Source organism: Stegostoma tigrinum, chromosome 7 (genome assembly GCF_030684315.1).
Source record: "Stegostoma tigrinum isolate sSteTig4 chromosome 7, sSteTig4.hap1, whole genome shotgun sequence".
Taxonomy (NCBI): domain Eukaryota; kingdom Metazoa; phylum Chordata; class Chondrichthyes; order Orectolobiformes; family Stegostomatidae; genus Stegostoma; species Stegostoma tigrinum.
In genome coordinates, this window is record NC_081360.1 from 103,161,163 (window position 1) to 103,267,004 (window position 105,842).

Genomic DNA, 105,842 nt, shown 5'->3' on the forward strand with positions numbered 1-105,842 from the left:
CATCCTCTGAGAAAAAGAACAGGAAATGACGTCACCAATGTAGGAAATGACATCACCAACCCAAGGAAACCTAAACAGATAAATAGAAAGCGGGACATAACACCAGCGCTTCGTTGGAGGCTCACTGATGATGTTACCTAGAATGGTGGCGAAACGTCTGAAAACAAACCTTCCAGTTCAGCGAGCAAACTCACATCCAGAACGTCAACCTGAGCTACAAATCTTCTCAAAACTCACTATCATTTGAAACCTCTCCCTCATTAATCTGACCGCGCTCATGAACCTCACTATCCCAAATGTAATCTCCAGCTACAAGATCTTTCTCCTTTGTCAATACAGATGAGAAACATACATTTAAGGCCTCACTACATGCTCTGGTTCCAGGCACAGGCTGGCCCTTTCGTTTCTAAAAGCTGTCACTCTTTCCCTGGTAATCCCTTTACTCGCAGTGTACAAAGCCCTGGGATTTTCCTTAATCCTGCCAAAGATGTTTCATGGTAACAAAGTGTGGAGCTGGATGAACACAGCAGGCCAAGCAGCATCTCGGGAGCACAAAAGCTGACGTTTCAGGCGTAGACCCTTCATCAGTAAAGAGGGATGGGGAGAGGGTTCTAGAATAAATAGGGAGAGAGGGGGAGGCAGCCCCGAGGTTGGTCCGGAGGGAGGAGGGTAACTTCTTCAGGTTAGGCATCCCTGGAAGAGGCTTCGCAGTGAGGTTAAAATTGTATCAGAGATAATAGGAACTGCTGTGTTCATCCAGCTCCACACTTTGTTATCTTGGATTCTCCAGCATCTGCAGTTCCCATTATCTCTGATACAATTTTAACCTCACTGCGAAGCCTCTTCCAGGGATGCCTAGCCTGAAGAAGTTACCCTCCCTCCTCCGGACCAACCACAGGGCTGCCTCCCCCTCGCTCCCTATTTATTCCAGAACCCTCACCCCACCCCCCTCTCTGATGAAGGGTCTAGGCCCGAAACGTCAGCTTTTGTGCTCCTGAGACGCTGCGAAACTAATGGTATTGAGGATTAAAACAGAAATCCCATCCAGCACAGGAGCAGAATTTCTTCAATGAGGGCATGTGAGGAAAACACTAAAATAAAACAAAGAACTATGGATGCTGGAAATCTGAAACAAAAAACAGAAAGTGCTGGAGAAACTCAACAGGTCAGACAGCATCTGCGGAGTCAACATTTTGAGTCCAGTGATCCTGCTTCAGTTCTCACTCCCAACTTGAAACATTGTCTCTCCCACAGATGTTGCCAGACCTCCTGAGTTTCTGCAGCAACCACAGACTCAGAAGACACTGATTGATCGACTGATTTTATTGTCACAGTGAAAAGCTTTGTTTACAAGTGGTACAGGCAGATCACTCCAAGCAAAGGATATGCAGATCAAAAAGAGCTTGCAGATTACATTATTTTGAGGCGAGAGTCCATTCAACAGTCTGATAACGGCCAGAAAGAAGCTGTTCCTGAATCTGCTCGTGCGTGTGTTCAGTAAATAACATAACTTCTTGGTCAGTTTACTCCTAATCATTGCAAAGTGATGGAAAAGATGGGCAACAGCGCTATCGAGCAGCACCCGCTCAGCGATAACCTGCTCAGTGACGCCCAGTTTGGGTTCCGCCAGGGCCACTCAGCTCCTGACCTCATTACAGCCTTGGTTCACACATGGAGAAAAGAGATGAATTCCAGAGGGAAGGCCACGTTTGACAAGGTGTGGCACCAAAGAGCCTTAGCTTCTTTCTTAGAGGAGAAACTCTCCGGTGTTTGGAGTCATACCTGACACTTAAGAAGATGGTTATGGCTGTTGGAGGTCAATCATCTCAGCTCCAGGACATCTCTGCAGGAGTTCCTCAGGGTAGTGTCCTGGGCCCAACCATCTTCAGCTGCTTCATCAAAGTGAACAAGGCTGGAGAAATAATGATATGAACTGGGAAATGACAGAGGAGTTGATTAAATATTTATATCAGTCTTCACGGTAAAGAACATTAACAGCATTTGAAAAATACTGAATAATCAATGACCTAAAGAAGAGGAGGAAAGAAACACAGCTATCACTAGAGAAAGTGTGTTAGAGAAACTAACGGAACTAAAGACAAATGAGCTCCCTGGAACTAGTGGAATGTATCCTAGGATTTTGTAGGAAGTAGCTACCAAGATAATGCCTGCCTAGGAAATAATCTTCGAAGGATTAGTGGGTTCTGAAAAGTCTCAGAGAGTTGAAAAAAATGCCAACATAACAATTTTCACTTAAAAAGGGAGCGAGACAAAAAACTACAAGTAACTATAGACCAGTTAGCTTAACGTCTGTTATGGGAAAATGTTATTGTCTATAAGAAAGGATATAATGGACCCTTTACGTATATATATGTTTATGCAGAATCAGTGTGGCTCCATGAAGCAGAAATAATGTCTGACAAACTTATTATGGTTTTTTTGAGAAGGTAGTAGAGTAGATGAAGGGGCGCAGTGGATGTAATATATTTGGATTTCCAAAAGGCTTTCAATAAAGAATCACATACAGGTTACTTAATAAGATAAGAATCTATGGTAAGAGAGATAATAGGTGTTGGGATATATTCACACGGATAGACGTTTGGCTAACTAATAGAAGACAGAGATTTGGAGTAAATGTGGCATTTTTAGGATGGCAACCTGTAACTGATTGAGCACCAGAAATATCAGTGTCTGGGTCACAATTATCGATAGTAGGTATACAGGACTTGGATGGAGAAAGTGAATGTACTGTAGCCAAGTTTGCAAATGAAACTAAGCTGGGTGGAAAGGTAATTGGTGAGGATGACACAAAGACTCTGCAGAGGAATATAGGCAGGGTTAAGTGAGTGGGCATAAACTTAGCAGCTGGAATATAATGTGGCAAAACATGAAATTATTGCACTGTGGCAGGAAGAATAGAGGAGCTAAAAATTATTTAAACGGAGAAAGACTGCAGAAAGCTACAGAACAGCTTTGTCCACAAATCACAAAAAGCTGGGTGTCCAAGTGGGTAATGGGAAGGCAAATGGAACGTTAATCACATAGAAACATAAAAGATAGGTGCAGGAGGAGGCCATTTGGCCCTTGTGCCTGCTGTGCCATTCATTAAAATCATGGCTGATTGACCAACTCAACAGCCCAATCCTGCTTTCTCTCCATAACCTTTGACCCCATTCTCCCCAAATGCTATATCTAGCTGCCTCTTGAATACATCCAATGTTTTGGCATCAACTACTTCCTGTGGTAATGAATTCCACAGGCTAACACTCTTTGGGTGAAGAAATGTCTCCTCATCTCCATCCTAAATGGTCTACCCCGAATCCTCACATTGTGACCCCTGGTTCTGGACACACCCACCATCGGGAACATCCTCCCTGCATCTACCCTGTCCAGTCCTGTTAGAATTTTATAAGTCTCTATAAGATTTCCTCTCATTCGTCTGCACTCTAATGAAACCAGTCCCAAACTCATCAATCTCTCCTCATATGTCAGACACACCATCCCCAGAATCAGCCTGGTAAACCCTCGCTGTGCTCCCCCGAGAGCAAGAGCATCCTCCCTTAGAAAAGGAGACCAAAACTGCACACAATATTCTAGGTTCAAAGGGAATGGAGTATAAAAATAGGAAGGGCTGGCTAAAACTACACAAAGCATTAGTCAGACCACAGCTGCAATACTGTGAACTGTTTTGGACTACCTGTCTATGGTGTTGAGATATATTCACATGGATAGACGTTTGGCTCACTAACAGAAGACAGAGATTTGGGGTAAATGTGGCATTTTTAGGATGGCAACCTGTAACTGATAGAGCACCAGAAATATCAGTGCCTGGGTCACAATTATTAGATTAGATTAGATTAGAATCCCTACAGTGTGGAAACAGGCCCTTCGGCCCAGCAAGTCCACACTGCCACTTGAAGCTTCCCACCCAGACCCATCCCCCTATAACCCACACACCCCTGAACACTACGGGCAATTTAGCATGGCCAATCCACTGGACCGTGGGAGGAAACTGGAGCAACCGGAGGAAACCCACGCAGACACAGGGAGAATGTGCAAACTCCACACAAACAGTCACCCAAGGCTGGAATCGAACCCGGGTCCCTGGCGCTGTGAGGCTGCAGTGCAACCCACTGAGCCACCGTGCCGCCCCAAATCGATAGTAGGTATACAGGACTTGGATGAGGAAAGTGAAGGTACTGTAGCCAAGTTAGCAAATGAAATTAAGTTGGGTCCTTGTCTAAGGAATGATCTATTAGCTTTGGTAGGCAGCCCAAGAGAAGGTTCACTCAGCTGATTTTGGTTATGGAAGAGTTTCTAACAAGAAGAGGTTCAATAGGTTGGGTTTGTGCTCACTGGTAAAACAAGAGGAGACCTTACTGAAACATATAAGTCTCCGAGACTGGGCAGGTGCAGAAAGATTGTTACTCATTGTAGGTCCAGTCTAAGACCAGAGGGCATAATCTTGGAGTAAGGGGTCAACCCTTTAAGACAGAGATGAGGAGCTTTGCTTCTATCACAATATAGTGAATCTGTGGAATTGTTGTCATGGAGAGAGATGTACAGGTTGGGCCCTGACATCCATTCGAAGCTGAGATAGAGAGATTTTTGATCAGTAAGAGTTGGAAGGGTAAGTAATATAGTAAAGTGGAGTTGAAGATTATCAGATCAGCTATAATCTGATTGTATGGTCTAACAGGCTTGATGGGCTGAATGGTTTACTTCTGCTCCCATATCATGTAAACTTCGCCAACATGAGAGAATCTAACCATCATCTCTTGACATATAAGCTTCACCATCACTAACTTCATCGTATCACAGAATCCCTACAGGCCCTTCAGCCCAACAAGTCCACACCGACCCTCAGAACATCCCACCCAGACCCATCACTTATAACCCACCTAAGCTACACATCCCTGAACACTGTGGAAAATTTCCCCATGGCCAATCCACCTACCCTGCACATCTTTGGACTGTGGGAGAAAACCAGAGCACCCGGAGGAAATCCACGCAGACACGGGGAGAACGCGCAAACCCCACACACAAAGTACCCCAAGGGTAGAATCGAACCTGGGTCCCTGGCCCTGTGAGGCAGCAGTGCTAATCACTGAGCCACCGTGCTACCCTTTATTTGCTCACGGGATGAGGGTGTCACTAGCTAGGCCAGCATTTATTGCCCACCCCTAATTGCGCAGAGGGTAGTTAAGAGTTAACCACATTGCTGTAGGTCTGTAGTCACATGTAGGCCAGACCAGGTAGGAAGGATGGCAGATTCCCTTCCACAAAGGATTGTAATGAACCAGATGGGTTGTTACAACAATTAACAACGGTTACACTATCACCATTAGGCCAGCTCTTAAATACATTTTTTTAAAGTTCAAATTTCACCGTCTACCCTGGTGGGAATTCAAATCCACGTCCCCAGAACAATAGTCTAGGATTCGGGATTACCACTAGTAACATTACACAAGCCCCACTAATAGCATACTTGGGGTTACTTATTGACCAGAAACTTAATGGAGCAGGCATATAAATACAGCACCCGCAACAACAAGCCACAGGCTGGGAATCATGCAGCGAGTAACTCATTTCCTGTCTCCCACAAAGTATATTCATCATCTACAATTAGGAGTGTGGTGGAATATTTCCCACTTCGCTGCATAAGTGGAGCTCCAACACACAAGAAGCCTGTGTGACAAGGCAGTGCCCTTTAAGAGACAGGTGTTCTCTCCCGTTTCTCTTAGAGGGGTGTTGACACAGTGGTGCCAGAATGTCACCTCCAGATAAGCAGCTGGCAAGTAGCTCTTGAGTATTCTTTTGAAGTTTTTCTTTTAAAATGAGACAAGAGAGTACTTTTTCCTTTCTTCCCCTTCTCTTTTTCTCGGTTTTGTTTAGTTTTTGCTCAATCTACCTGATAAAGAGACATAGTAGGAACTGCAGATGCTGGAGAATCCAAGATAACAAAGTGTGGAGCTGGATGAACACAACATGCCAAGCAGCATCTCAGGAGCAGGAAAGCTGACATTTCAGGCCTAGACCCTTCATCAGAAAATGATGAAGACTATGCCCTCTTGTCCTAGCTTTACCTGCCAGTGGAAACATCCTCTCTACTCCTATCTTATCTATTCCCTTCATAATTTTATGTGTTTCTATAAAATACCCCTCAATCTTCTGAATTCCAATGAATATAATCCCAATCTACTCATTTTCTGATGAAGGGTCTAGGCCCGAAACATCAGCTTTCCTGCTCCTAAGATGCTGATAAAGAGAGCTCTTCAGGAGGAAGCCAGCATCAATGGTTCCAGGGCTGTGGCCGCCATTTTCAGAGGCAGGGGAGGTGATGGTCTAGGGGGATTATCACTGGACTGTTAATCCAGAGACCCAGGTAATGTTAGAACATAAGAACATAATAAGAACGTAAGAACTAGGAACAGCAGTAGGCCGTCCGGCCCTTCGAGCCTGCTCCACCATTCAATAAGATTATGGCTGATCTCCTCGTGGACTCAGATCCACTGACCCGCGTTCTCACCGTATCCCTTAATTCCTTTATTGTTAAAAAAAAATCCACCTTAGCTTTAAAAACTTTTACTGAAGTAGCTTCAACTACTTCACTGGGAAAGGAATTCCATGGATTAACAACTCTCTGGGTGAAGAAGTTCCTTCTCAATTCAGTCCTAAATCTGCTCGCTCTAATCTCGAGCCTGTGTCCTCTTGTCCTAGCTTCACCTGCCGGTGGGAAGATCCTCTCGACTTCTACCTTATCTCTTCCTTTCCTAAGTTTATATGTTTCTATAAGATCCCCCCTCAATCTCATGAATTCCCATGAATATAATCCCAATCTACTCAGTCTCTCTTCATAAACCAACCCCCTCAACTCCAGAATTAACCGAGTGAACCTCCTCTGCACCCGCTCCACTGCGAGTACATCCTTCCTCAAGTAAGGAGACCAAAGCTGCACACAGTACTCCAGGTGTGGCCTCACCAACACCTTGTACAGCTGCAACATTACCTCTCTGCTTTTAAACTCAATCCCTCTAGCAATGAAGGACAGAATTCCATTTGCCTTCCTAATTACTTATTGTATCTGCAGACCAACTTTCTGTGATTCATGCACTGGAACACCCAGGTCCCTCCGCATAGCAGCATTCTGCAACTTTTTACCATCACAGTAATAATCCTTTGTACTATTACTCCTACCAAAATGCATGACTTCATGTTTATTTACATTGTATTCCATCTGCCAGACCTTTGTCCACCCACTCAATGTTCTGGGGACCTGGGTTTGAATCCTGCCAGGGCAGATGGTGGAATTTGAATTCAATAAAATATCTGGAATTAAGAATCTAATGATGGCCATGAATCCATTGTCGATTGTCAGGAAAAAACCCACCCAGTTCACTAATATCCTTTAGGGAAGGAAACTGCCATCCTTACCTGGTCTGGGCTACATGCGACTCCAGACCCTCAGCAATGTGATTGACTCTGAACTGCCCTCTGGGCAATTAGGGATGGGCAATAAATGCTGCCCTAGACAGAGACACCCTCATCCTGTGAATGATTAACGGGGGAAAAATAAAAAAGTGTGGACCGTAAAGCCCAGAGCAGGATTCTGAGGCCACCATGGTGTGGCCTGGATTGGGACTGGAGTGGCAGAGAAGGAAAAGTTGGACTCTCTCTTATCTTTAATTTTCATCTTATTTTATGTTAATGAGGATGGTGCCTGTGCATAGTGGCTGTAGACACTTTTCACTGTGTTTTATGTTGAATGTACCTGACAACAAATGATTCAATTCAAGAATCATCAGTGGGTGGAGTCAGGCTCATACCAATCCAAAACAGCCTTTAGTTTTGCTTTCAGTTAGTTGAAGATCTGTCAGCTGAAATATATAAGCGATTTGGGTGAGAATATAGAAAGCATGATTAGTAACTAAAATTGATGGCATTATTGGCAGTGAAGAGAAGGGGAAGAAAGGAAAAAGAATTCTTTTGTCTCACTTTAAAATAAAAACGTCAAAAGAATACTCCAAAGCTACTTGCCAACTGCTCATCTGGACCTGACATTCTGGCACCCCTCTGAGAGAAACGGGAGAGAACACCTGTCTCTTAAAGGGCACTGCCTTGTCACACAAGCCTCTTGTGTGTTGGAGCTCCACTAATGCAGACAAGATTACAAAGGGATTTGATTAAATGGGTCGATGGGCCGAAGAATGGCAGATGGAGTTCAATCTGGATAAATGTGAAATATTGCATTTTGGTACAACAAAAGAAGGGTAGGGCTTATATAATTAATGGTGGGGCTTTGGGTAGTGTTACAGAACAGAGAGACCCAAGGGTTCAGGTACATAGTTCTTTGAAGTTTGCATGGAGAGGGTGATTAAAAAGGCATTTAGCACACTTGCCTTCATTGCTCAGACCTTTGAGTATAGGAATTGGGGTGTCATGTTGAGGTTGTACAGGACATTGGTGAGGCCTCTTCTGGAGTTCTGTGTTCAATTCTGGTCACCCAGTTATGGGAAGTAGAATATTAAGCTGGAGGAGGTTTAGGAGAGATTTACCAGGACGTTGTCAGGTATCAGAGATAATGGGAATTGCAGATGCTGGACAATCTGAGACAACAAAGCATGGAGCTGGATGAACACAGCAGGTCAAGCAGCATCTTAGGAGCAGGAAAGCTGACATTTCGGGCCTAGGCCCTTCATCAGAAAAGGGGGATGAAGGGTCTAGGCCTGAAACATCAGCTTTTGAGCTCCTAAGATGCTGTTTGACCTGCTATATTCATCCAGCGCCACACCTTGTTGCCAGGTATGGAAGGTCTGAGTTATAAAGAAAGGCTGGATAGGCTGGGACTTTAACTGGAGAGTAAGAGGTTGAAAGGCGACCCAATAGAAGTTTAATAAAATAATGAGGTCTATAGGTAAGGTTAATGGTAGTTACTTTTTCCTAGGATGGGGAATTTCAAGACAAGGGGACACATTTTTAAGGCGAGAGGAAAGACACAAGGGGCAATTTTTTTGCACCGAGGCTCATTTGTGTATGGAATGAACTTCCAAAGGAAGTCATGGAAATGGGCACAGTTACAACATTTAAAAGATATTTCGATAAGTACATGAATGGGAAAGGTGTGGAGGGATATGGGCCAGGACCAGGCAGGTGGGACTAGTTCAGTTCAGCATGATGTCCAGCATGAACTGGTAAGAGTGAAGGGTCTCCTTTCGTGCTGTATGACTCTATAAATGAAGTGTTAGACAAGATGAGAAAACCAGAATTGTTAAGGTACAGGAGGCGGCTGTTTGGCCCATCATGTCTTCACTGGCTCTCTGAATAAGTATTATATCTTCACTGAGGAAGATACAAGAAATTTCCAAGGGACGAGGGAGAACGAGTTGAAGGAGACTAGTCTTCACCGGAGGTTTTTGGTGGAGAAATTAATATCACTGAAGGGCCGAGGGGTCTCCAGGACCTTGTATTCTACAGCTGAGTGTTGAAAGAGATAGCGATCATAGGGATTTCTCCTCATGCTCCTGACTAAGAAAATTGCAATCCTGCTTTTCATGCTTTAATTCAATTTCTTTAAAAACAGTAAAAGTTTAAATTTTTAGCAAAGATCTGTAGCTCGGGTTGTGGGTGAGGATGTTGACTTGCTCGCCGAGCTGGCTTGTTCTTGTTCAAACATTTTGTCACTGTGCTGGGTGACATCATCAGTAGAGCCTCCGACGAAGCGATGTTATTCTACTCAGTTTGGAATTTATACTGTCCGGTCTGTTCCGGTGAGTAGTGTCATTTCCGGTTTTGATCTGTGTGGGTTTGTATATGGGGTCCAATTCTATATGTTTATAGATTGCATTACGGGTGGAGAACCATGCCTCTAGGAATTCCCGTCCGTGTCTATGTTTGGCTTGGACTAGTGCGATTACCTTGTCCCAGTTAAACCGATAGCCTTCATTATCTGAGTGGACCGATGTTGAGGCGAGTTCATCGTACCGTTTTGCTGTGAGTTGATGCTCATATATTCTGATGGCAAGTTTCCTTCCTGTCTGTCAGTCCGATGTAAAGTTTGTGGCAGTCGTTGCACAGCATTTTATAAACCACATTGGCTCTGCATGTTGTGGGAATGGGGTCTTTACAGGAGAAACTTACCAAACTGATCCACCGCAAAGGCAAATACATTAAAGAGGTACCAAACTCGCAGACGAAACACAAGCCATTCAATGAACTATAATCCCCACACTGCACAGAAGGAACAAAGGGGAATAACCTGAACACAGCAGCGGGAGTAAAGCACTAGATAAATTCGGGAAAGACAAGAACATGGTAATCCTACCAGCAGATAAAAGGTGCATGATTATCATTACGAACAAACCAGGCTATGTTAAGCACAGACATTGCTTGGAGATATGACCACTTACCAACAGGTGGCGATAGACCCAACACTGCAGCGAGGTAATAAAATGAGAGGCTGGATGAACACAGCAGGCCAAGCAGCATCTCAGGAGCACAAAAGCTGACGTTTCGGGCCTAGACCCTTCATCCGATGAAGGGTCTAGGCCCGAAACGTCAGCTTTTGTGCTCCTGAGATGCTGCTTGGCCTGCTGTGTTCATCCAGCCTCTCATTTTATTATCTTGGAATTCTCCAGCATCTGCAGTTCCCATTATCACTGCAGCGAGGTAATAGGGTCACCCAGGCACTGAAGAGACTAAAGGATGCAGTGCAGACTTCATGAGAATGAAACCAGAAGGCGCAAACACCCCCCACTTCTGTGGGCTGCCTAAAAGTACATAAACCAGACATCCCCCTCAGACCCAAGGTCTCCCTACCAGGCACACCTTCACACACACTGGCCAAGGACTTAAACAGGGGCTGGAACACCCAGCCGATGGATTACTCCATTCCATCCACTCAACACTAGCATTCCTCAATACCGTTAAGAACATAAAAATCAGCGATGACGAGGTTATGGTATCCTTTGATGTCACAGTTTTATTCACATCAATCGACATCCCACTGGCCAAACATACAGTGGCCACATTACTAAAGTAAACAGAAACGCAGAGCAGCAGCTCAATCAGCAATGACAACATACTCAACGACTGGACCTGTGTCTCACCACACACTTTGTCTTTAATGGTCAAGTATACAAATAGATCTATGGTACACTAATGGGGTCACCAGGACTCAGGACTTATCGCTGAAGCAGTCATGCAAAGACTAGAACACACCACCCTCACCTACATCCAACCTAAACTGTGGATCAGTACTTAGACAACACATTTGTCATTATTAAATGCAACAAATTGGAAAAGAGAACAAAAGAACAAAGAAACCTACAGCACAGGAAAAGGCCCTTCGGCCCTCCAAGCCTGCGCCGATCAAGATCCTCTGTCTAACCTGTCATCTATTTTCTAACGGTCTGTGTCCATTTGCTCCCTGCTCAACCATGTACCTGTCCAAATATATCTTAAAAGAGGCTAACTTGTCTGCATCCACCACCTCCGCTGGCAACGCGTTTCAGGCGCCCACCACCCTCTGTGTAAAGAATAAAGAACTTTCCACGCATATCTCCCCTAAACTTTCCTCCTCTCACTTTGAACTCATGACCCCTAGTAATTGAGTCCCCCACTCTGGGGAAAAAGACCCACCACCTCACCAACAGCGTATTCAAAGGGATTAAATTCACAAGGGAAGAACGAAACAATAATTGACTTCTGTTTCTGGATGTTAAAGTAGAATGATTGATAAACAGGGAGTTCCAAACCTCAGTATACAGAAAAACAACCCATACGGATCAAATCCTCAGCTTCCACAGCAACCACCCCAATTGTCCACAAACAAAGCTGCATTAGGACACTATTTAAATAGGCCAGGACACACTGTAACAGTCCAGACCTAAGCCAGGAACAGGAAGAACACTTATACAAGATCCTCGCTTTAAAATGGATATCCTTGCAATTTCATTCACAGATGCCTACTAAACAGGCAACAATAGGTGGACACAGTACACCATAACACATTGACTACACTGCCCTACATCAGGAACATACCGGAACAGAAAACAAGACTCCTAAGACCGCTAGGAAACACGGTGGTCTGCAAACCCACAGCCACTGTAATCTTTGTAACTGTTTGTGGTAAAGACCCCATTCCCACAACACGCAGAACCAACATAGTTTACAAACTTCCATGCAATGACTGCCACAAACATTACATCGGACAGGCAGGAAGGAAACTAGCCATCCGAACACAAGAACGCACAATGAACACTCCTGAGAGTTCATGTAGGACTCATCCCCGTATACACTCCATTGCAAACGAAAACAGCAAGTGAGGTAGTCCGGCTCATTGGACATCAGTTTAAACAACAGGCATGGAAACACAACAGCGCCTTGTCAGAGGCTCCACTGATGATGTCAGCTAGCAGGGCGTTGAAACATCTGAACAAAAACAAGCCAGTTTGGCAAGCAAGTCAACAACCTCAACCGAAAATGTTGCTGACTCAAAATGGGCAACACTGATCACATTGTATTTCAAGATGCCTCTGACCCCCTTGCAGTCTAGAGACATTCCAGCTATTAGAGACAAGCTGCCTACTTTCAGTCATATAATCCCTACAGTGTGGGATCAACCACCCAGCCCATCGAGTCCACACCAAACCTCCCAAAGAGCATCCCACCAGACCCACACCCTACCCTATCCCTGCATTTTCCACAGCTAATCTACCTAGCCTGCACATCCCTGAACACTACGGGCAATTTCCCATGGTCAATCCACCCTAACCTGCACATCTTTGGACTGTGGGAGGAAACCGGAGTACCCGGAGGAAACTCACGCAGACACGGGGAGAATGTGCAAACTCCACACAGACAGTCGCCCGAGGCTGGAATCGAGGCAGCAATGCTAACCACTGAACCACCGAGCCACCGCCCCATTCCCTGGCCATGCTCTGCACAAAGGAAAACATGAAAACCCATTGGACTGAAGTGATCATTAATGCTTTCAGCTACATCATCACCTCATGCTGGAAACTGGAAAGTGGCGGGGGACTGGGAGGTAAAGTTACTGTTAGTTCAGTAAGCTTCCAAGAAGCCCACCATCACCTGAAATGCCTGTCCCCGTCATGTGACAGAAGTCAGAGCTGCATGATCGTTTAACTCTCCTGCTCCGAGATGGCAGCTGGTCCAAAAGAGCAGACAGAAACTGGGTATTATTACCAAGCAATGGGAAGCAGTACAAACCGCCTGGGCATAAAAGTTCCCCTCGGCCTTAAACAGTTCACTTTGTTTTTTCCTACCAGACTCCCTTCCCTCTTCCTCCGTGATGGAGTACAGCAGGGGCTGGGACACAGCGTGAGCCTGGAAGATGGCAGCAGCCATCAGCAGCCGGCATGAAGCATGGCAACATTGGCAGCCAGGGCCAAAGCCTTCCAAGCAGCAATGCAGCCTGGCGTACCTCGGCAGGTCTTCGCCCAGGGCAGAGGAAAGTGAGCCTTCTCAAGGAAGCACAGCTTGGAGCATGCGCATGCTCATAGCTCAAGAAAGGACAGTAATATTTGATATGTTAACTTTATTTCTTTTTTTTTATACTTTTATGCTAAGACGACTGTAGTGCTGGACTTTTCAAACTTATTTATTTCTCTACTTCTGGACCATTATAGGTGAAGACGTTGCACACTTTTCACCGTGTATACACTCGAGTATATGTAACGATAAAATCTAAATCTAAATCTTCTCTCCAGCTCCCCCAGGGTCTCATGACCAGCCCTTAGCCTTCCCTCTCACTCCCGTGCACAAACAAAGGTTGTTTCAGAGCTGGCCCTCCTCCACCCTTCTCAGGGTCTAAGTCACATTCTTACCCAGGTCCCATTGTCCACCACCCCATCAGTGACACACACACACACACTAATAATTGGACAGTGATCCTCTTATTTACATCAAGCACCAATCCACCAACTATGAAGAACGGTCTGCCATTTACAGGGGCATTTGCCTCAGATCATTTGTTGATTTTTCAAGGCTTCACACAAAGGGACAGCCGCTGGTTGAGGGAAGGAAGAAAAACAGGAACAGGGAGCACTTATTTGCGTTTCAGAGTTGGACAGTGTTGTGTCGGCCAGAGTGCTCTTTCAACCTTCCCAGTCCTGATAAACTCAGCTCACTCCACATCACCAGGAGCTCAGCATAAGCACTCACTAAACACAGTCCATTGCTGACTAAGCATTTCCATATACCCAATCTTGGCCCTCAGGTCTTCACCACTCCCAAGCCATTTTAAGAAAAATACATTACCCAAATTCAGCACATTTGTAGAAATCATCTTCTGCTAGCTTAACATTCTCCAGGCATTAAGCTTGCAGCACAGACATTCAGCTGACATTTATGCTCTACATGAGCTTCTTCCCACTCTGTCGCATTTCAACAACACAGAGTCATACAGCACAGAAACAGACCCTTTGGTCCAACCAGTCTATGCTGAACATGATCCCAAACTCAACTAATCCCACCTGCCTGCTCCTGGCCCAAACCTTTCTTATTCATGTACTTTTTCAAATGTCTATTCAACATTCTAACTTTGCCCACATCCACTACTTCCTCAGTAAGTTCATTCCACATGCGAATCACCCTCTGTGTAAAAAAAAAATTCAAAATTGCTGAGTATTCACAGTGATTAATGTGATGCACTTTGGTAGGAGTAACCAGAAGGCAAAGTACTGGGCTAATGGTAAGATTCTTGGTAGTGTAGATGAGCAGAGAGATCTCGGTGTCCAGGTACACAGATCCTTGAAAGTTGCCACCCAGGTTGACAGGACTGTTAAGAAGGCATACAGTGTTTTAGCTTTTATTAATAGAGAGGTTATGCTGCAGCTGTACAAAACTCTAGTGCGGCCGCACTTGGAGTATTGCATACAGTTCTGGTCACCGCATTATAAGAAGGATGTGGAAGCTTTGGAAAGGGTGCAGAGGAGATTTACTAGGATGTTGCCTGGTATGGAGGGAAGGTCTTACAAGGAAAGGCTGAGGGACTGGAAGCTGTTTTCATTAGAGAGAAGGTTGAGAGGTGACTTAATTGAAACATATAAAATAATCAGAGGGCTAGATAGGGTGGATAGGGAGAGCCTTTTTCCTAGGGTGGTGACGGCAAGCATGAGGGGGCATAGCTTTAAATTGAGGGGTGAAAGATATAGGACAGATGTCAGAGGTGGTTTCTTTACTCAGAGAGTAGTGAGGGAATGGAACACTTTGCCTGCAACGGTAGTAGATTCGCCAACTTTAGGTACATTTAAGTCGTCATTGGATAAGCATATGGACGTACATGGAGTAGTGTAGGTTAGATGGGCTTCAGATCGGTATGACAGGTCGGCACAACATGGAGGGTCGAAGGGCCTGTTCTGTGCTGTAATGTTCTATGTTAATTGCTATCAGTGCATGAATTAGGGACTCCGATAATGGTGAGGAAATTCCCAGTCATGGGAAGCCAAGGATCCAGATACATCTGTCTCCCCAATCAACATCATGTCTCTGCTGCATCCCAAAATGGCATTTTCAGAAAGAAATCAATTTGCGTCCGAGAATTAGCATAGAGAGTGGTCTTGTTACTGCTGTCAAAATAGTAAGCATAAATAAAAAAGAAAATGGGGAATGCAAACCAGGATCTGTAAAAAAGGTGAAAGTACATTAATGTTTTGGGTGGGAATCATTCAGGAGGTACACAAGATTCAGACAGTGTATTTCCAGCAGGTTTCTGTTTTTATTACATATCAATACTGCTCCAAAAAGGTGAATTTTCCCATTGATCTGCAGCAACACTGCCCTCGCCCTTCCCTCTACATATCTCACATATTTCTACAAAGACATACATGATGGTGTTTAAATCGAAGTCAGCCAAAGAAGTGACGAGATCCCGACACTACCTCTGAGGTTACTGCCTGAATTACGGTCAGTGCTAATTAACACAGCAGCAGTGGCCCTGCGCTGAGATAGGAGGCAGAGGCCCTTCAATCACTCAGCAGGTCAGGTAGTGCACTACCTGAGGACAAAGATTATCAACTGACCTCATACATAAAAGTGAGGGAGGCCAGGAAGTGTGTCACTGGTTCGGGGGCAAGGGGACGGGCATGCCATCGCTCGAGGAGCCCACCCCCTTCCCAAAGCCTAGTCTGTGATCAGGAGCCTTTGGCTGACGGGACAACACGGAGATCCACAAGCAATTCCCAGCAGGGTTTTCTCTTTGGGTTCTCTGCACAGTCGGTCCCCTGGGTGAACACCAGCAGCAGTGGGTGGGGGCTTTTAAATGGGGGTATTAATTTCCTACATAATGGCCTCAACTGGCAGCAAGGTAAGGTAGTTCCCTACGGGGCATCCTCCAGCCCGACCAAATGCCTCCCTCCCCAGCTAACACACCAGGGAGAGGATGTTATGCCAGAGTGCCTAAACACACTGATAGGAAGTTACAGATCTATGAGGAGTCCAATGAATGGTATCAGTTGACACCACACAGAATACCAGACGTTAATGCACCATATATAGGCTCATACACAGCCACTTAACACCAAGCTAGGGACAGTAGGACAGTGCAGGACAATCATCAGGTGAACCAGCAAGGGGCTAAGTGGCAGCTATCATTGTTATAAACATCTCTGGACCAATATGGAGCTCACAGTAAACAGCTTTCAATGCAACATTTCCAAAACACAATCCACTGGTTAGCACAACAATACTTTAAAAATAATTATTATATTTAAGTTTCAATGCTTCCAGCACATCCCCCATCAAAAGAAATCTCGGGTTGGAGTCGGCCCAGAATCTACATCTTTGTGCCACAGGATTGGGTCAGAGGAGGATAGGAAGGGGAGGATTACTGCAACAAGTGTCCTGGAAGCGAAACTGAACCCCAGGGGCCCTGAATCTTGAGTAAGACAGGCTGGAATGTGTTAAGGCAGTTGGGGCGCTGGAGCAGCTGTGCTCCAGTATTAACTAGCTGCCACCCAGCAGTGGCTGCTCAAATACTGTCTGATCTCAAAGTTCTCTCACTGGTGAAACAAAGGTGAGGGGAAATTCAGCCAAGCCAGAGCCTGGAGCTGGAGGTGTCCTGTACAACATAGCCAGCCAGCAAACAGGACACGAGAGAACGAGATAGCCTGAAATTCTTGGACTTGCTGGGGGTCTAAGAGGGGAGACGGGGCAAGGTGAGCAAACAGAAACAATCCTGGGATATGCTAATAGAAAACCGTGGAAGTCTTCAGGGACTGAGCCCATGAACAGTCGAATGAATGGACCACCCTCCCAGAGAACTGTTTACTCATCAATTTCTCAACTCAGTTAGACACTTGGCGCAAGGGAGAGCCTGCACCAAAGTACAACCGCCTAGTCTTAGCTAGGATTATCAATGAATCTCCAAAGTAATTGGTGCAGGAGGAGACCAATGGGAAGCAGAGGCAATGTGTGTCGGTGCAGGAAACATGTCTCCCTATAGTACAATGCAAAAAATGAGAGGCTGGCACATCGGAAAAGAATGAATGGGAGAAAGTACTAAACATTTTAAAAGTCATTAACGGACACGCATCAGGACTCGACTATTCCCTAGTTTCTGATGCAGTGAGGCTACATGTAACAGAGAGAAATCTCCTAGAGACAGCCTATAACCTGGACAAACCATTCGTCAAAATTAACTCAGCTTGGACCAAGACAATAATGATCAAATCCCTCTTTCCTTCCACAAACTGAACAGTATTAATGAAGACGTGGGTGAAATTCAAAGCCTGGAAATGTTATATTGGAAATTGACATAGTCCAGATGAGGTCTTGGTGTACCAGCTCAGAGACGCAGCTCATTCATCACAGTCCACGTGGCAAGTGACTGGGCAGCAGAGAGAGACACAGAGTGACAAAGAAGACAGGTTGTCCAGTTATGTACTCTGCAGTTCACTGTCCAGCATTTCAGGAGTCCTACGTCACCATTACTTCAAAGACCACAGTCACTCGTACAAACAGATTGTTGCCTCACTTCCCCCAAAACCCAGACTGTGCCAGCGACGATGTGGCCCGATAGCCTCAGCTTGCAGGAGGGTCATTGCAGTCACTGGGGTGGGAGGGGGATTCCCCGGGGGTCAGTCACCTGCCCCTCCTGGAGGTTCTTGACAAGTTGGGCCAGCCAACGTTTGGTAGTAGTATCGTCCTTCAGCACCTGGGCAAACGTGGTATCTTTCAGCTGGTCGGGTAGACACTGTCGGAGTGCCTCCCTTGCCCTAGAAAATCCAAATGTGACACAGTAACACACAGTCCAGCCACTTGAAAACTTGTAACACACCATTTGACAAAACACAACACCACTTAAAGCACACCAGGGATGTTCTCTCCTCCTCCTTGATACAATGAAAATGTTGGAAAAGAAAGAGCGATCTTGCAGTGCACCAGTATTTTCTCATCACTCTTCCTTCTCTAATAAAAACTGCTGACACAAGAAGGATTTTCCCTGTGCCAAGAGCTGCATTCACAAAGAACTGTTGACTCATGAAGTCCATACTGATTATCATAACTGCTATCCAGCTATTCATCCTCACTTCCTGTAAACTTTTCATTTTCTCGCAACTCTAAAAAATTCTTTGGTGGGATATGAGCATCACTGGCTGGGTCCAGTATTGGCGAGTTTTGAGAAGATTTATAGCTCAGGTTGAGGTTCTGGATGCGAGTTTGCTCACTGAGCTGGAAGGTTAGTTTTCAGACGTTTCGTCACCATTCTAGGTAACAACATTAGTGAGCCTCTGACGAAGCGCTGGTGTTATGTCCCGCTTTCTATTTATCTGCTTAGGTTTCCTTGGGCCTGTGATGTCATTTCCTGCGTTGGTGATGTCATTTCCTGTTCCTTTTCTCAGAGGATGGTAGATTGATTCGGAGCTTACCATCCTCTGAGAAAAGGAACCGGAAATGACATCACTGACCCAAGGAAACCTAAACAGATAAATAGAAAGCGGGACATAACATCAACGCTTCACCAGAGGCTTTAGGGGACCAATGCAAATAGTCCCAGACATTCAAAGTCCCAGGACAATGTTGCAAGCTGTTGAAAAGATCTCCCATGCAGTCAGAATTGATTTTTTTTGGGGGGGGGGGTGGTTAGCTTGCCAATTATCATGTATTTTGTCACTGGGGGCTAAACTTACCGTGGATTGTCAGAGAGACGGAGGTAGCAGCGAACGACATGCTTCAATAATCTGGCCGATGGCTCTTTGGACAGCTGCAGCACCATCTTACCCTGTGCACACAGAAAAGCCAATGTTACAGCAGCTCCAGCAATTGCTGGTTAAGTTGCATCACTCCCCTCCCCCCAACACCAGCCATCCTTTCAGATCCCAAGAACACCAGTATCCCATCCTATTCAACAAGTGCACCACTAGGCACCTCAAGCATCAACCAAAGTCAAATGCTCCAAAAGTTCAGCACCACCTAGAACAGACAGTCCATTCAATCAGTGCCCATGAACTCAGTATTCAATTCCACTACTAACAACACAGTGAATGCATTGAGCACCATCTACAGGCTATAATGCAGTAACTCACCAAGACATCTTTGATATGACCTCTCATATTGCCTGCCAACATTTGGAAAAACAAGAGCAGCATGTTACAGGAACACTGTAACCACCAAATTATACATCACCCTGTCTTTGAAGGCACATCGGGTTTGCCTGAACTCTAACAGCAGTGTGTGAGAACCTTTACCACAACACTGCAGCAATTCATCTGTTCAAGCGTAATACATGCAGTCTTGAGAACAAAATCAGAAAAGGAAACATCCACTCCCAGAAAGGATCGATGGATGACCACCAGGAGGAGATTAATTCTCTCTAACCATAAGATACACTCAGGCTTCTATGATAGGCTGGAAAGCCTCTCCTGTACCTCTGACTGGGACATTTTAATCATCCACTTGAAGTTGTAGCCTTGCTCACTGAGCCAGTGTGTTCGGTTGCATACGTTTCATCACCCTGCTCGGTAACACCATCAACCCATTATTTCCGGTTCTGTTTTTCAGTGGTTTATATAATCTTGTCCAGTTTAATGATAGAAAACTGAGCCACAAGTGATGCCAACCACCCCAGCAAACCAAGGGATCGAAATAACAAGTGGGACAGAACACCAACGTTTTACCAGAGGAGCATTGATGATGTTACCTAGCAGGGTGACGAAATGTCTGCAATCAAACACACTGGCTCAGCAAGCAAGTCTACAACCTCATCACAACCCAAGCTACAAATCTTCTCAAAAACTTTAATCATCCACTTATCAAACCATAGAGTCTCTGCCAACAAAACCTAACTCCACACTAGCTTCACTTTCTAGCACTTGGCGCACAGCCTTCAAAATTAATGATATTTCAAGCATTCATCTAAGTACATTTTAAAGGTTGTGAGCTTTCTTGTCTCAACTACCCTCCCAAGCAGTGCATTTCAGAACCTCACTAACTTTCTGGGTGCAAAAGAATTCCTCACATTTTCTTGTTTGTTTTAAAATAATAAACGTAAAGATCAAACAGTTTGAAATAAACAGCACAGATCTTAAAAAGGACAACTGTACTTCTGGTTAAAGTAGCTGCCAATGTACAAATTTACCAATTAGGAGCTGGTGTGGTCCAACTGTCAAATGGTAGAACAAGCCCAAAGGGCCAGATAATTGTTGAACCAATTGCAGCCTCATCTCCACTCAACTTGGTGCCACTTTACTATGAGACAATGCCCTCTGATCCTAGACTTGCCCATGAGGGGAGACATCCTCTCAGCACTTACCTGATCAAGCCCCTTAAGAAAATCTGATGCTTCAACAAGATCACCTCTCATTCTTCTGAACTCCAGTGAACAGAGTCCGAGTCCCTACCTGTTTAACCTTTGTTCATATGATAATCCCTCCATACTAAGTTCAGAGAAGGTTCACTTAGAGGATCCTATCTTCAATATCATTCCTTACATAAAGGGACTAAAACTGCTTCCTGTACTTCAGATGTGGTCTCAACAGCACCTTGTACAGTTGCAGTGAGACTTCCTGACACTTACACTCCAATCCTTTGAAACAAGGGCCAATGTTTCATCAACCTTCCTTGTTCCCTGCTGCACCAGTGCACTAGCTTCTGTGTTTCATGCACGCATGCAGGAATGTTGGGCACAAAGGAACAAGCAAGGTATGGAAAAAGGAATGAACAATGTTAGTGAAACACAAGCACCTGTTAAAGCGTGCAGTATAATAGGATATATCATCATTTCCAACACAGGCAATAACAGGGAATTAAGCTCACCAGAATCATGGCCACATGAGAGAATCGTTCATATGTCTGACATATATAAGCCAGTCCTGTGTCATCCAACAGGATTTTCTGTAAAATAAAAGTTGCAACCTAGGAGCCAGAATAAGAGGAGACAGGTTACACAGATCACCAAAGCAAGAACACTTAACCCAACTGCTGAAAGGGTGCAGATAGCTTCCTGAGGATGGAATAAAGATCTACACCAACACCACCATCCGAAATCTACTTCTTAAGACATGCGACCTCACAGCAGAAAGTCTCAAAACAGTCAAGACAGATAGTTCACCAGCAAAAAAGTAGACAGTGCAAGATAACAACTTCAGCCCTACAGCTGCCACTGAATGCAGCACACTGGCAGTGTGAAAGTATTAGAGTGGGGTGTTACAGCACACTGGCAGTGTGAAAGTATTAGAGTGGGGTGTTACAGTTCACTGGCAGTGTGAAAGTATTAGAGTGGGGTGTTACAGCACACTGGCAGTGTGAAAGTATTAGAGTGGGGTGTTACAGCACACTGGCAGTGTGAAAGTATTAGAGTGGGGTGTTACAGCACACTGGCAGTGTGAAAGTATTAGAGTGGGGTGTTACAGTTCAGTTGCAGTGTGAAAGTATTAGAGTGGGGTGTTACAGTTCACTGGCAGTGTGAAAGTATTAGAGTGGGGTGTTACAGCACACTGGCAGTGTGAAAGTATTAGAGTGGGGTGTTACAGTTCACTGGCAGTGTGAAAGTATTAGAGTGGGGTGTTACAGCACACTGGCAGTGTGAAAGTATTAGAGTGGGGTGTTACAGCACACTGGCAGTGTGAAAGTATTAGAGTGGGGTGTTACAGTTCACTGGCAGTGTGAAAGTATTAGAGTGGGGTGTTACAGCACACTGGCAGTGTGAAAGTATTAGAGTGGGGTGTTACAGTTCAGTGGCAGTGTGAAAGTATTAGAGTGGGGTGTTACAGCACACTGGCAGTGTGAAAGTATTAGAGTGGGGTGTTACAGTTCAGTGGCAGTGTGAAAGTATTAGAGTGGGGTGTTACAGCACACTGGCAGTGTGAAAGTATTAGAGTGGGGTGTTACAGCACACTGGCAGTGTGAAAGTATTAGAGTGGGGTGTTACAGCACACTGGCAGTGTGAAAGTATTAGAGTGGGGTGTTACAGCACACTGGCAGTGTGAAAGTATTAGAGTGGGGTGTTACAGCACACTGGCAGTGTGAAAGTATTAGAGTGGGGTGTTACAGCACACTGGCAGTGTGAAAGTATTAGAGTGGGGTGTTACAGCACACTGGCAGTGTGAAAGTATTAGAGTGGGGTGTTACAGCACACTGGCAGTGTGAAAGTATTAGAGTGGGGTGTTACAGCACACTGGCAGTGTGAAAGTATTAGAGTGGGGTGTTACAGCACACTGGCAGTGTGAAAGTATTAGAGTGGGGTGTTACAGCACACTGGCAGTGTGAAAGTATTAGAGTGGGGTGTTACAGTTCACTGGCAGTGTGAAAGTATTAGAGTGGGGTGTTACAGTTCACTGGCAGTGTGAAAGTATTAGAGTGGGGTGTTACAGCACACTGGCAGTGTGAAAGTATTAGAGTGGGGTGTTACAGCACACTGGCAGTGTGAAAGTATTAGAGTGGGGTGTTACAGCACACTGGCAGTGTGAAAGTATTAGAGTGGGGTGTTACAGTTCAGTTGCAGTGTGAAAGTATTAGAGTGGGGTGTTACAGCACACTGGCAGTGTGAAAGTATTAGAGTGGGGTGTTACAGTTCACTGGCAGTGTGAAAGTATTAGAGTGGGGTGTTACAGCACACTGGCAGTGTGAAAGTATTAGAGTGGGGTGTTACAGCACACTGGCAGTGTGAAAGTATTAGAGTGGGGTGTTACAGCACACTGGCAGTGTGAAAGTATTAGAGTGGGGTGTTACAGTTCAGTTGCAGTGTGAAAGTATTAGAGTGGGGTGTTACAGCACACTGGCAGTGTGAAAGTATTAGAGTGGGGTGTTACAGCACACTGGCAGTGTGAAAGTATTAGAGTGGGGTGTTACAGCACACTGGCAGTGTGAAAGTATTAGAGTGGGGTGTTACAGTTCAGTTGCAGTGTGAAAGTATTAGAGTGGGGTGTTACAGTTCAGTTGCAGTGTGAAAGTATTAGAGTGGGGTGTTACAGCACACTGGCAGTGTGAAAGTATTAGAGTGGGGTGTTACAGCACACTGGCAGTGTGAAAGTATTAGAGTGGGGTGTTACAGTTCACTGGCAGTGTGAAAGTATTAGAGTGGGGTGTTACAGTTCACTGGCAGTGTGAAAGTATTAGAGTGGGGTGTTACAGCACACTGGCAGTGTGAAAGTATTAGAGTGGGGTGTTACAGCACACTGGCAGTGTGAAAGTATTAGAGTGGGGTGTTACAGTTCACTGGCAGTGTGAAAGTATTAGAGTGGGGTGTTACAGCACACTGGCAGTGTGAAAGTATTAGAGTGGGGTGTTACAGCACACTGGCAGTGTGAAAGTATTAGAGTGGGGTGTTACAGTTCAGTTGCAGTGTGAAAGTATTAGAGTGGGGTGTTACAGTTCAGTTGCAGTGTGAAAGTATTAGAGTGGGGTGTTACAGCACACTGGCAGTGTGAAAGTATTAGAGTGGGGTGTTACAGCACACTGGCAGTGTGAAAGTATTAGAGTGGGGTGTTACAGCACACTGGCAGTGTGAAAGTATTAGAGTGGGGTGTTACAGTTCACTGGCAGTGTGAAAGTATTAGAGTGGGGTGTTACAGCACACTGGCAGTGTGAAAGTATTAGAGTGGGGTGTTACAGTTCACTGGCAGTGTGAAAGTATTAGAGTGGGGTGTTACAGCTCACTGGCAGTGTGAAAGTATTAGAGTGGGGTGTTACAGCACACTGGCAGTGTGAAAGTATTAGAGTGGGGTGTTACAGTTCAGTTGCAGTGTGAAAGTATTAGAGTGGGGTGTTACAGTTCAGTTGCAGTGTGAAAGTATTAGAGTGGGGTGTTACAGTTCAGTTGCAGTGTGAAAGTATTAGAGTGGGGTGTTACAGTTCAGTTGCAGTGTGAAAGTATTAGAGTGGGGTGTTACAGCTCACTGGCAGTGTGAAAGTATTAGAGTGGGGTGTTACAGCACACTGGCAGTGTGAAAGTATTAGAGTGGGGTGTTACAGCACACTGGCAGTGTGAAAGTATTAGAGTGGGGTGTTACAGCACACTGGCAGTGTGAAAGTATTAGAGTGGGGTGTTACAGCACACTGGCAGTGTGAAAGTATTAGAGTGGGGTGTTACAGCACACTGGCAGTGTGAAAGTATTAGAGTGGGGTGTTACAGTTCACTGGCAGTGTGAAAGTATTAGAGTGGGGTGTTACAGCACACTGGCAGTGTGAAAGTATTAGAGTGGGGTGTTACAGCACACTGGCAGTGTGAAAGTATTAGAGTGGGGTGTTACAGCACACTGGCAGTGTGAAAGTATTAGAGTGGGGTGTTACAGCACACTGGCAGTGTGAAAGTATTAGAGTGGGGTGTTACAGTTCACTGGCAGTGTGAAAGTATTAGAGTGGGGTGTTACAGCACACTGGCAGTGTGAAAGTATTAGAGTGGGGTGTTACAGCACACTGGCAGTGTGAAAGTATTAGAGTGGGGTGTTACAGCACACTGGCAGTGTGAAAGTATTAGAGTGGGGTGTTACAGTTCACTGGCAGTGTGAAAGTATTAGAGTGGGGTGTTACAGCTCACTGGCAGTGTGAAAGTATTAGAGTGGGGTGTTACAGCACACTGGCAGTGTGAAAGTATTAGAGTGGGGTGTTACAGCACACTGGCAGTGTGAAAGTATTAGAGTGGGGTGTTACAGCACACTGGCAGTGTGAAAGTATTAGAGTGGGGTGTTACAGCACACTGGCAGTGTGAAAGTATTAGAGTGGGGTGTTACAGCACACTGGCAGTGTGAAAGTATTAGAGTGGGGTGTTACAGCTCACTGGCAGTGTGAAAGTATTAGAGTGGGGTGTTACAGCACACTGGCAGTGTGAAAGTATTAGAGTGGGGTGTTACAGCACACTGGCAGTGTGAAAGTATTAGAGTGGGGTGTTACAGCACACTGGCAGTGTGAAAGTATTAGAGTGGGGTGTTACAGCACACTGGCAGTGTGAAAGTATTAGAGTGGGGTGTTACAGCACACTGGCAGTGTGAAAGTATTAGAGTGGGGTGTTACAGTTCACTGGCAGTGTGAAAGTATTAGAGTGGGGTGTTACAGTTCAGTTGCAGTGTGAAAGTATTAGAGTGGGGTGTTACAGTTCAGTTGCAGTGTGAAAGTATTAGAGTGGGGTGTTACAGTTCACTGGCAGTGTGAAAGTATTAGAGTGGGGTGTTACAGTTCAGTTGCAGTGTGAAAGTATTAGAGTGGGGTGTTACAGTTCACTGGCAGTGTGAAAGTATTAGAGTGGGGTGTTACAGTTCACTGGCAGTGTGAAAGTATTAGAGTGGGGTGTTACAGTTCAGTTGCAGTGTGAAAGTATTAGAGTGGGGTGTTACAGTTCACTGGCAGTGTGAAAGTATTAGAGTGGGGTGTTACAGTTCAGTTGCAGTGTGAAAGTATTAGAGTGGGGTGTTACAGTTCAGTGGCAGTGTGAAAGTATTAGAGTGGGGTGTTACAGTTCAGTTGCAGTGTGAAAGTATTAGAGTGGGGTGTTACAGTTCAGTTGCAGTGTGAAAGTATTAGAGTGGGGTGTTACAGTTCAGTTGCAGTGTGAAAGTATTAGAGTGGGGTGTTACAGTTCAGTTGCAGTGTGAAAGTATTAGAGTGGGGTGTTACAGTTCAGTTGCAGTGTGAAAGTATTAGAGTGGGGTGTTACAGTTCAGTTGCAGTGTGAAAGTATTAGAGTGGGGTGTTACAGCTCACTGGCAGTGTGAAAGTATTAGAGTGGGGTGTTACAGTTCACTGGCAGTGTGAAAGTATTAGAGTGGGGTGTTACAGCACACTGGCAGTGTGAAAGTATTAGAGTGGGGTGTTACAGTTCAGTTGCAGTGTGAAAGTATTAGAGTGGGGTGTTACAGTTCAGTGGCAGTGTGAAAGTATTAGAGTGGGGTGTTACAGTTCAGTTGCAGTGTGAAAGTATTAGAGTGGGGTGTTACAGTTCACTGGCAGTGTGAAAGTATTAGAGTGGGGTGTTACAGTTCAGTTGCAGTGTGAAAGTATTAGAGTGGGGTGTTACAGTTCAGTTGCAGTGTGAAAGTATTAGAGTGGGGTGTTACAGTTCAGTTGCAGTGTGAAAGTATTAGAGTGGGGTGTTACAGTTCAGTTGCAGTGTGAAAGTATTAGAGTGGGGTGTTACAGTTCAGTTGCAGTGTGAAAGTATTAGAGTGGGGTGTTACAGTTCAGTGGCAGTGTGAAAGTATTAGAGTGGGGTGTTACAGTTCAGTTGCAGTGTGAAAGTATTAGAGTGGGGTGTTACAGTTCAGTTGCAGTGTGAAAGTATTAGAGTGGGGTGTTACAGTTCACTGGCAGTGTGAAAGTATTAGAGTGGGGTGTTACAGTTCAGTTGCAGTGTGAAAGTATTAGAGTGGGGTGTTACAGTTCAGTTGCAGTGTGAAAGTATTAGAGTGGGGTGTTACAGTTCAGTTGCAGTGTGAAAGTATTAGAGTGGGGTGTTACAGTTCAGTTGCAGTGTGAAAGTATTAGAGTGGGGTGTTACAGTTCACTGGCAGTGTGAAAGTATTAGAGTGGGGTGTTACAGTTCACTGGCAGTGTGAAAGTATTAGAGTGGGGTGTTACAGTTCACTGGCAGTGTGAAAGTATTAGAGTGGGGTGTTACAGTTCACTGGCAGTGTGAAAGTATTAGAGTGGGGTGTTACAGTTCAGTTGCAGTGTGAAAGTATTAGAGTGGGGTGTTACAGTTCAGTGGCAGTGTGAAAGTATTAGAGTGGGGTGTTACAGTTCAGTGGCAGTGTGAAAGTATTAGAGTGGGGTGTTACAGTTCAGTTGCAGTGTGAAAGTATTAGAGTGGGGTGTTACAGTTCACTGGCAGTGTGAAAGTATTAGAGTGGGGTGTTACAGTTCACTGGCAGTGTGAAAGTATTAGAGTGGGGTGTTACAGTTCAGTTGCAGTGTGAAAGTATTAGAGTGGGGTGTTACAGTTCAGTGGCAGTGTGAAAGTATTAGAGTGGGGTGTTACAGTTCAGTTGCAGTGTGAAAGTATTAGAGTGGGGTGTTACAGTTCAGTGGCAGTGTGAAAGTATTAGAGTGGGGTGTTACAGTTCAGTGGCAGTGTGAAAGTATTAGAGTGGGGTGTTACAGTTCAGTTGCAGTGTGAAAGTATTAGAGTGGGGTGTTACAGTTCAGTTGCAGTGTGAAAGTATTAGAGTGGGGTGTTACAGTTCAGTGGCAGTGTGAAAGTATTAGAGTGGGGTGTTACAGTTCACTGGCAGTGTGAAAGTATTAGAGTGGGGTGTTACAGCACACTGGCAGTGTGAAAGTATTAGAGTGGGGTGTTACAGTTCAGTTGCAGTGTGAAAGTATTAGAGTGGGGTGTTACAGCACACTGGCAGTGTGAAAGTATTAGAGTGGGGTGTTACAGTTCAGTTGCAGTGTGAAAGTATTAGAGTGGGGTGTTACAGCACACTGGCAGTGTGAAAGTATTAGAGTGGGGTGTTACAGTTCACTGGCAGTGTGAAAGTATTAGAGTGGGGTGTTACAGTTCAGTTGCAGTGTGAAAGTATTAGAGTGGGGTGTTACAGTTCAGTGGCAGTGTGAAAGTATTAGAGTGGGGTGTTACAGTTCAGTTGCAGTGTGAAAGTATTAGAGTGGGGTGTTACAGTTCAGTTGCAGTGTGAAAGTATTAGAGTGGGGTGTTACAGTTCAGTTGCAGTGTGAAAGTATTAGAGTGGGGTGTTACAGTTCAGTTGCAGCAGCATTGAGTGTTAGAGAGAGGAACGTTTAGGATCTTTCACCAGGAGCTATATCAACAAATAGATTTCAGTAAAGCGTTTGACAAGGTTCCTCATGGTGCTGGTTGGCAAGATTAGATCACAATCTTGCTATCTCTGGAATACAGGCAGAATGGCCTCAAAAGGTAGAAAACAGAGGGTAATGGTGCAGGATTGGTTTTCAGACTAGAGGCCTATGACGAGTGATATGCCAAAAGGACCGATGCTGGGTCCACTGCTTTTCGTCATTTATATAGATGATTTGGTCACGAACATAGGAGATTTGGTTAATAGGTCTGCAGACGACACCAGAATTGGAGGTGCAGTAATCAGTGAAGAAGATCACCTCAGAATACAACAGGACTTTGATCAGATGGGCCAATGGTACAAGGAGTGCCAGATGGAGTTCAATGGAGATAGATGTGAGGTGCAGCATTTTGGCAAGGCAAATCAGGGCACAATTTACACTTCTATTGCTAAAGTCCTGGGGAGTGCTGCTGAACAGAGAGACCTTGGTGTGTAAGTTCACAGTTCTGTGAAAGTAATGCAGCAGGTAAACAGAATAGTGAAGGAAGTGTTTGGTACGCTTGCCTTTATTGGTCAGTGCATTGAGTTTAGGAGTTGGGAGGTCACGTTGTGTTTGTGCAGGACATTGGTTAGACCATTTTTGGAATACTTTGTTTGATTCTGGTCTCCCTGCCTTAGGAAAAATGTTGTGAAACTTGAAAGGGTTCAGAAAAGGTGTTGCCAAGGTTGGATGGTTTGCTCTATATGGAGGGGTTGAATAGACTGGAGCTATTTTTCCTGGAGCTGATGGGTGAACTTTTAGGTTTATAAAATCACGAGGGGTGTGGATAGTGTGAATAGCCAAGGTCTTTTCACCTGGGGGGTGGGGGGGGGGGGGGGGGGGGGGGTGGAAAAGAGGTGGCGGTGGTGGTGGGGATAGAGAGAGAATGAGAATCCAAAACTAGAGGGGCATAGGTTTAAAGATGAGGGGAAAGATTTAAAAGGGACCTAACGGGCAACATTCTCCCACAGAGGGTGGTGCGTGTATGGAATGAGCTGCCGGAGGAAGTGGAGAAGGCTGGTACAGTTACAGCATTTAAAAGACACGTGGATGGGTATACGATGGGAAAGGTTGAGCCGGATAAGGTCCCAATGCCGGCAAGTGGGACGAGATTAATTTAGGATGTCTGGTCGGCTTGGACAATCTGGAGCAAAGGGTCTGTTTCCATGCTTTATCTCTCTATGACTCTGTGCCCCTAAGTAGTGGGTCTTGCATCAGAGAGGGGTTTCACAGAGAGCTGTAACATCTCGTTCAGCAAGAATACCTTAATGGGACATGAAAAGGATTTGTTCAACAATGTGACAACCTGTATTAACTGTATTTTCTTTGAATGTCTCATTGTATCGAGGTGGTCAGCATTAACTGGGGTTCACTTGCACTCTTATCTGTAGGTTACTGGGCAACACTTGAGCACATTTAAAGACCTAACAAATATAAAAAAAAAACCACTGACTGTCAAGGTCCTGGCATAAGCACACAGCTTAAACCTTTACAGAACTGTAACATTTAAACTTTGACACTTCACCATCGCCCACACCCGTACCCATATCGCTCCCCCCAACTCCACCGTTTTACACGCCTGCAACCCCTACCGTTTTGGACAATTCACTTCCTGACTCCATTATCCGGAGACAGAGAGGAATAATTTCTGTTGTCAAAAGGAAGTTGATGACTTCCTGTTCGTCTGTTTTCACTAAGGCGCCTGCAGAAAGAAAGGCAGAGAAAAGGTTTAAAAACGTTTAACCACAGAACCAAGAGTCACACTCAACCTGGACTATCATCACACAAACTGCACAGAACTAGAATTACAGCATCCTCCACACCACCGCACCCCCCCCCCCCCTCAGCTCTGCACCACATCCTCACTTTTCAGACAACTGCCTGTTCAGTGTCAGGTTGAACCATGTGTGTGAAACGACCTACATTTATACAGATGTTTGACAATCAGTGATGACCCCTAGCCCCAAAACCAGGGAGCAGAAAAGTTGCATTAGAGATTGTGATTGGCTACTGAAATGAGTTGAGCTTGTTGCCCCTTCCAACGTGCATCATTTTCACATTTACAAAGAGAACAACTACTTCTCTGAGCCACCGCAGGAGGATTTCCAGTGGCAGTGAAATCTCAGCACAGAACATTTCAGCAACAAAACTCACCAAACAAAGTGCTTACCTATAACACCTAGGCTGGTGAGTCGCAGATACTCAAAGGGTCTTGTCTTACTGACAGTGTGCAAGAAGGGATAGAGAAAGAGTGGGATATGAGCTGCTAGAAATGCTGACCTGGAAAACAACAGAGAAAAACGTAACCTATTACACATCAGGTCTGATAATATCATCCAATTTGCACATAAAACAGCAAACTACAATTAAATTACAAAATTCTAAATTACAATTCTTGGTAATGTTGTTTGACTCCAAGAACATAAGGAAAAAGAGCACAAACAGGCCTTTCAGTCCTGGTGCCTAGTCAGTCACTCAACATCCGTGAACTTCCCCAGTGGTGAAAAACATTTGTGCTCTGGGTTGAGCCCCACTCCAGATAGGTCATTTAGCCCCACCTGCTCCTCTGTTCAATACAATCATAGCTCACCATCTACCTCAATGCCATATTCTTAGGCTAGCCCACATCTCTTGACGTTATTACTATCCAGAAACTTATTGCTCTCCATCTTTAGCATGTTTGGGGACTGAGCTTCTACAGCTTTCTGGGGTGGAGAATTCCGAAGGTTCATCACACTAAGTAAAAAAATTTCAGCTCATCTTGGTCCTGTCTTCCTCTTTACTTTGAATTTGACCCTTCTGGTTCTAGATTTCACAATTTTACAATGGAAAAAACCTCCCTGCATTTACCCTCCCTGTCCCTTTAAGTATTTTACAGGTTTTATCGAGATCACTTCTTATTCTTCAAAACTCTAGACAACACAGGCCCAGTTTCCCCAGCCCTCTCAACAGTCCCAACAGCCCAAGGATCAGCCCAATGAACCTTCTTCAGTCCATAATCCAGGCCAACAATTCAATGCAGTACTGAGGGAGGTGCCATTTTTTAGATGAGACATAAATGCCTGTTGTTGGCTGCCCCCTTCCCCCCAACTCAGATGAAAATTATAATAGTGGTGCGGGATCTTTTAAGAAAGTGAATTGTTCATTTCTGTTCAAAAAATCCTTGCGTGCTGGGACAGAGTATAAATAAGTTCACAAATTGGACCTGTTAGCTTTTAGGATTGCATGGAGCAGTTGACAGGTCCTATTTTATTTGTAAAGAGGATTATTTTTCTAGAATATTTCTACTTCAGTTTATATACTTCTATCAGGACAACCTGACAGAAATATACAAAATTATTACAGTCATGGGCAGGGTGGATAGTCGGAATCTTTTCCCCAGGATAGAAATGTCAAATACTAAGGGACATAGGTTTAAAGCAAGAGGAGAAGGGAGGTGTATGAGGCAAGGTTTGTTTTTTTTAAAATCAGATGGTGGTAAATGACTGGAATGTGCAGCCAGGGGAGGTATAACAGCAAAGTTTAAGAAGCATTAGACGGACGCATGAACAGGGAGGGAATACAGGGATATTGACCACATGCAGGCAGGCGGGATTACTTTCGAACAGCATTCTGGTCAGCACAGGCAAGTTGAGGTGAAGGGCCTGTTAAGGGTGTTGTACTGTTCTACGTAAGAGCAGGGAAGAGCTGCCTGGTGTTCTGATCTGATCAATCCTTCTCTCGCAGCCAACATCTAAAACAAAATGAAACAAACAGGAAGTGCTAGAGAAACACAGCAAATCTAGCAGCATCTGCAGACAGGAAAGATTTAAAGTTGCAAGTCCAACTATCGTTCATCAGATGGGCTGAAGAAGGATCGTGGAAGCTTTACTCTGTTTTTGTTTCAGATTTCTAACTACCTCTGGAGCCCAAAACTGAAGGGCATAGGTTTAAAGTGAGGGGCGAAAAGATTCATAAGAGCGACCTGAAGGGTAACTTTTTCCATACAGTGGTGCTTGTATCGAACGAAAGTCCTGAGGAAGTGGACAAGACTAGTACAATTACAACATTGAAAAGGCATCTAGATGGGTATATGAACAGGAAGCATTTGCAGGGATATGAGCCAAATGTTGGCAAATGGAACTAGGTCAGATTGCGATGTCTGGTCGAGTTTCCATGCTGCATGACAGTGATATTATAGACTTCAGAACTTTAATAACAGTTCATGGACTGAATGGAATGAATCAAAAGATAAGCTATTACAAGCGGCAATAAACCTGTCAGAAATAAGCCATTGAGAAACGAAGATAGGCCCTTACACAGAGACTCGAGCAATTGGCCATGTCTTGCTGACAAACAAAACCACTTTGACACCTGCCTGAAACTGGACGCTTCATTGCCACATGGACAGTTCAGTATTTGCAGAAGAATTTATGGAGTTGGTCGCAGGAAAGCTGTGTCTTCAAACAGACACTTAAAGCCAAATGTAACAAGAAACAAAGAAATTTTGACCAGGAAGCCAGCTACAGACCTGCAGTAACTCAAATGAAAGAACGCTAAAGAAATCATCAATATATCACCTGAGACCAAAGGACGAAAATTTGTACATGAATCAAATACCAGAACCCCACCTTGGCAGAAATTTGAAGAACACTGCAGAAGGACCGAGCCCTGGAGAGTCCTCCCAGTGACAGATCACTGTTGGTTAAAGGCCTGGCCAGGTGTCACCATTAGTCAGGTAATAGCTAAGCTGGGTCGCAAGCTTAAACTAGTTTAGAGGGGTCTAATAGTTGGTTGCTACAGGCAATAAAGTTTGAATTATTATTTCAGTACTTGATCTGAATGGAGATTTCTTAATAAGTAGCAGACTTAAAGGTAACTTATGGTGATTTACCCACAAACAACTCTTTCTGCTTTTGTTTTTATGATTATGCAAGATGGAGATTTCATTATTTATTTTGTTGTTGCCTTAGGAGCCTTCTCATGCAAAAATCGGTTGCTTTGTTTCTTACAGTATAACACTTCACTAGCATGCCCTGCCTGTAAAGCTCTTTGGCACCACGCAGATTATGAAAAGTGCTACATGGGTCATTTACTCTTTCTTAAAGTCATAGAGATGTACAGCATGGAAACAGACCCTTCGGTCCAACTCGTCCATGCAACTAAATAAATCTGGTCCCACTTGTCCTATAGCCCTCTAAACCCTTCCTATTCATACACCCAACTTCTATTCCACAAACGCACAGCAGCTATCATAGTCTTTACTAGGGATAAAGGCTCAGTGTGAAGCAATCCAACATGAGACAAATGCAGGATTAGACTTCCCCAAGTGAAGCCAAAGAGCTCAACCGGAAATAAAAGCCTGAGAAGTAGACAATTCCAGACGCATATTTGATGTTACCTGGTTTCTGGGTGCGATGCTACACATTGTAACAACGCGAGCGCATTACACACGCGGTTAGACTGATGAGCCGTCAGAGTTGGAGGGTTGATAGATGGATAAATATTTACAATCTCCTGGAAAATAAAAAAATGTAGAAATAAAATCACATTAAAATACAAAAGGAGATAATGCAGGAGGTGCGTCGGGTTACAGCATGGTCAAGCCTACACTGAACTCAACCTGTTAAGCAACATCAGGAAACCATACCTAAGCACCGTCAAAGCTACAACTCTGTTGGGACTGCCAGAAGCTTCTGCTGGTGCTGAATGGGATCAGCATCAGTTAACCAGGACAAAGAAATAAAATGATTCACGTGGTGAAAACCACAGAGCCCGGAGAAATTGAGCAGCGTGTACACTGGGCAGGACCCATTTAAACAATATTTATTTGCAAGAAACAGGCATTGCTGGCAAGGTTAGCGTTGATTACCCATCATCAGCTGCCTAAGCCTCTCAGCCACAAGGGTTACTGGGTCATTTCAAAATGCGGTCAAGCCTCAAGCACGTGGAGTCATGCACCATACAGGTGGACAGTGAAACAGCTGGATTCCTTCTCAGGGACATTCTGAAACTGACGGGAATTTAAATCACAATGTTCTTGTTTCGCGGTCACTGTTACTGCTTCTTTTAAACTTTAGACTGACTTCAATCAAATTTAAAATTCCCACGGGAAATGTGATGTCCTGTTTAATCCTCTGCATTATTACTGCAGTAACAAACCCACCCTGGTACTGTACTGTGTACATGCTTCACACCCTTCAATTGTGTGAACATCGGAGGCAGACGGACACAGAACGCCAGAAAGGTGGGTCTAAATTTCATCCTTTCGTTTGTATTTAAATGTTGCATATAAAAATTGCCAGTTAAGCATTTTTAAGAAAACCAGGGTCAGGGAGAAGTCTGATGATTAAATAAAACCAATCACAAACTTTTGCACCTCACTAGTTTTGCAGTTCTATTCTGCCTGCCAAGGCTCACTATTGTGACTTCTACCTTTCTTAAAATGAAAAATCGAGATTAACTAATGGTTCCCTTGGGTCATGTAGGGGTTATCACATAGTTATAATCCCATTTTGCAGCAACTGCCCATACGCCTAGTATGTCATGGCATCACGTACACACCAAAAAACTTCTTCAATGTGGTGAGAGCTTCAGCCTCTACCACCCTCACAGGCAATGACTTCCAGATTCCCACCACCCTTTCATGAAAAAAAGGTCCTCATATCCCATAATTTTATACATTTAAATTATGTCCCCCAAGTCTCCTCCGCTCTGAGGAAATCCACCTCAGTCTGTCTAATCTCTCTTCATAACCAAAACTCTCCACACCAGGCAACATCCTGGTAAATCCCTCTGCAAACTCACCAGCGCTATCACATTCCTCTTATTACATGGAATGCAGATGGTCACACAATATTCTAGCTGTGGTCTAAACAAATGTTTTATCCAGTGGATGATTCATCACCTGTAGGAGGGCAGCAATGGTTCCGAAAGAGTGCCAGAGCATGGGGGCCAGGTCAGGCACCGACTCCCTCTTCTTGCTGAGTTCTAACAAGGCATTTTCCCGGGTCTCAGGGCTGGACAGCTCGTTGATCCACTGATAAATCTTCTCGCGATCCACCTGAGCCAGCGCAGTAACCGGCTGTGAACAGGACAGGGAGGAAAACAAAACCAAGCAGATCAGCATCATGACAACAGAATCGCAGGAGGCCAATCAGTTCATCAGGTCTGTGCCATCCCCCTGCAATAGTAATTCACTCATCTCACTTAACCGTCCACCAGCCCTGTAAGACTTCTCTCAACTTATGTATCTAATTCCTTTTTACAAACTACAATTGAAATTCATCTCCATCACATTTTTCAGACAGCAAACATACAGCAGCTGCATTTCAGGCTTCTTCAGAATGGAATGGTCCCGAGTGGTCTGGCCATCATTCTCAGGCTATGCCCCTAGTTCTAGAATCCCCAAGCAGTGAAAACAGTTTACTTTTATTTATACTGTCTTTTCTTGTTAATATCTTGAAGACTTGGATTAGATCACTCCCTAACCTCCAACATTCCGGACAAAACTAACCTAATTTATAATCTCATTTAACTTGACCCTTAAGTCCAGGTACAATTCTCATAAACTTACATCATTCTCCCTCCAAGACCAACATATCTGTCTTAACTCGACTGAGAACCAAGATCAGGGACAAGAGGGGGGACGATTTGGTCTCTCGGTCAAGCTTCTGTCATTCCACAAGATTGGGGTGGCTCAGTGTTTAGCACTGCTGCCTCACAGTGCACAGACACATGGGTTTGATTCAGGCAACTGAGTAGAGTTTGCACATTCTTCTTGTGTCTGTAATAAGTGTAGAGTTGGAGGAACACAGCAGGCCAGGCAGCATCAGAGGAGCAGGAAAGCTGACGTTTCAGGTCAGGACCCTTCTTCAGAAATGGCTTCATAGTGGGGTTATAACTCACTCAGAGATACTAAGAATTACTGATGCAAGAGCCTGAGGTGACATGGCACGGGGACTCTTCTTCAGAAAATCCCAACCCGAAACACCCGCTTTCCTGCTCCGCTAATGCTGCCTGGCCTGTTGTGTTCCTCCAGCTCCCCACCGTGTTCTCTCATTCTCCAGTATCAGCAGTTGTTACTATCTCCCCCATGTCTGCATTGGGTTTCCTCTGGGTACTGCAGTTTCCTCTCAGTCCAAAGATGTGCAGATTAGGGTGGACTGGCTGTGCTAAATTGCACGCACTGTCCAGAGGTGTGCAGGCCTAGGTGGTTCCACTAGTCGGGGGGGGGGGGAAGAGAAGAGAATGCGGGGGTAGTGGGCGGGGGGGGGGGAGGGGAGTGAGAATGCGGGGGTAGTGGGGGGAGGAGAGAAGAGGAGAATGCCGGGGGGGGGGGGGGAATTGGGTGGAAGAGGAGAATGCCGGGGGGGGGGGGGTGGGTGGGTGGGGAAAATGGGTGGAAGAGGAGAATGCCGGGGGGGGTGGGTGGGTGGGGGGGTAAATGGGTGGAAGAGGAGAATGCCGGGGGGGGGGAATGGGTGGAAGAGGAGAATGCCGGGGGGGGGGGGGGGGAAATGGGTGGAAGAGGAGAATGCCGGGGGGAGGGGAAAATGCCGGGGGGGGGGTGGGGGGGGAATGGGTGGAAGAGGAGAATGCCGGGGGGGGGGGGGAATGGGTGGAAGAGGAGAATGCCGGGGGGGGGGGTGGGGTGGGTGGGGGGGGAAATGGGTGGAAGAGGAGAATGCCGGGGGGGGGGTGGGGGAGGAGAATGCCGGGGGGGGGGGGGGGGGGAGAGGAGAATGCCGGGGGGGGGGGGGTGGGTGGGGGAGGAGAATGCCGGGGGGGGGGGGGTGGGTGGGGGAGGAGAATGCCGGGGGGGGGGGGGGGGGTGGGGGAGGAGAATGCCGGGAGGGGAATGGGTGGAAGAGGAGAATGCCGGGGGGGGTGGGTGGGGGGGGAAATGGGTGGAAGAGGAGAATGCCGGGGGGGGGTGAATGGGTGGAAGAGGAGAATGCCGGGGGGGGGGGGGTGGGGGAGGAGAATGCCGGGGGGGGGGGGGGTGGGGGAGGAGAATGCCGGGGGGGGGGGGGGTGGGTGGGTGGGGGGGGGGGGAAATGGGTGGAAGAGGAGAATGCCGGGCGGGGAAATGGGTGGAAGAGGAGAATGCCGGGGGGGGGTGGGTGGAAGAGGAGAATGCCGGGGGGTGGGGGGAGAATGGGTGGAAGAGGAGAATGCCGGGGGGGGGGGGGGGGAGGAGAATGCCGGGGGGGGGGGAAAGAGAAGAATGCCGGGGGGGGGGGGAGAAGAGAAGAATGCCGGGGGGGGGGGGGGGAAAGAGAAGAATGCCGGGGGGGGGGGGGGGAAAGAGAAGAATGCCGGGGGGGGGGGGTGGAGGGGGGGGGAGAAGAATGCCGGGGGGGGGGGAGGGGGGGGAGAAGAATGCCGGGGGGGGGGAGGGGGGGGGAGAAGAATGCCGGGGGGGGGAGAAGAATGCCGGGGGGGGGGGGGAGGAGAGAAGAATGCCGGGGGGGGGGGGGGAGGAGAGAAGAATGCCGGGGGGGGGGGGGGGAGAGAAATGCCGGGGGGGGGGGGGGAGAGAGAGAAGAATGCCGGGGGGGGGGGGGGGGAGAGAGAAGAATGCCGGGGGGGGGGGGGGGGAGAGAGAAGAATGCCGGGGGGGGGGGGGAGAGAAGAATGCCGGGGGGGGGGGGAGAAGAATGCCGGGGGGGGGGGGGGGGGGAGAGAAGAATGCCGGGGGGGGGGGGGGGAGAGAAGAATGCCGGGGGGGGGGGGGAGAGAAGAATGCCGGGGGGGGGGGGGGAGAGAAGAATGCCGGGGGGGGGGGAGAGAGAAGAATGCCGGGGGGGGGGGGGGGGAGAGAGAAGAATGCCGGGGGGGGGGGGGGAGAGAAGAATGCCGGGGGGGGGGGGAGAGAAGAATGCCGGGGGGGGGGGAGAGAGAAGAATGCCGGGGGGGGGGGGGGAGAAGAATGCCGGGGGGGGGGGGAGAGAAGAATGCCGGGGGGGGGGGGGGGAGAGAAGAATGCCGGGGGGGGGGGGGGGGAGAGAAGAATGCCGGGGGGGGGGGGGGGGAGAGAAGAATGCCGGGGGGGGGGGGGGAGAGAAGAATGCCGGGGGGGGGGGGGAGAGAAGAATGAGAACGTGAGGACTAGTCTCTCCTCGATGGGCAGAGTGGCCTGCTTGCACACTGTAGAAATTCTAGGGTTGTCTGATCATAGCTCCACTTCCCCGCCCGCCTCCCTGGTGACCACAAAATCCGACAGGCTCGGCCTCAAGCCCCACCGAGGCCTCAGGCGGTCCCCGGGCAGGCTCCCTGCAGCCTCCCCCGCCGCCCGAGTGCGGGTAAACTCGGCGAGTCCCTGCCCGGGCCTCCCGCAGCGAGGGCGTCGCTGTCTCCCCCATCCCTGGCCTAAACCGGGGGGGGGGCGCGGGGAAGAGGCCCCCACCTCGCCCATCCCCACCGGGACTTACCGCCCCTGCCCCCAGGCTGTGCATCTTCCCCCGCCGCCGCCGCCGCCCCTTCTTCGGGTAAAAACTTCACATCAACGAGCCCGAGGCTCCCGGCTCCTGTGTCCGGTGAACCCTGACCTCTGACCCTTGGTCACCGCTTCTACCCAAAACACGTCTTTTATTTTGAAAAGGAATTTACATCAGGAGAATCATTCAAACCCTTCGCAATCCGACTCTCTTGTGTAGAATAATCTCCAGTTTCACCTCGCACCATTCCGCGGAATTATAGGTTTGAACGCATTTCCGCTCTTCACCTTTGCCCTTTCACCCCGTGACCGCGGCATTGAAACACAAGTTGATAATTATCCTTGTTTATTTCGTACGAATTGTGCCCGAAGCGCGCTTCAGACGATTAGGGTATTTTTTTTAAAAAGAAAATGATAGACTTTGCGGGTGTGTTTCCTCAGGCTGCGCGCTGCTTGCTGGGAGGCTGCCTTCGCGCCATTTTGAGCGGCGGTTGGGGTGAAGAACATTTTAATGTTTTTATTCGAGGCGGTGATGGGGTTTGGGGAGAGTCGGTTGTTTTAGAGCGGGGCGGGTGTTCGGCGGACGGACCGTACCGGACAGGATCGGGGAGAAGAGGAGCGCTCTGTGCCTGAGAGCACTCCACGCCCCGGGGCATTGTGGGAGCGGCAGTCCCGCCATCTCGCGGCGGCGGCGGCGGCGGCGGGAGCGGAGCGCGAGGCGCCGTCTCTATGGGAACGGCCCGAGAGGTACCGTAACCCCACCCGCGGGAGTGTGTCTGTGTCTGTGTACCGCACCCCCCCCCCCCCCCCGGGGCGTGGGGTAGGGAGGGACAGGCAGAGGGGACCAGACCTTCCCCCCCGCCCCGGGGGTAGGGAGGGACAGGCAGAGGGGACCAGACCTTCCCCCGCCCCGGGGGTAGGGAGGGACAGGCAGAGGGGACCAGACCTCCCCCCGCCCCGGGGGTAGGGAGGGACAGGCAGAGGGGACCAGACCTTCTCCCCCCCCCCGCCCCGGGGGTAGGGAGGGACAGGCAGAGGGGACCAGACCTCCCCCCGCCCCGGGGGTAGGGAGGGACAGGCAGAGGGGACCAGACCTCCCCCCGCCCCGGGGGTAGGGAGGGACAGGCAGAGGGGACCAGACCTTCCCCCCCCCCCCCCGCCCCGGGGGTAGGGAGGGACAGGCAGAGGGGACCAGACCTCTCCCCGCCCCGGGGGTAGGGAGGGACAGGCAGAGGGGACCAGACCTCCCCCCGCCCCGGGGGTAGGGAGGGACAGGCAGAGGGGACCAGACCTCTCCCCGCCCCGGGGGTAGGGAGGGACAGGCAGAGGGGACCAGACCTCTCCCCGCCCCGGGGGTAGGGAGGGACAGGCAGAGGGGACCAGACCTCCCCCCGCCCCGGGGGTAGGGAGGGACAGGCAGAGGGGACCAGACCTTCTCCCCCCCCCCCCCGCCCCGGGGGTAGGGAGGGACAGGCAGAGGGGACCAGACCTCTCCCCGCCCCGGGGGTAGGGAGGGACAGGCAGAGGGGACCAGACCTCCCCCCGCCCCGGGGGTAGGGAGGGACAGGCAGAGGGGACCAGACCTCTCCCCGCCCCGGGGGTAGGGAGGGACAGGCAGAGGGGACCAGACCTTCCCCCCCCCGACCCCCCCCCCGCCCCGGGGGTAGGGAGGGACAGGCAGAGGGGACCAGACCTCCCCCCGCCCCGGGGGTAGGGAGGGACAGGCAGAGGGGACCAGACCTCCCCCCGCCCCGGGGGTAGGGAGGGACAGGCAGAGGGGACCAGACCTCCCCCCGCCCCGGGGGTAGGGAGGGACAGGCAGAGGGGACCAGACCTCCCCCCGCCCCGGGGGTAGGGAGGGACAGGCAGAGGGGACCAGACCTCTCCCCCCGCCCCGCCCCGCCCCGCCCCGGCGGTAGGGAGGGACAGGCAGAGGGGACCAGACCCCTAGGGGGAAGTGGGTGTGGAGACAGAGGGTGCAGTCCCCTGCGGGAGAGACAGAGAGTACCTCACCCTTTGGGGGTTGTCGGGGGGGAGGAGAGAGGGTGAACACTGTACCCCACGGTGGGGAGACAGACCAAGTAATGTGCCTGGGGCTATGGGGGGGAGAGGCAGAGGGCACTGCACCTGTGGGGAGCTGAGAGTAGGGAGTACTGCACCCCCAGGAAAGGAGTGGGGCGTGCTACTGCATCCTGAGGGGAGAGTCGGGGAAAGGACTGTATCGTGGTGGCGGTGAAGAGAGTCTTGGGCACTGCACTCAAGGATGAAGCCAGAGTGAGCGGGCAGAAATACCTGTGTCTGGGCAAGGGGGTAGGCACTGAGAGAGGCGGACTGCATTTCAAGGATGGGGCCAGAGAGATGGAGCTTAACTGTATCTGTAGGAGGCGGCGGGTTGGGGGACAGAGAGAGAGCACAAGACCGAAGTTGTGGAACAGGAAGAACTGTTGTGGTGTGTGTGTGTGTGTGTGTGTGTGTGTGTGTGTGTGTGTGTGTGTGTGTGTGTGTGTGTGTGTGTGTGTGAGAGAGAGAAGGATTCATGACTTTTGAAGCAAAGACCAGGATCATTACCTGAAGAGAGAAATTTGCAAGATTGCGGAAAGGCTCCCAGGTGGAACTCAGTGAATGATTCTTTTACTGTTGAAGAATCACTGGAGTTGAAGTGTTAACTCTGCTGCTTCTCACAGAATTTGCCAAACTGCAGTCTCTGTTTCTGTTTTTTTTTTAAAAGAGCCACTGCTGTTTCCAGTATAGTAACCATTCTCTAATTCTGTCCTGCCTAAAGCCTATCTTGTTCCACCATACCTAACCCTCCCATCCTTAACACCGTTTCCACAAATGTCAAATTCCATTCCCAAAAGACTCCTCGTACCCCAACATTGAAACCAGTTTTGGAAATGTGTAGAGATCACAGGACTGGGTATGATGCCCTTTCTAAGGGACCAGAATGCAAATTGACCTCCAGTGTGTCTGTGCAGTTACTATGTTTACCGTTTGTCCTCCCAACACCTTGTCCACCATCTAAAAGGCGCGAGTTAAAAATGTGATGGAATACTCGCCACTTGCCTGGTTGATAATATTTAAGAAACCTGACACCATTCAGGGCAAACAGCCTGATTTTTTTTTAAACTTTCATTTCTGTATATTCTTTGACAATCTCAGGATATGCTTTTAGCTCCTAATGAGAGTGTCTTTGGAACAGCTGCTGTTGTAATGTACACCTTTGTAATTAATTGAGTGTTCCAAAACTTTGCTGTTTTCCTATTTCCTACTGTCTGTATTGTTGAGGGTTTCGAAAACTTAGTGGTTTATGTTGCATACAGTAACTTCCAGAGTTGATAAGGGGGAGCCATTTGTTCAGTCTTACTCAGAGTTTGAAGCTTATAGCTTCCAAGTTATGCACCAGGAGTGCTCATGATGGTTTTGTGATCAGATGTTTGACTGATGAACTGTATAGCTGATTGGTCAGATGTAAAAGTTTTCATGGCCGTACTTTGAATGCAAGCTTCAGGGTTTGGTTAATTTTAAAGCAAAATCATGAACTTGGCTGATGCCTCTGAACATTTGTGCACATGTCTGTCTGTTCCTGTGTGACCTCCCCTTCAAATTTGTCATTTAGTCAATCTTTCTTCCTACCAACACACTTAATTTTTCGTGTATTTCAGTGTCTCATCAGTGTCCTCCTGAAGTCTCTGGTTACACTTCTCATTAGTTACGATGTTTGCAAATTATTTGTGAATTGTAGACCAAAGTTGGAGTACTTTTTAGAAGAAGAATTTAAGCCATTAAAATATATCAGAGAGAACAGCGGTCCAAATGCAGATTCAGTTGAGCTGGTCAAGAATTAGACCAAGTCATTTCTGGATTCCAGAATTTTCATAATTGTGACATGATGTCAGAATATCTAAACAGAACTGTGTGAACAGGAAATCATTCGGAAATAAAGACTTATCTGAAACATAAAACAGTGTTATAGCTTTAAGCAGTTTTAAAGCAAAGTTAAATTATGTAAGTACTGTTTCTTCAATGTTTCTGCTTCCTAAACATTGCACTGAAATAATACTCCAGTCTACTCAAAAAAGTCTAGAAAACTGGTGTTTCTAAATGATAATTTGTACAGAGGGGTGGACATGTGTTTGTTCTGTTCTGGATTATGATTCCCACAAACAAAAGTAGGCTGACTGATTTCTACTGAAGGTTTTGACTTCTTTAAATAGGAATGTAATGTTTGGGTCGTTAACACACCAATATCTAACGAAGGATCGGAAGATCATGGGCAGAGCCTCTTAATTTTAGCCCTTCTCGCATGAATCCGGGATGAATCCCATCTAGAATCTTTCAGCATCCGTTTCTCTGCACAAGTGACTCCAGTCTCTTAAGTTGTTTTGCCGTCGCTGCTTTAAATCTGCTGTTATTACCCCATTCGATAAAACCAACCTTTGACTCTAGTTTCCACAGATTGAAGGGACAGATATACAGCCCAGAAACAGACTATTTAGTCAAACTTGTCCACATCGACCAGATATCCTAAATTAATCTAGTCTTGTTTGGCCCATATCCCTCTAAACTCTTCCTATTCATATACCTCTTCAGATGCATTTTAGATGTTGCAATTGTACCAGCCTCCACTCCTTCCTCTGGCAGCTCATTCTGCATATGTACCACCCTCTGTGTGAAAATGTTGCCCCTTAGGTCCTTTTCAAATCTTTCCGTTCTCACCTTAAACCTATTCCCTCTAGTTTTCAATTCCCCCACCCAGGGGAAAAGGCCTTGTCCATTTACACTATCCACACTCCTCCTCTCGGTCTTCGATGGTCCAGGGAAAATAGTCCCAGCCTATTCAGTCTCTCTCGATAACTCAAACCCTCCAACCCTGGCAATATTCTTGTAAATCTTTTCTGAATCCTTGCAAGTTTCGCCACATTATTCCTATAGCAATGAGACCAGAACTGCACACAGTATTCCAATAATGGCCGTACCAATGTCCTTTACAGCGGCAACATGACCTCCCAGAGCACTGACCAGTGAATGCAAACATACCAAATGCTGTCTTCACTATCTTGTCTACCTGAGACTCTACTTTCAAGGAGCTATGAACTTACACTCCAAGATCTTTGTGTTCAACAAAACTCCCGAGAACCTTGCCATTAAATGTATAAGTCCTGCCCTGATTTACCTTTCCAAAATGCAATACCTCACATTTATCTAAATTAAACTGCATCTGCAGCTCCTCGGGGCATTGGCCCATCTGAACCTTCTCCGTTGTTTACTGCGCCTCCATTTTGGTGTCATCTGTAGACTTACTAACCATACCTCCTATGTTCGCATCCAAATCATCTTTATAAATTATGAAAAGCAATAGACCCAGCTCCAATCCTTGTACCACGCCACTGGTAACAGTTCTCCAGTCTGAAAAGCAACCCTCCACCACCATCCTCTATGTTCTACCTTCAAGCCAGTTTTGTATCCAAAATAGCTAGTTCTCCCTGTATTCCTTGTGATCTAACCTTGCTAACCAGTCTACCATGAGGAACCATGTCAAAGGCTTTACTGAAGCCCATATAAGTCACATCCACTGCTCCACCTTCATCAGTCCTCTTTTCTTTTAAACTTCAAAACACACAAGTTTGTGTGACACAATTTCCCATGCGTAAAGCTATGTCGACTGTCTCTAATCAGTCCTTATCCAAATACTACCATCCACTTTCAACCTCAGTTTCCTTTTCAAAATCCTTGAACATGTTCTTGTTGAATCTTTTCCTAATTTTTCTGCAAAGCCGTGTTTGAATCACTCCAATCAGGTTTTTGCACTGTCAGTACCAAAACAGCACTTACCAAAGTCAGAGATAATGGGAACTGCAGATGCTGGAGAATCCGAGATAACAAAATGTGAGGCTGGATGAACACAGCAGGCAAGGGAGCACAAAAGCTGACACTTCGGGCCCAGACCCTTCATCAGAGAAAGGAGATGGGGAGAGAGGGAGAGGCGATTGAAGATGGATAGAAGAGAAGATAGGTGGAGCGGAGACAGACAAGTTAAAGGGGCGGGGATGGAGCCTGTAGACATGAGTATAGGTGGGGAGGTAGGGAGGGGATAGGTCAGTCCAGGTAGGACAGACAGGTCAAGGGGGTGGGATGAGGTTAGTAGGTAGGAAATGGAGATGCAGCTTGAGGTGGGAGGAGGGGATGGGTGAGAGGAAGAACAAGTTAGGAAGGCAGGGACGAGCTGGGCTGGTTTTGGGATGCAGTCGGGGGAGGGGAGATTTTGAAGCTTGTGAAGTCCACATTGATACCATTGGGCTGCAGGGTTCCCAAGCGGAATATGAGTTGCTGTTCCTGCAACCTTCTGGTGGCATCGTTGTGGCACTGCAGGAGGCCGAGGATGGACATGTCGTCTAAGGAATGGGAGGCGGGAGTTGAAGTGGTTCACGACTGCATCCCAAAACCAGCCCAACTCGTCCCTGCCTCCCTAACCTGTTCTTCCTCTCATCTATCCCCCTTCCCACCTCAAGCCGCACCTCCGTTTCCTACCTACTAACCTCATCCCACCCCCCTTGACCTGTCCGTCCTCCCCGGACTGACCTATCCCCTCCCTACCTCCCCACCTACACTCACCTCTACAGGCTCCATCCCTGCCCCTTAACTTGTCTGTCTCCTCTCCACTTATCTTCTCCTCTATCCATCTTCGATCCGCCTCTCCCTTTCCCTATTTATTTCAGAACCCTCTCCCCATCCCCCTTTTCTAATGAAGGGTCTAGGCCCGAAACGTCAGCTTTTGTCCTCTTATGCTGCTTGGCCTGCTGTGTTCATCCAGCTCCACACTTATTATGGTCACATCACCTGTGGTGGTAACAAGGTGTAGATCTGGATGAACACAACAGGCCGAGCAGGAAAGCTGATGTTTCGGGACTAGACCCTGCTTCAGATTTTTTTCTGAAGCAGGGTCTAGGCCCGAAATGTCAGCTTTCCTGCTCCTATGATGCTGCTTGGTCTGCTCTGTGCATCCAGCTCTACACCTTAGATAACAAATTGTTATCTCGGATTCTGCAGCATCTGCAGTTCTTACTATCACCTTTGTTGACTGAGATAACAGTAAATTTTCCTTCTTTCTTATTCATGCCTGTCTGTATCTTTACCGCTGTTACCCACATAGTTATCTCCAATGCCTCTCCGCTATTATCCAGCTGATTGGAAATGATTTTGCCTGGTTTTATTCTTCTCAATCTATTCATAGCCAGGAATCTTGCAGTGGCTTCTCCTGTTCCAGCACTGTTACCTCTGACTCACAAGGGTCACTTCTTGCCTTTCTTGTTTCTCACCTACATGCTTCCCTTTGACAACATCATCCAAAAGCACAACATTTGCTTTCATTTGAAAACTGATGACACCTCTCTACCAGCTGCCGCCGCCACCACCACTGTTGTGAAATGATCATACTGTTTAACTGACATCCTATACTGGATGAGCCAATGTGCCTCTTCCTTAAATATCAAGAAGGAAACCCCTTAAACAAGCTCCATTCCTTCCAATTCCATCCTTATCTCTGGTGGCAATTAATCCAGTCTCTATAACCTTGGTGTCCCACTTTGTTTTGTGATGATCTTTGAATCTCATCTCTGCAATCTCTTAAAGCCCACCTAGTTCCATTTCGTAACATTGCTTGACTTCAGCTGTGCCAGAGCTCATCTGATAAAACTCATTCTAATGGATTTCTGGCTGGTCTCCCACGTTCATCCATCCATAAACTTGAGGCCATCCAAAACGGTTGCCTCCCATGTCTGAACTTGCAGCGTGTCCTGTTCTGCTGTCAACCCTGTGCTTGCTGACCTTTGTTAGCTCCTAGTCAAGCAACATACAGAACAATGAGAAGTAGGAACAGGCGGCACAATGGTAACACTGCCACCACAGTTATTTGGGGCTAAAGAGTTCATTCATCACTCTGATAATGGGAAGGAAGAAGTTCTTCCTAATCTGCTCGTTCAGGTGTCTATATCTTCTGCCTGATGGAAGTGGTTGTAAGAGATCATTGGGTGCAATGGGTCTTTGATGTTGACAGCCTTTCTGCGGCAGTGAGCTGTGTAAATGAAGTCTGTGGATGGGACGTTGGCTTCTGTGATGATCCAGGCTGTGCACACCATCTTCTGATGTTTCATACAGTCCTGGGCAAAGCAGTCACCATACCAGTCTGTGATGCACCCAGATAGTATACTTTCAGTGGCGTGTCTGTAGATGAGGGACCTTATGGACATGCCAGATTTCCTGAGCAGCCTGAAGAAGGAGGCGTTGTTATGCCTTCCTGTCTGTCGCATCTACTTGAGAAGTCCCAGACAGATTGTCAGCTATCGTCACTCTGAGAACTTGATACTCTTCACCCTCTCAACCTCCGTTCCATTGATGTAGATGGAGGCGTGTTCTTCTCTTTTCTTTCTGAAGTCAATGATCAGTTCTTTAGAAAAATAAAAAGAAACGACTCTTCTTGTGTCCACTTATCTGATTTTTGTTCATAACCCTATTGATCAAGAATCAATTTCACCTTTAAATAAATGCACTGACCTTTTTATTTCTCTCTTGGCCATGTATTCTATACCAATTTGTAACTTTTACAAAAGCTAGTCAGTTTTTGGTTAGAGTTTTGCCTAATGGTCTTGGGTTCCAATCCACGTCAACCCCTTTAGTAGCCACTGTAGTTGGCCTTGATTGTTTTGTTTATTTTCAAAGCAATTTGAAACTTCACATTATGATCACTATTCCCAAATGCTTCCCCACTGAAACATGTTCTTGTCACATGTAGTTTGCCATTCTATTGCTTCACAGTCTCCCAGTGTTGAGTGTAGGATAGGATGTATACGGCTAGATTTTGAATGAGCTGAGTGAACGTATGTGGAGCTTAACGGGCTGTAGGAAGAGCATTGTGATAAGTTGGTGATTGAGGTAAGGATATGGGATTTAAAGCTCGGCTCAGAAGAAAACAGTCTGGAGATCAAAGCTGACCAGAGTAGATTCTACTGGTAACGTGTTCAAGCATCTTGGAGAGCAGCATCGGGAATTACATCTGAGGAAGCTGTCTGGTAGATAGTTTGGAGAGGTATCACTGGATGTCTGTTTGTTTATGCAAAATATTGCCTGTGGAGTGGCATCAAGCATGGTGCGTGTGTGTCCTGGAGAAACCACTACTGAAGATTGTGGAAAATGAATGGAAACTAGAGATCTGGTGTTAGGTGCTGCTATAGTGATACTGTAGTTGCCAAGTTTTAAGTGTTCTGTCAGGTGCATGAATAATGTGTGTATCTAACTGACAGCAGCACCCTTTGAACAGTGTGTTTTACTGCCATGTGCACTGTAGCTTGTGCGCCTTGTGAAGGAAGCATATATATCAGTGCAGAGTTCAGTCATTTTGCACTGTCCAGACACTGAGAGAAGTTAATGCCTACAGTTCACTATCAGTGACTGACCGTTCAACTTCCCAAACAAACTGTCTCTGCAGATTTTGAGGTGCAGGTGACTGTAAACCAGCATAAGATGCTGGTAAAGTGTGACCCTCAACATACTTTCAGTTATGGATGTAGAAACGTTTAAATTTTGTTTTTCAGTCAATGAGGGACTCATTGTTGTAACCATGTCAAAGATGTGAAGCTGGTTTATAGGAAGAGGAATCAGTGATTTGACATGAAACTCAAGATTTCTGAAATCACATCTTGTAAAGAATCTTAGTACTGAAGTTACTCTGTCTAAGTTGGTTATATGTATCTCAAAATAGCAAGAAATATTTGTGCTGGGTCATATTTTTCTGTCGGTGGAGATGGCTCACTTTCCCCCACCTGACAGTTTGCGTCCTGCACCAATAACTGGGAAGACGCAGCATTGATGAGCAATCAATCCAGATCCACCATAACACCAGACAGAGCCAAGGGAGTAGGACTGAGATGATGGTGACTTCCCCCACCCCCTTAAAAACATCATAATCTGCACTGATTGAGTGAAGAATGCGCTAGAAAATTTGTCATCTGTCAGGTCAGTTCGATGTGCTTATGAAGATCGAGGTGTTTGTGGGAGCTGAGGTAGTTGGTGTTTCCTTGGTTCTTATACTTTGTCATCAGTGCAGATTGGTGGCAAATCATGTATGCTTTCACCATGCACACTGGCTGGTTTCTTTTTGAACTAGTTCAAGGCTTCAGTTGTGCTTGACTGTAATCTCAACTGTTATAACCTTCTGGTCATGCTGCATATGGATGGAACCTCGCTGCAAATGTTTGTACCTGTGTACTGTAAATTACTAGTTCCTAGCCTCATGACTACAAGTATCACTGATCACGGCTGTCAATTAGGGCACATTCATTCAGGCACACACAACAGTTTGTGAAATGTGTTGTGTAAAGTTTCCTTAGATCACCAGCAAACTGTAGCAGTACAGAATGTATTGCAGAGACTCACCAGTGTTGCCCTGACAGTACTTTCCTCTCCTGTGACTTCTTCTGCCAAGAAGCACAATTGTAACAACATAACAGCACCATCAGCTGCAATTACAGTCCAATCTCTGATTTACCACAAATGTGGGAGACCATCATCATATAGACTGCAGCAGTTGAAGGAGGAGGATTTTCATTAACAACAGCTTGGGCAACTAGATTTGGGCAATCACTGTCCTACCAGGTCTGCTTTACGCTCCTGAGAACAGAATGTACCCTTTATTTTTCTCTTGGTGAGCTGACAGCTGCAGAAAAAGCCATCCCAGTTGAAAAAGATCTGCATTTTTTTTTAATTTCAGATTTGATGGTGGAGCTCACAGCTGTTTGAGAACCCAATAAATCTTTTCCACAATGGCATCTATGAAGATTCACGGTCAGATTCGGATCAACAGTATCCAGACTGGCACCACCAAGTGGAGGGAAGGCAGTTTTGAAATTGTTGAGAAAGATAACAGAGCTTCTCTGGTTGTGCTGTTCAATTCTGGAGGCCCTGCGAAAACATTCCAGGTAATAAGGTGATAAAATTCTGGTGGACCTGTACAGCAAATTGAAACAAGCCTCGGTCGAGGGTGGGATGGAAAATGACTTTGAAATTAGAGCTCAGCTTTTAAATTTATTCTTTCTTGGGATGTATGTATAGCTGGCAAGGCCTCAATTTGTGTCTCATCCCTAATTGTCCTTAACCTGAGTGACTTACTAATTCATTTCAGAGGGCAGTTAAGATTCAGTCACATTGCAAAGGGTCTGGAGTTGCAAGTAGGCCAGACCAGGCAAGGCAGCGGATTTCTCTCCCAATAGACATTAGACAATCCAATATCATTTCGTAGGTTCTGGCCATTCGGTACATAGTCCACCAGCTGCCATGTTGGATTTAAGCCCATGTTGCTCAGACCTTTTGTCTGGGCCTCTGAATCACTGACCCTGTGATATTATTACAATGCCACTGTCAGGAAAACACATTTTCACAGAATAAATAATGAGAACTCTGATAGCTGAATTCATTCAGCATTATGGGGCCAAGGCAGGTGTGTGGAGTTGAGATACAGGTTAGCTGTAATCTAATGGAATCATTGAACAGAGCCTACAGACTGGCCTACCCGGTGTGGTTGCGTGTACAAGTCCTCTTTCCCACTGTAACTGAGTGGTAAATTTTTTTTTAAAATTAGTAGTTGCCATGGTGTCTCATCATTCCGCAGGCCATGGCCCTCTGAACTCATTGAATAACAACAGTTTACATTGGAAAAGTTACTACCAAACATTGTAAAATGCTGCCACATGCTTCACAGGAGCATCATCAGGTAGGGCTTATCATGTAAAGCGATATTTGTGTCAAGTGACTGAAAGTTTTCTTAAAGATGTCGGTTTTCCCACATTTGTGACACGGCAAGAGGGGTTTAGGAAGGGAAATTCCTGAGCTTAAGCTTTAGCCAACTGAGAAACAGCGGCCAATCTTAGAATAGTACAGCACAGAAGATAGACCGTTAGGCCCCTCAGATCTGCATTGATGTTGAATGACAGTAGTGCAGTTAGGCTGAAGGAGATTGGGGTGTACAAGAGTCCAAAATTAGCGAAGCACAAACATCGGCTTGCTTGCTTGCAAGTGATTAAAGATTGAGAAAGGTGAGACCGTGGTCTTATTGGGGGTGCAGGGGGGCAACAGAAATTGAAAATGGCTGAGAAATTTTATACCTTTCTGGACTGCGAAGCAAAAGGTCGGCCGGCACATAGGTTTTTGAGGAATAGGTCTAGATGCCTTTGGTGGCTTTGAACTCTGGCAGCTTTATCATCCTGGGCTCTAGCTCTTTGTGATTGTCACTGCCTCCTGCAGAACATTTGCCCTTTTTTTGGATGATGGGTCAGAACATGATCAGTTTTGATTGATAGCTGTGACTGACGTGGCTTGGAACGAAGGAATGTCCCATGGAACAATGTGAGAAGGTGATGTAAACCTCCTAGAAGAGAGGAAAATTGGAGCTAAGAGGCCATAAATGAACCAGCGATTAAACTGTCTGCAACTCCCTTCGAGATTTTTGAGTTTTGGAAAAAGTCAAGTGGAGTTTCTTGCACATCATTCCTCTTTTGCCTAAAAGAGAAATTAAATCTGAACCATCAGTGTGTGGCATTGTATTGAAGCAGGATTATACGTGGGGAGACATAACTTCACAGTGGTGATTGTTTGGGGAGTGATGGCAATGACCTCAGTACCAGCGACTTACAGGCCACAAAGCTGCAGTCTGTTAGATTGGCTGTAGATTGAAGAAGCAGCATGGACATGCATCTTTGGTTTCTTTTGAGGATTGAGGCAGCAAGCTCTACCCAAGTTAATGAATGAAATGAAGCAATGCAGCAATATTCATAATATTTTCAGCAAGCAGTTAAAAAGCTGGGACCTGGAAATATGACATTTAAGGGGGAATTGTACCTGCACGTGGAGGATAAAGGCCAACAGGGACCCTTCCTGTGTTGTAACTTCAATATAATTCTCTTCTAGCTATGGATCTTCCCTTAGCTTGATAGTGTTCTAAAACTTCTGTAGCAGTATTCCCTTAAATGGAAGTAGCTTAATTCAAATCCCCCATTAATTAAAAGAAAACACTAAATTCTCACTATAATAACAAAGTGTGAAGCTGGATGAACACAGCAGGCCAAGCAGCATCTCGGAGCTTTTGTGCTCCTGAGATGCTGCTTGGCCTGCTGTGTTCATCCAGCTTCACACTTTATTATCTTGGGTTCTCCAGCATCTGCAGTTCCCATTATCGCTAAATTCTCACTTTTACTTTATTTACTCCATCCACTTTAATTTATTGGATAATGCATATTGTAGGGTTAAAATAAAACTTTGAAGTCAGTTGAAAAACCAAGAGAACTGCAGATGCTGGAAATCTGAAACAAAAACTGAAATTACTGGGAAATCTCAAGAGTTTGGCAACATCTGTGGAGAGAAATCAGAGTTAACGTTTTGGGCCCACTGTCCCATAAATGGAAGTCCAGAAAAAGAGTCGCTGGACCCAAAACATTAACTCTGATTACTCTCCATGGATGCTGCTAGACCTGTTGAGATTTTTCAGCAATTTTTGTTTCTGTTCAAAATAAGTTGACTGAGTGCTGTAGGTTCTAGAGATGTGCTGCAATGTTTTCATTGATGCTCATCCAAACAAGCTTCACTATTTTTGGTTATGTTTGGCCTTTAGCTAAGATGGGGAACTTCACTCACTGACATCAGTTTCTTTTTTCCCTTTTTCCTTCCGTCTCTGTATCTAGCTGAGCCACAATGTAAAGGTGGTGAAAATTAGCCCCTCGATGAAACAATATAGCCGGTTGCTGCTGACTCTGCAGGATAAAAGCAGTCTGATCATTGACAAGGCTCCAAGCACTGAAGCTCTGATCTTGAAGGATTATTTGGAGAGCCTAAACCATGCAGGTCAGTGCTGCATTCACAATGGAACATGTACCAACAGGTGCCCATCTGGACCATCTGTCCATCAGTTAGCAAATGCAGGCTGTAGAAATGTAAAACCTTTGGAGAATACCATATGGTCTCTCAAATCAGCTCCATAATTTAGTGAGATTGTAGTCATTCTTCTTCTGAAGAATGAAGAGCTGGTTTTTTTTCTTTTTATTTCATTCACAGGATGGGAGCGTTGCAGGCTAAGCCAGCATTTATTGCCCATCTCTAATTGCCCAGGATGCAGTTATGAGTCAACCACATTGCTGTGGGTCTGGAGTCAGATGTAGTCCAGACCAGGTAAGGATGGCAGTTTCCTTCCCTAAAAGACGTAGTGAATGAGATGGGGTTTTTACCGACAATTGGCAATTGATAAATGGTCATCATTGGACTCTTTTTAAATTCTCAATTTTTATTGAATTTAAATTCCACCAGCAGCCATGGCAGGATTCGAACCCAGGTCCTTAGAACGTTACCTGGGTTTCTGGATTAACAGTACAGTGATAATACCACTAGACCATTGCTTCCCTGTGGTCTAAGCCATTCAGCCTCTCCAGCCTGCTTGGCTATTCAGTAAAATTATGGTTGATCTTGTTGTGCCTTAACTCCGCTTGCCTGGCTGTCTGTCATAACCTTGATTTATTTGGTGTCTACAAAGCTGTAATTTCTATAGCGTTCTTAGCTCACTGGATTGAGAATTCTAAAGATTCACAACCAATAAGTGAAGGAATTTCTCTTTATCTCAGATGTGGCTGGCCCCTCGCCCTGACCCCATGAGCAGCACATGTTTTAGAAAATCAATGGGCATCACCCTCTAAGCTCTCGCTGAATTTTGTACTTGTGAAATTGCCCCTCATTCTTTTAAACTGTAGGATATTAGCCCAATCTACTCAACTGCAGATATGATCTGACAAAAAGTCATTGATCTTAAATGTCAATTCTCTCTCTTTCCCACTTGATGGGTGCTGCCAGATTCTGAGTATTCCAGTGCTTTGTTTTGAATGTTTCCAGCATTTTCTGCTTTTAATTTCAGCATTCAACACCTAATTTGCTTTCAAATGGACGGAACTAATCAAAGATTTAAAAAATAAGAAAATGTGCAAAGTAAAATACTTCCTATAGTTTTACTGAGTACCTGGTGAGTCGATAGATTCTGAAACAGAGGAAAGTACTGCAGATGCTAGAAATCCAGCATTAAAAAAGCAAGTAAAAACCAAAAGAACCGCAGATGCTGTAAATCAGGAACAAAAGCAAGGTTGCTGGAAAAGCTCAGCAGGTCTGGCAGCCTCGGTGAAGAAGAAAACAGAGTTAATGTTTCATGTCCAGTGACCCTTCGGAGTTCTGAGGAAAGGTCACTGGAACCAAAATGTTAACTCTGCTTTCTTCTTCACACATGCTGCCAGACCTGCTGAGCTTTTCCAGCAACTTTGTTTCTGTTCATTTTAAAAAAAGAGAGTTGTGGATCTGGGACTAGAAACAGTTAAATGTTTCAGGCCAATGATCTGCTGTTAGAACAGATGTGTTCAAATGTATTTCAGAGGCTACTAGCCTGGCATCCAGGGCGACATTTAAATCCTTCAAGTTTGTGATTTCTTCTGACGAAAGAGTCGCCGCCTTCACCCTGCCACAATCATTCAATATTAGGTCCTGAGAATTTGAACTGATTTGATATCATCATCTCTCACTCAGTATCCTGCAACAGAGAAAATGGATGGCAGGTCTCTTTCCATTTGCCTCTGAGTGAACGGCCCAGGGAAAGTTCTGTATTTGACCTGAGACTGAACTTGGGAAGGCCACAAGAGGTCCCAATGGATTGCTGAGGCCTTTTCACTGAGTCTTTTCTCATTGTGTTTCTTCAACAAAATTTGATAGTGTCTGGCTTTAGAACTGATCAGACCATTCAGTATATCATGTCAGTATCGACTGTTTGAAAGAGCTATTCAGTTTGATACTTTCTGGATATTTCCTCAACCTAGCAAATTTATTTTCTTTTCAAGTATTTAACCAATTTCTCCTTTGAATATTTGTATTGAATCTGCTCCCATTGCTTTTGGATAGCACATTCCACTTTATGATAATTTGTTTTGTTAGGGAAAGTGATTTTTTAAAAAAAAAATCTGTGGTCTCTGGATACTGGATCAAACCAACTCTGATTTAGGAAGAATAATCGCAATCTACACCAGCCTTCTGAGATTTCTCAAAAAAGTGCAGATCACATTTTATGGATGTCATTTCCACATGCCCTGGAATTCCTGTAGGGTTGTTCTCATTGCAAATCTGGAACCCTGTCAGTACTGACTCTGAAAGAGCTATTCAGTTAATTACTTCCTGGATTGCCTCAACTCTGAAAATTTCTTTCCTGTTCAAGTATTTATTCAATTTCCTCTTTGAGCATTCATAGTAAACCTGCTCCCATTAGTTTCAGAGAGGGTTGTTCTCATTAAAATTGAGAATTATTCAGTTCCTACTCTGGCACCTAGCCTTGTGCAAGGCTCTTTGAATACTTTCTGCCTGCTGCTGTGTGATGTTTTGTTTGGTCTCTCAATTACCATTCTGTTTCAGGGATAAAACCTCATCAAGGATCTGGCAACTTTGCGGGGAAGCTGGGAAGCCGGATTATGCCAAAGGACTCTCACCGACAACGACTTAACATAGAGAACCAGGTATGCCTTGATGGTCCAGTTTAGAAGTGTTTGAAGTAGCTCTCAACTGTTGCTTTTATCTCTGCCATTATTGTCTGTTCTCTAACTCTTTGGAGATGAAACAAAAAGTCTGAAGTGCAGGATGTGTCAAGCTCCTGCTGAAAAATACCTGAATCAGGCAGAGTATTCAACCACAAGCTAAATTTGTATAATACCTTTCCCTGAATATTTACCCAGAGAAGACTCAGCTTGACTGTAAGTCAGCATGCACAGGGATGGTAGGGAAACAGGACCTGATCTGAGTTAAGGTATGAGCAATAGAATTTTGGATAACCATGTTTACAGAGGGTACAATGTTGCAAGCTCTCCAGGAGTACTGTTATATGTTCTATGTGTGCACTGAAATATTGACAGATAATAATGAGGTAGGAGCAGAAGAGAAGCCATTAAAAGTAATCCTCTGGCAGTGATTTGTTGGATAATAAATGGAACCAGATGAAAGCAGTCCCACCTGCTAGCTAACAGCAGAGAGAGATGAAGGGACTCTTATGATGCAGTGGCAGTGTCCCTAGCGCTGAGCGAAGAGGCCCGGGTTCAAGGCCTACCTGCTCCAGAAGTGTATCACAATATTTTTGATACAATCTAAAATTGATGATCTGTGAGGAAAAAGAGTGGAGAGGTATTAGATGAGTATGGTGTGGTCACGGTGTCAAAGGCTGAGCCAGGGTGAGGAGAGAGAGCTTACTTTTGTCACAGTGACACAGGATGACATGCCTTTGATAATACTTGTCAAATAATTAGTTTTCAGCATCCGAGAGACTAATATTCGGGCTATGGTCCCTTATTGCACCAATATCTTTATTTTCTGAATGTTCCTGCAGTAATAGCCACACCCACACTCTTTCCTTTCACATTTAAAATCAAGTTTGTGACTTTTAAATGTTCGTTTCAGACACCAACCAGGCACGATGAGACTCCAACCCGTAAAACACTGAACAGCCCGGGCAGAGCCACCCTGCAGCATGGAGCCAAAACACCACAGTCAAGCAGCTCCCCGGGAAACCGGATGGGAACAGCACTGACCCCCACCTCTCACACTTTACCCAGGTCAATCTTGTCTAAGAACTAGTAGCAGACTGTACGTAGGAGAGATGATTTTGTCAGTTTCACTGCCATATCTGACTTAATGTTGAAGTAGGCAATCCTTTTGACTCTTTACAGTAATATACTGAAGACCATTTCTGAAAGATCATTGGCAGCTGGAGCAGTCTTCTAAAGCAGATTCTGGGTCAGTTTGCACGATCTGAACTGAATTGGTTGATTGGCTTAGTTCATAGAGTGTGGACGTTGCACGATTGTTGCACACCCCTAATTGCCCAGAGGGCAGTTTAGAGTCCCCACATTGCTGTGAACCCTGAGTCACTTGTTTCTAGACTGCCATAAGAATGGCGATATTTTTTTTTCTCCTTCTCTACCAGGTGGGGTTTTTTCAACAATTCACAGATCGCCATCAAACCGGCTTTTTATTCTAGATTTTTATTAGATTTAAGCTTTGCCATCTGCCATTCCACAAAATATTACCCGAGGATTGTGTTTCCCTGGTTGACAGAGGGGTGGCACGGTGGCTCAGTGGTCAGTATTGCTGCCTCACAGCACCAGGGACCCAAGTTCAATTCCACCTTCTGGCAACTGTCTGCACAGATTTCCATGCATGGTCCAAAGATGTGCGGGCTATGTGGATTGGCCATGCTAAATTTCCTGTAGTGATGTGTAGATTAGGTGGGTGATGGCGAATGGGTCTGGGTGGGATGCTCTGAGGGTCAGTGTGGACTTATTGAGCTGAAGGGCTGTTTCCACACTGTAGGGATTCTATGATCTACGATTCTAGGTTTTTCTAGTGACGTTGTCAGCACTCCGCCCCCTCTTTCTTAGGATTATTTGGATGGCAGGTTGAAGATTTCAGAGTTGTGGCAGAATTCTTGATTCCTCCTGTCCCAAGACATTTTATAGCTCTGTACTAGAGACTCCAGTGCAGTTTGGGAAGAGATAATATTCAAGTGCTTGGTGAATTGTGTCAGATTGGGCTCTGGGCTTTGTTCTTTTGTATGTTTTTGTAACATACTCCGTCATTTCATCCGTGGAAAGATGTGTTTGGTTTTAAATTCACTATGGTTTAGTTTAGCTCTCTAAGTTGTACACAAGTAATAATAGAGCAATTGTAGGATGTAGTATGTAGGATAAACTGGAAAGGGATGGGCACTCTCCCAATAGAACATTTTGATGTAACACTCATCTCAGCTTACTAATCACCTTATTACTATAGATTAGCTTGCTGGGTTATTTCGGCGGACGTTTAAGATTCACATATAGGTCAGATCACTTAACAATGGTAGATTTTCTTCCCTAAAGGATATTAGTGAACCAGGTCATTTTAAAAACCGAAAGAACTGCAGATGCTGTAAATCAGAAACAAAAATAAAGTTGCTGGAAAAGCTCAGCAGGTTCGGCAGCATCTGTGAAGGGAAAAACGTAGAACATTACAGCACAGTACAGGCCCTTCGGCCCTCTATGTCATGCCGACCTGTCATACCGATCTCGAGCCCATCTAACCTACACTATTCCATGTACGTCCACAGTTAATGTTTCGGCTCTGGTGACCCTTCCTCAGAACTGTGCTGCCAAATCTGCATGAGCTTTTACACCAACTTTGTTTTTGTTCCTGATTTACAGCATCCGCAGTTCTTTCGATTTTTATTTAGTATTTAACTCACTGCCGCATCTCTTCCAGGTTTGTCTACCTTGAAGAAGTTCTGCTCGTCTCTGAAGCAGGATTTCCGTTCCAATCTTTTTCTTCCCCACCAACATTAATTTTGCAGGTCATTTTTAATATTGTCATCAATGATTTAATGGTCACCATTAGACTAAGTTTTAGCTCCATACTTAGGAATTGATTTCAAATATCCCCATCTTATTGCTAGTTCAGTGACATCATGGCTGTGCCACTACCTCACTTATAGCACTGCATCTTAAAGAGGATAGAATGTATCCTTCCAAGGACAGTGTACGTTCACTTATATTAACCTGGGCTCCATGATTTGGATTATGAGGAAAGTTCACCACATCTAGGGATGTATTCCACAGAATAGTGAAGGTCAATGGATGGTTTAGTTGAGTTTTGTGTGGATTTGAAAGGAATTGTTAACCTGAATAAAACCTTTACCTCTGATACCAAATCTTGGATGGAACACGTCTCCTGAAAGATTTTTTGGTTACAAAGTGGGAAATGTTTCTCTCTACAAAGGGTGGTAGAAGATTGGTACCCTCTCTTACAAAAAGCAGTGAATACAAGCTTAGCTCAGCTCAATTCAATGTTGTATTGAGTTTGGGTTGCTAAGCAAGTTAAGTGAAACATAGCCAAAATGTGTGGATAGAGGTCCAATCATGATCAAATCAAGTGAGGAATGGCCTTGACCTCTTCATTGGTTAAACTCTGGTTAGACTTTCTATTCATTAAACTAAAATCTAAAAAGTTGCCACAGACTTAGCAGACCAAAGGACCACTCTCTCGTTAGAGAGAGATGACTGATGTAGTATAACCTGAGAGTCACCGCGCCTCATGTAAGGGGGAAGTTGAGAAGGAAAGTCCTTCATGGTAACCTCAGCCTATGTGGGAATTGAGCTCCTGCTGTTAGGTATCTCTCTGCATCATAAACCAGCCATCCAACCAATTGGGCTAAATCAACCTGTACTGTTTTTCTATCGAAGGAGTGAAAAGAGAAAAAGGATGTTGACTCCAGACCTGGAACTAACCGAGGATTATCCTAAAGAGAATGATTCCTCCAGGTTAGTATGTGCAGGAAAGCTGTAGGGGTGCATTCAGAATTATAATGCAGTTTCAAGGTAAATGGAAGAATCCCGTGTCTAAGTCAAATACTGAAAACTGTGATCCAGTACATTGAGATATAGAAGAGTGCTGAGGTGTTTGCACAGGGAAAGGAGGTGGTATTAACTGGGAGAGGAAGTGGGTCTCATGTGATTGCTGAGTAGATATGGTTATATGAATTTGAGTTTGACCTGTATTTGCAGCAATAACAAGGTGACCAGTGACCCTTCTCGCAAATTCCTGAACAGTTGTCGAGAAAAGCAACTCAACCTGAAGCAGGCAGAGGAGACCAGGAGTTCTGGTAAGTGTTTTGTCTTTTGTAAAAACAAACTTTGAATCACATACTTTCTCCTGTCCTTGCCACAGTTGAAAGATTTGCCAGTTGGAGTTCCTTACTGACTTGTAGTATTGCAGATTAATTTATTATGTATGCAATAGTTCTAATTGCTCAAATGCCCTAACTGCAGGTATCAATGGGTAATGTTGCTACTTGAGTCATAGGCCCTGGGTTCAAGTCTACTTCAACTGCACTGTCTGAGGTGCTGCCTTTTGGTAGAGATGTTTAAACCCTTAACCCTGTCTATCTCCACAGTAGATATAAATGATCACGTAGCCATTATTTGAATACGACTGCAATTGTGGAATCCTAACACAGCAGCACATGAGGAAGCTGTTCAGTCCCTTGATCCTGTGTCACTTCTTTTGCCCCTGTGTCTTGGTCATGTAAACTAGGAGCTGGAGAAAGCTAACCCTATCGCAGGTGGACAAGTCAAATTCCAGACAAGAACCTGGCTTGGTAGATCATTTTAAAATTTGTTTTGGCTTTAACAAGGGGTCTGTTGCTGAAATATAAGAATGCAATGCTGCAGATTTTGCTTTAGTAATGAAATAAAAGTTTATGAGCAAAAGAAATGAAGACAAAATAGGATAAACCAAACCATTTACCTGTAACAAAAATTCAGAAGAGTTTCAAATACACTAATAGTATAATCTCATTAGTCCCAAAATACTCTTTATGAATTAAAAAGAAACCAAACAATTTTTGTATAGTAGCAAAAACACATGCCTATTGCAGTACCTAAAAACACCACTTGAATAATATTCCTACCAGAGTGCCTGTCTCTAAACTTCGGTAAGTGAAGTCACAGTGACTTCAAACTTTTAGATTGAAACTGCGAATATCTTTTTCATGGAGCAGCTGCAGACCTGCTTCAATGTACTCTGCCTTAAGAAATGTATTCAGGGTTTTATCCCAACAAGACATTTTTCCATCCCCTCCCCTGTCTGCTTTCCGGAGAGACCACTCTCTCCGTGACTCCCTTGTTCGCTCCACACTGCCTTCCAACCCCACCACACCCGGCACCTTCCCCTGCAACCGCAGGAAATGCTACACATTTGTCCTCACACCACCTCCCTCACCCCTATCCCAGGCCCCAAGATGACATTCCACATTAAGCAGAGGTTCACCTGCACATCTGCCAATGTGGTATACTGCATCCACTGTACCCGGTGCGGCTTCCTCTACATTGGGGAAACCAAGCGGAGGCTTGGGGACCGCTTTGCAGAACACCTCCGCTCAGTTCGCAACAAACAACTGCACCTCCCAGTCGCAAACCATTTCCACTCCCCCTCCCATTCTCTAGATGACGTGCCCATCATGGGCCTCCTGCACTGCCACAATGATGCCACCCGAAGGTTGCAGGATCAGCAACTCATATTCCGCCTGGGAACCCTGCAGCCATATGGTACCAATGTGGACTTCACCAGTTTCAAAATCTCCCCTTCCCCTACTGCATCCCTAAACCAGCCCAGTTCGTCCCCTCCCCCCACTGCACCACACAACCAGCCCAGCTCTTCCCCCCCCACCCACTGCATCCCAAAACCAGTCCAACCTGTCTCTGCCTCCCTAACCGGTTCTTCCTCTCACCCATCCCTTCCTCCCACCCCAAGCCGCACCCCCCGCTACCTACTAACCTCATTCCACCTCCTTGACCTGTCCGTCTTCCCTGGACTGACCTATCCCCTCCCTACCTCCCCACCTATACTCTCTCCACCTATCTTCTCTACTCTCCATCTTCGGTCCGCCTCCCCCTCTCTCCCCATTTATTCCAGTTCCCTCTCCCCATCCCCCTCTCTGATGAAGGGTCTAGGCCCGAAACGTCAGCTTTTGTGCTCCTGAGATGCTGCTTGGCCTGCTGTGTTCATCCAGCCTCACATTTTATTATCTTTTATCCCAACACTTCTGGTTTGTGACTGTCACAAACTGTTTACTGTAAGGTTCGCTATATATTCTTGCATCCAATTCCAAAGTCAAATTGTGCTGTAAGACCCCCAAAGCAACAGTGATTCTGCTTTTATAAAAATTGTTCCAGAAGTTGTGAGCTACTTGAGACCCCATTGTTTATCTTGCTGGATTGCAAAAGTTCTAAAAGTCCCTCGGTGGTGCACAAAACCAATTTTCTCTTAAGTCAGGACACTCAAACTATTTTACAAAAAATCGCCGTTGCTACAGAGATATTTCCAGACTAATTCTTTAATTCAGATACACAGAAAGCCCATCAGTTGCTAACTCAAAATTCAGATACCCAAGCCTAAACAAAATAGCATTAAAATAGAAATATAAATCCTGCAATTACATTACAACTTTCATGTCCATCTGTTGTTTTTAAATATTACATGTATTAGATGCAAAGACTTTCCTAGTCTTATCTGTTGATTGACTCCTCTGTTCATAGTGCTTCCTTTTTGTCACTTCTCTTCTTACTGTCTTAACTACTTGATTTACCACATCTTTGCAAATTTGATCCTTTGCCCTCCACTGTTTGGTTTAAAATCCTCTCTACTTCCCTAGTTATTCAGTTTTCAGGAGCATTAGCCTCATTCATCTCTCTGATTTGCACATGGCAGGTAATAGTGCAGAAAATAGGATCTTTGGAGGTCCTGTTTAGTTTGGTGCCTAGCTCCTTATACTGACATCGCAGAATCTCCTTGTTTGTCTTGCTATGAGGTTAGTACCTACATGGGCCATAATGACTGGATCCTTCCCCGTTCTCCCCTCCGCCCAAAAAAAATTGCAAGTCCCTCTCTCAACCTCTCCAACTCTCTAATTGACCTCACTATACAGTCCCCTAGCTACTGCTATTGTGTTCTTCCTTACTCCCTCCTCTACTGGCTTTCTAAACCACAGTGGCATTGTTACTGTCATCGAGACAAGCTGAAAGAACCTCAGATCTTTTGGGTAATTGCAAACGTTGAGGCGCCTGCCCTCTCCGTTCCTTTCTTTGCCTCATGTAGTAATACTCAGATTTAATACCCAAGCATCGATCGAAATCAGAAGGCCCAACTCTTAAGAAATGTAGCTGCCTCCTGATACAAAGAATCCAATTTAACTTTGCCCATCCCTAACAGGTTGCAGTTTTTGTTGTGGAACTGCAGCTCATGATCTCTGAGCCGAAGCTGCCCAACCTTCAAACTCTTGGTGCAAGTGTGTCTGAGAACTCTCACGTGCTGCAACCATTTCACATCACTTGTCCTGCCATCTTTAATACGTTCTAGTTAACTATGTAATTACTTTATTCCGTTTTATGTTTGGTATGTTGGTTTGTTTTATTAATCTTGCCATCAGACTGAAACACAATTTCCAAGGCCGAAGTGTTTAGGAAAAGTTACAGAACCTGTCATGCCTTTCCTCCCCTGAATTATCTTAATTGTATAATCCCAGCATTCTATTGTAATTCACATGTAGCTTGCTAGTTTTACATGCTCCAATGTCAAGCTTATGTGATTGACTTCATGTGGATTCAATTTCAGCTGCTGCTTAATACAGGTGTGCTTTTACTGGAGCCCTTGTTCAAACTCTGCATAAGGCTGTCAGCTATAGAATTTAAATTGGGCTAACTACAACCAGATCTGTACAATCTAAAAGTTTTGGTTTTCTTGCACAGCATCAACATGCAGTTGATCCTATTTATCCCTTCAATAATATTTCAAAGAGATTATAGAACATAGAACAGTACAGCACAGAACAGGCCCTTCAGCCCACGATGTTGTGCCGACCATTGATCCTCATGTATGCACCCTCAAATTTCTGTGACCATATGCATGTCCAGCCGTCTCTTAAATGTCCCCAATGACCTTGCTTCCACAACTGCTGCTGGCAACGCATTCCATGCCCTCACAACTCTCTGTGTAAAGAACCCGCCTCTGACATCCCCTCTATACTTTCCTCCAACCAGCTTAAAACTATGACCCCTCGTGTTAGCCATTTTTGCCCTGGGAAATAGTCTCTGGCTATCAACTCTATCTATGCCTCTCATTATCTTGTATACCTCAATTAGGTCCCCTCTCCTCCTCCTTTTCTCCAATGAGAAAAGTCCAAGCTCAGTCAACCTCACTTCATAAGCCCTCCAGTCCGGGCAGCATCCTGGTAAGCCATTATGTAGTCATTTATTTTCTTACAGTTATCTTGCAGTGCAGGCTGGTTTCGCTGGTTTCTCTGTTGCCCTGAGGCCACAACTTCAAAGTGGTATTGACTGAAAAACACTGCAGAACATTCTGAGGGTGTTAAAATTGCTATATAAATGTCATGCAGCATGAAGAAGGGTTAATTCTGCTTACAGATACTCACCTTCTAATTATCACAAGATTGTCAGATAAGGCACAATGTTAAATAGTTTTCACATGGAGAGCAGTCTCTCTGGATCCCTAGTCACCTCTTGGGTTCTAGGTTGTATGCACAAGAATGTAAAAAGTCAGGTTATAGTCAAACAGGTTTATTTGAAATGGCAAACTTTCAGTACACTGCTCTTTCGTCAGATGAAGTAAAGGCACCTGGTAACGTAAAGGCACCTGGCAAAGGAGCAGCACTCTGAAAGCTTGTAATTTAAAATAAACAGGAACAGAAGTAGAATATTTAGCTCCTAGAGCCTGTTCCACTATTCACAAGATCATGGCTGACCTGAGGCCTAACTTCATATACATTAACACTTCTGCATAACAAAAATTCACCTATTTCAAATTTAAAACCAGCAATGATCTAGCATCCACAGTTCTGAAGAAAGATCACTGAACATGAAATAATAACTCTGCTTGTTTCCAAAGATGAGGGTCTGAAGAAATTTCACTTTTCGTTTCAGATTTCCAGCATCTGTAGTTCTTTGTTTTATTTAAGCATGCACTGCCATTTGTCGAAGGGAGTTCCAAACTTCTGTCACCCTTTGCAAGTAGATGGAGGCATACTGGACTGATTCCTGGGTTGGTGGGATTGTCCTTTGAAGAGACATTGTAACAACAGTGTCTGTATTCTCTAGAGTTTGGAAGAATGAGAGGTGTCCTAATTAAAACATGCAAAATTCTTACTAGACATGACAGGGTGGATGCACGTTTCCAGTAGGTTAGTTCTGGAGAAGAGTCACTGGACCTGAAATGTTAATTCTACTTTCTCTCCCACATGCTGCCAGACTGCTGAGCTTCTCCAACATTTTGATTTTGTTCCATTGGTTTAGGAATGGGGGGGTTGGGGTTTGAACCATGAAGCACAGCTTCAAAATAAGGCGCAATCTATTTAAAACTGGCATGAGCTGAAATATCATTGAGTATATTCAAGATACCAATCAATACATTTCGAGATATGAAAGACATCAAGCGATATATGGGTAGTATGGGGAAAATAGTGCTGAGGCAGATAATAGGCTCGAAAGGCTGAATGGTTGTCTCCTATGTTTCTATGCTACATTGGGCTGTCGGACTCTAGCATTGTGTTGCTTCAACATCTTCAACTCTTTGCAGGTACAATGCCACTGCAGTGCTTTTACGGAAGCAGAGCCTCGTCTAAGGATTACTCTGCAGGAAATTTGTTTTTGGACAGGTAAATACGGGCCATAGGTTTGCTGAGACTTAACACCCACTTGGTGGCAAGAAAGGCCTCAATTTGCCCAATTGTCATTACGAATCTTGAAGTAGGTTTTGTGGGGAAAGAGAGAGAGAGTGCGTGTGTGACTGTGAGGTGGGGGGGGGGTGGGGAGAGAGAGAGAGAGAGAGAGAGAGAGAGAGAGAGAGAGAGAGGTACAGCAGTTAAAATCAGGGACAAGAAAGTAGCCAGGATGGTAGGAGTCAAAATATCCAAGGACATTGCAGGGCTGGAGGAGATGAAGGTAGAATGGGAAAGGCCCTGGAAGATTTGGGAGTTAGGTTGATACATGAAGAAGTGAACAGAAGTAAAATACTAGTAAATGCTTTCCTAAGATGAAGCCGCAATATAAATGCAAGTTGCTGATGGGGTGAGCTTAAGCAATTTGATCAGGTGAAGGTGCATATAAAGCATATGTCAGTACAAACCTGTTGAGCTGATTTACTTGTTTCCTGTGAATTTGATGCATTTAATCATTCTCCTCACTTTTGACAGGTCCAGCCTGTCAGGCCAGACTCCCTCGGCTAAAAGGAATTTGGGATTTTTACCTCAGCCCTCCCCTCAGTCCGTGAAGAAACTGCGTGCCAATCAGGATTACACTGGCTGGAACAGACCCCGAGTGCCTCATGCCACACAGCTTCCACAGCAGCTCCAGGGGTAAGAAACCAATGGGCCATTTTCATTGGGTCAAGACTATACAATCGCCCGCCCCTGCCTGTTGACCTCTATTTAGAGACAGTCCTTGGGGGCTCTCACTTTTTGCTAAAGTCTGGCTATCGATATGATGATCTCTTTCAGCTACTAGAAACAAGCAACTGACCAAAGTTTAATTAGTAGAATTGAAGGTTTTTATTCCACATTATCTAGTCCTGCAGACAAAGGATGCTTGACAGTCATTTTAAACTGACTACATTGAGAAAGAGAACGCATTGCTTGCAGATACCGACACTTACCAACAGGTGGCATTAGACCCGACCCCACAACTAGAGAACCAAGTCACAGCCTTACTCAAAAAACTTCAAAAATCTGGAGAATTAAACAAGAGAGACTTCCAAAAAATGAAACCAGATGGATCCAACACACCACACTTCTACAGACTACCCAAAATTCACAAATTAGGAGCCTCCCTCAGACCCAGTGTCGCTACCTGGAACACCAATGTACAGATTAGCCAAGGAACCACACCAAAGACTAAAACACCTAGTAGAAGACTCACGCCACTCCATTCGCTCCACCCAAGAATTCCTGAACACCATCAAAGACACCAAGATAGAAGAGGATGAAATAATGGTCTCCTTTGACGTAACAGGCCTGTTCACATCCATCAACATCAACCTGGCCAAAGAAACACTGACTACACTATTAGAAGAACCAAAGACACATCCACCAGACACCACCAACCTCATCAGCAAGGACAACATCATCAAGCTAGTGGACCTATGCCTCACCACCCACTTCACTTTCAATAACAAAACCTACAGACAAACCAACGGTACACCCATGGGATCTCCGATATCAGGGTTCTTAGCAGAGACAGTAATGCAGAGACTCGAACAAACAGCTCTGCCAACCATCCAACCCAAACTTTGGGTCCGCTATGTGGATAACACCTTTGTCATCACTAAACAAAACAAATTAGAGGAAACATTCAAGACCATCAATAATACCCCTTACTGGCATAACATTCACAAAAGAGGAGGAAAGCAATAACAAACTGCCATTCCTAGATGTCACAGTAGAGCGAACAGTCAATGGGGAACTTCAAACCAGCGTCTACAGGAAAACAACACATACGGACCAAATACTGAACTACAGGAGCAACCATCCCAACACCCACAAACGAAACTGCATTAGAACATTATTTCAACGAGCCACCACATACTGCAGCACAGGAACTACGCGGAGCAAAAGAAAATCACCTATACAGCATATTCAAAAAGAATGGGTACCCAATGAACACAGTCCGCCGATTCCTCAGCAACAAACCCAAACAAACAGACAAAACGGGCTCAGAAACCATAACCACGCTCCCCTACATCAAAGACATTTCGGAAATGACTGCCAGACTACTCGGACCTCTTGGCATCACGGTAGCCCACAAACCCACCAACACACTAAAACAGCAACTAATGAACTGAAAAGACCCTATACAGACAACAAGCAAAACGAACGTCAGCTACAAAATACCTTGCAAGAACTGTGACAAACACTACATTGGACAAACTGGCAGAAAGCTAGCCACCAGGATACATGAACATCAACTAGCCACAAAACGACATGACCCACTATCACTAGTATCCTTACATACAGATGAGGAAGGACACCACTTTGATTGGGACAACACATCCATCCTACGACAAGCCAAACAGAGACACGCACGAGAATTCCTAGAAGCATGGCATTCCAACCGGAATGCCATCAACAAACACATTGATTTGGAGCCCATCTACCACCCTGTGAGAAAAAGAACAGGAAATAACATCACTAACTCAAGGAAACCTAAACACATAAATAGAAAACGGGACATAAAACCAGCGCTTCACCAGAGGCTCACTGATGATGTTACCTAGAATGGTGACGAAACGTCTGAAAACGGATCTTCCAGCTCAGCGAGCAAACTTACATCCATTATCTAGTCCATTAGGTTTACTCTGGGTATTAATAAGCCAAGGCAGTTCTAACAAGAAAATATATCCAATTTTTAAAATTTAAAGCAAAGTACACTGGGAAAAAAATATCAGAACTCCTACCCATACAATCACAAATGAACCCATGTACATGGATTTGTCTGAGGATCAGACTGAAATGGGTGATCAGCCCATTTAACCCAGTCTCCAGTTAATGGTCAGATCCCTCCTCCTGCACCAACTAAGTATAGTCTGAGGCAAGTTTTCTTTATGCCTTTTTTTCAATAGAGAAGTTTTGCATTCACACTTTTACACTGTCCAATATCCAGCGTATGATCAGTTTGACCCCTGGCAAATTATGCCTAGTTTGATTAATTGCTTATTAAGATGTATTTGCCTCTCCCTGGAAAGAGTATTTTCTCTTGGACCCTTTTAACAACATTAACTGACCAACTTTTTCAGGCTGTTCATATCAGCGTATCTCCTTGCAGCTTTTATGTTGTTCACTCAACTGTATGATGATTATGTAGGACAATTTTGTGACAATCATTAATTAACAGGTAAATATTCCATATCTGATTTGTGTTATACATAAAATGCAATCCTGTATGGAATCACATCTGATTCATTGCCTGTTTTAAGCTGAACATCAGCTTTCCTGGGTTACTGTGACAGTTCAGTGCATTATTCTGAGTAATCCGTTTGGCAACATTCCCCTATCTTCTCCTTTTATACCACTGCACAATTTCTCCAATCAGTACATCTAACTGAAGTCCCTCATCCTTGGAATTATTCACGTAAATCATTACTGCACCCTCTAACACTTCCATATTCTTCCCACAGTACCGTTTAGGATTCAATACTCAGTTTCATTTTATGTTTGTGCCCTCTATTTATTCACACTCCCTATTGGACTGAATTGTGTCAATGCCTCCTGCATCCTGCTATTGTTTAGCTTTCTCTCATGGCCCTTTTAATGGGATCTGTTTCCTCTGGACTGTAGGTTTTCCAACCTTGGCAATACCTGCTATATGAATGCCATTCTGCAGTCTTTGTTTTCAATTCAATCTTTGGCAACTGACCTGCTGAAGCAAGGCATCCCGTGGAAGAAAATTCCAGCAAATGCTTTGCTCAAGTAAGTATTTTGTGAGAAAAATTAAAGCTTTGCAAAGTCTCGACAATCTATGCTAGTTCATTTTATTTCACCAAGTTTTCTTTTGCATGTACAAGTATCAATAAAATAAACACAGGTCACTGGGCCAGGGTGTAGCACTGATTCCAAGTAATGTACAGTCTATGTTTAATAGGGACCTATGTACTTGAAGTGAGGGATGGTTGGGAGTTAAGATGAGTGACCCCACTCTCTCTGATTGGGTGAAGGAAAGCAGTAAGTGGGAACACTAATTGGTAAGGTAAGGATGCTAGTCAAGCCTATTTGATAGGTGGGAAGGGAGGGGTTGTGCAGCAGTGGTTAGAGGGCCCTGTCTGTTGGAGGCTGAGGAAATGGCTTTTTGCTGATGTGGATTGTTGCCTCCAAGATTGTGATTTGCATGCAGCTGATAGTTTTTTTTTGTAACTTTCTCTCCTTCGTGCCCAAGCTAATTGTATATTCTCTGGTAGTAGTTCATTATAGGCAGGGAGCTTTCTTAGAAGTGCTTCCTTGTTTTATCTAATTCTTTGGGAGACCAAGTGTAGGTGCGGAAGGATCACCTCTCATCCTCTTGTATTGACTACTTGCAGACGGTTTGCCCATCTCCTGATCAAGAAGGATAATTGCAGCCCAGAGGTGAAGAAAGAGCTGCTGAAGAGAGTGAAGAATGCCATCTCTACCACTGCTGAAAGATTCTCTGGATACGTGCAGAACGTAAGGGTCTTGACTGTCAGGACTGATGGGTGGGTGGACAGTGGTGACTTTTCAAGCTGTAGCACTGCAGTTTGCTGGTGATAACCCACGTGGGGAGTGTCATGGAGAATAAATAGAGGAGCAGCAAAGATTGAAGTGAGGTGAGCTTTCTGTGACAGTAACTTTGGTTTGTAAATAAATTCAGGCAAGAATAATTTAGTAAGAACTGGATGAGAGGAGGGTGACATCATTTTGAGATTACAATATGCATGCATACTAAACTGGGTCGTGATGTGCTGTGCTTGGAAGGAGAAGGTGAGTTTCTACCTTGTTACCAAAACTCTCCTACACTTAAAGTTTTAGAGAAGACTTGTAGCTTGGGCTGTGGATGAGGTTGTAGACTTGTTCACTGAGCCAGTCTGTTTGATTGCAGACGTTTTGTCACCCTGCTAGGTAACATCGTCACTGCTCCTCTGGTGAAGCGTTGGTGTTCTGTCTCGCTTGTTATTTATATGTCTGGCTTTGCTGGGATGGTTGGCATCACTTCCACGGGGTCCGGTTCAATGTGTTTCCTGATGAAGTTTCAGTTGGCATGCATTCCGACCACCCCAGCAAACTGAGGCAGGTGAATAACAAGTGGGACAGAACACCAACACTTCAGCAGAGGTGCAGTGACGATGTAACCTAGCAGGGTGACAAAACATCTGCAATCGAACACACCGGCTTGGCGAGTAAGTCTACAACCTCACTCTTCTACACTGGAGGTTTTAATTGCTTCAGGTCTATTGAAGGCTCTTTTATTAAAGATCAATTTGTGGTAATTCCTCATCAACTTATCGTATTCTGGCATTAGCAGGCCAACAGCAACTACCGGTGGCCAATTTATACATGACAACTCCTACAAACAGCAGTGAGATAATGATCAGATTTTTATAAATTACATTTGTTGAAGAATAAATGTTGGCTAAGGAGCCAGGATGAAATCTGCTGTCCTTTGGAAAAAATGCTCTGGGATCTTTTACATACTCATGAGGGGTAAGAGAGCGCCTCAGTTTAACACTTCATCTTAAAGGCATCAGTGCTGTTACCACTTCATTCAGCCTAGATTTTGAAGATGGATCTTGGTCCTTCCCTACAAATATATCTAAAACAAAGGAAGAAAAAGGCGAAAGTGAGTTGAGAACTTGAAACAGTGGAGTAAGTAAGATGAAATGCAGCTAGAATGGTTGGTTGTACGGCAAATGGAGGAAGTAAGCAGCCTTAGGACCAGCTGCAGATCAGAGATTTTTGAGCTGCTGGTGTATCCTCTTCCTTAAAAGTCAAGTAAATATAAGTGTCATTGAATGTGTTGTATCATAGGGATCCTGCGGTCTTGCTTCTTTGCCATGAGAGGGAGCTGTGCTCTGTGTATAGGTGGGTTAGTGAGTCTTGAGCGCTGTAAACTGAAATGGGAAGCAATCACAGAAATACAGTAATAGAAGTGAAAGGTCTGATTTCTCTCCTTTGTTCTCACAGACTGTTTCTCAATTTCTCATTTTCTGTCGTTCATCCCAAACAAGGATGCCCATGAGTTCCTGAGCCAGTGCCTGGACCAATTGAAGGAAGACATGGAGAAGTTAAACAAGACATGGAAGAATGAGCCGATGGCAGGCGAGGACTCTCCAGCTGCACGGGGTTGTCATGAGGCCATAGCTGCCAGGGTCTTCACCTGCCCTATTGTCTCCAATGTGGAATTCGAGGTTCTGCACACCATCGGTTGTAAAACGTACGTCAGCGGTGAGACTGGCAGGCAGGTCTGTAAACCATGAGCGGCTGCTTCATGCCAAGAGGCAAACCTGCATTTTCTGCAGCATTTGCCAATTCTTTCAGTCAAGCGACAACGGTGAAGATTATCAGTCCATGTAGAATCAGCTGATTTCCTCAGTGTCCCAGAGCCAGGGAGAGGAACTATCAGCCAGGCCGGCTTCCCACACCCTGGGCTGTGTCATTCTGTACCTACAGTACAGCAGAAGTGTATCCCACTCCGGTGGTGTTCGTCTTGTTTATTTGTACAGGGGGGAGAAAAGAATTCCCACACTTCCAAGAATCTTGTTCTGACGCGATCATCTTAGGGGTGAAGGGGCAACATCATCCGATACAATGCCCAGGAAGATCCTGTCTAATCTAAGTGCTGCGGCTGAAATATTGCGATACAGAAGGACCTGAGCAGTGTGATCTAATCCTGTCTACTGGGTCACATGTTTTTTTGGGGGTGAAAGGGGCAGTGACAGGGACCTTTTGAAAAAAACAGTATGTTTCTGCTTACTGCACTAATTCCTCGACAGCCGGAGTAATGTGTGCAAGTTGGTTTGTGTCTGGGGACTGTATCACTATGCAGGACTGTTCTGTAGTGGCTGTGATGATATAATCTATTCTGTCTTTGACCAGTGTGTTTGTATTGTAGCCTGTGAAAGGGGCTGGCAAAACATATTCTTATTTCACTTGGGTAACATGGAATTTTGATCACCTTACAGGTGTTGTGAAAGTGTTACAAAACGAGAACAATTCAACGATCTTTCCATCGATCTCCCACGGCGTAAGAAACTTCTACCACCGAGGTCTATCCAGGATTCTCTCGATCTCTTCTTCAGGGTGTGTAGTTCATTCTTTACTCTCTATAGTTTTGTATAGGAGTCATGTACTTGTACAGCAAAAGAACAAAGAGAGTTACAGCACAGGAACAGGCCCTTCGGCACTGCAAGCCTGCGCTGATCGAGATTCTCTATCTAAACCTGTTGCCTGTTTTCCAAGGATCTGTATTCCCCTGCTCCCTGCCCATTCATGTATCTGTCTAGATACATCTTAAATGGTGCTATTGTGTCCTCCTCTACCACCTCCGCTGGCAACATGTTCCAGGCACCCACCACCCTCTGCAAAAAGAACTTTCCACGCATATCTCCCTTAAACTTTCCTCCTCTCACTTTGAACTCATGACCCCTCGTAATTGAGACCCCACTCTGGGGAAAAGCTTCTTGCTAGCCACCCTGTCTATACCCCTCATGATTTTGTAGCCCTCAATCAGGTCCCCCCTCAATCTCCGTCTTTCTAATGTAGATAATCCTAATCTACTCAACCTCTCTTAATAGCTAGCACCCTCCATACCAGGCAACATCCTGGTGAACCTCCTCTGCACCCTCTCCAAAGCATCCACATCCTTTTGGTAATGTGGTGACCAGAACTGTACTCAATATTCGAAATGTGGTCGAATTAAAGTCCTATACAACTGTAACATGACCTGCCAACTCTTGTACTCAATACTCCGTTCAGTAAATGAAAGCATGCCGTATACCATCCTGACTACTCTATCAACCTGTGTTGTCACCTGTAGGGTACAATGGATCTGAACACCCAGATCTCTCTGCAACAATTTTCCCCAGGGCTTTTCCATTTACTCTATAGTTCGCTCTTGAATTGGATCTTCCAAAATGTACCGTCTCTCATTTCCCTGGATTGAACTCCACCTGCCATTTCTCCACCCAACTCTCCAATCTATTCTATATTCTGCTGCATTCTCCAACAGTCCCCTTCACCATCTGCAACTCCACCAATTTTAGTGTCATCTGCAAACTTGCTGATCAGGCCACCTACACCTTCCTCCAGATCATTTATGTAAAAAAAAAATGAATGAGAGAGCTGGAGGTGGAGTCGTAGTGTTGGTGGATCTCTTTCATATCTCACTTAGAAGGTCATGGGTTCAAATCCCTGCTTTAGATGCCTTAATTCATAAACCAAGATGGCGCTCCCACCCAAGTACTGGGGGACTGCTACATTGGCAGAGAGCCAGAATTCCATTGAGATGTTAAAACCAAAGCCTGACTCATCTGCCATGTGGTTGTAAAGATCTCTCGCTGCTGATTTGTGTGATGGACTCCTCTATGTACACCCATGTATCATACAGAGTAAGCCAGCAATCTATAAACCAGTAACGTTTACAGAACAAGAGTTTCAAATGTTGCTCGATGGCACTCTTCAGTTCTGTTCAGCAGAATGGGAGAGGTTTTGTTGTGAGATTTTCAAAAGCTCACTGAAGCGTTCAAATGTTAGACAGAGTTTGAGAATGAGACGGAGCAGACTCGTGTTAAGAGTGCTTTTAGCTGTGCTATGGGAAGGCAGCTGAAATGCACAAATTTCACATGGGAGCCTCCGTGTGAAATGAAGAGCAGTTGGATTGCTGTTGAGAGAGAATTCAGGAGGAGGTTCTAGGAGTTAGTTAGCAGCTAAGTGTTGGTGTCTTAACTGGAAGTCCTGGGGAGCTGAGAAAGTAGGAAAATCACTGGCTTGTTGGGCGAAACCATGAGAGGCTTGGTAGAAGCCTATATGTGCTAATGTTTCAGTGAGGCTGAGAGAACGGGAATTGTAAAGCTCTCGAACAGTTATTGAATGTAACCACCCATATTTAGAACTTGGGACTGGGGGTGACCTTGTGGCAAGAATGGTTTGGTGAAGCTGATTGTTGCTGAAGAGCTGGAATAAAGACAGAGAATGCTGTAGAAACCTAGCAGGACTGGCAGCATCTGTGTGGAGAGAGAAACACAGTTAATGTTTCAAGTTTGATATGACTCTTCATTAGAACTAAAAGGGGCTGAAATTTTTTGTTTTTATGCTGTTTACAGAGGGAGAAAAAGAGTAGCGAGTTAAGATGTTAAGGGTGGAGTAAAATGTGGGGTAAAGCAGCAATGGAGATAAAATGACAAATGTAAATGGTAAGTCTGAAGAGGAGAGAAAGGAGTCACGCTGCTAAGAGCAACACCAACAAGATATGGCCAGGTTAGGGAACGAATCTAAAATGGTGGACAGAGTTCCAGCTCTGAGGTTGATATCAGTGATGCGTCCTACAAGCGATACAGAGCTTAACTGGAAAATGGAATGTTGTTCCTCAACTTTACTTTGAGCTTCATTGGTTCCATTTTCCACTTAGGCACTTTATAGTTTCTAGGACCCAACATGGAGTTCAACATCAGAGCATGACCTCTGTACCCCCCCATTTTGACTTCAAACAACGCCCTGCTCTTTGCCATATCTTATTGACTTTGCTGTTAGCAAAGCACACCCATTTTCTTGTTTCCACATGTATCATTTTACAGCAATCTTGCATCTCTGTTTCTTCTTTACCACCATTAGCACTTCCTTTGTCCTCTGCTCTGGGCAACCTCACCATCTTTTCTATTCGCTACCCCCAACCTAGCAACGCCATTAAAACCACCATTTTTCAACTCCTTTCTGTTACAAAGACTTCCCAGGCTCAAAACATTAGCTCTGCCTTCTCTCTCAGTTGCTGCCAGACCTCCTGAGTTTCTCTAGTAGTTTCTGTTTTTAGTTTAAATTTCCAGCATTTATTTAGGTGAAGAGTTAGTGTTACACTTATGAGTAACTAGAGTGAAGTTTGAATCCAGGGAAGTGTAGCCCTAAGACAGGACCAGAACAAGAGCAATCATTGAGGCATTTCATTATAGAGTGGCATTGAGAGAGAGTTTCAAGATCAGATTGACAAAAGTGAAGAATTATAATGCCTTGTGAAGTTTAAAGAAATTTGTTGACTTTGCTGTGTCATTAACGTCTGTGAGGTGTTGCTGAGAAATCAGTGGGGTTTTTTGATCACATCTGCTTTTTGATGTGGGCTGTTTGATTGCAGTCTATGACTGAATTTACCACATTTTAATTCTGGGTGTTGAAAATAAGTTGTATATGTATTCTCGATATTGTTACTGTTCTAATGTTGTCTAATAAAGTCTGTTCCTTTTAAGAGCATGAAATCTTGTGCCTTTACTTTCTCAGCCAGTCACTTAGATCTGTCTCTCTTTCTACTTTAAAGGCTACACTCTGGTCCCTCACAATAACATTGAAGCGAGCCTGAACCAACATCACCAAAAACAATTATCTAGTTATTATCATTTCACTGTCTGGGAGCTTGCTATGCTCAAAATGATCTGCCATGCTGTACATTACAGTAGTTACACTGCTTCGAAACATACATCACCTGATGTGAGGAGTCTGTCCATTCATATCTGGCTGTGTATGTGTACTCTTAGATATATTAACTGGTCAATTTAATGTTGCTAATGACTTTGTCTCCTTTGCCTCAGGCTGAAGAAATTGAATATTCCTGTGAAAAGTGCAATGGCAAAAGTGCAATTGTGACTCACAAGTTCAGCAGGCTGCCCAGGTCAGTAACTGAGTGTGGGACAGCGTTCCACACTCTCTTTGGGCCCTATGCCCCCAGAGATAGGTACAGAATTGAAGATGAATGCTCCCATCTCCACAGGCCAAACCAAATAAATTTGGGAGCAATCTCTACTCTGTCTGAATGGGGTAGATCTACAAGGGAAAGGCCTGAGGTACAGCAGTTAAGCAGTAGCTAAAGTGAATATCGGTCCATTGGAGGATGAGGCTGGGGTATTCATAGTGGGGAATACAGAAATGGCAGAATTGCTAAATCAATATTTTATTTTATAATCAATGTTTTCACAGTGGCAGACACTAGTACTATTCCATTAGTGATGCGATGCAGAAGTTAGAGAGAAGAAAGGACTTAGAACGATCATTATCATTCGGGGAAAAAGTACTGAGCAAATTATTGGATTGGCGAGAAGGCTTCCAGTTGATTGGAAAATGCTAATGTTCAAAAGGGCAGGGAGGCAGAAAGTGGGAAACTATAGGCCAATTAGTTTAACATCTATCTTGTTGTTAGTCTATTACGAATGAGCTAATTACAGGACACTTAAAAACTCAAAACATGGTATGATGACTCAGTGGTTAGCACTGCTGCCTCACACCCAGGCACCTGGGTTCGATTCCACACTCTGGCGACTGTCTGTGTGGAGTTTACACATTCTCCCCATGTCTGCATGGGTTTCCTCCAGGTGCTCGGGTTTCCTCCACAGTACAAAGATGTGCAGGCTAGGTGGATTGGCCATGCTAAATTGCCAGTAGTATTCAGGATGTCTAGATTGGGTGGTTACAAGGGGATGGGTCTGGGTGGGATGCTGAGAGGTTCGGTGCGGACTTGAGGGGCTGACAGGCCTGTTTGTACACTGTAGGGATTCTGTGATCTATGATAAGAATAGATTTGGTGAATGAGTCAAAATTTAACATGGCGCTTTTTTAAATTCGTTCGCAGGATGTGAGTATTGCTGGCTAGTCAAGCATTTTATTGCCCGTCTGTAACTGCTCAGTGTACAGTTAAGAGTCAAAATGTATCACCTCACTTGTCTGGATTAAACTCGACCTGCCAATTCTCTGCCCAGCTTTCCAACTAGTCTATAGCTTGCTGTATCCTTTGACAGCCTTCCTTAATATCCACAAGTCCAATTTTTGTATTGTCTGCAAACTTACTAATCAGCCCACCTACATTTTTCAACCAATTCATCTATATGTATTACAAACAAACTCTCAGTTTATAAGAGTAGAGGAAGTTTTGTATCCAACCCCATGCTGTACCACTCCTGGGAGTGTTTGGAAACAGTACAGAGGAAGCTTTACTTTCAGTTTAAAAGCATAGAGAGAGCTTTATTCTGTGGCTAATCCTGTGCTTTAACTGCCCTGAGAGTGAGTTTGACATCAGGTTGTTTAAACTTCTGTTCGTGTGTACTACAGAAACTGCTTTGCAGTAATTTCTGCCTGACTTCTTCCTACAGGGTACTGATACTCCATTTGAAACGGTACAGTTTTAACGTGCAGCTGTCTGTGAATAACAAGCTCGGTCAGCAGGTGATCATTCCAAAGTACCTGACCCTGGCAGCTCACTGCACAGAGACCACAAGACAGCCCCTTTCCCTGGGTTGGAACACACAATCTGCAACGTAAGTGAGGGCAAGATGAGGAGGGCTGTTACAATGAAGAGACGGGTGCATAGCTGCATGAATGTGACTTGAATAGCGATGCTGATGTAGTGTGCATATGTCTTGTACATCCTGCAGTGCTGTTCTGGAATAGATTGGGCGACCCCAGTGCATCCAGCTAATACTCTGTACCCACAAAAGAAAGTTAAGTTTATTTCATTCAGCTGTGACTCAGTGGATATCATTTTTGATTCTGTCACAGAAGAGTTTTGATTTAAGTCTGTCTTTCAAGAGATGCGCACACGACTGAATGGAAAAGCAATATTGATGATGTTGTAGTCCTTAAGTTCTTGTATTTTTAGATGAGCCATTATTTCCAGGCCTTGACTGCACTGCAATGGACCCGAGGGATCCTGTGGAGGCTATGGAAGAAGAGCAGAGGTGTTCTTTCTTTGTCCTGCCCGTGCCAATCATTCATTCCTTACCCGGAGTTATTAAGGTTAAGTAGTCACAGGTATGACAAATTGATCTTAGTAGCTCTGGCTGAGGGATAAATGCTAGGGAGGACAATAGAGAGAACACCCCTGCTCTTCTTTCATGACATGGGAGTTTGCTGTCTACAGATTAGCTGCTTTGTCCCCTGTATCACAGCAGTGATTACACAAAGTGCTTTAGGCCATTTGAGGAAGTGAAAGGTGCTATAGAAATGCAAGATGTTCTTCCTTAAAAGCAGCTATGAATTACCTCATGTTGCAATGTGTCACCACTGTTTATCGCAGCACAAAATATTGCATTCTTCCTGATCACTTTGCTCTTCATTCTGCTTCTCTTTAACTGCCTGTGCACAGGTGGTGTAGGTTAGTTTGTTGCCTGATTTCAGGGGTTAGGTTCGGATTTGGGAATAGCAAGTCTCTAACATAGCGTTTCCACAGCCAGTAGGCAGGATCAGTTTCAACCGTAATTTTCCACCAGTTAAATAGCTGCAATACAAGTTGCCTTTAATAGTGCAACATTACCCAAGGTGTGTCACGATAGCGTTATCAGACAAAAAGTTCTTTACATTTCATGTTCAAGGTTTTAGTAATACTTGCCAATTATTTGGGAAGGAAGTGACAGTTTGCTGCTTGGGCTAATGTGCAGTCTCTGATATGGCTCCATCCCTCATTGAATGTTTTTAAGGCGGAGATAGATTTTTGAACAGTAAAGGGTTATGATAAGTGGGTGAGTAAGTGGATCTGAACCCACGAAAAGATCAGCCTTGATCCGATTGAATGGTGGAGCGGGCTCGATGGACCAGATGGCCTACTCCTGCTCCTATTTCTTAGGATCTTGTGTAACGTCATCATCATCTCTGTTTTGAATTTTGCAGATCACGGCCACTCAAAACTTCGCAGTCAGTGAACTCTACAACTTCCACATCCACACTGGGAAGGTGAGTACTCACAGTCTGGTCTCAGTGTAGTGTAACCCACGGTTTATAGTGTGCAGAAAAGTGAGAAACCCAGTAGGAACAAATGGGATGTGAAGTGTCGGACCCAGAGGAATGTGAGACTTGGGTGAAAAAAAACGTTACGTAACATAGGACAGAGACCTCCGGTTTGGGTCAGAAGATGAATGGAACAGTTGAGTTCTGAGAGAGTTAGCACAGGATTTGAGAGGATGTGGATGTGGGCTCAAAACCAAAATAACAGGAGCATTTCTTGGATGTTCTGGGGGCAGAGAGTTTTGGCAGAGATTGAAACTTTACCTTGGTGTTTGTAAATTGTGCTTGATGCTTCTCCAGGTCAGAGAGGAATTTTATTCAGGGTTTTATGTTCTCATCCCTGCAGCATGCTTGGTTTTTGACTCTCTCTCCGTGCTGATTAAACTGCTTACAGGCACTGCAAGATTATCTGGCTGGGGAATATTAGTGGGCGTAGCAATGTTCCAGTCAGAGTTTGATCTTGCAGGACAGTAGGAGAGGGAATCCACCGTAAGCAATGAGTATTTCAGAGTTAACAGACCTGGAGCTGGCAAAGTACAGCAGGTCAGACAACATCCAAAGAGCAGGGAAGTCAACGTTTCAGGCTGAAACCCTTCATCAGGACGTTGGTGAACAAACACAAGATGGGTTCCTGTCTCCTCATGTTGTGGCTGAGTGCTTCTAGCTGCCTCATTCCAAGTGTTCATCCACAGGAAGTACTGTTTCAAGTCTGCAATCGTGATCCCGGACTCTGACAGCGAGGAGGAGCAGCTGAAGCGGGCAATGGTGATCAGCAGGCAGTTGAATGAGCAGGCCCAGCGTGAGACACAGCAGGAACAGGAGGAAATGCAGATGGTAAGTCTGGCTGAGAGCTGAGGATATCATGTAACTTACCTCTCTGTCCCTGAGCAAAAAAAGAACTCCCATTCATAATGGCACCATTCAAATCATCCCAAAGTGTACAGGCAAAGAAATACTTTTGAATTGCTGTAACTGTTGCCATCTGTAAAACATTAGTTGCCTCAAAATTAATAGTTTGGTAAGCATGTCATACCAACAAAGAACAGCCCTGCTCGTATGATGGATTGTAATTGCTATTAAAGACTCAGTTCAATGTTGCATCCTAAAGTTAGCACTGTTGACAGAACAGCATCCTCTGGCGGCTCCTTCACCACAGCTTTGGGAGTTTTTGCTGCAGCTATGAAATGGGGCTTAAGACTTGTGACTGCGTTGTGAGTTACCAATAGCTGAGCAGTGCCAATAGTTCTTCTGTCAGTGTAGTATTCACATCAGATCTCACCAAGTGTCTACTGCTGAAATGTCAGTGCGTTTTTTTCTGTCTCCTGATGATGTTCCCAGCATTTTCCATTTTGGGAAATTACTGAACAAGCAAGGAAGCAGTTTTTCCTAACTATTTTTGTACTTCAAATTGGAAAATTTAAACTGGTTTTAAATTATATGATAACCCTTACAACACCTATGGAGAATCTCAAATTCATCTCTCTGTGGAATTCATTGATTGCAAGTTACTTTTTCTAAATTCATCCACAAGATACGGGTGTCGCTAGTTGTGCCAGCATTTATTGCCCATCCCTAATTGTCCAGAGGGCAGTTAAGAGTCACCTACATCATACTGGGTCAATAGAAAGATTCTTGGTAGTGTGGATGTGCAGAGGGATCTTGGTGACCATGTAAATAGATCCCTGAAAGTTGCCACCCAGGTTGATGGTGCTGTTAAGGAGGAGTACAGTGTGTTAGGTTTTATTGGTAGAGGGATTGCGTTCCGGAGCCATGATGTCACACTGCAACTGTACAAAACGCTAGTGCAGCCTCACTTGGAGTATTGCGTACAGTTCTAATCGCCCCATTACAGGAAGGATGTGGAAGCATTGGAAAAGGTGCAGAGGAGATTTACTAGGATGTTGCCTGGTCTGGAGCGAAGGTCTTATGAGGAAAGGCTGAGGGACTTGAGTCTGTTCGCATTGGAGAGAAGAAGGCTAAGAGGAGATTTAATAGAGACAAACAAGATGTTCAGAGGATTAGATAGGATGGACAGTGAGAGTCTTTTTCCGAGGATGATGACGTTGGCTTATACGAGGGGGCATAGCTGCAAATTGAGGGGTGATAGATTTAAGACAGGTGTCACAGGCAGGTTCTTTACTCAGAGAGTGGTAAGGGCGTGGAACGTTCTGCCTGCCAATGTAGTTAACTCAGCCACATTAGGGGCATTTAAACAGTCCTTGGATAAGCATATGGATGATGATGATGGGATAGTGTAGGGGGATGGGCTTAGTCTAGTTCACAGGTTGGCGCAACATCGAGGGCCGAAGGGCCTGTTCTGCGCTGTATTGTTCTATGTTCTATCACTATGCCTGGAGCTGCATGTAGGCCAGACCAGGTTAGGGTGGCAGTTTCCTTCCCTAAAGGATATTATTGAACCTTGTCCTTCCAGGTGGTATAGGTCACAAATTTAGAAGGTGCTGACTAAGGAAGGTTAGTGATTTCCTGGAGTGCGTCTTTTAGTTGATATACTCTTTAATCATTATTCATTAAATGCTGAAGGTAATGGATGGATGCCCATCAAACAGACTGCTTTGTCCTGGAAGCTTCTTGATTGTTGTTGAAGATGTTGTCTACCAGACAAATGGGAAGTGTTCCTTGAAACTTCTGACTTGTGCCTTATAGATAGTGATCAGACTTTGAGGAACCAAGAAGTGAGTTAGTTGTTGCAGCGTTCCCAGCCTCTGACCTGGCCTTGTACTCACAGTATTTATGTGGCTGTTTCAGTTCAGTTCCTGGTTGGTGGTAACCTCCAGGATGGTTCTGGGGAGGTCAGTAAATACAATGCTACCATAGTTTTCAAAATCCTACAATTTGCTCCCTAATAGCACTGGTGTACCTACATAATGTGGGCAGTGGCACTCTAAGGAAAGAAGCCGACCACCTCATTCTCCAGGATAATTAGAGATAGGTGATCGTTTCTGGCCTTGTTCACAATGTCCACAACCTGTGAAACACTTTTTCTTAAAAAAATTACTATTGTGGTTTGACATCCTGTACTGATACTCTAATGAAGCATTGTGGAATAGTCTTTATATTAGAGGTGCTTTATATGAGCTGAATATTAGACCTGGATGATATTGTGTCCTGCACGACATTGATTGCTCCCTCTTTTTGTCTCTCTTTGTGCCTCGTTTGCCGTGCCTCTCCCCCGACCCCTCCAAGGCACTGAAAGCGAGCAAGCGGGAGTGGAATCGCCCTGCCCCGGCCACTGCAGTGGACTCCTCGTTTGACAGCATGAATGAGGATGAGCTCCTGGCAGCTGTGTTGGAGATCAGCAAGCGGGAAACCCACTTCTCGCTGGGCAGGGAGGAGGAGCCGGAGAAACCGAGCAGCAGTCCGGACACTGGCTTCGGAGACGACGAGGCTCAGGAATTGCTGGAACAACATGAGTCACCAGAACCAGATGTGCACAGGGCCCCTGTGGAAATGGGTAAATAGGGCAGGGCACAAGTTGGGGTGGGATGGTGCTGCTTGGTCACATGGACAGGTGCGATAGTGGATGATTTTTGATTGAGTCCTGTAACATAGTCAGAGGAATCGACAGTACAGACTATTGTGTCCACACCAGTCAGAAAAAGCCACCTAACTATTCTAATCTCATCTTTCAGTGCTTAGCCCTTAGCCTTGTATGCTGTAACATCACAATAATAACCTTTTAACAGACATTTATCAACCTCCAGTTTAAAATGAATAATTGATTCAGCATCACTTACCATTTTGGGTAATGTTTCTAGTATCATACATACTGATCACTTGAAAGATGAGGATTTGAGGTTTTATGCCGGAGCCCTTGGCTCCCCAGCCAGCAAAAATAGTTTTGCTTTCAATTCAGTTGAGCCCTTTAACATCTTAAACTTGTGTGTTTAAATAGAGCCTGCCGAAGTCATGAAAGACTTTGATGAGAACAAGGAGAATAAAACTCCAGAAGGCTCCCAGTGTGAGATGGACTGGATGCAGCAATATGACCTAGACAGGGAGCGGGAAGAACAAGAGCTGCAGCAAGCACTGGCCCAAAGTCTCCAGGAACAGGTCAGCACTTGGAAGGTCTGGCTTTGTGGGTGCTGGAAGGGTGGGTAGCATTGCTTTTGATCAGAGGTGGTTTTGGATTTTTTTTTGCCATAAAGCCAGTCTTATGAGGCTTCCATTGGAATTTTTAAGCTTCCACTTAACGGGCAGCTGTGTTCTTTGGCTATTCTGAAGAGAACAGCACCAGCACCTGGGAATATCATATACTCAAGTTCTGGAATGGACCCTAAGCCTTAAACCTTTAAACCCAGTCTGCCTTACCATAAGACCTTACATATAGGAGTGGAAATAAGGCCATTTGGCCCATCAAGTCCACTCTGCCATTTAAATCATGGCTGATGGGCATTTCAACTCCACTTCCCTGCACTCTCCCTGTAGCCCTTAATTCCTTCTGAGATCAAGAATTTGTCAATCTCTGCCTTGAAGGCATCCAACGTCCCGGCCTCCACTGCAATCCGTGGCAATGAATTCCACAAGCCCACCGTTCTCTAGCTAAAGAAATGTCTCCTCATTTCAGTTTTAAATTTACCCCCTCTAATTTTAAGGCTGTGCCCACGGGTCCTAGTCTCCCCGCCTAATGGAAACAACTTCCTAGCGTCCACCCCTTCTAAACTGTACATTATCTTGTAAGTTTCTATTAGATCTCCCCTCAACCTTCTAAACTCTAATGAGTACAATCCCAGGATCCTTAGCCATTCATCATACGTTAAACCTACCTTTCCAGGGATCATTCGTGTGACTCTCCACTGGACATGCTCCAGGGCTAGTATGTCCTTCCTGGGGTGTGGGGCCCAAAATTGGACACAGTATTCTAAATGGGGCCTAACTAGAGCTTTATAAAGCCTCAGAAGCACATCGCTGCTTTTATATTCCAACCCTCTTGTGATAAACAACAACATTACATTCGCTTTCTTAATTACGGACTCTACCTGCAAGTTAGTCTTTAGAGAATCCTGGACCAACACTCCCAGATCCCTTTGTACTTCTGCTGTGCGAATTTTCTCACCATTTAGAAAACAGTCCATGCCTGTATTCTTTTTTCCAAAGTGCAAAACCTCACAGTTGCTCACATTAAATTTCATCAGCCATTTCCTGGACCACTCTCCTAAACTGTCTAAATCTGCCTTTTTCTTCATTTGCCTACCTTGTGTCACTTGATAACAGTGCATGTGGAAACCATTGTGAATGGTATTTTTATCATTAATTCAGAGCCACTTTTCAACAAATTCTCTGTGTCATTTGCCAGGAAGCACGAGAGATGAAAGAAGATGATGACTTGAAGAGAGCAACAGAGCTGAGTATCCAGGGTAAGGCATCGCTGTCATTCAGTAATTGTTTCATTGTTATTATTTTCGATTGTATTTGCTGCTGTGTGGGAATGTTGGCCAATTTTATCTCAGGTTTGCAAGCAGTCAACAATGAAACAGTGGGAGAAATGCTATCTTTAGATAAATTCATGGGATCCTTTCTGTTGACATCTAAATCCTTGCTTAAGGTTTCACCCAAAAAACAACTTTCAAAAATGCAGTACTCCCTCTGCCTTTCACACAATTGTTAGTGGGGTCTGTGCTATGGTGGGGCATCAATTGGCATCATTTCTGGTATGTAAGGGTGTCACAAACTGAATTGAACTGTACTATATCAGGGCTCCTGTGCAGCAGTAGTATTTCTATCTTTGAGCCAGGAGGCCTGGGTCTAGGTGCTAACTAGTCCAGAGCTGTGTAATAACGTCCCTGACCAGGTTAGAATCACAGAATCCCTACAGTTCGGAAAGAGGCTGTTTGGCCCTTCGAGTCTGCACAAATTCTCCAAAGAGCACCCCACTCAGACCAAGCCCACACACCCTGTCCCTCCTCGACCCTGCATTTACCATGGCCAACCAACCCAGTCTGCATATTCCTGGATAAGACAAGGCAATTTAGCATAGCCAATCCACCTAATCTGCACATCTTTGGAGTGATTAGAAATTAGGTTAGGTTAGTTAGAAATTATTGTGAGAAAGTCGGAGCAGGGTACCAAGTTGAATGATCAGCCATGATTATATTGAATAGCAGAGCAGGCTTGAAGGTTCACATGGTCTACTCTTCCTATATTCCATACTACTATGTTGCTATACCAAGAACAAAGTCAGTTGCAGCACAGGAACAGGCCCGTCGGCCTCCAAGCCTGCACCAATCCAGATCCTCTATCTAAACCTGTCGCCTATTTTCCAAGGATCTGTATCCCTCTGCTCTCTGCCCATTCATGTATCTGTGTAGATACATCTTAAATGATGCTATCGTGCTCGCCTCTACCACCTCCGCTGCCAATGTGTTACAGGCACCTACCACCCTCTGCATAAAGAACTTTCCACGCATATCTCCCTTAAACTTTTCCCCGCTCACCTTGAAATTGTGCCCCTAGTAATTGAGTCCCCCACTCTTGTTGGGGGTGGGGGATGTGGTGGAGAAAGCTTCTTGCTATCCCTATCTATACCCCTAATGGTTTTGTAGGCCTCAATCAGGTCCCCCCTCAACCTCCATCTGTCTATGTAAATAATCCTAATGTACTCAACCCCTCTTCATAGCTAGCACCCTCCATACCAGGCAACATCCAGGTGAACCTCCTCTACATCCTCTCCAAAGCACCCACATCCTTTTTGGTAAACTTCAGGGTACAATGGACCTGAACATCCAGACCTCTCTGTGCATCAGTCTTCCCCAGGGCTTTATGTATATGATATGAGCCATGTTAACATGACAAAAGATTAGCTGCTCCCTACTTTTGAGGCATGTCTCGAAGACAGGCAGTATATTAAGAGAGATGAAGTACACATGGGGCAGGCCTCTTATTGCATAAGCCTGGCATCTAGTACTGTTTGCCTGTTGTCTATTAATAATTTAAAAGGTATTCCTAAATTAGGTACTGAATTAGCTAGAGAGGAGAGAATAGTGATGTTTCAGTACTGTTGCCCTGGGGTCAGTATTAGAGCCAAAAAACAGAAAATGCTGGAGAATGCCAGTAGGTCTGGCAGCATCTGTGGAGTGAGAAACAGTTAATGTACTTCTGAAAAAGAATCATGTGGGATTTGAAACGTTCACTTTGTTTCTCTCTCTTCAGATACTACTAGACTTACGAAGGTTCTCCAGCATTTTGTTTGTTTCCAGCATCTGCAGTATTTTGGTTTCATCAGAAGCTCTTTGTCCTGTCCCCCCTCTACCTACTCTGCAAAAGCAACAAATTAATGTGTGATATTATTCTCTGTACTGTGTGCCTCCATCTGAAGGAATCGAATTCAATAATCGATGACCAACGGAAAGCATCTATCTGAAAAAGGACTTTGTGAGACTTGCTGCATTCTTGTGATTTGATCAATGGTAATGTCTTTGTTTTAATTTTCTTCCAATATAATCATAATAAATAATCTTTTGCAGAGTTCAATAACTCCATCGGTGATCTTATGGGTTCGGATGAAGATTCTGGCAACGAAGAAATCCTCGACATGGATTACAGCGAGGCTGAGGCTGAGGAATTAAAACGAAACGCAGAGGTGAGGTGTGAGAGCAAATGTGAAGTGTGTAGTTGGGGAGCTGTGACCAACAGCGATGCAAATCTTTCCATTTAGAAAATTCAACATTGCCCAAGTGACATGGAAGGTGCAGTGCCAAATGGTGTGAGAGTCAAGATCGTCCTCCTCTTCTTCACCTGATCCCACCATTCACCCTGAGCCTGTGGAATTGGGAAGTAAGCTGTGTTTCTGTCAAGCTGCCTAACTTGCAGCATAGACCTGGTGAGACCCACATTTGGAATATTGTGTCCAGTTCTGGTCTCCCTATTATAGGAAAGATGTGGAGGCTTTGGAGAGGGTGCAAAGGAGGTTTACCAGGATGTTGCCTGGACTGGAGGGCTTGTCTTACTAGGAGAGGTTGACTGAGCTCGGACTTTTCTCTCTGGAGAGATGGAGGAAGAGAGGTGACCTGATCGAGGTGTACAAGGTAATGAGAGGCATGGGTAGAGTCAATAGCCAGAGATATTTCCCCAGGGCAGGATTGACTGCCACGAGGGGTCATAGTTTTGAGGTGTTAGGAGGAAGGTATAGAGGAGACGTCAGAGGGAGGTTCTTCACTCAGAGAGTTGTGAGCGCATGGAATAGTTTACCAGTGGTAGTCGTGGAAGCGGAGTCATTAGTGACATTTAAGCGACTGCTGGACATGCACATGGACAGCCGTGAATTGAGGGGAATGTAGGTTAAGTTATTTTATTTTTGGATTAGGATTATTCCACGGCACAACATCGTGGGCCGAAGGGCCCGTATTGTGCTGTACTTTTCTATGTTCTATAGACCTGGATTTTGCAGTCAGTCTGGGCAGAGTTGCTGCGGACGGTGGCTAAAACTCACAGGCATTGTGTTTTGGAATAGAACGTTTTACAGCAGAGAGAAGATCGTGTCCATGACGGTTTTCTGCAGGATTAGTGAGGCACTCCTGCCCTCTCCCATAGCCCTACAGATTTTTTTTCTCTTCAGATAATGATCCACATTTCATTTGAAAGCCATAATTGAATCGACCTTCACATTCTTGGGTAGCATATTCCCAATCTAACCGCTTGTTAAAATGTTTTTCTCATGTTGGCTTTGGTTTTTTTTGTATTGACTTATCATGGTGTTTGTACTGGTATCTGTTGACACATTTTACTGACTGGGTTTCTGTTCTTGCAGACAGGTGAACTTGCACATTCTTACCGGCTAATCAGTGTCGTCAGCCACATTGGCAGCTCCTCTTCTTCTGGTAGGTACCAGATATTTTTTTTAAAAACAAATTGTTCTTTCATGTGATATGGGTATCACTGGCTAGGTCAGGAATTATTGTCTATCCTTAGTTACTCCAGTGCTTTAACCACCGCGGTCCAGCTGGCAAGTATAGCCACTATGTTGCAAGGGAAGGAGTTCCAGGATTTAGACCCAGTGACACTGAAGCAACAGTGGTATATTTCCATGTCAGGATGGTGAGTGTCTTGGAAGGGACCATGTGGTGGACAGTGGAGTCCCTGTGCATCTGTTGCCCTTTGTCTTTGTATCTGAAAAAATCTGATTTGCAACCAGATTAAATGGTATGCCTGAACCAATTCTGGTGTAACAAAATATAACCTGAGATTTGAAGATGGTGTGGATTTGTAACTAATGTATTTTGCGTCAGTTGTAAAAGTAGAGGAGGCTACAGATCCCTGTAGAAGCGTCTTTGAGTAAAAGTAGATTCCCTACAGTGTGGAAACAGGCCCTTTTGGCCAAACAAGTCCACACCACTCCTTGGAGCATCCCACCCAGACCATTCCCCTATACCCCACACGCCCCTGAACACTACGGACAATTTAGCATGGCCAATCCACCCAGCCTGCACATCTTTGGACTGTGGGAGGAAACTGGAGCACCCAGAGGAAACCCACGCAGACACGGGGAGAACGTGCAAACTCCACACAGACAGTTACCCGAGGCTGGATTCGAACTTGTGTCCCTGGTGCTGTGAGGCTGCAGTGCTAACCACTGAGCCACCGTGCCGCCTGAAGATATGACTAGTAAACCAGAGGCCCTCGCTAAAGTTCTGGGAACATTAATGTTCCAGTCTCATCAGTAGTGACTGTGGCCATCCTGGTGTAGCCTATGTGTGACCCCAGGCCCACAACAATCTAAGTGACTCTTGACTGCCCTCTGTAGCTTCTCCACACGGGCTGGGTACCTTTGGAATTCTCGTCTGCCATGGATACCCAGTGAATGCGTATATCAAGAGTAGAATGTTAGATTCTTGGACACTCAGTTGAGAGATTGGAGAATGGGAATGATCTTTGGATTGAAGTTAAAGTATGGGCTGTGATGTTATTGAATGGAGGGACAGGTTTGAGGGGCTAAATAGTCAACAGCTTCTTTCTTGTATAGCAGGTTGATTACTCGACTTTTTATTTTGTGAAGGGCACTACATTAGTGATGTGTATGATATAAAGAAGCAGACGTGGTTGACATACAATGATCTGGAGGTATCCAAGACAATGGAGGGCACTGTGCAGTCGGATCGAGACAAGAGCGGCTACATCTTTTTCTATATGCACAAGTAAGGACTGGATGAGTCTGACCCCCTTGTCTCATCCTCATGATCTCAACTCTACACCTGTAAATCTGGCTGATGGCCCTTTGCTTTTTTTTTGCTGTACAGCATAATGTTGGACTTTATTCCTTGGTGACTTGGCCCCTTGGTTAGCTTAGTTTGAAAGTCAACGCTGACTTGAATCCACAGGATCTGCAGAGTTATCTGATCGAAGGAGGAACCGTGATAGTATAAAAACAGAAAGAACTGCAGATGCTGTAAATCAGGAACAAAAATAGAAATTGCTGGAAAAGCTCAGCAGGTCTGGCAGCAGCTGTGGAGAGAATTCAAAGTTAATGTTGCTGGTCGAGTGACCCTTCCTGAGAACACTGTGAGGAAGGTTCACTTGACTCGAAATGTTAACTCTGATTTCTCACTGTGGTTGGATATTCTGGCTTGGGTAAAAGGAAATCAGAGGTGTATTCCACTGTCAATTATTGAAGAATGTGTTGCTTTAATAAATTGCTTTGACTTCCATGCCGTTGTTATACTTGACTACCTTCCTCAAGCCCACCGCCTGATTCTATGCCTGTTCGTGCAGTAACGCGGTCCCTCCACTTCACCCCAATCCATTACTGTTCATTGCACTAAACAGTCACCACCCTGAACCTGTCACTACCATAACTCCCTGTCCAAATCCCTTGTTACTGGAGGATCCTCCTACCCCAATCCCATACCTGTCACTGCAGCAGCTCCCTATCCTGATCCTATACTTGTGGCCACTGAATGATAAATATTTGTATATTTCCTGCCAACTTGAGCCTGAGAGAGAGCAGTATTGGCAGAGAACAATAACAGTGCTAAGTAGGGGCTCCTGCCTTGCCCTGAAATGCCTGGTGTGTTTGTCTGTGGTGCAAGTTGGAGGCAGTTACTGTAACAGACTCCTTTACTCATGTATGACACTAGCCCGGGGACAGCTCTGTTACTAATCTCTTTTTGCTCTACTTTGCCACATAGAGAGATACTGGAAGAGTTGGTGGAGGAGGAGGAGGAGAAGTGCTCACAACCAGTGGGTTTGGACTCCAGCAGGCCTGTGTTGCAACCTCTGTGACGATGCATGGACTTTCATGTGGAAGCTAGTTCTGCTAGCAGTACACTACCAGGGACTGAATGTCATTTACAACTCGTCCGGGGATAAATACCTCCTAAAACAGTGATAGATCTTCACCAGGCTGCAGTAATCCAGGGCCTTCACTTGTTTGGTTTTTGAAGCCAGGAAATGGTGCTGAAGGTCGGCACTCCGAGTTGATAGTGCGATGAACTCGTTCCTAACATAGCCAGATGTCCCAGAAGATTACAGGAGTCCCGGACAAGTACAGGTGTCAATCTGTCACTATTTCCAAAGATTTTCAAGGAATTCAAGTTGAAATTGTATCATGAGACTGTTTCGAAGTAAGGGTTTGTTTTTTTAAAGCAGGAGAAAAATATAATATATGATTCTAAAGTTGCTGTTCTTGCCCCGAAGGGGTTTGTGTGTGCCAACTGAAAAGGAAGAGTGGATCCTGACCCAGGTCTCCCCGTGACACTCTCACCTTAGGCTTAAAGAGGGTTAGGTTTGGTTTTTCTATAGTCTAGTTATAAAATGTAAGTTTTTTTTTGATGGTCTCACGTAAGTAGTTTCTGTGGCATCACTGTTCCGTCAAAAACCCTCCACAGTAACACTACTTGTACTGTTAAGATCCATCCCCCCCCCCAGCTAGTCTCTCCTGCCTTACTTATAAAGTGGCCATGTTTTTCGGAAAGCTCACAGCTCCACAGAGAGCCCTGACAGCGGTTTCCCTGAGACAGTGGAGAACTCCCTAATTTCAAGGTTAAGTTGTAGCAGTAACAGTTGCACTGGAATTGAATTCTTGGTCCAAACACATACCAGCTCAAGTCCTTACCTGACCTGAAACTATTCCTGAGTGAAAAGGTTTTTTTATAAAGAAAAGTTTGTGTTTTGGTTGCTGGTAACTTGCTGCCTCACTTTGTCAGGCTGAGAGATAAGCCTAAATTTCAGCCTCGCCACCTCACATTGCACTTTATTTTCCCCACCCCTCTGCTTCTTGAGGCTCATGCACTGGAAACAGCTCCCTCCTCCACTGTGCCTCTTCTCCCAAAGCTGCTCTCTATCCAATTACAACCAGAAACTGGGCCCCTGAATTTGCTCTGAGTGTGAAGGGTGGTCAAAAATAGCAACAATTCCCCATCAGTTAAGGGATTTTCTCACTGCAGGTCTAAGTTCCTTGAGATTCTGTCCTTTCCTCCTACCTGGGCGCTGGGCGCAACGTTTGTACAGTTAAAGCATCAAATAAATTATTAACTTTTTGGAAATAATGCCATATCTACTGCACCAATGAGATGTTGCACTGTTGACGCTTTCTGTGGCAGAAGTACCTACTATCACCAGAGTACTCAGTGTGAGCCTCGGTCTTTGATTTCTAAACTAGCTTGTGCTTTAAGTTCACAGCTGCTAAGAGATTGCTGGTTGTCTTTTTTTTGGTAGTCAGGAGTGTGGGAGGGATAGTTTTTTGCTAAGTGTAAATACTGCTAGATCTGATCTAATGGGCAGCGAAGCACACCCAGAGATGTTGGATAACGTTGACCTAGACCCTGCCACTGGAGTTCCTATCAGAGGAACTTCCCTTATCACTGACAAATCTCATCATTACAGCAGGACCATGCTGGTACTTGCTGCCCATTCTTTTGCACTCGATGGGTTTTGCAACCATAATTCAATCTCCGGAATCTGGCCTGTACTCCAGTGCCCCAGTGCAGTCTTAACTACAACTATTATATACCCAGGTCGCCCTGCATAAGGGCTGTCTGTTTGAACAGTATCCAGAAAGACCCAACCTTTCAAGTTGCTCTCAGTTTAAAGGAACATGGTCTTGTAAAAAGAACTGTTTTCTACTTCCTTAATAATTAATTTAGAGAATGACAAAAGGATGAAGATCTGCCAACTCCAAAACCACCTCCCTGGGTGAGCCTTACACCAAGAGCTTTTGTTCATTGGGGATCAACAAATTCTGCTGGTCTGTTATTTAGATGTGCTGGTAGGTGTTTTAAGTTCTCTGCATCAACATCTTTGCTCAGTCCATTCCACAGACATCAGGAATGGGGACTACCAGCTGTTGATGGGGTGTGGTGGTCAGTGTCACACTGTCTCAGCAGTGAAGGATTCTGATGGTCAGGCAATGGCAGTTGCTTGAGGCGGGGAGGTTGTTGGGAGTGTAATGCATGCTTGGTCCCTCTAGAACTCCAGTTGCTTTAGATCTTCACCGGCTCCAGTCAGTTGAATGTTCAGTTCTCTTCCCCCGCACACCTGACTTGGTGGGATGCTGCCTTTTCACAGTCATAGTAACACAGTTTGTGGTTATCAGACATGAAGAGCTACCAAGTCACTGGCTTGAAAACATTTTAACAATGTACGTGATAGACAGCAGAGCCTGCACAGGTTAGTCCTCGCTTCTCCTGCTTCCCTCTTCCATCACTTTTGACTTGAGCGAAGTAACACCCAGTCAGAGACCCTGTGCTCTCTAGCAAATGAAGGGACTTGGTGATCGGAAAGCAAATAAATCCAGGTATTACCATACATCATTTGTTACTCAGGACCTGGATTCAGGAGGCTTACTTGTAGTTTTCCTGGCCTGATCCTTCAATCCAACACTTTGAATCTCAGAGAGGGTCCTGCCTAGCCACAGTAGACCACTTAGCCTTCCTCACTCTGAAACTATTGAATTTTGATGCCGAGTCCCAGATACTGTGGGATTAATCACTTGATAGTGAGAACTGCAAACTGCTGGTTTCCTTGTGTCAGTTAGATTTGCGTTGGGTAGGAACCTAAATGTCATTTCCTTGGTACTGGTCAGGCTGGTTCGTTACAGGCTTCCCAATATTCTTCTACGTTGCATAACCTTCATAGGTTCACATTTCTCACCATCTCTTCCTCCTTGTGCAGGTTTTCCTTGCCCTCTCTACCACCTCAATCCTCTAACTCTCTCAGTCAGGCTTGTAGTTTGAGGCTGAATTTCGATGACTACACTCTTCTATGGAGACTACTAATCCCAGGGAGATCCCCTTTGGTTGGTGTCTCTGTCTTCTCGTTCTTTCAGAACTTACACCTTAGACAAGGGACTGAAGGTTTAGCTGTATAACTCCATCACTCAGTACAGATTACTCCGTTCCTACCTGTACACAGGTTTCTCTGTTCCCCTTCCTCAGTAGCTGTTTTTTTGGGAAGATGCATTTGGTGAATGTTTCTCCTATTATCAGATATCCGTACCTGTAGAAGTCCTCGATAAGGATATATACCATGGGAAATGGCTTCATTAGCAATCACTCAATTGCTTATGTGGATCTCTTAATTTTAAAAAAAAAAGACAGGATTCTCTGAAATGTTTTTTCTTTTAACCTGTTGTAGGTTATGGTGAAAGGGTGAGTTAGTTGTAGGGGAGGGCTGAAATAGATACCCCCTCTCCCCTTCCAACTTCAACTAGATTGCGGCAGGTGTTCTGGATTTTCTCTGAGGCAAAGAGAAAGATTGCAAAGTCCCTGTCTCCTGTATGGGTAATTGCCTGCAGGAGCGATGCCAAATTGGTTTTGGCGAGGGCTACCTGTTCTCCAGATTCAAAACCGTAACAGTGTCAAGGCCGACAATGCAATCCCAGGCCAAGCACAGATTGGAAGCTAAGTGAGATGGTGCCCCTCCTTGGAAACAACAGCATCTGCAGATCGCCAGAGGCAGTATGATGCAGCATCAGCTGTGGCATGTTCTAAATTCAGCCTGAGCTGCCAGCTGTTTGGATTTTGAGTTTGTGATGAGCTTGTTTGCTGACTGTTTGTTTTGTTTGATTCTGGCCTGCTCTGTGGCTGGACCAATCCAGTATGACTGCTTGTATTTATATAATATATCCAGATATTTATGTACGTGAATGAAATTAATTTCATGCCTGAGAAAAGTATAATTCTCACAAAGGATAGACATTTTTTGTCAAAAGGGCTCTGTCTACAAAACCTGCCCCAACCTTATTTGTTAGGTATGTTTGATTTCCTTTGCTCAGAATCTATGGCATTTTTCCTTCAAGTGTGACTGAGAGCAGCATCCGTGTGTTTTGAAGTGTTTTTTCTGTGTTTTAGCAGATCGGTTTTGCCTGTGATGATTGCTGCTGTCCCTGTGATTTTTTTTTTTAAAAACACAGCTCACGCAGAGATTGTGACAATAAAAGATGATTCTGTTCAAAAAAAGAGTTGGTCTGCTTTAAAATTTCAGGTGAGCTTCAGACAAGAGTAGTAGGTATTTGTGGGAGGGACGGAATATCTCACCCTGTTTCAGAATGCTACTGCATCACCTTGGAACTTCTGCTTTACAAAGTAAGGCAACCTTGATGCATTACCCAACTAAGAACGACTTCTTGCACAGACACTGTCACTAGCAATACATTACATTCCCAATCTGGAGAGTTGCTGGACAAAGTCAAGGCTGAAATATCTGAAGAATCTTCAGCTAGAAGTGCCAAGTGGTTGATGCATTTGGGTCTCCTCCATCACAGATATCAGTCTTCAGCCAATTCAATTCACTCTACACGATATCAAGAAATGGTTGGAGACACTGGATACTGCAAAGGCTGTGGGCTCTGACAACATTCCAGCAATAGTACTGAAGACTTGTGCTCCAGAACTTGCTCCCCTTGCTAAGCTGTTCCAGTACAGTTACAACACTGGCACCTACCTGACAATGTGGAAAATTTCCAAGGTACGTCCTCTACACACAAGGTAGGACAAATCCAATCACCCCATCCCCTACTCTTTATCATCAGTAAAGTGATGGCAAGTGTCATCAAGCAGCACCTGCTGAGTGACACCCAGTTTGGATTCTGCCAGGGCCACTCAGCTCCTGATCTCATTACAGCCTTGATTCAAACATGGACAAAAGGGCTGTATTCCAGAGGTGGGGTGAGAGTGTCAACTTTTGACATCAAAGCTGTATTTGATGGAATGTGGCATCAAGGAACCCGAGCAAAACTGGAATCAGTAGGTATGAGGAAGCAAACTGTCTGCTGGTTGGGATCATACCTGGCACATACAAGGATGCTAGTTGCTGGAGATCAATCATCTCAGCTCCAGGACATCTCTGCAGGAGTTCCTCAGGGTAGTGTCCCAGGCCCAACCATCTCCAGCTGCTTCATCAATGACCTTCCCTCCATCATGAGGTCAGAAGTGGGGATGTTCACTGATTTCATGATGTTCAATATCATTCGTGACTCCTCAAACACAAGCAGCCTGGGTCCAAATGCAACAAGATCTGCACAGTATCCATGTTTGAATGACAAGTGGCAAGTAACATTTGTAGAATGCCAGGCACTGAGCATCACCAGTAAAAGGCATTCAAATACGTTATCTTCACTGAATTCCCAACTATCAACGGCCTGGTGATTATCATTGATCAGAAACTCAACTGGATTCACCACGTAAACACTGACTACAACAGCCGGTCAGAGACGAGGAATACTACATGAGCAACTCGCCTCCTGAATCCCCAACACCTGTCCTCTATCTACAAAGCACAAGTCAAGAGTGTGATGGTATACTCCCCACTTGGGATGGGTGCAGCTCCATCAACACTGAATTCCCACCCACCACTTTCCCGAAGGCAAGAAGGGATGGACAATAAATGCTGACTTATCCAGCAGTGCCCGCATCCTGTGAGTGAATAAACAAAAACTGCTGGACACGGGTATCATTTCTAAAAGTTTCTATATTACAAGAGGACTAAGAAGTGAGGTTGGTCATTTGGTGAAAGCACACACATGGGAATCCCTGATTTTCGAACAACAAACTTAGAGTCAAAGTTCCTTTGGTCTAATTAATCCATGTCAAATTTGTTCCCTGACTAAACAGCTCCCACCTGCCTGTTTTGGGCCATACCCTTCCAAACCTCCTATTCATGTACTTATCCAAATGTCTTTTAAATGCTGTAACTGTACTCATCCGTCACTCCATCTGGCAGTTCATTACACACACAAACTACTTTTTTTTTTAAAAAAGTTGCCCTTCATGTCCTTACAAGCCCTCCAGTTCCAGCACTATCCTGGCATTTTTCTGAACCCTCCCTGGTTTAATAATATCATTCCTATAACGAGGCGACTCGCCAATGTCCTTACAACCTCAACATAACACCCCACCTCATACTCAATGGTCTGAGCAATGCTTTCTAAACCACCCTCTCTACTTGTGATGCAAATCGTAATCGCATTCAGGGGTGTAATTTTGACGATCTGACAGGCAGTTAGTGCCTGTCATTTCAATCAGCTCCTTTATATTGTCCTGCGTTGTGTTCTGATGTACGAATCAACTTGCAAACAGAGTCTGGAATGGAATCTGTTCACAAGCTGGGTCTGCCTGTAATTTACAATGAGCATTGTCAACTTTGCGTAAGAACTGGGAGTAGGCATCATGGATCTTATCTCTGCCTTCAATTCCACTTTCCCGTCTGCTCCATGGAACTCTTTAATCAGTAACTTTTATAACTAATTTTCATTAATAATTAATCTGTCTATCTCAAATGTACTCAATATCCTGGCATCCCTTCACTCTGGGTAATAAATTACACAGATTCACAATCCTCTGAGGGAATCAATTCCACTCCATGCAACACCCTGCGCCCCCCCCCCCCCCCCCCCAAAAAAATAAGGGTGTTATTGTGACTGGTGATCTGTGACCAGTGGTGTTTCTAAGGGATCAGTTCCGGGACCCTTGTTGTTTGTAATATATATAAATGTGATTTGGAGGAGAATGTCAATGGCCTGATTAAGTTTGTGAATAGGAAAGAGGATTGGCAGAGAATACAAGATAACAAAGTGTGGAGCTGGATGAACACAGCAAGCCAAGCAGCACCTTAGATAGGGTATTGGATAAGCTGGAGACTTGGATGGAAAAATGGAAGATGGAATTTAACCAGACAAATGTGAGGTGATGCATTTTGGAAGGTCTAATGCAGAGGGATGTGTTATAGTAAATGTAGGAACCCTAATCACATCAACATAAGAGGGATTTAGGCGCTTAGGCCCACTGTTCTCTGAAAGTGACAACAGAAGTGGATAAAATGGTCAAGAAGGCATATGGTATGCTTGCCTTCATCAGTCAGGATACAGAGTATAAAAATTGACAGGTCGTGTTTGCAGCTGGATAGAACTTGAGTTCAGCCACATTTGGAGCATTGTGGACTACATGCTGCCATAAGGATATGAAGGCTTCAGAGAGAGCACAGGAAGGGTTTACCAGGATGTTGCCAGGTTTGGAGGGTGTTAGCCATGAGGAGAGATTGGACAAACTTGGTTTGTTTTTATTTGAATGTCAAAGGATGAGGGGTGCGGATACTTGATCTTTTTCCCATGCTGGAAATGTCAAACACTAGGGACATAGGTTTAAGGTAGAAGGGGGAAAGCTTAAAGGAGATGTGAAAGGCAGGGTTTTTTTTACACAGAAGATGCTAAATGCTTGGAATACACTGCTAGAGGAGATAGTAAAGTCAGGGACAAGGGCAACATTTAAGAGGCATAGCAACATTGACGATAGGAGGAGGCCATTCGGCCCTTTGAGCCTGCTGTGCCATTCATCAAAGTCATGGCTGATTGTCCAACTCAGTAGCCTAATCCTGCTTTCTCCCCATAACGTTTGATCCTATTTGCCCCAAGTGCTATATCCAGCTGCCTCTTGAATACATTCAATGTTTTGGCATCAACTACTTCCTGTGGTAATGAATTCCACAGGCTCACCACTCTTTGGGTGAAGAAATGTCTCCTCATCTCCGTCCTAAATGGTTTACCCCAAATCCTCAGACTGTGACCCCTGGTCCTGGGCACACCCACCATCGGGAACATCCTCCCTGCATCAACCCCTTCCAGTTTGTTAGAATAAGTTTCTATTAGTCTCTTTCTCCCCCCCCCCCCCCCCCCGCCCCGCCCTGCAACCATTTGTCTGAACTCAAGCGTAAACAATCCCAACCTAGCCAATCTCTCCTCGTGTCAGTCCCACCATCCCTGGAATCAGCCTGGTAAACCCTCACTGTGCTCCTTCGAGAACAATAGTATCCTTCCTCAGAAAAGGAGACCAAAACTGCACACAATATTCTAGGTTGACAGAGACATTAACAGCCAGGGATATAGACTGCATGGAGGCAAAATGTTTTTAGTTTAGACAGGTATCATGTGCTATTGCAGGCTTGGTGGGCCGAAAGTGCTGTTCCTGAACTGTACTGTTCTTTGCTCTTTAGTTCAGGTTTCTCTTAGGGTTAATATGCAGGTTCAGTTAGCAGCTAGTTTAAGAAGGTTAGAAAACAAGATCATAAATGTACTCTTGAGGCTGTGTCAGGCTCTGGTCAGACCGCACTGGGAATATTGAGAGTAATTTTGGGTCCTGTATCTAAGGAAGGATGTGCTGGCATTGAAGAGCGTTTGGAGATGGCTTACAAAAATGATCCCAGGGATAAATGGCTTGTCATATGAGGAGCAGTTGAGAACTCTAGGTCTGTACTTGATGGAGTTTAGAAGGATGAGGGGGGATCTGATTGAAACTTACAGAATACTGAGAGGCCTAGATAGAGTGGGTGTGGAGAAGATGTTTCCACTCGCAGAAGAGACCAGGACGCAAGGGCACAGCCTCAGTGAAGGGACAACATAGAACACAGAACAGTACAGTGCAGAACAGGCCCTTCGGCCCTCGATGTTGCGCCGACCTGTGAGCTAATCTAAGCCCCTCCCCCGACACTATCCCATCATCATCCATATGCTTATCCAAGGACTGTTTAAATGCCCCTAATGTGGCTGAGTTAACTACATTGGCAGGCAGGGCGTTCCACGCTCTTACCACTCTCTGAGTAAAGAACCTGCCTCTGACATCTGTCTTAAATCTATCACCCCTCAACCATTCAGAACTGAGACGAGGAGGAATTCCTTCAGCCAGAAGTGGGGGGTGAATTTGTGGAACTCATTACTGCAGAGGGCTGTGGGGGCTAAATCATTGAGTGTATTTAAAGTAGAGCTAGATGGGCACAAAAACAGAAGTTGCTGGAAAAGCTCAGCAGGTCTGGCAGCATCTGTGGGAGAGAGAGATCAGAGCTAACTTTTCAGATCCAGTTACCCTTCTTTAGAAACATGCTGAGTTTTTCCAGGAATTAAAAACGGGAAAAACTGCAGATGCTCTAAATCAGAAACTAAAATAGAAACTGCCAATTCTGAGGAAGGGTGACTCATCCCACAGATGCTACCAGACCTGCTGAGCTTTCCAGTAGCTTCTATTTTGGTTCCTGATTTCCAACATCCACAGTTCTTTCAGTTTTATTTTACAGATAGGTTCTTGTTTAGCAAGTGGGATCAAGGCTCACAGGGAGGAGGCAGGAGAATGGAGTTGAGAAATATATCAGCCATGATCAAATGGCAGAGCAGACTCGATGGGCCAAATAGCCTAATTCTGCTCCAAATCTTATGGTGCATTCACAGCCCTTCTGTTTTCTCATTGACTCTTAGGTTCCATCCCTTCCTCTCACAATTTGTTTATCTTTCCTGTATCAATACCTTTCTTTTTATCCTTGACTTTGCCCAGATTTGATCCCTTGTCTGCACATTTCAGTCTCTCCCCTTGCGCGAGATATACATTTGGCAAGAACATCAGGCCAAGACTGCAATTTGTACTGACGGAACACTTTCTCCAGGCCTACCGTGGGGAACAGACCTTGGCCATTCACCTTATCTATGCCCCTCATGATTTTATAAAGCTGTATAAGGTCACCTGTCAGCCTCCGACGCCCTGAGGGGAAAAACTCCCAGCCTATCCAGCCTCTCTGGAGTCCAAAGCTAGAGGGGCATAGGTTTAAGGTGACGGGGGGAAAGATTTAAAAGGGATCGAAGGGACTCTTCAGACAGAGGGTGGTGCATGTATGGAACGAGCTGCCAGAGGAGGTGGCACAATTACATATAAAAGGCATACTTACAGGTATCGGAATAGGAAAGGTGTTGCAGGATATGGGCCAAACTGAGACAAATGGAACTAAGGTTACAAGGTGTGGAGCTGGATGAACACAGCAGGTCAAGCAGCATCAGAGGAGCAGGAAAGCTGACGTTTCAGGCCTCGACCCTTCTTCAGAAATAGGGGACAGGCAGAGGGTTCTGAAATACATAGGGAGAGAGGGGGAGGGGTGCCTCGTCCCAGCCTCCCTAACCTGTTCTTCCTCTCACCTATCCCCCCCTCCCACCTCAAGCCGCACCTCCATTTCCTACCTACTAACCTCATCCCGCCCCCTTGACCCGTCCGTACTCCCCTGACTGACCTGTCCCCTCCCTACCTCCCCACCTACACTCACCTTTACTGGCTCCAACCCCGCCTCTTTAACTTGTCTGTCTCCTCTCCACCTATCTCTTCCCCCTCTCTCCCTATTTATTTTCAGAACCCTCTACCCCTCCCCCATTTCTCATGCAGGGTTGAGGCCCGAAACGTCAGCTTTTGTGCTCCTAAGATGCTGCTTGGCCTGCTGTGTTCATCCAGCTCCACACGTTGTTATCTCGGATTCTCCAGCATCTGCAGTTCCCGTTATCTCTGATACAAATGGAACTAGTTCAGTTTAGGAAGCCTGGTTAGCATGGATGTGTTTCCATGCTGTATGACTGGTTCCAGTGGTCCATGAACTGCGATTCAATTCTCCCACACCAGCCTTTGAGTCATACATTCACCTCTATTATTGCATTCCAGCCACTGTTTTTGTTCCTGATTTACAACATCTGCAGTTCTTTTGGTTTTTATTCACCTCTGTAATCTGTTTTGGCATATGATGATTTGCATACACCTCTGGTAATATTGCAGAGGTTACGACCATTGAGGTTCTGCTTAATTTGGTGCCTAGCTCCTCATACTGACTGCAAAACCCTCCTCATTGTCCTGCATATGTTGTGGGTATTTATGTGGGCCATGACTGTTGAAGACAGAATTAAATTAATTCTTGATATGGGGCAAATGCAGGAAAAGTGGACTTTGGAGAAAGAGGAATGTTGGATCAGCCATGATCCTTTTAAATAGTGGAGTAGGTTAGAGGGGCCAAACAATATCCTCATGTTCCTATTTCTTATGGAATGGATCAGCCGCTTCCCAGCTCCATGTTTCTCCCCAGCCCTGATCACTGGCACTGGAAGGCTACAAGACAATCTGGACTCACTTCTTACTGCACAGAACAGTGTCAATCCCCCTCACTATACAGAAACCAAAAGAACTGCGGATGCTGTAAATCAGGAACAAAAGCATATGGACATACGTGGAATAGTGTAGGTTAGATCGGCTTCAGATCGGTATGACAGGTCGGTACAACATTGAGGGCCGAAGGGCCTGTACTGTGCTGTAATGTTCTATGCTCTAAAAACAAAGTTGCTGGAAAAGCTCAGCAGGTCTGGCAGAATCTGTGGAAAGAGAAAAATAGTTAACGTTTCAGGTCCCACATGACTCTTCTTCATGCAACAAGATCTGGACAATATCCAGACTTGAGCTGACACACCGCCACTCAAATGCCAGGCAATGACCATCACCAATAAGAGACAATCTAACCATCTCGCCCTGACACGCAAGAGTGTTATTGTTGCTAAACTTCCCGCCATCAACATCCTGGGGGTTATCATTGGCCAGAAACTCAACTGGACTCACCACATAAACACAGCGGCTGCAAGAGCAGGACAGAGGCTAGGAATACTGCAAAGAATAACTCACCTCCTGACTCCCAAAAGCCCATCCACTATCTACAAGGCACAAGGAATGAGGAAGGAGTTAGCTAAGGTAGAATGGGAGCAAAAACTTTATGGTCAGTCAATTGAGGAACAGTGGAGGATTTTCAAAACAATTTTTCACAAGTGCTCAGCAAAGTATATTCCAGTGATAAGGAAGAACTGTAGGAAAAGAGAGAGCCAGCCATGGATGTCTAACAAAATAAACGTAAGTATCAGATTGAAAAAAAACACATACAAAAAAGCAAAAAAGTAGGAAATCAGCAGACTGGGAAATCTTTAAAGGCCAACAGAAAGCCACAAAAAATGTTATAAAGAAAAGTAAAATAGATTATGAGTAAAGTAGCTCAGAATACAAAAAAGGCAGCAAAAGTTTCTATTAAAATGTAAATCATAAAAGATTGGCGAAGGTAAACATTGGTCCTTTAGAGGATGAGAAGGCCAATTTAATAACTGGGAATGAGGAAATAGCCGAGGCATTAAACAGTTATTTTGTGTCAGTCTTCACAGTGTGAGACACAAATAAGATGCCGAAAACTAATGGCAAGAAGCTTATAGCAGGTGAGGACCTAGAAACTATCATTTTCACTGAGGAGGCAGTGCTGGGCAAGCTAATGGGGCTCAAGGTAGACAAGTCTCCTGGCCCTGAAGAAATGCATCCCAGGGTACTAGAAGAGGTGATGGGGAAAATAGCAAATGCACTAGTAATTATTTACCAAAATTCACTGGACTCTGGGGTGGTTCCTGCAGATTGGAAAACAGCCAATGTGACGCCACTGTTTAAAAAAGGAAATAGACAAAAAGCAGGTAATTATCGGCCAGTTAGCTTAACTTCGGTAGTGGGGAAAATGTTTCAATCTGTCATCAAGGAAGAAACAGCAAGACATCTGGATATAAATTGTTCCATTGGGAACACCCAGCATGGGTTCATGAAGGGTAGGTCATGTTTAACTAATTTGGTGGAATTCTTTGAGGACATTACTTGCATGGTGGACTATGGGGAACCTGTAATTGTAGTGTATCTGGATTTCCAGAAGGCATTTGACAAGGTGCCACACCTCAGGCTGCTACATAAGATAAAGTTGCACAGTATTACAGGTAATGTATTGGCAAGGATAGAGGATCGGTTGACCAGTAGAAAACAAAGCGTTGAGGTAAATGGGTGTTTTTCTGATTGGTGGTTAGTGGCTAGTGGTGAGCCTCCGGGATCAGTGTTGGGGCCGCATTTGTTTACGATTTACATCGATGATTTGAAGTTGGGGACTAAGTGTGGTGTGTCAAAATCTGCAGTTAAGGTGAGTGGTAGAGCAAAGTGTGCAGAAGACAAAGTCTGCAGAGGGATAGTCTAAGTGAGTGGGCATAGGTCTGGCAGATGGAGATAACTGTGAGGTCATCCATTTGGTAGGAATAACAGCAAAATGGACTATGTTTTTTTAAAAATTGCAGCATGCTACTGTGCAGATGGAATTGGGTTTCCTTGTGCATGAATCGCTAAAAGTAGGATTGCAGGTGCAGCAGGTCATTAAAAAGGCAAATGGAATTTTGTCTGTCATTTCTAGAGGGATGGAGTTTAAAAACAGGGAGGCTATGCTGCAGTGATAATGGGAACTGCAGATGCTGGAGAAGCCAAGATAATAAAATGTGAGGCTGGACGAAGACAGCAGGCCCAGCAGCATCTCAGGAGCACAAAAGCTGACGTTTCGGGCCTAGACCCTTCATCAGAAAAGGGGGATGGGGTGAGGGTTCTGGAATAAATCGGGAGAGAGGGGGAGGCGGACCGAAGATGGAGAGAAAAGAAGGTAGATGGAGAGGAGAGTATAGGTGGGGAGGTAGGGAGGATCCCCTCCCTACCTCCCCACCTATACTCTCCTCTCCATCTATCTTCTTTTCTCTCCATCTTCGGTCCGCCTCCCCCTCTCTCCCGATTTATTCCAGAACCCTCACCCCATCCCCCTCTCTGATGAAGGGTCTAGGCCCGAAACATCAGCTTTTGTGCTCCTGAGATGCTGCTGGGCCTGCTGTGTTCATCCAGCCTCACATTTCATTATCCAGGCTCTGCTGCAGCTGTATCAGGTCCTGGTGAGGCCATACCTAGAGTATTGTGTGCAGTTTTGGTCTCCTTACTTCTGAAAAGATATACTAGCACTGGAGGGGGTACAGAGGAGATTCACTCGGTTGATTCCAGAGTTGAGAGCGTTGGATTATGAGGAGAGACTGAGTTTACTGGGATTATACTCATTGGAATTCAGAAGAATGAGGGGAGATCTTATAGAAACATATATAGGTTATGAAGGGAATAGATAAGTTGGAGGCAGGGAGGTTGTTTCCACTAGCAGGTGAAACTAGGATGAGGGGGCATAGCCTCAAAATAAAAGGAAGCAGATACAGGACTGAGATCAGGAGGAGCTTCTTCACCCAAAGGGTTGTGAATCTGTGGAATTCCCTGCCCAGTGAAGTGGTTGAAGCTACCTCGCTGAATGTGTTTAAGGCAAGGCTAGATAAATTCTTGAACAGTAAAGGAATTAAGGGTTATGGTGTGCAGGCAGAAAAGTGGAGCTGAGTCTCGAAAAGATCAGTCATGATCTTATTAAATGGTGGGGCAGGCTCGAGGGGCCGGATGGCCTACTCCTGCTCCTAGCTTTTATGGTCTTATGTTCTAAGTCAGGAGTGTGATGGGATACTCCCCACTTGCCTGGATGAGTACAGCCCCAACAACACTCAAGAAGCTCAACACCATCCAGGACAAAACAGCCGCTTGATTGGCACCACATCCACAAACATCCCACTCCCTCCACCACCGACGCTCAGTCGCAGCAGTGTATACTATCTACAAGATGCACTGCAGAAATTCACCAAAGACCCTCAGTCAGCACCTTCTGAACCCATGACCCACTTCCATGTAGAAGGACAAAGGCAGCAGATACATGGGAACACCACCCTCTGCAAGTTCCCCTCCGTGTCACTCACCATCCTGACTTGGAAATATATCCCTGTTCCTTCACTGTTGCTGGGTCAAAATCCTGGAATTCCCTTCCTAAGGGACGTTGTGCGTCAACCTACAGTAGTTGGACTGCGGTGTCTCAAAAAGGCAGTTCACCACCACCTTCTCAAGGGGCAGCTAGGGACGGGCAAGAAATGCTGGGACCAGCCAGAGACACCCATGTCCCACAAATGAATAAATAAATAAATAAATAAGCTAATGGCTCCCTTTTCATTCCAAAGTTTTGCTGAATTCAAATTTCAAAATCTGCTATGGTAGACACTGACCTCATGTTGGCTTGTGTTCTGGATTACCTGTTAAGTGGCATTACCACTGTGCCAGTGTTGTTCCCTCCACCTTCCACTTCTACTTCATATTTCTTGGTACCCTTACTCAGCTACAACCTTACCCATCTCAGTCTGCAGGAAGCAGTGGGGAGGGTGTTCCAGAGCAAGGGTCATCATTCTCAGGTTACAGGTTAGGCCGGTTTGGACTGAAATGATGAGAAATGTCTTCCCTCAGAAAGCTGCAGAGGCCAAGTCACTAAATACATTTAAATAACTAGATTTCCAGACGTTAAAGGCATTGGGAGTACACTTGATAAAAGATCAGCCAAGATTCATGTTGAGAATCGCAGAGCTGGCTCAATAGGCCAAATGGCCTGCTACTTGTTTTCTAACAAGCTCCAGCCAAAGTGATGGCATCCAGAGAAAGATGTCACTGTCACTGGGTCAGAATCCTGGAATTCCCTCCCTAAGGGACATTGCGGGTTAATCTACAGCAAATGGACTGCAGTGGTTCAAGAAGGCAGCTCACCCCCACCTTCTCAAGGGGCAACTAGGGACGGGCAAGAAATGCTGGGCCCAACCAGTGACACCCACATCCCATGAACGAATAGAAAAAAATCCCTCACTGCGCCAGGGACCCGGTTCAATTCCACCCTAATGGGGACTGTCTGTGTGGAGTTTGCACATTCTCCCCGTGTCTGGGCTTCCTCTGGATTCTCCAATTTCCTCCCACAGTCCAAAGGTGAGCAGGTCAGGGTGGATTGGCCATGGGAAATTGCCTGTAGTGCTCAGGGATGTACAGGTTAGTGGGGCTAGCCATGAGAAATGGAGGGTTGCAGGTAAGGGGCTGGGGCTGGGCCTGGGTGGGATGCTCT

The 105,842-nt window shown here is 45.2% G+C and overlaps 2 protein-coding genes across 7 annotated transcripts; one reads left to right on the forward strand and one right to left on the reverse strand.

Moving 5' to 3' along the window:
* Nucleotides 1-15,719: 15,719 nt before the first annotated feature.
* Nucleotides 15,720-38,925, reverse strand: cnot9 (CCR4-NOT transcription complex subunit 9). Of its 2 annotated transcripts, none has more exons than XM_059647581.1 (8): nt 38,664-38,925; nt 35,135-35,311; nt 33,629-33,744; nt 30,419-30,528; nt 29,841-29,950; nt 21,277-21,354; nt 19,152-19,243; nt 15,720-18,236 (listed from the first exon to the last, which is right to left on the reverse strand). In XM_059647581.1, the coding sequence occupies exons 1-8, from the start codon at nt 38,685-38,687 to the stop codon at nt 18,068-18,070; spliced, it is 876 nt and encodes a 291-aa protein (XP_059503564.1). In that variant the 5' UTR covers nt 38,688-38,925; the 3' UTR covers nt 15,720-18,067. The 2 variants fall into 2 exon arrangements, with proteins under 2 accessions (XP_059503564.1, XP_059503563.1); XM_059647580.1 differs by having other exon boundaries at nt 21,277-21,375.
* A 217-nt stretch (nt 38,926-39,142) lies between these two features.
* usp37 (ubiquitin specific peptidase 37) lies at nt 39,143-94,180 on the forward strand. 5 transcript variants are annotated; one of them, XM_059647582.1, is made up of 24 exons: nt 39,143-39,415; nt 49,431-49,638; nt 52,393-52,552; nt 55,139-55,239; nt 56,171-56,325; nt 58,984-59,061; nt 59,305-59,402; nt 64,889-64,967; nt 65,505-65,666; nt 68,640-68,771; nt 69,377-69,500; nt 71,039-71,244; nt 71,993-72,110; nt 75,602-75,681; nt 77,153-77,317; nt 78,666-78,728; nt 79,472-79,613; nt 81,984-82,251; nt 82,693-82,850; nt 84,094-84,154; nt 86,261-86,376; nt 87,544-87,613; nt 88,789-88,927; nt 89,918-90,126. In XM_059647582.1, the coding sequence occupies exons 2-24, from the start codon at nt 49,483-49,485 to the stop codon at nt 90,009-90,011; spliced, it is 2,925 nt and encodes a 974-aa protein (XP_059503565.1). In that variant the 5' UTR covers nt 39,143-39,415; nt 49,431-49,482; the 3' UTR covers nt 90,012-90,126. The 5 variants fall into 5 exon arrangements, with proteins under 5 accessions (XP_059503565.1, XP_059503566.1, XP_059503567.1 ...); XM_048534988.2 differs by lacking the exon at nt 39,143-39,415 and adding an exon at nt 50,328-50,429 and having other exon boundaries at nt 49,539-49,638; XM_059647583.1 differs by lacking the exon at nt 88,789-88,927 and having other exon boundaries at nt 89,918-94,180.
* The last annotated feature ends 11,662 nt before the right edge of the window (nt 94,181-105,842 follow it).

What these genes read in the sequence shown, in the direction of transcription:
- usp37 (XM_059647582.1), top strand. Translation starts at nt 49,483, where the DNA reads ATGGCATCTATGAAGATTCACGGTCAGATTCGGATCAACAGTATCCAG. An exon ending in AAAGAGAATGATTCCTCCAG is followed by an intron (nt 59,062 to 59,304) that starts GTTAGTATGTGC and finishes CTGTATTTGCAG; the next exon opens with CAATAACAAGGTGACCAGTG. An exon ending in CTCTCGATCTCTTCTTCAGG is followed by an intron (nt 72,111 to 75,601) that starts GTGTGTAGTTCA and finishes CCTTTGCCTCAG; the next exon opens with GCTGAAGAAATTGAATATTC.
- cnot9 (XM_059647580.1), bottom strand. Translation starts at nt 38,687, where the DNA reads ATGCACAGCCTGGGGGCAGGGGCG. An exon ending in ACAGCCTGGGGGCAGGGGCG is followed by an intron (nt 35,312 to 38,663) that starts GTAAGTCCCGGT and finishes TCCTGTTCACAG; the next exon opens with CCGGTTACTGCGCTGGCTCA. An exon ending in CCATTGCTGCCCTCCTACAG is followed by an intron (nt 33,745 to 35,134) that starts GTGATGAATCAT and finishes TTTATTTTCCAG; the next exon opens with GAGATTGTAAATATTTATCC.